Source organism: Lemur catta, chromosome 12 (genome assembly GCF_020740605.2).
Source record: "Lemur catta isolate mLemCat1 chromosome 12, mLemCat1.pri, whole genome shotgun sequence".
Classification (NCBI taxonomy): domain Eukaryota; kingdom Metazoa; phylum Chordata; class Mammalia; order Primates; family Lemuridae; genus Lemur; species Lemur catta.
This window is the reverse complement of record NC_059139.1, coordinates 90,434,246-90,578,424: the sequence shown is the minus strand read 5'-3', so window position 1 is coordinate 90,578,424 and position 144,179 is coordinate 90,434,246. Positions and strand designations below refer to the sequence as shown.

The following is a 144,179-nucleotide window of genomic DNA, read 5'->3' as shown; positions in this document are numbered from 1 at the left end:
TTGCTTGTCATCTGAAGCTTTGCTGCAGACCTAAATGAGTCCTCCCTGGCCTCCCCTCCTTCCCAGGGGCGCACTTACTTACAGTCACTGCTGCCAGCTGACTCCTTAAATGCACCAAGCGCTCTGTGGCAAGGCTGAGGTCTCTCTCTGGCTCTGACATGCTCAAAATTTTATCATTAATGTGGATAAATATATAGAGGGCTTGCTGAGCCAACTTACAGATGACAAAAAGGTGGGAAGTACAATGAATATGATAATAGGAGAATCAGGTTATAAAAAGCCACGTGGTTTTCAGAACAAAGTAAGTGATAATTTGGTTACACTCATTTTAGTCAGAACCACATATGGACTTTTATTTTCCATTTTAGGCACAAAGGACACAGTTAAACTGAAGAGCATCCAGAATTTTTAGAAGAACAAGGGATGATTCAAAGCATATGACAGATATAACACATAAGATGGTTGAAGGAACTGGAATTGTTTGTCCTGGGAGAATATGATATCTGTCAAGAACTGTGAACGTTCTGAGATTTTACCCTACTTGCAAGCTAACAACTTTGCCACAGTTTCATGGATGCTAGCAGAAGATATAAGACTTACGGGTCAGAGACAAAGGACAGTTTATTACTCACAGCAATCTTGTGCCAGTTCCTTAAGACCAAATTCTCATAGGGCAACACACATGAAAATCCTGCACACATAGTGGATTGCATTACAGGAGAGGAACTCCAATCTTAGGAAATCCTAGTCTTTTATAACGGGCTGCAAGCAAGCCCTAAACCATTTTCCTAGGGCAAGGGAGATAACTGTCTCCAAATAAACATCTTTGAAAAGAACAAAATGCTGTCAGCGCACGGCTGGAAAGACATGTGAAATGTAGGAGAGACCCACAGAGAATTGGCTTTCAACAATAAAATGCATCTCGAGAGTTGTCATGTTAGCAAGTATTAGAAATTTCTGTTACTCCAGAAGATAAAACAAGGTTCAAGTGGTGAAGATTACAGAAAGATAAATTTCTGGCAGATATGGAGATATATTTTATGAACAACAGAAAAAGTTCCAAATGGGATGGATACTTTCAGAAGTTAGACATGCAGCCCTTTGTTGTTGACTATTGAGAAAAATATTTATGCCAGAGAAATAGTGGATTGAATGGTCCATTCAGTGTCTTCCAACACTCTGATTATCAGAAAATAGGGGCAGTGAAAGAAGTGAAGTAACTAGGGAAAAAGGCAGGGCAGAAAAGCATACAGTGCACTCTCAAACTTGAAATACTTCCCTGTACATTTTCTGAAGTTCTATCTATGTCCCAAGAGGATCCAGACATCTCTTTGATAAACCATAGACAGGGCGGTAGCCACAGCCTTTATACAGTCGATGCTGTAATCTCCCTCGTCATGTCTCTTCAGCCAAGAAACACAGCTCAAAATCTGTTTGGAAATAAAGCAACTTTGAAGCCTTATCCTAGATTGATTATACTGAGTTTTGAGAAACAGAATCTTTCCTAAGGAATTCTCTACAATCTAACTGAAAATACTTCCTGTTGTCAAGACACTACAACTGAACAGTCAGAATATTTTAAAAGAAGATATATCATCCATAGGGCTTTTTTTTTTATGAAACAAAACATATCTGCCCCCCTCCCTGCCAAAAAAGACTTTTTGATTATTATAACTCTCATGTCGATTAGCAAGTGGATATTTTGCACATGGGTTTACTAACTGGCCATTCTGTTTGAATTCATCTGCACAGCATACATGCAAGATGACACAGCAACAACCCGTGTGTGGAGAGGTCACTGTGGTCATGCCATATGACCTCTTTGCTTCTCTGTTTCTTTCTATGTAAAATGAGGGGGTTGAAACAGATGACAGCAATGTTCTTTCCAGCTTTTCAAACTCCAAAGAGCCCAGGAAGAGCCACTTTCTTAAAAGCTGGCATAACCTTGGTGCTGCTAATAGGATTGGAAGAGAATAATGGTGGAGATCTCTTTTGAAAGATGGTTAAAGGAATCTCTCTTACTCTAAAGCAAAGAGAATGTAGAAGCATCAGTCAATCAGTCAAGATGCTGGGAAAGGCTGTGTGACAGAGGGATCCAAGAGGACCTCGTGGTGCTTCAGGACAAGACTTGAGTACAGTTCATAGCCAGAAGCTGGAGACAAAATTTCTATTCTACAGCAGCTAACCCTATTCTTACAAAAGGGAACCTGGGAAAGACCACAGACTGGCTGGCATGCTGGGCTCCAGCTCGTGTGGCCAGAGCAAGCTGCAGGCTGGGGAGGCCATGGCTGCAGAGTAGACTCTCTGGAAACCATCCATTTATCTTTCTTAGAAATAAGAGATACAAGCAAACCTCAGAGAATTCTTCTTTTCTGTCTCAAAACAAGGGAATAATCTTTTCTCATGTAGGCCAGTTTGATCCTGTATCACACACACACATGTAGAGATTTGAGTACTTTTTCTGGAGATCATGGCCTTACTGTACAGCTTTCTTGATTCATGAATAAATGAAACATCCATCTTACATAATTTTTCTCAGAAGACACACATCATATATCTCACAAATCACATCTCAGATTTTATTCAATGCTTTTGAGCTTAGGATGTTTATTGAAAATAATTGTTTCAGTATGTTTTACATGTCAACTCTAAAAGTTGACATTTTGAAATTATAAGGTTTTTTAAAAAATAGTTTATAGTGAACATGTGAAACTTCTCATCACACCAAATTTATCAATGTCCTTATAATATGAAAACTTCAGTATTTCAGTAAAGCACTGTACAATGAATCCAATAAAAAAGGAAATTGAACACATATTTTTCCTGCATACATAAGAATCTGCTCTGTCTAGCTTTTGCCTCCTAAATTGTTGTTTATTTTGCCTCAGCTTTAACCCTTAAAAATAGCAAAAGAATTGTCTGTCTTGGAATGTTTATTAATTTACCAGCAGGAGTCAACCTAATCTCCTTCACAGCCCACGTTAAACTTGCTTTATTCAGGGTTGAAGATATTTTAAAAAGGTCTCTTGGTGGGAGAGATGTTGATCTAGAACTTGGGGTCTCTCGGGGGCATAAACGGTGGGGTTGGGATTCAGAGGTCGGGCTAAGAATGAGGCTGCCACGTTTTTCTATTCTCGAGAATGACCTTGGGAAAGTCTCTCTCTTTTTTTTTTCCATCCTGGGACGCAGATATACACGATAAAGGCCAGCTGCACTGGTTATAAATATCTTGGGAGATAGGCAAAGTGCGGCACTGTAAGTGCTGTAGCAGAACGCCAGGAAAGAGAGGACTTCTGTGACCTTTTCAGAGGATGCTGCTCACCCCAAGGAGCCCAGAGCGATTAAAGCAGAGAGCCAGCCCTGCTCGCGGGGGATCAGTTTACTCTGAGCAGCCCAGAGCTTTTTATCACTTGTCGAGGCAGCTTGCTCTGGACAGGGGCGGAGGGGAGCCCCGGCGGGGGAGGCTGGGCAAGGAGCCGCAGTCCGAGAGGGAAGCACAGGCACAGCGGGAAGGACGGGAGGCCGCGGCCACCCGCGCTCAGGGCCCCGGGGGCAGGCGGGTTCGGTCCGTCCCGGCGGGGCTGGACTCCAGCGCGGGCCAGAGAAGAGCGCGGAAGCAGAACTGACCCCTCCTCCCCACGTCATTGTCTTTCTCGTGAGTCTGCAGTGACGCCCCCACTGGATTTTTCTGTCCAGGACCCTCTGACGTCCCGCTGCAGCTGTGTCCTCCCCGCGGGAGCTCCAGCCGCCTCCCCCCGCCGGCTGCTCCCCGGCCGGAGCCCGCACCCCTGCTCCCTTCGTCCACGGGTTTGTCCTCCTCGGCTCTGCACGTATCTGAAGCCCCTCCATCCTCTTAGGTCGAGATCTAATTTATTTTGCAATAAGAACTTACATTACATAAAGCTTTATACCAAGCACTTAGACATGCACAGGTACACCCGAATCATTGTCTCCTGGGACATCTCCTTCGCTATTTTGGCCCATATTCATCTTTTCCCGTACTGTATCTCCGGGGTGTTTGTTCACTAACCCAACTCTACAGAATCAAGCCCTAGGGTGAGAAGGCTGTGGTGATGTCCATTTCAACAATCTCCCCAGGAGAAACTGAGGAGTTAGGTTGACCTAAAGTGGTAGAATTTTGACTATTGCTGTTTATATTTTTCTACATTGTTTGATACATTTTGCCATGATCATATATAACATTTATAATAAAAATTCATTTATATATTAAGCTCCCCAGTTGATTCTGATGGTGTGGGAACCATAGGTCCATATAGGTCATTTGAACAATGATTCAGTCACATGCCTTTTTTCATTTATTCTCTCTCCAACAAGGTAGAAAAGTATTCAAGAGCAAGAATTCGCCCTGTCTTTTTCCTCTCTCTCCAGTGCTGGCAACTCCAGACTCAAAGCAGGGCCTTCATAAATACTTGAGTGGTTTTGAACAGACTCTCAAAAAAAATATGAAAATATTTAATAAAGACACACATGATATAGTATATTTGAAGGACAAAGAAAACCTTACAATTAGTAAATTAAAGAAGTAGGTATTAGTAAGACAGGAAAAATACTCAGGTGACTTAATGGTCCACAGGATGACCACAAATTAGTAGCAATGTTTTGCTTTAGATCTAGAAGCAAAGAACCTTTGAAGGCATTAATAAACCTGTAGCAGGTAGAAACCATGAGGTGGATCACTCTTTTTAATCCAAAGCATTCTTACAATGTGTGTTCAATTAAAAATTCTACAGCTAAAGAAGACATTTGAGTAGCTAGAGAAAGTTAAGAAAAGAATCCAAACTCTCATACGTTGCTGGTGGGAATGTAAATGATGCAGCCGGGTGGAAAACAGTCTTGTGGTTCCTCAAAAAGTTAACCACAAGAGTTACCATACGAACCGGCAAATCCACTCCTAGGTGTATACACAAGAGAATTGAAAACACATGTCCATACAAAACCTTGTGCACAAATGTTAGCAGCAGCATTGTCCAAGATAGCCAGTGGATAACCGTGATAGCCAATGGATAAACAAAATGTGAGATAGCCAAACAGTGGAATATTGCTTGGCCACACAATGGAATAAAGTACTGATCATGCTACAACATGGATGGACCTTGTATGTACGCTAAGTGAAAGAAGCTAGACATGAAGGCACATGTTGTATGATTTCATTTATATGAAATGTCCAGAATTGGCAAATCCATAGAGACAGAGCGTAGATTAGTGACTGCCAAGGATTGGGAGAAGAGGGATGGAAGTGACTATTAGTGGGTATAGGGTTCTGGAATTCGATAGTGACAAGATGGTAGTACAATTCTGTGAATATACTAAAAAAATCACTGAATTGTGCTCTTTAAAAGGGTAAGGCTTATGGTATGTAAATCATATTTCAATAAAGCTTTAACTAAGGTAAATAAGAAAGAAAAGAATCAAGGGTGCATATGGGGAGGGGTGGGAACCCAGGCAGCAGGATACCAAAGATTGAAAAAAAAATGGGAGGTTAAAAAGCAATTTTACTGAGGGCTGCCTTTTTGGGTGTAGTTGTCTTTTAAATTTTTTTTCTTAATTAGAAAAGATGATGACTAGCTGAGGAGAAAGTTAGAAGATATAGATTGTAAATACAGCCTCAGGGGGTTGATTTTAGATGCAAACTTTTCCTACCAGTAAAAGTTGGAATAAGAGCTGTTAACATGTCCCTTTTTGGTGGACTTAAAGAGGGCTCAGAAGAGGTTTATCTGCACAGGATGATTTGGGGGAGCCCTTCCTGAAATGGAGAGGGATGACCTTCCATGCTCTTTGCTCTTTTTTTCTCTCTGTCCTGGAAAACGTTAAGCCTCAGCATCCACTACCACACACCACCCTCGGCGCGTCAGTCCTGGTGAAATAAGAGAGGAGACATTTCTATTTCTTGAAAAGTTTTATTTGGTAACTATATACAGTCATAAACACACATTCCTCCTTCGACTGTTAAAGTCTTCTCCTCTAAAACAATTCACTTTTTCAATTTTTATTTAAAAAAAAAACAACTTGAAGCTGCACTTGCAACCTATTATTATATTTCAATTATTCATGTAAAGAAAGTAAATTCAGGTTACGTATAGCTACTTCTACACATAGTATTAATAATATGAATACATACAGTATACTTGGCCTGCTGAATAATTTTTAAAACTCTGTAGCCTTTGTATTTGGATTTATTTGAAAAGCAAAACATCATTCTCACTCATATTTACGAAGGACAGAAGCATGTCTTCGAAGCTCCCCCCTGCTCCAGCTTCAGGAGAAACAAGCGGCTACCTTGGGTCCATCAGCACAGTCTTCCTCACTCCGCTCCGGACCCACACGGCCGCGGAGTAACAAACTGAGAGGCAGGACTAGAGCAAGGAAAGCTCTTCCTGGCCTTGTCACCAGATTCCTATCGGATCCTTTCTAGTCTTGTATTCTCCGGTCAGATAGGAGAGTACTTTGTTCTGTGACAAAGTCTCGGTAAGTACTGATGCTCTTGATTTCATAATCATACATGTTCACTAATATTCATTCACTGAGCAAACATAGAAATTTAAACCTTCTTATTTTTGGTCAGTAATATAAACCTCCATTTCCAACATCCTCGAATGTGTGTAACCCAGAATGAGTTGTGGTCCCAGGACCAGACACTGTTAAAATGTGATTTGCTGAGAACACTGACTGCAGGGAATCCTCGCCGGGGCGTGGGGTGCTCCCCCCTGGGAGGGGACCCTGCCCCGTGCCGCTAGGCCAGGGCGTGGTCGAACTGCCCCTTCTCCAGGCCTTCCAGCCCGTCGGCCCAGGTGGAGGTCGGCATGCTCCGGTATGGGTCCAGCAGAATCCGGAAGCACCTGATGATAAGGATGCCCAAGAAAATAAACAGCAAAATAACAAAAACAAATGTCGTTTTCTGCTCCAGAGACATGCTAGAATCTGAGGGCACGTTCCCAAGGGGCACCAGGGGCGAAGGGACGGGCTGTCCTCCGTCCATGGTCCAGGGAAGCCAGAGCAGGGGGTCTTGGGGTGTCCCTGTGGTCCATCGTCAGTCTGCGGTGTGCATGGCGGCCGCACCCTGTGGAGGCTGGGTTGTCTGCAGGGAGAAAGAGAGAGAAGGAAGGCAATAGCAGTCAAGTAGCAACCTTATTTTCTAGGCTCACAGTCATGTTTTTCAAACAGAAGAAGAACTCTGTAAACCAGCTTTCTTTTTCACCATCTCTGCTTAATTCTGTATAATTATGGAGAAAAATATTTTACTGTTGCATGACATTACCAGATTGTTCTCAGAAGAACACCCTGGGGCCAGGAGGGGTGGCCAGGGAATGCAACTATAACATAAGAGATGAGAGATGTACGAGGTAACATTGACCCCAGGGTATGCTGTCAACCTGACGTCCAAACCCGGCCTCCCCTGCCAAGTGTCTTCCAGCTCCCTCCAACAATACCGCTCGCACATTATTCTTATAATGGTAGCACTGAATGAGCACCACGTGTGTGCCAGGGTGCTGGCTAAACTTGACATATGTTAGGCACTCTGCCACAAGCTCTGCGGAAGCAGGGACCTCCATAGCCCCCGTGCAAGGAAACTGAGGCTAGAAAAAGTGCTTAACATAGAAAACTCTCTCAGGCAGCATCAGGTTCTGGGCTCTGGTTTTGGCCTTCAGCCTACTGCTAAATGAGTGTGGGGCCCTGGAGAAGTCACTACGCTGTAAAAAGCCAAGTAGAAATGCCTGCATCGCTCATGGTGCTGTAATGAGGATGAATGTCTGTGAAAACCCTTTGAAAACTATACAGAGAAGAAAAACAAACAAAGCAAAGTGTTGCTTCACTTCAGACGTGACTAGGGGAGATCTGATGCTCCTCTGCTGCCTGAGCCAAGGGACAAGGGAGGCGTCTCAGACCCCAGACCATTACGCTACTGCTGCTTTTCCTTTTCTTCAGAAACAAAGACTAGCTTCAATTCTTGACCCTGAGAAGCACCTAGAGAATTGAGCTAGAGAAAAGGAATTGATCAACTGCACATTTTTAAGAGGACAGTTTTCCTTACATTGGCTTCTTACCATGTAGGACTGCGTGGGTGGTAGAGAGGAAGAGAAAAAAAGGACGTGTTGTCACTATTTCCATTTTATTGGTAGAAGAAATGAGGAACATGGATATTACTGTTTGTTTTTAAAAGCAAATCAGAGTATACACAAAAGTCATTAAAAGCTTCAGATACTGAACTAAATTTGTTTAAGCCAAATTTTGTAAACAAAAGTATATATATTAGATATTACCAAATAGAAAATCATATGACATATTTATTATGAATTTGTCTGTAAGAAAAAGTACATAGCAGAAGAGTTAGCTATGGAAATTAACACAGTTCCAAAAGAAATTATGCTCAAAGAAAATAAGTAACCAAATAAAAATAGCATTTATGACCTAAAGCATCAACACTATATTTCTTCAGTTAATTTATAATCCTTGCCTTCAAGTACAGCATTAATGATCACAGTGACAGATTGCATGTAGACATTGACACTTTGAGGTTAGAAAATCACAGTTTAAGAAAACAGTTTATGAAGGGTCACAGCCAGCACCTGGGAGAAGGGAGTTGCCAATCTGGGGACGATGGATCCTTTTCGCAGCTCCATCACTTTGAACTTTTTTAAAGGCTGGAACTGTTGCAAGATTCATTTATAATTCATGTTTGCTTTGAGGTAAGATTGGGATAAAATTTGACCACAGTTTTTAAAAATAAGCTCTTTCGGAACATAGGGGATCTAATGAATTGGGTTTGGGTGTGGTTTGCGGGTCCTAAGCACCCTCCTGGCAGTGGTGCTGGCTCCCCCACTCCCGGGGTGGGGCAGAAGGAGGGGCAGAGAGCGAGGCCAGAGCCCCTGCGCAGCTCTGCTTTGCCATCTGTGTCCACCAAAAATACACTCAGGACTTAATCGCACCAAACACAGAATGCTGCAAGGGCTGGGTCAAAGGAAAGCCGTCTGGTGACAGAGGAGCCCATGCCTCCCTGACATGTTCCCTCTTGCCTTTTCGTATCCTGCTGAGGATGCCCTCGCTGTGACCCCTGCTCTCCTCGCCGCATTGCTAGAGCCCCATTCTGTGTCCACCTTCCCTCCAGCCCAGATGAAGCCTGAGTCCTTTTCTTTGTCCATGCTCAACAGAGCTGGGACCAGCATGAATTTCCAGACAGTTTTTTATGAAAACACTACATAATCCAGAAAGGAAATATAGAAAAAGCAAAGACCATTGACTGTATAAATTTACAACATTCAGAATGGAGAATGTAAGGATAAAGATTTCCGAATCTGTAAAGTCCAAGAAAACAGGGAAGAACTGGATAGAGAAACTCTTGAGCCCGTGCAATGAGCCCTGGCTGGGCACAGTCTGGCTGGCCAGCATAGCCATGCCTTGTCCGCGCCTCCCTTCCCACCCTGGCGTCTGCGGGATGAAAGCCCTCTCGGGCCCCAGGAGCCGTCTGCCCCGGCCTTCTCCTCCGTGCACGGCAAATGCCAAACCCTTCTCTCCCAGATCAGCATCTCACACTTCCCAGGCTTCACCCACGACTCAGGATTTAGAGCCGCACACTGTTCATTTGGGGGCTCAGTGATGGGCAGCCATTCTAGAAACCCCAGCAAAAACAACTTAGTGGTCCTGATTCAGATTATCTTCAATCTTCCCAGAAATGACTCTGGGACCCAGCTTCCCCATAAGGGATGCCAACTATTGAAATGATTTTTAAAAATCAGTTTTAACCTGCAGTTTCACCACACTATACCGATTAAAAGGCAAGATACAAAGATATGGCTAACCCCCTTTGCAGGCTGGTCACATGTTCTGACAAGCCTGCTGAAATATAATGTATGTGTTCTCCGACCTCTTCATCACCAACCCCTTCCAGATATACCAAATCGATGAGTAAATGGACTTGAAAGAATAGCACACTGTGAGTTGGGAACCTCTCCTCTCCCAGCGTACTGTGGTGACAAAGTTCTCGTGAAAATAACTTCTTTTGGTCAAATTATCAAAGCCTCCTTTTACCAAGGAAAGTGACACATTAATGTATTAGCAGGAATTCGCCTGTAGGGACTGTTCCCATCTCAAGGAGGGGGAAATGTAGGTACAAAGGGGATTAAAAAAAGATTTTGCTGGGAATGAGGGACTTCTAGAAAGGCCAGGGGGACAGACAGGGGTGCAGTGAGCAGGGGGCCCAACTAGAGAGCCCCCAGGGAGGAATGAGGGGTGGCAGGTAAAGATGAGATGATCAAAAGATAGTTATTAAGAAATAAAGAGACCCAGAAATAAATGCCGACTCCTTCACGATTTTGCCTAGGACTGATGAAGTCCCTGGAAGAGTATGCTGAATTTTAAATCAACTAATCAATAATCTACAAATTCAGAAAGTTCACAGCATGTTTAAGTTGGAGGAAGCATCAGATATAATAAGATGGAGAAAAAGAAATAATCACTTCACTACTACAATACAAAAATATTCAAAGACACGTAAATTTTAAAAATATCTGTCTTAGGGTTAAATGTCCCTTTTTAGTAAAAATGAATTTTAGAAAATGTTCGTGATTGCTTTTAACTAAATAATGAAATGTTTCTTTTAGATAGTGAAACTTGGCAAGTAAATTATTTCAAAAGATTTTGACATGACCCTCCTAAGTCTTCATAACAGCAAATGGCAGTTACGTGAAGTAGAAGGAAGGACCACGGTTACTCACGGCAGTATCTTAATCCCGACTGGCTTTTCCCATCACGCAGTGCATCTGTGTCTTCCCTTTGCCGGGTCCATTTGTGTGTGCTCGGGAAATAAAGTCTAATTTTAATACTGGACCAAGAAAACCTTGATTAAGAGACACCATTTTCAAAAATCACGTAACACTTCCCTGGACTCTGTGACACAGGCACACCATATTCCCTTGAAGTCCTCACAGCCCCCTGCGAGCAGTCGTCCCAACTGCGGCCACTCCCGCTGCTGGCCACTGGCTGAGCCCTAGAAATCGTCCAACTGGCTTCCCCTCCTGCACCCACCCTTCCCGCATGCTGGGTCTCGAGTCACCTGTCCCAGCCAGATCGCACCCCTCCCTGCAGGAAACCTCCCAGCCGGCAGCCACAGCCCGTTAACCCCTCGTGGACGCCACACCCTGATGTTGTCTGGGCACAAATCAGGATCTGCTGTAACAGTGGGATTTTCCAAGATACTAATTTATTTTCATAACTTTAAAAAGGGGAAGACATCAAATCACATTGAGTTCCCAGTAAAATGACCATTGTATTGGTAAGAATAAACGTATACGCAACGGAGTGTGCAGACACCTGCCGAGAACGTCCCCGTCTTGTCTGTCCTTCAGCTCAACCTGACTCCTGCTATTTATTCTTTGACCAGCCCCAGGGTTCCCACCTCATAATGCTCTCCTCCCCCCCTCCCACCTGTGGCATTTCTCCCTGCCCTTCAGGGTTTGCACCAAATGCCCCTTCCTCAGTGGGGCCTCACATGTGTCCCTTCACCAAGGATGGGGTGCTGCTTACTCTGTCTCTGGGGACGTCACTGGTGCTCTGTGACAGCGCTGATGACAGGACAAGTCTTGATGGTGTTTGTCTCCTTCCCTTTATTAAACAACAAGCTCCATGAGGAATGTCTTGCTGTTCTGGGGTCATTGACTCTTTAAATATAGGCTAAATCGAATCTCTAGCCCCTTACAGTCCAAGGAACCAAATTCACACTTCAGGGTGCCAGCTAACTGATCCGGAGGAGAAAAAGAAGAGCACGTCATCCAGCCAAACCGAGATGCTGGACCGCTGTGTTTGAAATAAGTCTTGTTTGAAAAAATCACAGGCAGTTCAAGTCACAATGACACTATAATACTCACGGATCTCATGATGTTAAAAGCAGTAAGTTATTTGGCTCTTTAAATTCTCCTTGGCCTCAGTGCTGATGGGTGGGGTCGGAAAGACAAAGATGAGCCAGAGCTAGTCAGTCACCCTTCTATTTAAGAGGTCAGCCCTTTCTTACCTAATCTGCTTTTTGGTGGGGAAGGGAGGCCATTTAAAATTTCCTGAATCCAAATGTCTTACATGGAAACTATTAATGTCAACATGTTCCCTTCTCAGTCTCAGGTCTCTTGGACATTTTATTTCATTAGCATCTCATTATACGATTTCACAGTAAGGAAAAATATTTTCTCTGAAGAAAATATATCTTAAAGCAATGACATATTTCTGTTCCAAATTTTTAAAGTGACAGCAACAGAATTAGTCAAGTGCATTTGGCACCTTGTTCTGTAAGTCATGACAGGCCCTTAATTCTACGGCCTTGCTTTTGTGGTCGCCGACCCGAGAGCCCACCCCCTGCAATGGGTCGCGACAATGACAGCTGCAGCAGTTGTGTTAGACGTGTAGCCCTGCCTGGAGCACGGTGGATGTCCAATATATAGATGGTGGTGAATGAATGTTTTCTCTTCACATTGTTTTTGTGCAAAATGAGACTTATTGCTACTTACTGTTATGCAAACAAAGGAATAGAGATTATAAATAAACTGCCCAGAATAATAAAGATCAGTTACCGAAAGAGTAGCATCCCCCAAAGACTACTGGATCCCAAATTTTTCTCTGGAAAGTTGGAATGAGTTGAACATCATCATGCCCCAGCTGTTAATGGCATGTAGGGTACAGTTAAGCAATGCTGTCTGTATTTTAGGAACTCCTAAACCACATAATTGCCGTACCTAATTTTTAAGACTTGTAGGTCAGAAACCTAGTTATGTGACTTGATGTATTTTCAAAAGTAGGTGTAAGAATAGCCTGTCCATTGAGGAAGAACACTCACGGGCTTGTCCAATTTTCAGTCATGTGATGGACAGGACACTTTGTCCCACAAAGACATCCTAGAACCTTATTTATATTTTTCTGGCAGACTAGTGAGACCAGTCTGTAGACTTTAACAGGAAGAGAACTAGCGAGCTAGGCAGGACTGAGTCTGCAGTGACTGGCAGAGACGAAGTTACTCAAAGTGCTGCATTATTCTGCAACAGTTCTGAAGCTGACTGTTGAAATGTCAACATGGCTTTGAATGATTGAAGAAATACTTGCCCTGATATTAAGACTAAATAGGATCAATCTCTACTTTTAGAGCTAAAGGAAGCTTCTGCTGCCTTCCTGTTTGTCTAACTGGAGCCTCTGAAGGTACACCTCCTTCTCCAACCCTCTCACCCACCCCAGCCTGTGTACACCTCGTGGTGAGCCTATGATGCATCTCCCCCAAACAGCTGTGAGTCCTCCGAGGAAGCCACCTCATCATCTAAGTAATCAAATCACGACATAAGCAAAAGTTATGCCCCTACAAATCTTTTGGAAATTCTGCAGATTAGCCCAGTGAACAGTAACTGAAGTTCCAAGACATACGCACACAGATACAGAATGTTGCATATAAATTCAAAGAATTCATGGCCCTTTTGGTGACCAGCCAAGAACTTCAGGTAGAAGTTCCCTGGCTCTTTCTAGGTGCTTCATACATTTTCAATCCTCCCACTCCTCTTGTTTTTGGCTCACATAAATACACGGCAACGTCTACAATCCTTTCTCCCAAGTACAGCCCTCCCATTCCAATACAGTAGCCTTGATGCTTTAAAATTCACAAGAGGGCTAAGGGTAAATATTATTTTATACTCTCGAAAAATAGACCCAAGGCTACTAGAAAGCCCACAAACAATGATTTTAAAACCACGGGGATTTGGTCAGCTACAAATGTCAACAGGCAGTTTCAGGATGGCTGTCCTGGGAGGTCTGTCCCTGCTCCCTGCACAGGCAGCTGGCACGATGATGCTGGGGCCGGGGTGGACCCTGTCCTTCCCCACTCACTGCTGCCTGTCAGCTCTGGGTCAGCAGGAAACCTGTCTCTCCCGCCTGAGCCCCAGCCTCAGTTTTACTGTCTTCATCTTCCTCCTAACACCTGCTTGAAGAGTTTTAAAGGGACTGCAGGAGAAGCCTGCAGGCCAGCTGAGAACACCAGGAAAACAGCACGAGGGTGCCCAGGCAGTGACTGGTGGCATGAAAAGGCACCATTAGCAAACCAGAACTTTTAACCTCAAGCAATAAACCCTGCTGTGACGCCCGGTTTTCTTTCTTCCCTTGTGTGTTTCACAGTGAAAAAGATTACTTGCTGATACCTCAGAAGGCTGGTGCTGCACCCTGTTCCTCACCCAGGGACAGCCAACGCTGTCATATTGAGTTGTTGAATTGTGATCATTTGTAAACAAATCAGCACATCCTTGTAATATTTTGAAAGGTTGGATGTTTTTAATGAGTGGAAAACATACTGTAATGGGCAAACAGCTTTCAAGAGTAAATTACTGCAGCTTAGGAAAGAAAAATGTCTGTTTTACTACTTCTTTTATCCAGTATCAGTAATGTTATAAACTTAAGCATGCTTTAAAAATAAAAACATCATTACATTTCACCCCCTCCTATTAACTTTACCCAGCAGCTGTTTAATTAGACTTTATCTAAAAGCTAGATCCACATTCAGAACTTGGATCCAAAAGGTATCTATGCGATTATTGCTCGTGCATAAATTGTAAAGTTAGAAAAAAGCATTCAATCAGCCCACCAAAGACACAGTTTTGATCAAGTACCTGGATCTGGCTGAACAAACACTTGATCCATTTCCTGGAGGAGCAGTTACAGGTAGTTACAAGGCTCTGTAGTCCCCATTCTTCCTGAGCACGGCTGCCAAGGCAGCAGACAATGGTCGCTGCAGGCAGCGGATGGCACACCCCGGGTCTGATGCTGCTGTTTCAGGCTTAGAAACTTCCCGTTAAAACCCGACTGAAAGGAGCATCGTCTTTCTGTGTGAGGCGTCATTAGCGGCCACTCCAGCTGCTTCTCTGAGGCGAGCCGTGATTTCAGTTCTGCCTCAGCAACTCTTCAGAGCATTCTGCTTCGGGAGTGGAGGCAGGATCCTAGCAGTGTGTCTGACATCGTCTTCAGGAAGCATTAGCATGCAGCAGGGCTGTGGGAAGCATCACCGGGCATTCCCATACCTTTTCAACACCAAAGCCATAAATCTACCAGTGCTCTGTCTTCTCTAGTGATTGTTGACACTATTCCTCTTTGGGGACGTCAGTTAGCACCTCGCAGCCACCGGCCTCCATATTGCTTGTGTTTGTGACCTTCAGGCCCACTCAGTCAATGGCAAGGGCCCCAGGGACGGGCACCAAGTTAGCATTTGGGGGGTGAAGAAAAGACTCCTTTTCCTAAATAAACCTGAAGTGACCTTTCTGAAAAGCAGGATTTATGGGAGGCAATGAGGTAAAAAACAATTTAAAAAGAGCTAAATCATATTTTCACCACCTGTGTGACAATTTGCCAGGCTGTAGCTTGCCAGGCCCAGGGTCTCTGGCAGCCCAGATCACCGTGGCCTTGGCAGGTCCCTCGCCCCCCACAGGCCACCTGAGACCACTTGATGAATAAAGAAGATAGACCTTTGTTGAGAGAGGGTTGTTCTCATTCTACAAATTCTAGTTACCTGGCACAATACTTAAATGACTTTCCGTGGATATAATGCCTACATAAATTTGGAAAAATATTTTAGGATAAAATTCTACATGAAGAGAATAGGCTTCTCTAAAAAGAATTCAGCATAATTCCTAAGACAGAGCATCCTGATTTTTTGGCAGCTCACCACTTTCTTTGCTGAAGTGGAAGCACAGTTAGCAACAACACACTCCCCCACCAAATGTCGGGGTGCATGATATTTAAAGCCACCTCGGTGGCTGTCGGCTCTGCTGGCTCTGGAGCCCACAGGAGAAACCGGGCATTACTCAGCAGCTCTGGGAGGCCAGAGCAGAGCTCGTCTTCTAAGCAGGAAAACCCCATCTGCTCACAACAGACAGCTCCGACCCTTTCAAATCCAGTGCTGAGTGTCAGGGTCTAATGTTACCATCAAACGCTTGATGTTAGAATCTAACCCCAAGAGAACATGAAGATTCTTTCCCTATTTGTTTTCCTGATTTTTAACTGAATTTTCTTTCCAATGAGTGTTACTTACACTGTTTTCAGACACACACGCCGCTCACATACCACAAAGGGCCAGGCTACCTGAGGTCGGCAGAGCACTGCTGCCCGGTACCAACTGACGTCCCTGTGCTTTCAGCCACCGTGGGTGCCGGTGGAAGGAGCCCTGTCTCGGCGATGCCAACAGAGTGTGGCTCAGGACCCATTCTGACCGCACCTTCCTCATATGCTTATCATCCCCCGTGGGGACACAGTATTGCGGTTAGAAACGAGCCTGGGTGTTTGCGGCTTGCCCTGCCCAAGACGCTTCCTCCGGCGTGGTTTTAGCTGATGGAAGAGAAGGAAGAGGACCCGCGAGGGCCTGGGGCTGTCCTCTAGCCGCTCTGCAGCCCGAAACCGTCCCAGGGAGATGAGTGCCTGGCCTATTTTTAAAAGTCTCCAGGGAAGTAGATTCCATAACTTCCTGTGACAACCTCTGTTTAAACTAACTCCTCCGCTGCTTACTTAGTCTAAATGGGTTGGCGCATTTCTTTTCATTCTGTCCTTGCTGCAAAAAGCCAGTCATTAACCACTAGGAAATTTTGTTAGAATGTTCTTTTCCCTGCAAGGAAGCTGAAGTAGATAGACCAAAGAACTGATCTGGTGAAGATTTGGTGTTATACTTAGAGCCAAATTTAATATCTCTTTTAAAAGATAATTATAGCTGGAAATATTAAGAAACAGCCCTTCCCTCCACGCAGCTGCATTGTGTGAATCATCATGAATTCTAAAACAATGAAAAGGATTTGCTCAGACTCCGTTTGAATATTCCATAGTAGGTCCTATTTCTTTAGTCTTTAATAATCTTTATAGCTCTTCTCTGAATTCTTCCCCAAACCTCTGCTCTCTGGGGCAGCTTTACGCAGGGAGCCTAGAAAGCCGCACAGGGCTGTGCCCAGCTCAGACACACGGAGCTGTGATGAGACAGGGTGGTTTCGTGATGCGTAAACGGCTGCACACGCTATGCTTCTGCTATCCACCGTGACCCCAGGGTTTCTCCTTGGTGCTAACCCGGTCTTTCTCTTTAACCACACATCATGAGTTAATATTAGTTAGAAATCTATTTTAAGAACTTCTCCTACATTCTGATTTCAAGTCTCACCTTTAATGTTCTTTAGCTTATCATTTTTTCCTAAATGTCCTATGATGCACTTTTCCACAAAGAAATAGACAATGAATATGAAAAAAAAAAGGCTTCGTAAGCCGTCAGGCTTTATGCCAGTACACGGCTGCGTTATGATTATTATTGTGCTTCTTTCTGACTCTGCCTAATTCTCAAAATAAATTGAATCAATTCTCAGCGTATCAGTCGGGTGTAGTGGCTCACGCCTGTAATCCCAGCACTTTGGGAGGCCGAGGTGGGAAGATCACTTGAGGCCAGGAGTTTGAGACCAGCCCGGGCAACATAGCAAGACCCTGTCTCTACAAAAAAATTTAAAAAATAATTCTTGGTATAGCCTCCAAAAATATAAACACGGTTTTTATCACTGGACTCTTTGTAAAAATCTTTTCTTCCTTTGTGTATGCTCTGTTTTTCACCTTTTCAAGTAACATTCAGTAAGCTCACACTTAACGTCAGATGCGTTCTGTGTTAGGTGTTGCCAGGAATAAACAATACGGGCATGAGGCCCCTGGGCAGGGTCCCGGGGAGCTCAGCTTCTAGCGCTGGTCGCTGGGCTTCGTGACGGACTAGCCCACTCCCACTGCACTCCACTCCCCACCCTCCCCTTCACTGCTCCCCGGCAGGTGTCTGAACTCTGTCCTCACCTTTTTATAGGACCTGATTTCACAAGGTCACCAGTGACTTCTAGTCGCCTCAGGCAAAAGCGTCCCTTCAGCGCCAGTCTCCCCTGCTCTTCCGCAGCACTGGGCGTGGCTAGACACCCCCTTCCAGGAAGGCTCAGAGGAAAGAGCACAGGGACCAAGTAAGTTCAGGGTGGGAGCTGACGTGTCAGCCCCGGGCCGCCTTCCCTTGGCCCCTTCTCTCTGCATGACCTCTCTTCTGCCTACCAAGGCTCAAGCCACGTGTAACTCGTGCAACTATCAGCAAACGTGGCATGAGGGTGGGAAAACAGGCGGGCCAGGATAAATATTAATGATCTTACCACTTTTAATCCATTAATAAAAATGTTAGCCAGTTCATGTGTGCTATTTTTCTTTTTCTGTCTCCTTAGTTTACAAAAAAAATCAATAAATCATATAATATAAAAACTTTTTTTCAGAAAATCAAGATTAATTCTATTTCTAATATCCTTCTGATTTGCCAGGTCTAAGTGTAAGTTTATTTATCCACTCAGCTATCTTCACAGGTCAGTGAACATTCAAAGCACAAGGGAACAGTGGGGAAGGTTTAATGATATTCGCACCAAGCCTATAAATTAGGATCCATATTTAAGCCTTATTACAAGCAAGCAGGTTAAAGTCCAACTGCAGATTGGCAGCTCCTGGTCTGATCTTTTCTTGAATGCGTCTCTGTGCACATTACATCTGTGTTATGCCGAATACTCAATCAGTAGCTGATAAATCCAGAACAGAGAAGTACTCGAAATGAAGACAAGGAACAAATACTATGCTGCAACTCAGTGGAAATGTATGTGAAAGAAACAAAACACTGATAGAATTTAATACTTGTGAGGATTGCAGATTGCCCTACAAAATTGTGTTCATCCTTTCCTATATAAGTCAAAAGTAATAAAGCATATAGAAAAGAAAAGAATCATTTGCTTAAAAAGCTGATCTCCAACCCTAGGAAGGAACAACTTCACAAAATACACAGCAGTGCTTCTACTTAGAGACAATATTTGCAACATTTTAGTTATTAATTCTAATTACGGTATGAAAGTATAAGCACATCGCTGTGGATTATTCACTGTTCAAAGGAAATACTTTGGATTTAACAGCCTGGTGGGTAAATTTATTCTTTTAAAGTGACTTGTGCAATAATAACAATTTTCTTAATGGCTTTGCAATACTTAATGCCTTTAAAATGTCAAATAAAGTGCCAATTAGAGTTTTATACAAATCATCCCTCTAAATTTTTATGCTGTCATTTTGGAACTGTTCTTTCTTTCTGTTCAACAGCTGCATTTTAGAAAGGAAATTGCACTGTGTGGACAGTTGAGGACTAAGATAACTGAGAAAATGAGATAGAAGGTACATGGGAATTACTGACCTGTTAGCCTGGCCTTAATACCTGGCAAAATTCTGGAACTGAAGATCTTTCTACTGAGAAATCAGTTTGAAATCATTCAGAGAAGAAAACAATCATATGAAGCAGTTAAAATAACCTTGTTTAAAAAATCATGGAAAACCAATTCCAATTTCTGATATTTATACTTGTAGAAATGTAAGAAGGAGTCTGAGGAAGAGGCAGTAAACAGAAGTTGTGATATATGGACATTGAATGTAAATTTCAGCTGCCTCAGTGCTACATCTTAGAGGTGATGTACTCAACTGCTGCTTGTAAAAACACTTAACTTTACAAATATCTCAATATTTCAGTGGGAACAATCAAGAGTTTCAGTTATGTAACATGTTATTAAAATAGGTAGATACTAAGGTTCCATCTTCCTCTTCCAAGTCTATATTCCAAACTTTGGTAGGAGATCTGCCATCTATGACTTTGCCTGTTAATAATATATATTATATATTTATGTATAGTAAGTGTGTAAATGTTATAAATCATCTGTATTTCTGTAATATATAATATTAAATTACTTCATGAGCATGTGAAGTGTGCATTTTGGGGAGCAGGTATTAGGCCCAGATAATTTAATTCAGTAAAGCCAAGGATCTGTATTTTGAATAAGAAACCTACATGATTAATGAGGTAGGGCATAGGAAATCTACACTTTGAAAAATGATATAGTTAAATGATTTTTTCCCTTCCTTGATTATTTAGCCATACTGGGCATTTTAACTATGTGGGGATAGAGCCTTAAGCTGAAAATTTTGGAATCACAGACTTCTTTGAAAAACAGATTAAATCTGGGTCCGACCATTAGAAAGGTGGCCTTACTAAACGTATCTAACAGAGATAAATAAACTAACAGAAAGTAAGATAAATAAACTCACAGGAAATAATTGCCCATTTAAAGAGAAAACTCACAACACAACTACCCCCATTGTTTTGTTCTGTTTAATTAAAACATCTGTGGCCTAACTTGTTATCTCTAAGAGTTTCTTTTTCTCAGCCTTGAAGAGCCCTAAGCTGTCACTGGGGTATGAACTCCCCGCTCCAGATCTCTGCCTCTCTTCCTGCCAGAAACACATTTTGAGGACTCAGACAACCTGGCCTCACAGAGAAAAGAGAAAAATAAAGAGCATCTGCAACAGCTTCGCAGCTGTTTCTGTTATCAGTCTGCTGAAGCAGAGGGGGGAAAAAAGCCCTTTTTACCCTTTAAAAGCAACAAACCACGTGGCCTCACTGCCTGGCACTTCATTCTTTCCTCCCTGTGCTGTGGCCACTCCATCTTTTTCTCTCTCTTTCTCTCTCTCTTTTCTTTCTTTCTCAGAAAAATAAATAAACTTTTTACTTTTACATATCCTAATCTCTGTGTGAGAAATCTTTCTCCATCCACAGCAAGAACACCTAGTAAATTTCCACCCTTTCAATTAGAAAGATGCATGTGCCCTGCACTGAGAACCTCTGCCTGGAATTCCCGTTCCAAATACACACATCTTATCTTCCTCCTTGTTTCCTCACGTTAAGGTGCAGTAAACAATGACTGGAATAAAAAACCCACAGTTAGGAAGACAACAGAATAAAAAGGAGGCAGAGAGAAGCTTGGTCTGTTTCTGGAAGAGGGAAAGTGAATGGAGGAATTCTGAATGAGGGCAGAGCTTAGACAACATGTGAGGAGGCTCCAGGTGGCCAGCAGGGAAGACCAAGGTCAAGAAGGAGAAGGGGCTAAGGTGGGCTACATCAGGGAGAGGTGGAAGCCTGCAGACAAATGAGTGACCCTGCCCACCTCTGCCTTCCAAGCTTGTGGAGGCAGCTATTGGGAGACATGTAAGATTGATCTCCATTATCAGATATGAGTGCAGGAACATCATAAGAGAATGTCAGCATCAATAAAATAAACAAGAGTGATGTCAATATCTATTAATAAAGAAAATAACAAACAAGAGAACTACACAGAACAACTGTTAAAATTTCTTCTCCCTGGGTTTGTACCTGAGAGCTGAGGACAGTGCACAGGTTAGCTGTTTCTCATGATGAGCCCTTTCATGCAATCTGATTGTTTAACCATGTGCACATCGGTTAACCGTGCACAATTTCACTTTGCAAAAATTGTCAATGTAGTGTGGGTAATTTAAAAATAAATTAAAACCTCACCTTAACCCAAGCAATGGATCTCTTATGAAAGCATGTTAAGGTACCAGCACCAAATGATTGGATGACTCTGAGAACAGGGGACTGCCTAGAACATGTAGAATTTCCCCTCATAATACACCAGGACAATAGTCTATTTTGCATATAAGTAAAGCTAATCCTTCTTGGTCCTCCTCAAACATTTTGTGTGCTCTTAAAATGTGATTTATTATAATCACATGCAGAGCACTAAAATCTAAATTTTTGCCCTGGTTTTTCCATATCAAGCAGACATCATCTGTTTTTATATATGTTACCTATTTATTCATTTATATAGCTGACTTCTATTTAATTATTTGTTTATTTATCTTTGTGTATATGTATTTATATCCCATTAAATTTCAGATATGGTTGAAGAAAGCCATGTAGGCCAAGTGCAGTGGCTAATGCCTGTATTCCTAGTACTTTGGGAGGCTGAGATGGGAGGACTGCTTGAGGCCAGGAGTTCAAGACTAGCCTGAGCAAGAGCAAGACCTTAGCTCTACAAAAAAAATAGAAAAATTAGCCAGGCATGGTTCACGCCTGTAGTACAGCTACTTGGGTGGCCAAGGCAGGAGGATCACTTGAACCCAAGAGTTTGAGGTTGCAGTGAGCTATGATGACACCACTGCACTCTAGCCCAGTTGACAGAGTGAGACCCTGTGAAAGAAAGAAAGAAACAAAGAAAGAAAGGAAGGAAGGAAGGAAGAGAGAGAGAGCTCTGTAGTAGATTATGTGTCATTAGTGGTAGCAGAATATCTCACTTATAATGTATTCAAAGAATTTTTCCATTATTGATCTAAAAAAAGGCTGTCTGTACTTGTTTTCAAATTTTAAAGAGTAAAATCCTTTTAGAATGATTGTTTGGCTGAAACACTAGAAATATTTAATCTAAAAAAAGACTATGTCCCTTATAAACTTTATTTTTGAAGCAATTGTACATAGACAAATGCAATAACATATACTTCAATGTGTTGTTTTTTATTAACAAAGGTGAAAATGATGGATGGTAAATTAATAGGGACTGAATACAATTCAGGAAAAATTTTCAAAGAGCTTGTGAAAAAAGCAACTCTTCATTTGAAATGCTCAAGAATAGCACTTTTAAAATAACCTATAACAGAACAGACATTAGCCGAGTCTTACTTCCATTTTCTTTCATCCTCATGAGAATGCCCTTCAGCACTACTTTTAGGAAAGGCCCTTGCTTTTATTCTCAACATTTTTCTTAATTCAACAGTGCATGTTGGATCAATTGAGAAAAATGAACATTTCGTGTTGCCAATAGCCCTGCAATTCGTGTTGCATATCATGACCATGGTTAGGCCCTTGAGTCAAATGCCAGTACCATATGCAGTGAACTATGGATTACTAATGTGTAAGCCAGGAAAAGCTGCACTTGCAAATGGGGAGAGGATGAAGAAAAATCTCTCCTTCCTTGCCTGCACATGCCCGTTTTCCTAGACCACATTGGATGGAGACTGCACCGTTCATCATTAGTCACCTCTCCCCTGACCCTACCTTGAGAATTCATTCTCGCCTGTATGCCCTGAGGTGAGCTCTCCCTGGCTCCTGTGGCTCGGTTTTGTTGTCTCTCTAGGGGTGGAATCCATGCCTTGTCTCTGTCTGATTACAGTTTCTTGCATCTTTTTTTTTTTAACCTTCCTTACTCTGTAGCCTAATCACCCCAAAACCAGAATTTTCTCCAAGGCACTGGTTTATTTAAAATGATAAATTACCTTTCTTCCTTCAAGTATTGTCCATTCAAAGACTACCTGGCTCAGAAACTAAATATGACAAAAAATGGAAAGTATTTTTGCAACTCCAATCAGTAACTATTCTTTATATATCTTCCTGATATCTAATATCACAAAAGCAGTAGTAAAATAATAATATGCAATAATAATAATACCACAATCACAATAGCAAAACTCATCAACCTTGTACCTTTGACCTTGTTAGACTTTGAACTCTTACAATGGCAAGAATTGGACCCTTTTACATGTTTTTATCTGGTGAAAGTAGTATAGATGTGTGTACGTGTATATATTTGTTCTGACTTCCAGTTAGGCTGTAAGATACATGAGAATAAAGGAAGCTAGGTCTCCTATTAATTTACTGGACTCTACCAGATAGGGAGGGAGAGGGAACAGACAGCACAGCAAAGCTTGTGCCAGCTCTTAAGGACTCTGTCGGGTGGCTCACAAAGCACTGGTCAAAGCAAATCTCCTGACCACATGTGAATTAATAGGCTGAGAAGTACAACCCTTCCCTAGGAAGGAACATGGTGACACAGTGACACAACAGTGACACAGTCTGCCACCACATTTAAGTAGAGTTTGACCCTCTACAGTGACCTTTTATAGATTATGCTGTAGCATTGCTATCCCTCATCTCCGCATACTTGAGCTTCATCCTGCACCAACACTCTCTCCTTGCCCCATTTCCATCCAGTCTTGGTTGGACCTCTCACTTCAGCCTCCCTGCCTCCCCTTTGCTTCTAGCCTTATCTTAGCTTTTGATGCCTGGGTTTACTTGGTTTCTGTGGCCTCTGATCTACAGGGTCCTCTTTTGGAGTATGTCTTGTCTCCTTTCTAGCTCAGCATAGTAGAACTGTCTATTTAATGTGTTGCTCTTCTCTTGCAGCCCTTGAACTCTAGATCTCTCAAGACGGGCAAGGGCTCAGTCTGACATTTCCGCACGTATTCCCACACCCTGGCTCCAGACCTAATGGGTCAGTTATCACAGAGCTTTACCATCCCAGGACACATAATATTATTACCACAATTTATAGCTACATAGACAAGATTTGGGGAGGCTAAGTGATTTCCTTAGGAACACAAAGATGACATTTAAAATATTTTTGCCCACTTCTTGATCTTCTGTAGGGCCTAAAATAAATAAACATGGCAGGGTCTCAATGTAACTCAAAGTTTGATGGGGGCCTCTGGGAGAACAGTGACATTCACTTCTTAGTGGGTGGGGAAGGTGGAGGCAGACATTGCAAGAGACTGCATCCAGCATGGAGTTTGAGAATCGCCCCTGTGGTCTGCAGAAATGTCTTGCTCCAGTACAGGGAGAGACAGTGCGGCCTGGAGGAGTGAAAGCTGGGTGGCAGGGAGGGTGCTGGATCTCTACAGGGAGGCCACCATTCCTTGGGTCTAAGATTCTTAGAGAAAAGAGTTATTTAGGTGCCTCTTTTTCATAATTCTGACCTACTTGCAACGATTCAAGAATAGCTTGTTTGTTAATCGGAGATTATTTTCATTTGCCTTCCCTGTTTCTCCTGTGCCACCTTTTGTTGTTTTATTGCTTTTTTTCTGATTGGATGGTGCCTCTGAAATCTTTCTTGCAGTCATCCTGACCTTCACCAACCTCTCTGCTTGGATGCATGTGGAATCAGAAATTTAAAAGAGCAGCAACATTTCTAATAAGGTATAAGTGTTAATTTAGACTACTGGGGACTCCACAGGGCATAAACATTGCTTAATACTTCAGCTTCTTCATTCTCTTCTGAGGAGAATACAAGCCTGATGTCTTCCTGAGGGTAGAGAGAAAAAGCTCTTCACAGAAACCAAAAAACAAACAAACTAAACCCCCCCACACCTAAAGTCAATGTTCTTGAATGAAACCAGCCTGTTCATGTTCCTGCATGGGCTTAAAAGTTTTCAGATTAGGGCCAGGCATGGTGACTCACGCCTGTATTCCTGGCACTCTGGGAGGCTGAGAGGGGAGGATTCCTTAAGCTCAGGAGTTCCAGACCAGCCTGAGCAAGAGCAAGACTTCATCTCTACTAAAAATAGAAAAATTAGCCAGGCGTCGTGCCATGCAACTATAGTCCCAGCTATTCAGAAGGCTGAGGCAGAAGGATGGCTTGAGCTCAGGAGTTGGAGACTGCTGTGAGCTAGGATGACACCACTGCTCTCTAACCCAGGGTGACAGAGTGAGAATCTGTCTACAAAAAAAAAAAGAAAATAAAAGAAAAAAAATGTTTTCAGGTTAATACAGGTCTTGAAATCTCTACCATGTGGCAAGACCACTACCCCAACAAGTGGGGAGAGTCCCCTGGGTCCCCAGCTATCCATACCCATCCCTTACATTTAGATGGTTGAATTTCTCTTGAGTTAGAATGTTTCATTAGCTGTGGCTCCAGACTGAGCATAGCCCTGGGTCAGGGGTTGATTGGAGGAATAGACTGTTTAATTTATAAGTCCACAAAAATTATTACACTTGATTTAAAGAAGAAATTTCCATCAGTATTTTCCATGTTCATGTTTTCCATTACAAAATCATTTCTTAAAACTGTACCGTAATTAGTATGGAACCAAAAGAGAGCCCACACTCCATCTCAGTGATTTTGCACTGTGGGAGGCATCAATAAGTAAGACAATCAATGCCTTGCTACTTTAAGGATATTGAGTTTCTTTATTTCAGGGACAATATTTTTAAGTCTCAGCCTATATTATCACTGGAATGCAAACAAGCTGCAATTTAGAAGAAATGTTATGCAATATTGTACATAACTCATTCAGAGCTGTGCAAAGTACTACTGAGAAAAGAGGATTGAGAGTTACCTGAAGACCACTGGGCCCTTGTGGTCATGAACCATGGGAGGAAAAGTGGTACAAGGATCCTAGAGACCTGCATTCTTACACTGGCTGAGGGGCAAAGTTGCCCTGAGTGAGTCAGAGCTCAGGGATCCCACTATCCCCAGCTGTTAAAATAAGGAGGTCCTAATTAGACCTAAAATTCTATGAGTCCATCTATCAACTGCCCACAAGATACCCACATCATCACTCTCTTCCCTTGCTTGGGTGAGCTTTCCAAAACACTCACCACGTCCTTCAGGATAATTGGAGGGAGTGCAAACCCTTTAAGAAATCTGCCTTTCCAGGGTACAGTAGATCAACCAGCACTGCAGGAGGAACATTAGAAGGAAATTTTCATCTGGAAGATGAGGCTGATTTCTTGAGTTCTTGTTGACATCTTTCAGGAAAATATTTTGCAGTATTGCCTTATAGTCTGCTTCTCTCAAAGACAGAATGAGATGGGGGAAACACCACATTATTATTTGCCTCAAGTTTTCACCCTCAGAGTTAGAAGTCAGCTGTTGAAATCTGCTGACTTCAGGGGCGAATGTTCTGCAGCATGGTGTGCATGGGTGAGATGTCTTTTCCTTGTGCGGGAGCTTCTGCTCAGCTCCAATGTGTACTAGACACTTTCTAGGGGAGCAGAAGAGAGAATCAGGTTTGTTGTGGATGAAGCACAATAACAACTTTTATACACAACTTTATCATTTAAATTGAAAATATCAAGAAGATCATGTGGTCTTTGTTTTTGCTTCTATTTATGTGGTGAATTACATTTATAGATTTGTGTATGTTGAACCATCCTGCATCTTTGGGATGAAGCCCACTTGGTCGTGATGGATTATTTTTTTGATAAGTATCTGAATTCGGTTTGCTAGGATTTTCTTGAGAATTTTTGCATCTATATTCATAAGGGATATTGGTCTGTAGTTTTCTTTTTTTGTTGCGTCCTTTCCTGGTGTTGGTATCAGGGTGATGTTGGCTTCATAAAACATGTTGGGGAGGATTCCTTCCTTCTCGATGTTGTGGAATAATTTCTGCAGGATAGACACCAGTTCTTTGTATGTCTGGTAAAATTCAAGTGTGAATCCATCTGGTCCAGGACTTTTCTTTTTAGGAAGGTTTTTCATTGCTGCTTCAATTTCAGTACTTGATACTGGTCTGCTCAGGAATTCTGTTTCTTCCTGATTAAGCCTAGGGAGGCCATATGTTCCTAAGAATTTGTCCGTTTCCTCCACATTTTCCAGTTTATATGCATAGAGGTTTTTATAGTATTCATAAATGATATTTTATGAGTGTATTAATAAAATGTGGTATATGTATACCATGGAGCTCTACTCAGCCACAAAAAAACAATGGTAATATTTAGCACCTTTTGTATTTTTCTGAGTAGAGCTGGAACTCATTCTACTAAGAGAAGCATTACAAGAATGGAAAAACAAGCACCACATGTACTCACCATGAAATCAGTATTAACTGATCAACATTTAAGTGCACATATAGTAGTAACATTCATCAGGTGTCAGACAGGTGAGAGCGGGGAGGAGGGGATGGGTGTATTCACATCTAATGGGTTCGGTGCACACCATCTGGGGGATGGAAACGCTTGAAGCTCTGACTCAGTGGGGGGCAAAGGCAAGATATATAACCTAGGCCGGGTGCAGTGGCTCATGCCTGTAATCCTAGCACTCCGGGAGGCCAAGGCAGGTGGATTGTTTGAGCTCAGGAGTTCAAGACCAGCCTGAGCAAGAGCAAGACCCCATCTCTACTAAAAATAGAAAGATTATATGGACAGCTAAATATATATATAGAAAAATTAGCCGGGCATGGTGGCACATGCCTGTAGTCCCAGCTACTCGGGAGGCTGAGACAAGAGGATTGCTTGAGCCCAGGAGTTTGAGGTTGCTGTGAACTAGGCTGACGCCATGGCACTCTATTCCAGGCAACAGAGTGAGATTGTGTCTCAAAAAAAAAGAAAAAAAAACATATGTAACCTAAACATTTGTACCCCCATAATATGCTGAAATAAAAAAATTAAGATAAAAAAATAAAATAAATAAATTGAAAATATCAAAACCCAGAAATACTTTCTGCAATCCATTTGAGTATTAAAATAGCTCAATGCTGCCCATAAGACAATCATAGAGAATTATACTGTTACTCTAAAATACTTGAGCTTTCTTCTTGCTGATAAAATGATGGGAAAGAAAAACTTAATTCTACAAGCATGTTTTCATAAACACGAAAAGAAATAATTCAAAGTCACCAGGATTTGAGAAACTGGTTCAATTCAAACATAGTGGCTGGTAATCGCAGTAGCTATTTTCCTTTCAAAGCTTGCTGTTTATATAACGAAAATAAATCCGATGGGTTTCAAGCAGAAGCATATTCTATAAAGACTTAAGTAAAAAGTCATTTCAGGGAGTAATTAGAAATCACGCGGCTTTCATCAGTGTTTCCAAGGGAAAGTTTCTTGTGATGCTTTTCCAGGTGAGCTTTTGCCATTAGGATTTCACCTTAAATGACTAAGTACCTACGTATTCAAGCATCTTTACCATTTTGAATTTTGTCGTATTCAACCATGATGTGATTTCCAAAGTATTTCTATTATTAGTAACTGTCGTTTGTGCTGGCTTCTCCATTTCTTCCCCATCTCTCCATGACTTCCAGAAACCACTCATCCACAGTAGTCCATTCCTCAGTTGGCTTGGCCCGTCCCAAAATGACCCTCCATGGAATACACAATCAGTCAATCTTAATATAAACAATTCATAGAAGAATTTTGCTTTAAAAATATTAAGCCAATAGATTATAGACATATAAAAAAATAAGATCTAATGCTAGCCAGGAGTTCATAGTTACCATCAATGTAAGACAGAACAATTCAAACCATTGCATTGTTCTCCTTCTCTTGCCTGTATTTTTGCATATGTAAAGTAGGGATAATAACAGTACTTACCAATCCTCAGAGTTCTTACAAGGCTTAAATGACTTAAATTTATAGAAAAGAGCTTAGAACAATTCCTGGTACATAGACGTATATGTTATTATATAAGTTATTATATAATGATAAATAATTTTCATTTTTTTCTTCTGATTGTACCAATGGCCAAAGCACATCTTCCCATGATAAAGTAAATTACGATTTTTTTATTTCAGCATAACTCCATCAAATGCAAATATAATTTTAAAACCTACTGCTTATGCTCAAATATGAACTGGAACTCAAAAGAAATATTGAGCTCTATTCTGAGTCATGTATGTATATGTTGTATTTTTTTTTTATTGAATTTTCATTTATGTGCCAAACATCTTTAAAGTGCTTTACAGGTAATAATTTATTTAATCCTCACAAATATATTAGATATTGTTTTCATAATTTTGCAGCTAAGGAAACTGAGGCAAAGACTTCTTATATAACTTGCCCAGTATCACACAGGTGAAAAATGATAAGCGGATGACTCAGAGTCCAATCCAGAGGCAGCTGGATTCTAGAGACTGCTTGTTTAACCTATGTGTTATTTCTTGTTATAGATAGAAACCTCTCATTTCAATTCCTGAGCTAACAGCTACCATTGTGCAATAATGGACGAGTCAGTATAACTGATTGCCATCTACAACTCAGCAGAATTACCCAATTTTAGATTCTTTATGAGGGGCACAATTTTGTTTAATGGGCAACCTTTTATATAACATATATCCTATGTCCCTAATTATACTTTGATGTCCATGAGGGGCCCACCTGAAAGTCAGTATAGATTAGGGCATATAGCAAGCCTTTCATGAATATTTGGACATATGTGATACCATCCTATTAGATTATACGCATCACAGAATTCAGTTGGAATGAGGTGATTTTTCACTTCTGATCTGGGACTTGTATCTCCCCCCTGTGCCATACATTTGGGCCAGTCTGCACTGAGTTAGTTAGGGGGTCCCACCTAAGAAGGCTTTGTCTTCAGTCTTCTGAGAGCCATCTGCCTTTATCTTACTTTTAAAAAAGTTATCACTCAGCTTTTGATGTAAGCATGGGGCTTTCCAGACAATGTTAGCTCAAGAGCTGAAGCTGTCAGATGCAGGGCTTCAGGACCTTCCAAGAAGCCCTGCCTTGCATAACACAGGCCATGCTAGCAGTCTTGGGCAGTTTCCTTGCAGGAATACAGTACTGCAAAGTTAATACACTTAAACCAAATCCAGCAAAGACAGCTAGATCTAGAGAGGTAGCTTTCATTATAGTCTAGAACAAGGAGGTAGCCATGATAAGGTAGAAGGAGCCCAAGATTTCCACTCAGTGGTCCAAATTCCAATTTTGCTACTTGCCAAACCCTATAAACTTATGTAATCCACTAACCTTTCTGAGCTTCAGTGTTCTCCGATGTGAAATGAGGATAAGTGTGCTAACCCTCCCCATAGGCTACGAACATGTATATTGTTTCTATTTATTTAATTCCAGGGAACACTTTAACAGTTAAGTATGCCTCTTAAAAGGCATGCTATACAAGGAAAGAGTAAAGAATATGGATCTTCATTCTTGAAAACAAGTTCTTTTCTTCCCTCTTTTTTCATCTTTTTTAGACATTAACCAGTAAACAGGACACTCAGAAACTTTACAGAGAAGTGAATCATGGAAAATGCCCATCCAAAACCAGGTACCCCGGCTAAATGATGATCAGGACCTCCTGAAGGAAAACAGTGAGCAACAGTGGTAAGCACTGAAAGTCTCCTCAACCTCACGGTAGGCAGGCAGAGGGGAAAGACGGAGAATTTGGGGGCCTGTCACGTGGAGGAATCTTGGGAAGCATTTCCTTCCTGCCCCTCATTCCTTCATATGCAAAACCCTAGATTCAGACTCTTGTTCAGCCACAGATCTGCCAAGGCCCACCCTAAGGACAGTGGAAAATTCTTCTCTAATTGTATTAGCAATGCATATATGTTTATTGAAACTTAGGAGAATATTTTAGATATAAAGTAATTTTTTCCTCTCCTATGAATTTCATTTTCTTCTTAAGCCTCACGCACTGTGGGAAGAGCCATTTCCTTCTGACTCACTGTAATTGTAGAGTCACCTTAGCTTGCATTAGTTATGATGATTAAATGCTGTTGATGGAAAAGAACTCCACAAGTATGAGATGTCTTCAAAATATTAAGCACTAATAATTGATTGTGGAAAATGTAACTGCCCCAGGCAGTTAATCAGGGCAACACCTACATTTTAAAACATACTGTTTTATGTTCTAATTTAGGGGTCAGTAAACTTTTTCTATAAAGGGCTTTGTAGGCCAGATGGTCTTGGTATTTACTGCTCAACTCTGTTGTAGCATGAATATAACCCATAGATAATGCATAAATAAATGTGTCCGTATTCCAATAAAACTTTATTTTTAGATGCCTAAATTTGTATTTCGTATGATATTCATGTATCACAAAATATTATTCTTCTTTTGGTTTTTATTTTCCTCCAACCATCTAAAAATGTAAAAACATCCATAATTCACTGGCTATACAAAAACAGGTGATGACTCTGTAAGCTCTTTGAGAACAACAATCATATTTTCCTCATCTAAATGAATGATAATCAGATGCTTCTAATATCAGTATTTTATGTGAATTCTAAGGAATTTGCAAACCAATGGGAGGAAGGAGAAAGACAGAAAAGGGAAATAAATAACTGAAATGTCATATCCTTAAAAGTTGCTAAAATTGGACTATACTACCTGCGAAAACATTTCTTGATAAGCTATTTGGAAACATTGCCTTTATTTTTTACTTTTAAAATTCGGGTCACAGTTGCACATGGACTGCTCAGCAGGGCTTCAAGAGGCTGTTGAGGCTTTGCGGTGATTAGTATCAGAAGCGAAAAGATGGGATATGAGCCATGATTGTCAACGGAAGCAACTGCTTCTCCTGTTATCATTCTGCATGGAAAACAGAGAGAAATGCATCTAAACAGAAAGAAAGAGATCTCATGTTTGCTTATGCATTTTTGATGCTAGCCATAGCGTTGAGCATTTTGGGAGTAATTCAAACAAAAGCCACCCTTTTCTGACCCTCGGGATGAAGAGATTTCTTCATGGTTGCATGGTGCTGCTGGGTCCCACATGGACAACTTTCACCTCGCTGAACTCTGCTGATGACTTGTCCTAAGTTTCTCTGGTGTCCAGGGGCAACACGGGCTCAGTGCCAGGTCAAAAAGTTTTCTGCTTGCCACTGTCCTGGTTATTACCATGCGCACATTGTTTCCAAATGGACAGTGAGATCCCTAGGACAGGTTACACAAGGCATAAAACCAAATCATTTCACTTTCAGATCTACATTCTTTTTTAAAAAAAGATCACACTATAGCCACTAGAAATTATTACAACAAATGAGTGCTCATTCACAAGTCTCAAGGTCTCCAAACCTTGGACAATACAAAAGACATATAAACTCTAGACTACTTTCATCCTAGTAGGAAAAAATCTTAGAATCACCAGGTTGGAATAAACTTTGGATATCATCCAACACTCTTCATTTATCGGAACAATGCTTAGTTCATTCTGGAGGGAGGAAAATCAAAAACACTCCCCACACCCCCCTCACCAAATCTCCTACCCCAGTGTTTATGGTCCTCCCACATCAGATGTTATCCTTGTGCCTAATTTATATTCTTGGAGGTAGTTCATCTGCTAGACCCATTTTTCCAGAAAGTCATTGATGATTATGCCAGTCTATGATACCAATAACTGAAAAAAGAATTTTGAGAATTTTCCTGAGTTTGTAAAAATCATGTAGGGTTTTTTCCCTCTATGCACTGGTGATTAAGAAAAGCATGGGGGCAATGCGTTATAGGAAAGGCAAGAAATGAAGAGGATTCCTAAAAAGCCAATCAAAAAGCTTGGTGCTGGAATACACCTCCAGTCTATAAATTGAAGTAAAAAATGAATTTAGTATGTTTGTTGTCATTCAAGAGCTATAAGTTTTCTACCGTCTCACAAAGTGAGCTCTTCTTTCTCCTGCTCTAAATTAAATACTTCTATTTCCTCTCTGCAAACAAACAACTCCTCCAACAGCATATCTATCCTAAAGCCTTGCCTACTACCCCTGAAAAAATGAGGGATTTCTCTCCAAATCTGTTTACTATAAGTATGATTCTCATGATTCTTAGTTTACTGACTAGAGTAAGTAGGTATCTACTAGAGTGGGTAGAGTCTATCACCCCTTTAATGATATAACATAAATACTTATTCATTCAATGAAACTGTTAAATGTGCAACATGTCTATCTTTATACAACTTTTATGTCTTAGATTGAAATTTAGTAAAGTACAGGAATTGAATTTACCTTATTTCGTGTCCCAGAGTTGGCCCTAGACATTGTCTTCAGGGCTGACCCTTGTATTGTCAGCTTATGTGCTGACTTCCAACACAGCCTTCTGTACTCCCCTGCTCCAGATCTTACCAATTACAACCTATTCCCCAGGATTCTTCTCTCAACTAACTATTAGTTAGGAAAGAGTTGTGATAAGTACAATGATGTCCATGGGCATTAATGACAACTTATCACTTTCTATGGAAAACTGTACTTTTATGAGAATTATATTGAAGAGAATCAGCATGTCAGGCAGGAATGAATCTGTGCCAGAGCTGGAATTTCAGACCAAAGAGGGAGACGTTTTTCAGCCCGATGCTTCAGCAAGGCTCTCATGCATAACCACCTACACTGCCTGCCCCCACCAAAGCTGGCCTACATAGCTAGGCCCAGAAAGTACTCAATACAAGTTGAACATCCTTAATCAAAAACTCCAAAATCAGAATTGCTCTAAAACTTAAAACTTTTTGAGCACTGACATGACAGCACAAGTGGGAAATTCCACACCTGACCTCACATGATGGGTCACAGTCAAAACTCAGGCACACAACACAGTTTATTCAGTGTCCCTAAGGGAAAAATAAAATTACCTTTAAGCTATGTGTATAAGGTATATACAAAACATGAAAAAATTTTGTGTTTAGACTTGGGTCCCATCCCCAAGTTATCTCATTATGTGTATGCAAATAGTCCAAAATCTGAAAAAATCCAAAATCCAAAACACTTCTGGTCCCACTTCAGAAAGGAATACTTGACCTGTACACAATCTTGGTAGTAATGACTGTACATACAGACTGTAAGTGGAAAATATTCATGGCAAACAGTATATGTGGCAAAACTTTTAAGGTTAATAAAAGGCCTCAACATAATGCTAATAAATAATGAGAAATCTCTAATCTACATGAAATTTACTTAAATAATACTATAATGTCTAAATTTCTTCATGTTGTCCATATGCTTGAGCTATGCATGGACTTATGAGCATAATTAGTCAATTTGTGAATTTCAATCCACTTATACTTCCAATATCAAAATTTAATTTAAAATATTTCTCTTGTATTAACAGCTCAACCTCAACAAGGTCATTAGCTGCAATGAGAAAAGAAAAAAAAAATGTTCAAATTTTAAGTAGTTCATATTTCAGCCAGGCATAGTGAATATGTTTCTCCATGTGGTCTTTAATGAAGGCCTAAGCAAATATTTCTTAAATATGTGCTGCCACTAAAGACAAAATAGTGGACGATGACCATATCAAGGAAAAATAGTTAGCAAACTCATAAATCGGTGTTCAACGTCTATTCCTCTGGTTAAAAGAGCGAACAATTTTCAGCTTAAGCAAAGCCATTTGGCTTTATTAGAGGTATAAATATTTCAGAGTATTAACTGAAGTTCAGTCACTGCTATTAAATTCCTCTGAGCATTCAAAATTTTAATGAAGGCAGAATATTTTTCATTAAATAAACCAATGTTTAGCAGTAAAAATATACATATAAATGAATGCTAATTCATAAATGTGTTTAGTTTTCCCTATATGCAAGTAATAACAAGAATTTCTCTCTTTTTTTCCTGTAGCATAAACATATATCTATTTAGATCTAAGTTCTAAGGAAGGATTTAGAACTGTCTTCAGAAGAAGTGGTAACATTACCATATATTTTGTAAATATATGTCCAAAGTATTTAAAGGGAATGGTTCCTCTCATTTTTAATTATATTCACCAACTTTTCTGATGAAAGAGACTGTTTCTGCTGGAATTCACTATTTATTGTTTACAATGTCTCATTTATTTTTGCAGATTCATTTACAAGGCAACTATTTTAGTAATCACTTTATAGCTAAAGATACTAAAACTGAAGGACATTTAAGTCTTTTTCTCTTTCTCTCTCTCTCTCTCTGTCTCTCTTGCTTTCTCTCTCTCTCTCTCTCTCTCTCTCTTTGGGTAAGGATGCAAAACAATTTGCAGAGCAAAGAACATTGAGCCTTCTGCCTGGCAATGCTATGTTGAAAACTGTCGGGAAACAAATTTCTGCTTTGCGTCTAATTCTTAGGATACTTAGATCCATTCAGGTTTGTTTACTGCCAGCGGGTGCATTTGAGGATCAACTCACGAGCTCAGGGACATCTGAATGAAAGAGGGCACAAGCTTGGACAGGGCCACCTTCATTCCCAGATCCCTCCCCAGACGGTGGGGGCAGCGGGCCTGGCGATGGGGCAGGGATTGGAACTGAGAACCGGCTGTGGTGCCCAGAGCCTTTAAGGACCCTGGGACAAGGGTACCAACAGGACAGGGACATCCTTTATTCAAGCTCAGCTCACATTTCCCTGCGGTGAAGGGGCCCACACTCCCTGCAGATAGTCACACCAAGGCATTCTCTTGAGCAGTTTGTGCTGTCACTCTCACCGTGCTGCCGGGGCTGACGTGATTAGGGACGCCACTCAACTTCAGACTCAATAACACACAAATCTACTGTTTAGGAGGGGAATAGAAAACTATTTTCACATCTGGAAGGCAAAGGTGTCACGTGGGAAAAGACTGCGTTATTTCTGAAGAGCTTGGATTCCAATAGGATGGGAAGGAGAACTTCCCTGTCCCCACGAGGCTTCCCTGCCTCCCCTGGCTGTGGGCTGCGAGGGTCCCTAAGGCGGCGGGCGTGGGCAGCGCCCCCTCTCCGCCCCGCTGGGCTGCGGGCGGGCTGTGCCACCTCCCGCCCGGGGCTTAGGCTGCAAGATGAGGCGACAGCTCCTCCGGGAATTCCCCACTGCAGCGACTGCACGGTGGCAACGTGGTCGTTACCCAGGGTGTCGTTGCCCTTCTGTCTCCGTCTTCACTGCCACACGTGCTCAAAGGCAGGACACCACAAAGATGTGCCCACGTTTGTGTAAATGTACACTTAGCGATCCTGGGTGGGCTGCAGATCCTCGAGGATCCGGGCCTGGGGAGGGGGCGCCGACAGGGACGGAGCGGGGCCCAGAAGCAATGTCACCTACACTGCAGCTTCCATCAGAAACATCTCTGGGGACAGCTGGTGCCAGCATTTGGGTGCGAATTGTAACACTTCACAGGGACTTCACAGCACTGCCCTGAGGACATGGAAATATTATTCAAAGGAACCTCACGGAAGTTTTCTTCTGGCCTAATCGCATTCCAAGAACATAGTTCACTTACATATCTTTGATAAGGGTTTAAATATTAGAATAGATAGTGTTAATTGCTTTGTGTGTGTGTATGACATACGCACACATATATAATATAACCTTATAATGCACTGAACATATTTAAAGATACAAAGAAAAATTCCATAAGTTTGAATAATAGAAATATAGTGTGTATGAATATGCAAGTATACATATGGCCCGATTATTCAAACCATCTTGTCTTGAAATTGGAGGAGACTGAACAGCCTCCTTCAGCAGCTCCTTTCCCTCCACGACTAGCCTAAAACTTCCTGACTGAAGACAATCGGAAGTTGAAATCCCCTCAACCACCTTAGATGCTCTGAGATTTTTCAAGTAGATTCACAGTTTCTATTCCAAAATATAGCATTTCATCAAATCATCCTTCACATTCAATCCAAAGTGGTACTGCTCACCCCAACGAGGACACAGTAGGCCAGGACGCCCTGCTCCTGGGCACACACACAGACACCACCCGACTCGGTGAGATGCTCTCGTGCCTGTCCACACTGGGAAGAAAACACCCGCCCTCTTGGCCCACTTCTGGACAGCACTCAGCCCTGGGGAGAGGAGGAGAAGGAGGCAGAGGGGAACACCAGATTTCACGGAGTATTTATCCAAAAGAGACTGAGGATGAATCTATAAGTAACACAGAGTATCTAGAAGTAAATAGGCAATGTTCTGCTGTTAGGGAGAATGGAAACAGAAGCCCTTCTATTCTGGGTTCAGAATTGAAAAATTTTTTAAAGTTGCATTTATTTTGCACACCTTGGGTTTATGACCATTAATTACATAGTCACAAACCTGTGTGTGATTTTTCATTTCATTTACAATATGAAACTCAAAAGCGAATACTCAGAAACTCTGGGAATATAAAACGATACTAAAATTATTGAAGTGCACATAAAGTATGAGTTTTGCTGGGTGAATGTAAAGCAGACTGCACTAATAACTCTTATGCCTTTAAAACCAAAGTTAGAAATATAGTTTAATTTATATTCTTATAAAGTTTCTTTCTGATAGCATCATAATAGTGTTGTCCACATTGTTTATTTTCAAGTAAATAAAAGGATTAAGGGCTAGGTTTTCTAGACAAACTAAATAGGCAATGCAGAATCATTCATGACAAATAATATTTTCTTGAGGATAAACCACAAAAGATATCAACTAAGAAATACATCATTTAAATCTGATATTGGGATTTAGGACATAAAAATAAAACAGGAGTTACTTTGTCATAGGGGAAATGCAAGTTCTGTACAAAAGCACTTAACTCAGATAAAATGCAACTGAAATATTTCTCATCTTTCCCAGTCAGGCAAAAATAAACATAAAATAACTTTCCTCTAATAAAACAAAATCTGCCTTTGAACGTCATTAGTAACTTTGATAAACAGAAGTAAAGGAAATCATTTTCACTTCAATAATTTCCATTAGTTATCGTTATTTTATCTGTCAAATCCCAATACAAAACCTAAGGAGGAAAGACTTCAATAAAATGAAAAGATTAAAGTTGACAGTAATGTTTAAATTATCTTGAGGGAGAGCATGTACCAAAATTAGCTGAGAAGACCCACCTGGAGGCATGTTCCACTTACTGAGAGTCATTCTCCCTGATGGAACTACTGCTTGTCCTCCTGATGTGCTGAGACAGAAAGAAATAATATCTCATCGACGATATTCTCAAAGATATTCATCCATACAGGTATCTTTCTAAATACATATTCTGAGCAACTGAACTTAGATAAACTAAATAACATTAATTTACACAAAAAGTCCAAAACAATCTAATAACTGCATATTTCTATGACAAAATGGCTAAATTCTAGACCTTAAGAAGATTTGTATATGTAGGGGCTTGCTTCTGGAGTAGCCCATGTGTGGAAGGGCTCAATGAAACACTCTCCAAGGATTAAACTGAGAACCACAAATTCATACTGAAAGCCGTTAGTTGCTACAGTGTAAAAACAAAGGTTCTATATCCTTCAGCATAATTCATATGAGAAGGGAATTTCTTCAAGGAAAACTGAGCAACAGACCTCGTCCTAGAAGAGAAAGCTCTGTTCTGTCTGGCCCACTACTCCCTCGGGGGAGGGATCTCAGCCTTCCAGGTTTCCTACTGAGAGAGCCTCTGATACACTCCTCACTTTCACGATGCGTAATTATTGTGACCTCTTTAAAAAAGTGGTTCGTATGACTCTCAGCAGTTTAAAAAGAGAAAGAAGTGTTGACCAACATGTTGACAGAAGGATACCCAGACCTTAGAAAAATAGAAAAGCATCTGAAGACTGTATATAAGGGAGATTTACTCTTCTTCAGACAGATAGTGTTTTCACGTTCATTCTTGTCTATGGGAACCAGAGGCTTTTACCAAGATTCTGATTAAAAGGGAGACGCCAGTCTTTTAAATATCTCGTCATTCATTCTCAGCCATACACCATCAAACTGCATCCGTCACGTGGTGGCTCCAGGGACTTTGACTATACCTTTCTCTGCACTCTGAGCGGAAGGCTGGCAACGGAGAAAGTGCCCTGCCCTGTCCTTGGCTACCAATTTCCCAGCTAAGTCTGTGGACTATTTGTCCTCTGTGATTGGTGCAGTCTTCTTGAAATGCCTTCTTGTTGTCCTAGGGATTTTGAGGGGTTTTTCCTCTCTTCTGTGTTTGACCTCCTGTTTCCTGTGCTTCATGTCTTTTTTCTTCTTCATTGGTTCTCTTAATGCAGTGGGTCACATCTTCCAGTAGTGCCCTGGAAAACAATGTCTAAAAGCAGTATCTGTATTATGTCCTCCCATTTGATTGATATTTGGGTCTGTATTGAATTCTATATAGGAAATAATATCCTTTCTGTGCTTAAAAGGAATTCTTGATTGCACTAGCTTACAGTGCTCATCTGATTTTTAATGCTTTGTATGTGCCTTGCTTTTCCCTCTGGAAGCTTTGAGAATCTTACATCCATGCTCAGTTCTGAAATTTCACCATAATGTGCCGTCCATAGTCCTGTTTCAGTCCCTATTTAGGCCCCTCAGGGCCTTTTCAGTCTGGGAATTCATGACCTTCAGTCTCGGAAAAATGTCTTTTCTTGATGATTTCCTATCTTCAATTTTCTCCATTCTTGCTCTTTTTGAACCGCTATTATTGTATATTAGATTTTCTAGACTGTTTTCTAAATTTCTTATCTCCTTTGACCTATGTTCCATCTTTTTGTTTTATTTTCTTGTTTTTTGCTTTCTGCATTCCTTTTTTCTAGTCCTTGTTCTCAGTTCATAGATGTAGTATCTCCCTAAACTCTTGTAGATTCGTGGTAGGCTTTGGAAGATTTCCTCTCCCTTAATGTTTTTGGTTTTGTTTCCTGCCAAGTTGTTTTTTCCTGTCTTTTCTGATTTTTATCTTCCATCTTGGAGGGCTTCCCTAGTTAGAAACTCTGAACACATGTGTAAGGCTGGTTGACTTTGAGCTTCACTATAAGTATGATCTGGGTGGGACATGTATGGGAAAATAATGATGTCAGTGACTTTATGTCTTTTCTCTTAGGCTGCTCACACTTCCCAGTGGAGAATTTCCATGTCTTCTGCATGAGTGATGGAAGCCTATTAGAGTTTCTAAGCACTCAGTATTCAATATGCATAAATTCACCTAACCCTGTTGTCAGTATGGTGAGCATATCCTTCACCTGGGGCCTGCCGATCTGAATGCTCATCACTGTCCTTTCCCCGGCTTCCATGCTGTGTTGTACAATCCATTTGAAAATTGCTACCTTAAAGTACTCAGGTATGAGGGCTTTATTTCCATCTCCTTGGCCAAATACAGTCATTGACTTATTTATTGCTCAGATAGCATAAAAAGATACATAATATCATTTCTCTGTACAGGTGGAAAATCTGAGTCTCCTTGATAGCACAGAGTCTCCTGAGCAGGAAGCTGCCTTATTTACCTAGGAACTCTGGGAACCAACTTGTTGGTCAATGTGCTGCCCTTTTTCAGTTTCCAATATCCAGGAAGAAGAGTCAGTAAGCTGAAATTAAGTCAGTGCATGTAAACAGTAAGCACCTAAGACTCATGGCAAATATTTAAGGTATCTACAAGCTAAACTTCCACTTTCGTTTAGTGAAATTAACAATAGGCGTCTTTTCCTTAAAGAAATTAGCTGAAGGAAATAGGCTGAAATATAAGTGATAGTTATTAAACATTCTCATAAGCACTTGTCCTTGAGTCATTTATGCACCAATTTTTCACATCAAACAAATGCTCATTTTCCTTATGGCTTTCCCTGTTCTCCACATTTTCATTTACTGTGACTTTTCTACTTTGCATTTTCTATTAGTGTTTTTTATTTTTCTTTTGTCTGCTACTTTTCCAACTCATTTTCTAAAAGTTTCTCTCCCCCATTTATACAACAGACTCAAGATCAGTAACAACTTCTAACCAACTGAGCTTCACAATTACCAATAAATGATTTTCTTAAGTAGCCTCTGTGTGTGTGTGTGTGTGTGTGTGTGTGTGTGTGTAAGATGGAAGAATAGGCAAGCTCTGGAAATAAATCATGAGAAATATAAGACGTCACTTTCATGAATATTCTATGGTTGCAAGATTTTTCCATGCAAAACAGTTATGTTAAATGAACATAAAATATAACATAAAAATGTGGAATGTGTGTCCTTGATTAAATTTCTTCCAGCTGGTGCTTTGCCCCATTGCTGACACTGTTAGGGCGGATTAGCATTCCACAACTTCCAGGCTCACGGTGTCAGAGGGTTGTCTGCGAGCTTGTCTGGATGAATAGAAAGTCATTCTAATCCTGTTAATATCATTAACAAAAAATAACATGCTGGCAAGATTTGGGTTTGAACTTCTGTCTTTTATCTGCCAAATGTCCATTTTAAATGTAATCAGAATAGACATAGTAACACTTTCAACACTGAAAGCAGCTCAGGAATGGCTGACATTTATCGCACACTCACTACAAGCCATGCAAGGTACAAAGCACACGCATTATCATAGCTCATCCCTTCAGATCTCTCTGAGACACTTGTGATTACTCTGGATATTTTACAAGTGGGAAAACGGGGTCTCAGCTTCATAACATACCCAGCATCACTTAGCTAGGAAATCGTGGAATCTAAGCTTCCTGGCTCAAGTGTCCATGCTCTTCAATGTGATGCTTTACTGCCCCCGGTATTGGATAGAATATATTTTTAAAAATGAATCCATTAGAAACTCAAGCTGATAATTATCTGAATTTCTCAATGTTGTTTTATTAAGAAAAGATGAAAGAAGATAAGAAATAAAGAAGTCATCCAACACTGCGAATCCCAAAGCATTATTCACACCACAAAACTGAGTAAGCATTAGAATCACTGCCTCAATTAAAAATGTTGTCAGTTATAGGCTGGGCACAGTGACTCGCGCCTGTAATCCTAGCACTCTGGGAGCCTGAGGCAGGTGGATTGTTTGAGCTCAGGAGTTCGAGACCAGCCTGAGCAAGAGCAAGACCCTGTCTCTACTAAAAATAGAAAGAAATTATATGGACAGCTAAAATACATATAGAAAAAATTAGCCGGGCATGGTGGCTCATGCCTGTAGTCCCAGCTACTAGGGAGGCTGAGGCAGTAGGATCGCTTGAGCCCAGGAGTCTGAGGTTGCTGTGAGCTAGGCTGACGCCACGGCACTCACTCTAGCCCGGGCAACAGAGTGAGACTCTGTCTCAAAAAAAAAAAAAGAATGTTGTCAGTTATGTATTGTTGCATAACAAATTACCCCAAAACTTGGTGACTTAAAACAATAATAATCATTTTCTGTCACAGTGCCTATGAATTAGGAATTCAGGAATGGCTTGAGTGGTAATTGTGGCTCTTGGTCTCTAATGAGTTGCAATCCAATGTCAGTCAAGGTTACAGTCTTCTGAAGATAAACTGGGACAGGAGAATCTGCTTTAGCTGTGTCACAGGAAAATAAAAATCTGAGCAACCTCCCTCCCCGCCCCCCGCCGAACTCACTATGCAAAAGAGAAGGTAAAGGCCTCAGGCACCTGTGAAGAGCTGCCCCCACAGACCATACATTAAGCAAATTCCTCACTGGCCCCCATAGCAGGGACATGCAAGTTGTAGCTTTAGGCCTGCAGGCCACATCCAGCTCCTAAAACTAAAGTCTGTTTGGTTCCACGCTAATAAAGTATTACAAGTTATCTTCACAGGTGCAGCACAGAGACAAGACAGGATCAGACACTCTTCCACCCACCCAGGGACGTCTAAGTAATTGATGCTTCCTTTACTCCCTTTTTCTCTTCTAGCATCTGTCTCATCTTATGTAAAATGTAGATTTTCCTGGAACTCACAAGAATGTAACCATTTTGTCTCACTGCCACCACCCCTACTTTTTTTTTTCTTTCTGTATGCCTTTAAATGTTGAAACCTCCAAAGCCCCTTTTGGAAAAACAGTCACAGCTTTGTCTGCGGTTTTTGTTTTCCCCAGCCATGTCCTCAACTTTGGCTTAATAAACCTCCATGGATTCAGATTTTTGCCGATCCTTTCATTTGGGGTCAACAGCTCGCTCACATGGTTGGTGGCGTGGGTGCCGGCTGTTGTCAGGAGGCCTCAGTTCCTCTCTACAGGGGCCACTCCACAGAGCTGCTTGAGTGTCCCCAAGGCATGGATTCCCCCAAAGTAAGTCATCCAAGAGAACAAGGTAGAAGCTGAAAAGCCTTCTACGACCTATTTTCAGATGTCATGCACTGTCACATCCCCAAAATTCTCTTGATCATACAGGCTAGCTGTGACTTCATAGGTGGAGACTCCATGGGAGTGTGAATACCAGGAGGCAGGAATCACTGGAGGCCAATCTTGAGGCTTGTTACCACGAAGAAAAAAACTTTTTTGTTTCATGAATACTTGGAAAGCCACAGTGTGTAGGAGGTGAGACCTCCCATGTGATATCTGATCCACACTAGCCAGTGGTAGAGCAGTTTTCCACGGGATGTGGACTCCACTGTCTACAGGCCAATTATTTCATTGAGGGAGTTATGCTGGCCGAACGTGAGAGTGCCATTACTCCAGCAAGTGGAAAGGATTAATGGTAAAGGAAACCAAAAATATTTTGCCCCAATATGGAGATACCTTAAACAGATACAAGTAGACCTACCATTTGATCCAGCAATCCCATTATTGAGCATCTACCCAAAAGAACAAAAGACATTCTATAACAAAGACGTCTGCACCCAAAGGTTTATAGCAGCACAATTCACAATTGTAAAGACGCGGAAACAACCCAAGTGCCCATCAATACATGAGTGGATTGATAAAATATGGTCTATGTATATCATGGAACTCTACTCAGCCACAAAAAACAATGGTGATCTAGCACGTCTTGTATTATCCTGGATAAAGCTGGAACCAATTCTACTAAGTGAAGTATCCCAAGAATGGAAAAATAAGCACCACATGTACTCACCATCAAATTGGTTTCACTGATCATCACCTAAGAGCACATTTAGGAATAACATTAATTGGGTGTCGGGCAGATGTGGGGGGGGAGAGGATGGGGATATGCACACATAATGAGTGTGATGCACACCGTCTATGGGATGGACAGGCTTGAAGCTCTGATTGGGATCGGGGGCAGGGGCAATATACATAACCTAAACTTTTGTACCCCTATAACATGCTGAAATAAAAAAATATTTTGCCCCAGTATATACTTTTTGACATATTTTGAGATGGCTATTCAGAGGGCCTGCAGACAAGAATAGCCCTGCTGGCCCAGCACGGTAGATCACGTCTGTAATCCCAGCACCTTGGGAGGCCAAGGCAGGAAGATAACTTGAGGCTGGGAGTTCAAGACCAGCCTGGGCAACATAGTGAGACCCTATTTTTACAAAAATAATTTTAAATTAGCTGGGCATGGTGAAACACATCTGTCATTTCAGGTACTCGGAGGCTGAGGCAAGAGATCATTCAAGTTCAGTTTGAGGCCACAGTGAGCTATGTTCAGGCCACTGCGGTCTGGCCTTGGCAGCAAAGCAAGACCCTGTCTCTACAAAAAAAAAAGAATAGCCCTGCACAGCTGCCTTTTGTGGAGGAGATTTGCAGCTGTAGAGAAAATGTGCATTGGTGAAATAAATAGTTGGGCATTCCCAGGTCCTCCTGCTTGTCCGATTTGGGAAGGATTGGCTCATGGGAGAGGGAGACTAAGAATCTGACACCTTTGGGAGTCTGGCAGACACTTGTTCTTTGTGAGAGCTGCCACCTGTGAGGTTTCCTCGGCACAAGACCACCTTTGCAAGCCTGTGCCTTTCTTTTCTCTTCTTACCTTTTCTCCTAGTAATCTGTCCTTTGTCAGTTGATTTTCAGCAAATGTTCAGAGGGTGAAGGGGAAGTTTTCCCTTGGTCCCAACAAGGGGGAGGGAAGAAGAAAAATAGATAAGGCAACCAGGGAAAAGCTCGGGCCAATTTCTGAAACATTTAATGAGGAATTTCATTTTATTAAATTTGTTTTCTTGGTGGACAATGTCAATTCATTGCCCTATGCTTCCACTAAGTCTGTGTTAACACTTACAATAATCACAAGGTACTGTGGAATTTGACTTGTTTTTTAACAGGCGGAAAATGTTGGATCATATTTCAAAGTGAGCATGGACTGAAGAGAGCCCACCAAGATCCCTGCGCATCTGGGGAACGCAACTCGGTCATCTTCCCTCTAGAACTGGAGACAGTGCTTCTTTCCGGAGAAACTATCTTACAATGTATTTTATTTTAGTTATTTGTTTATTTTTAAAAAAATATTTATTCATCATCATGATCAGACTATTGCATTTAGCAATCAACAGCGTGGGTACCAAAAAAAATCTACATTAAAACCCATTGTTTTGGCCGGGCGCAGTGGCTCACGCCTGTAATCCTAGCACTCTGGGAGGCTGAGGCGGGTGGATCATTCAAGGTCAGGAGTTCGAGACCAGCCTGAGCAAGAGCGAGACCCCGTCTCTACTAAAAAATAGAAAGAAATTATCTGGCCAACTAAAATATATATAGCAAAAATTAGCTGGGCATGGTGGCACATGCCTGTAATCCCAGCTACTGGGGAGGCTGAGGCAGTAGGATCACTTAAGCCCAGGAGTTTGAGGTTGCTGTGAGCTAGGCTGACGCCACGACACTCACTCTAGCCCGGGCAACAGAGCGAGACTCTGTCTCAAAAAAAAAAATAAAATAAAATAAAAAAAAAAAACCTTCGTTGGAGTGCTTTACACTTTCCATAAAACAGAAACTAAAATAACCTGTTATACCATTGGTCACAAATCCAGTCCTTGCGTCTTTTGCCCATACACACCAGTACTGCCTAAAACACGTCTTCTTGTGGCAGCTAGGACCTGCCACCACTATGCTTGGCTGAGTTCACAAATGTGTCATAACCTGTAGCTTCCCTGTCACTTCTCGGGCTCTCCCTCCTGCTAAGCTTTGTTTCCAGGGAGTAATTAAAACTTTCCGTCACTGCCATAGCTACTGCTGCCACCAGAGCCACCATAGCCTGTCCCCCTGGTTTTGTGATTTGGCAAAGTATCGGCCGCCATCACCACAGGGGCCAGAGCTTCTGCCTCCAAAGTTTCCTCCCTTCATGGGTCCAAAATTTAAAGATTGATATTTGTAATTGCCAAAATCACTGTAGCTTCCACCACCTTCAAAATCGCTTCCATCATTAACAATTCCATTGTAGCCATCCCCACTGCCACCATATCCGCCACCACCATGGCTGCCACCAAAGCCACCTCGACCACTGACGTTTCCTCCATGGCCAAAGGTGTCATTCCCACCAAAACCACCTCCACGACCACCACCGGTTTCTAGAAGCTCTTTGACCTCTCCAGCTGGATGAAGCACTGGCCACTCTTGCTTCGACAGGGCTGTCTTTACCTCACAGCTGTGGCCAGTCACAGTGCGTTGTTTCCGAATGACAGTCTTATCCACAGAGTCGTGGTCATCAAAGGTTACAGAAGCAAAGCCCCTCCTCTCGCCACTGCCCTGGTCAATCATGATTGTAATCACTTCAGTTTTCCCACACTGTTCAAAATAGTCTCCTAGGTGATGTTCTTCAGTATCTTCTTGAATGCCACCAACAAAGGTCTTTTCACGGTTAAGTGGGACCTGGTCTTTGAGACTCTCTTCTGGGGACAGCGCTCTTCGGGCCCACCACTCTTCCCCCCACCTTGTGTGGCCAGGCGCTCCCTGCTGCGCCCCCTCCTCCACAGTGGCACGCGGAAGGGCACAACTGATTAAAAGACTGCTGTAGTCATTGTTTCCACAATGCAATCAAAACAGTTTTAATGAAGCATTAAGAAAAAAATATCAGGTCAATGAGATACTTGACTGGTTCATTTTGAAGGTAATAAAATCTCTCTCATTGGCACTTTTTAGCAGTTAGCTAAAAAATGATACAAACAGGTGCTCATGCCTCCATCCCCTGCCCCCATTCCCACCTCTCTTCAGTAAACTGTAATTTGAGTTTCCTTAACTCCACACTCAGAGTAGCTGGATCAGGTCACCTTGAAGTCTCTGTAAGCTTTACATTCCTACACTCTTCCAGGCAATAACTGATAGAGAGGTACGTAGAATAGCGTGCAGAAACATATCATGAATTTAGTAAAAATTTGTCTTCCAGAGGGGGCATACATTAAAAAAAATTCCCACATGTAGATGTTGACTAGAACCGGAAGCTTTTCTTCTGTTACTGTCTGTCTAGCTTCATGTTTCTCCATGGTTTGTTTTCCATCACATTCAGAAACTATTCTTAAGTTTTTGATGGAATTTTTATCCGTTAAAACTAAGAATGTTGTCTTTCTGAGACTGAACATTCACCATGCTCAATTGTTTTCCTCGTGCTTGAAAACCACAGGTGAAGTCTGATACCACATCACAGATGTCTTGACAATGAATTTCTCTGAGAATCCCAGATGTGTTCACCTCCAAATGGCTATAGATTCTTGGTGGGTTTTTCAGATTGATTTTACATCTTTTAATTAACCAGCCATCCATTACAAAGTGAGATTACCAACATGACTCTGCAGTATAATATTAATATATTGGTGTGGAAATTACAAAAATTGTCTCTTGAAATAGTTTTGAGGGAAAAAAGCTTTAAGTTTAATACGTGGCATAACTTCAAGTTTAATACATGGTGTAGATCCTCCTCTCACCTTCCTCTATTCTCATTTAAGACCATTTCCTGCGGAAATAGAACAATTTTTGTTGGATAAAGTCACTTAAAATGTTTTGGCACCAGAGGTTTTCAGACTGGGGATGAAATTTACAGTCACTCCTCCATGCACAAAGAACTGATTGCTCAGTAACCGAAACAATAAGCACCTATTGGCTAATTCCTTCACCTGTTTTTCTCTTATACAGGGTGTGTAAGAAAGAAAATGAAACTAAATATCTAACAAGGAAAAATCTGCTATTTGGGGAAGATGAAATTTTATATTAGCAAAATTTGGGCTAAGGGATAAGGTTGGCAGATAAAAAGCATATATTCTGTTAAATTGGAATTTCAGATGCATAATGAATAATTTTTTAGCATAAGTATGTCCTAAATATTTCACCGAGTGTCCTGAATTTTTCTTTTGCTAAATCTGGTAACCCTGCTAAGGAGTTTTGAGTATCCTTTGTTTCCTCCCCCTGGTTCCGGTGATCACAAAGTGATCTAAAGAAGAGTCTCAAGAGCATATTGCTCTGGAGGGTGAGAGGCAAATGGCAAATGGCAAACAGCAGTCGCCCAATACATGTAGACTTGCCTTTCTCTTACGCGTGGATGGAAGAGGCCAAGACTCTAAGACTCTGGAATCCCAAATACCTTGCTCTCAGACTCCTTAAATTACCTGGCCTGCTCTAAATTATAGGGAAGGGAAGAGGCATCTTGTCTGAAAAAGTCGTGTCTGTGGTAATCATCATGTATCTACATTAAAAGACAAAATTTCTCTCAACTACCAGAAAATTTATAGACGATGTTGTTTAAATTAGCAGTTGATTCTACACTGTATTTTGTTATTTTCTAACAGTCTTTATGGGAGGGTGTTTTCTCTCTAAGACATTTGTTAGTTCCTTTAAGGAATATTCCTTAGGTTCATTTGTGCTTTCCCCTGTTTACAGTAGCTCACTGTTACCACATCTTTCGAATAAAAAACTGGAACACACAGCCCAACAACAAAGGGGTTTTTGAAATTATTAATTTATGTATGAAGCCTGATAATATTTTACTAATTTAAATTCATTAATTATACTTTTAATTGAATGTTTCTATTGAAGAGGAAAAAACGGTCTGTGCAAATGAGACCATCCCACAAGACCGCAGTGTGTACCACCCCTGGTACAGTCCTGGTACTCCATACCTTTGCTTTTCAACTAGAAATCTTGGCACTTTAGAACTAAGAGGTGATTTTCAGACCTGACAGCTACAAAATACACTCCCAAAATAATGGAAAACAGTGGCCATTTCAACAAATGCTTAAAAACCTCAACTCAAAAAGCAATCCAATAGCAATTGACAGTAAAGATAGTCCTTCTTTTTCCCCAATCCTAATGCTCCTATCTAAAGATGGTACAAACAGCTCATAGCAAAAAGATACTTAGAACCGTGAGAGGCCCATCTACAGTGTCAATACTTACTAAGAGCATAAAAGGAAGAACATTGCCATGAAAAAAAAAAAAACGCCAGCGAACTTAATGATTTTCTGATGAGCGCACAGATTTAAATATCTGAAATTTAGCAGGAAGAGGATTATTGCTTCTCAGGAACAGAAGGACCTGGTCACTAGAGCTGTCTTCTGCTGAGGAATGAACCCCAATTGTGTTGAAATAAAAAAAATTCAAATTGAGTCACCCTGGACGGCTTTGATTTCCAATTACCTCCTAATTATGGATTTGTCTTTCAGTCCTGGGAAAGAGGCATCCAGGATATTAGGTGTGACACCCACCAAGACAGTATAATAGTCATGAACATTTACACAGTTAATATTATTCCTTTAATATAACCCAAAACCATTAGATATTTAAGGGGAAATTGGCAAATCCAAAATCATACCAAGAGAAATTAACACAACTCTCTTAGTAACTAAGACAGTAAGCGTATAGAGGATTTGAGGTTGAATCCATATGTTTTAATTAAAAAATCTTCAACAATCAAAAAGCAGAAATCATACAGACCACTGTCTTATACTACGATTCAACAACTGCATAAAATAGTAAGAAGGAAAAAAGTCTACAAAAATTGAAATTAAAAAAATCCTTTTCTCAGTAACTCAAAGAAAGAAATCAAAATTGAAATGAATAGTATATTGCTGTCAAAATAGTGGGATACTTCAGTAATTGAGGCAGAAAAAATGGATTGAAGGAAAAGAGTAGAGTCCTTTAGCAAACACAGGTGTACATTAGAATTTAGATTTGTTAAAGATAGCCTTTGAGTCAATGGGGAAGAACTTATAGTTCCAAATGGCTGTTCATTTGGAAAAGAAAATAAAGCTGTATCGCCTGTTTATACTACGTGTAAAAATAAAGTTTATCTGAATTATTAATTTAAAGCTATTTTTAACTATAATAAGGTTTAAAAGAAATTTAGGAAACATGTTTTATAATATTATAAAGGGGATGGTCTTTTTTAGGAAAGTACAAATTCCTAAAGTCATAAAGAAAAAGATTTTTCACCATATAAAAAAGTAAAACTCCAACATGAAAAACAATTGTCTGGGAGAAACTACTATTGGCAGTACATTATATTATAAAACAGACAATAGAATCGTATTCAGAATATGTAAAGAGTCCCTACGAATAAATAATTAGCTATGGTGGGAGACTAAACATACAGACTGAATGACCAGACCATATGTAAAAACAGAATTCTAATCCACAATCTGCAGCAAAAGTCCAAGAAGCCAAACAACAGGCCCCACAGCAATTGGCCCCAGCTGGTGAGAACTTTACTAATAGTGGACAGCTTCTCTAATTTTTGTCCCAGCTTCCAACTCAGGGCCAGCTAAAGAAAGTCAAATTCACGCCCCTACCCAGTCAGATAGGGTGCCCTGCTCCCAGTGAGCTGCCTGCAGCTTCCCCACGCCAACAGCCCAGTCAGGGAACGCCTGAAGCCTTCTCCTTTCTTACTGTAAGTTTTCCCACTCCTCTGCCTGCCTTTGAGTCTCTGCCAAACACGAGTGATAGTGGCTGACTCCCTTGCTACAGTAAGATCTGAATAAATAGGCTTTGTTATCATTTGGGTAGTCTTTGTTCATTTCCACAATGGGAACTCTATTCGTTGATTTCCTGTGTATGTGAATTTATAGAACAGGATTAGAAAGGCATGTTCCTGATTGCACATGCTGATTAGGAATGGAGGAAGAAGGTCACAGAGATCAAGGGGATTCTCCTTTTCTCTCCTAAATATCTGCATTATTTGAAAAAGACTGTGGGTCCTTCCATTGTGTTCTACTCATCCCACTTTCCCCACTGATACCCAGGTTATGGTTCTAGCAACATACCAGTGAATCCTACCATAATAAATGTAAAGAGAAACCAAAACTATGGGTTAGGGCATATGGCAAAATTTTAGTTTCTCTCTCTATGATACAGTGATATGAAAAGCTCACGAGATAGCATTTAAATGGCTCAGTTTACTCCTCCATCATTTTATAATGAGCTGAAATAGTGCCTGTTTCAAAAACAAAGTAGCTGAGGAAGGATCAACAACAACAGAGTCACAGTGAGTCGTATTTAACCTGTGGCTTTGTTCTGTTTTTGCTGTTGTGTGTTTTCAGAATGTGCCAGATTGCAGTCCTCACTGACTGGAAGGTACCATAATCAGGTAAACTAAAAACATCTGGAGACAGAAGTCCCAAAATACAGGGGTGAGGACCAAGAAGCAGAGTCAGGGCCACTGGAGGGAGAGACTCAAGCCAGGGGAAGCCTAACCCCTTCCAGGACTGTTTCATTTGGGGAACGCAGTGCACAGCACAATAACTCCACAACGCAGGTGTTTAGTTGGTGGCATTTTAAAGTAATCAGTCCCTGCAAGGATTCTCAGAAGTGCCCCGTTCATCAAAAAAGGAAGAATTGCCAAAACAGGGATGCAGTGTCAGTCAATATGTTAAATGTTCAATGCTTATCACGTCCTTCTGCAACAGCCTGGCTCACCCAGTCTGCAGGTAATGTTTGTGAAACGAAGCCTCAGCCCAGGTGGAGAGAGTGGGCTGGACATGTGATTATGTTTAGGAGTTATTTCTTTTCAACATGTTGCTCTAAGTAGGGTAGATTTTCTTATTTTTAAGATTGAAATCACCTTACTTAACTGGTGGGGTACTTGTAAAATCAACATTGACATTTTTCTCATTTTGCAGTATTTAGACTTTTTTCAGTTCATTATCCACAACTGACGTCAGCTTCTAGGCTGACCTTATCCAACACCCTGGTGTCACCTTGCTAAGCAACCCAAGGCAACTAGAATGTTCTGACTCCCCCTTCAATCTTAAAATTTAAAAAACTTCTGTTAAAACATCATTGCTAAAATCCAAGTGGCTTCAACATCTATTCCAGCTTAATATCTTCAAGCAAATTTTACTCAGTTCAGATAATTTATTCCGAGAAGTAGAAATGTTAGATAACATATTCTAATTTCAAAAAATTATCAGATACCAGTGACTAAAGCTACTAGGAAATGACTATAAATTCTTGGAAGGCAAACTCAAAGAAATTTGTTTCCCATAGAATTTCAATGAGTTTCAGTAATTTACGAAGATGTTTCCCTGCACCAGGACACTGTAGTTTAGTGAATAATAACCAAGCAGCAAAATTGAAAAACATTACAAAATAGTGCAGTAGAACTTTTAGGATCTTTCCAAGTAAAAGTTATTTGGAGAAGTTACGGTTTCATTCTATGAAGCCCAGTGAATTTAATTCATCTCTTTTTAATGTACTTATAAATATACAAGTATTTAATGAATTAATTACAATAATTTATAGGTTGACTCTCGAATTCCATATATAAATAAAAACTATGTCTAAAAGGAGAAATTTTCTTGGGGTTGCTTCTAACTAAAAGTGTACTGATGAAGTTGGGATTTTTTTTACTTGACAAATATTTCTGGTTTACTTTAATCCACACTTGTTACTGGTCAAAGAATGACTTCTCTGAGATTAACACTGACACCAGTTTTTAAAACGTTCACCTTTTTTTCCTCCAGCCCAGACAAAGCTCAGATTGACTGCTGTATGAGGGGTCCTTCCGTGAAACATGCTTCTCGGAAAAGACAAGCCTTTTCCCTGGGAACAGATCTGAGGAATGTGGCCGCTTATTAAATGTCACTTATTTTTATATCATCCATATAAATATCCTTCAAGTAAAGGAGAAATATTAAGCCCTGGGCATCAAAGTAATCATCATTTTAACTCCTTTATGAAACAATATGGTCTTTCAGACTCTGAATTCTTGTTTCCTCTCAAATATATAGCAAGTTGCTGTCATGAAAAGAGGATGTTATGGACTGAATTGTGTCCCTCGAAAAGTCATATACTGAAGGCCTAACCCCTAGTACCTTAGAATGGGACTATATTTGGAAATAAGGTCTTGAAGAGTTAAGATAAAATGAAGTCATTAGGGTAGACCCTAATCCAATAGGACTGGAATCTTTTAAGACTTAGAGATTAGGACACAGACAGGTTGCAGAGGGAAGACCATATGAAGACACAGGGAGGAGAAGACACCTGTCTGCAAGGAGAGAGGCCTCAGAAGAAACCAAACCTACTGACATCTTGATCTCAAACTGTTAGTCTTCAGAATTGTGAGAAAATAAAATTCACTCTTTAAGCCACCCTTTGGTGCTTTGATATGGCAGCCCTGGAAAACTAGTACAGAGAATAAGACCTAGATTCATGGCCCAGCTCTGTAATTTACTTGGACAAGTGACAAGTTTAAGAAACCCTCAAAATTTTAGGACATATATCTCCAAAGTGGAGAATAATGCTTTCATTAAAAATTCTTAACAGTTGCATGGTTTTAAATTCTGTCTCTACGTGGCCAACTCTAAGTGTCCATCTCCTCGTTTTCCCTAATTCTATACTTATAGCCATCTACTCAGACTGGATGTGGCGAAACCAGAACTCCTGGTATTTTCCCACAAAAACTCAATTCTCCTCAGTAAGTGGAAACTCTAACATTCTAGTTACTTAGGTCAAAAATCTCAGAGTCATGCCTGACTCCTTTTTTTTTCTCATGACTCACATCAAATTCATCCCCAACACCTGTCAACTCTGTCTTCAAAACATATGCAGGTTCATGAATTAGATCAATGAAATTGAACAGAAAGCACAGAAATTGACCTACTTTATGTAAAAATCTAGTCTTTGACAAAGGTATTGTCTTAAATCCCTGAGGCAAAGATAGTCTTTTCTTAAAAATGGTGTTGGAATACCTGGATAGTATTTTGGCAAAAATAAAATTAAATCTATTACTCACAATATACATAAGCATAAACTCCAAATGGACTCAAGTCTAAATATAAAAAATAAAGCAATAATGTTGTAGACAAACATGAGTAACTTCCTCTTTAACCTCAGTGTGGGGAAAGGCTATCTAACTGTGACTCAAAATCCAGAGTAGATAATGATAAACACATATGGCTACTGTAAATCTTTTGCATAGCAAAAAATACCATTATGAATGTATAATATAATATATTTATGTAATACAATTATATTATATAATATAATATAAAACTATTATAAATATAACATAAACTATAAATGAAATCAAAATATAAACAAAATCAAGACACATGACAAACTGCAAGAAAATATTTGCAACATATATCTCAGATAAAGGGCTAATATCCCTAATATACAATAAAATTTTTCTAAATAAGAGAAAAAAAATCTTGTAGAAAAGCAGGCAAAAGACGTGAACAAGATGATTCACAATAAAAGGATCTAAAAATGTCTCTTAACTATATGAAAAGATGTTCCATTTCACAATAAGTGGAGTGCAAATCAAAACTACACTGAAGTACCATTTCTCATTCCTCAGATTGGCAAAAATTCAAAAGCCTGATAATATAATCTCTTGGTGAGACTGTTGGGAAACAGGCACTCACATATTTCAGCTGGGAATATAAAGTGGTATCACTCCTTTGGGGGGCAATTTGGCAACATCTAACAAAATTACATATAGATTTACTATTGACCCCTCAGTCCTTCTTCTAGGAATATATCCTGAAGACACCATCAATCAGTACAAAAAAATACATATGCACAGTCATTTGCAGCATTACTTGTAAATGTAAAACACTGGAAACTTCCTAAATGTCCAAGCCTAGGAGATTAGTTGGATAAACTATTGTACTACACATAATGGAATATTATACAGCCTTAAATAAAAGAATGAGAAAGATCTCTATGAACTGATATGGAAAGATTTCCAGGAGATATTATTAAATGAGGAGAGCAAAATACAAAAGAGCAGATTTAGAATGCCAAAATTTACATAATAAAGAATAAGAAAATATGTATCTGCTTTCTTATCATTACAAAAAAATCAAACAAAACAAAATATACAAGAACCCAGAAAATGATGAAGTTGGCCAACAAAGGTAATGGTGTTGTGGGGACAGAGGAGGGGTGGACACTTCCCTTTTTGCAAATACTTGTGAATAATATACTCAGAAGATATAGAAAAGCACGATAATATCTTACATGTTCAAAAATAAAATTAAATCAATAATAACAAGGAAAAAAACTGAAACAAAGCAAACTGAAACAATTGAACCTCATTGTATGTCAGATGAATACCACAAGCTCAGGGAAGGAAAGGAAAGGAGGAAGGGAGGAAAGGAGGAATAGGGTTGCCAGACATAGCAAGAAAAAATACAAGACACTCAGTTAAATTTTACTTTTAAATAAATAATTTTTTAAAGCACAAGTATGTTTCATGCAATCCGTCCCTACCCATCACCCCATCTCCTCCTCATCTCTTTGGCCTCCACTCCTGCTGCTCACGCACTCAGCTCTTGTTACACGGACCTTCCTACTGTTTCTTAGAGGTGCCACGCAGCTCCCACCTCACGGCTTTGCACACGCTTAGAGGGTCCCTGCCCCTCACTTCTTTAGGATTCTGGTCAGAGGTCAGCATAATTGAGAGGTCCTGCCTACCACACTTTTTTTCCCTCTTACTCTGATATATTGTTTTCCCCAGAACTTACCAGAAGATGTGTATGTGTGTGCATGTATGTGTGTGTGCATAGATACAGACATATAGAGGGAGCTAGTTGAATGAGTATAGATGCAAATCCCCTGACACTAGGAAATGTTGTTTCCCATTCCTCACTCACCCACCTTTGCATTAAGGGACTTCGTTTTTAAAGCCTTGAACTTAAAAACCAGTCAAGAAATTCAGCAAAGTAGTGCAAAGAGAGATACTTTGCCTCTAGCTCTTTATGACTAATCAACTCTGCTTCAAGGGCCTTGAGGAGCTATTTTTCTTCCCGCTACAGCTCTTCCATTTAAAATGGTAACCCCAGGCCTCATTTTGTATTTTCTCCTACACAAGGCTGTGAAGGTCACCCACTTAGCAAACTCTTCAGTTCGTGTGAAATGCATCTGCAGCAACTAAGGCAATAAAAAAGAGAAGATGAATTGAAGTTATTTATATTCAGTAAAAACGTATTGGAGCATTAAGGTAAGAAAAATGTGTCTCCACAGCCGGAATGCCTTATATAACACATGGCGAAGGAATGCCCGCGGGCCACAAACCACAGGCCAAGATTACAGCCTCACTTCTTCCCGGAAGTGGCCAGGCCAGGCAACGGGCGGAGGAAGGGTACTGAGGATGAGCACAGGGCTCTTCCAAAACAGAAACACCAAAGCGGCTGAGGAAAATCTTGAAACAATTATGTATGTACATGGCCTCAAAGTGATAACCAATGGAAAAATAAGAATTTGATTAGCTTGTTATGCTTATTTTACAGTTTAGTTTAAAGTTTGGATTATGGGGCCGGGCATGGTGGCTAATGCCTGTAATCCTAGCAATTTAGGAGGCTGAGGTGGGAGGATCACTTGAGGTCAAGAGTTCAAGAGCAGCCTGAGCAAGATCAAGACCCCTGTCTCTCCAAAAAACAGAAAAATTAGCCAGGTGTGATGGCGCACACCTATAGTCCCAGCTCCTCGGGAGGCTGAGGCAGGAGGATCACTCAGGCCCAGGAGTTTGAGGTTGCTGTGAGCTATGATGACACCACTGCACTCTATCTCAAGCAACATAGCAAGACTCTGTCTCAAAAACAAAACAACAAAAAACAAATAAGTTTGGATTATGGAGAAAACAAGCATCTCGATCTTTTCTGGGCTTAAACTTCTAAAGGTACTCATTTGGCCCTTTTCTAGTTGACATTCAGCTCATGTGCAAATTTAAACTTCACCTTCCATGGGTCTAAACTTTACCTTACCTTTCCCAGTGATGTCCTGTCCTCTGACCCATGGGGCACCTTTAGAACTTTTTGAAGCTTCCCCCAGCTGGAGATAATCTTGACATTACTCCAAAATATTACTCTAAAATAAAAATATTCAGCCCTTGTAATTTCTTTTTTTTTCTGAATCACAACTGAAAAGAGAAAGTACTAACGTTTGGTTTCTTTGGATACATGCATTTAGTTTGTGTTAATAGTTTGATGTAATTCTTTATGTGCTGAAATCTATTTGTTGAGTCATAACAAGCCTTTTCTTAATGAAATAGAATAAAATAGATAGAAAATATTAGCATATAGCTATATAGGAAGGGAAACTATGTTTCATAAAACTTTTGTTTCAAAAGTATGTAATATGTAGCTATAGTATGTGTATGTGTTAGGATGCACTATAAAATGTACTTACTAATGGGATCACAATAAAAAAAAGTATGAAAGTCACTGATTCAATATTTGCATTTTTATAAGCAATTAGCAGGTACCCATTATAACTAAAAAAATCCAATTCTTAGATTAACTGACAAAGAAACACCACTATCTATGCGAGCTAATTTCAAGGTAAGCATTCAGAAATATTGTTTATCAAGAAAAATATGTAATTTACTACAAAGAAAATATGCTTCTTACTTCTAAAATATGAAGTCCTTAATTCACTTCATAAGCTGAAGTATAAAAACAAACAAAATAAAACCCTCTTTTTTACCTTAAACTTTTCAATCAGGATTTAGGATGACTGGGCTTTGTTGGCATTTGGATGACTAAGTTGAAAGTTTTTTATTAAAATGAAATGTGGACATATTTATTGGCATTTTAAAATCTTCAGAGAGGCCTTTTCAGGGCTCACTTCATGACAACAACTGCAGTGAACCATCAGGCAGAGAGTGACATCTTTGGCATCTTAACGGGTGATGTCAAAGATGGTACTTGATGGATGCTGTCCTGGGCTCAACCCTTGTTCTGGAATCTTCAGTGGCTGCCCGTGCTGTGATTCTGCAGAGGCCGGCTGCAGGGGAGAGCAGCTCGCGTGTCCTGTGGACGTCCACACCAGCGGAACGAGATTCTAGCTCGGCGGCTGCTCTGGGGCTGAATGAAAAGCCTAGGAGGTTGCCCGTGGAGATTTGCCCTTGGCCGCTGGAAGGCTGAGAGTGCCTCTTAAGACCCACGGAGATGACCCTCCGACGCCAGAAACAAGCCTATGTGTTGGGGGCCACCTCGGTGCCAGTCTGAGACACTCAGTGGCCCGACTGCCGCCACTGAGCCTATTTTGCCCTCTGCTGACTAGGGTTCCATTAATCCCAGTTTGCAGAGTGTGGGGAATTCATTTGCCCTATCTCACTCCAAAAAAATCCTTTTATTAAATGCTTCTTCTTTTTTTTTTTTTTAAGAAAATCAGCATAAAATGTGGCATCTGAGTAAAAACTGAATAGTTGACAAAAACATCTGCATCTTGATTTAATGCTTTTGAAAAAGGTATGCTGTAAAAATTAATCTACTCCGTCCATGAGAATATTTGAAATTCATTGACCAGCCTCTAGAAACCTTCACAAGTCATTTTAAAATGGTGCAGACTATAAATGGAAAATGGAAAATGTTTTTGCTGGGAAGAAGTCCAAAAAAGTAAAACACTTCTAAAATTTATATCACATCATCTAGATGTTTCTGCCCTCATTTTCTCTTGCAAACAGTGGTGTAAGTTTAAATATTAAGTTCCTAAGTCCAAACTCCATAAAAAAAAACTTTTACCAGAGAGACCCGTGCGAGACAAGTTGGTATAAATATTAGAATTATAACAGTGATTCCAGTTTAAACTTTTACACTATCCTGTCATAGCTCTTTCCTCATATATGACAATAGAGTCTGCTAACTCTAGGGCATTCTTTTGTATTGGTGTTCAAAAGAAAGCCCAGCTGGAAAAGATTTAGGAGCTGGAGAGCATTTGTTTGCTATGGTATAGGGAAGAATGTTCCCCCCAAAGATGTACACGCGCTAATCTACAGTCTCTGAGTATGTTCCTTACGCAGCAGCAGGTTAAGGGCCCTGAGATGGGGAGAGTGCCCTCGATCACCTGGCTGGGCCTTTACAGGGGAGACACAGGAGGGGTTAAAGTCGGAGAGAGGAGATGCAGAGGTTAAAGCCGAGGCCAGAGAGAAGAGAAGATGCGACGCTGCTGGCTCTGAGGGTGGGGACCGGGCCCTCAGCCGCGGGAAGCTGCAGAAGGCGAGGAAGCGGACTCTCCCCGGAAACAGTGGGGCGAGCACCACGAGTCTAGCCAGAGACTGTGACTGACGTCTGACCTTTCGAATGGCAAAAAATTAAATTTGTGTTGTTTTAGCCACCGTGTGTGGTTATTTCTACAGCAGCAACAGGAAACTGATACGCTTACCAAGGTCCTAAAACTACTAAAGGACAACGAGGAAGGAGCCCTTTGCATCATGACTGCTGTGGGGGGAGTGTGATTGGTTCTTAGAACTGCCGCAGGGCCCCACCCTCATCCACCCAGCCCAAGACGGGCGGTAAGCTGAGCACTTTCTCCTCATCTAGTCGTCGGATTCTACCCATTTAACAGCAAAAAGCAAACAAAAAAATGGAAACTGATAAAATTCCTTACTCTCCCAAATTCTGAAAAATTCTATGATGGAAAAATTTTTTGACATAACACTTCCGAACAAACACATTTTTGAAGAGGTAAGAATGAGAATATACAACTAGCTGGATAAATACAGATATTACACTTAGTAGAACATATGTAACTACAGAAGCTTTGTAAATAAATCAGGCTTCCATGAATGCTCTCTTAATTTCCAGAATTCCTCATACTTATTTTTGCTTACCTTGGTTTGTGGAGAAGTTTCTAAAATGGGGGGAAAAAAAAGAGTAGATTCATTTTGCTTAACTCTTTTTTTATTTGTACCTCTATTATACTACTAGGTTATTTTCCACATTGAGTATATATTTCCGATTTACTTTGGAGTAGATCTTGTGACTCAACTGAAGTCCAAATCCATCTCATTTCAGCAAATAAGGTAATTTAGCTATTTTATGTTGAAACTTGGTAAAATGTTCTCTCCGTCATTAAAACTTCAAGAACAAATTTATGCTATGGGCAAAATTCATTCTCCAAACTTTGTTTTTTCTTCCTTATTTTAGAATTTATCACTAAATAAAGGAGTCCTTCTTGGTGTCTTATCCACTTATGTCAATGGTTCTCCAAATGAGGAAGGACAAAATATAAATGCTACGTAGTTTTGATCATCTATTAACATTGGACTTTCATGTAACAAAAAAATATTAAGAATGAAAGTGAAAGTCAAATTCTCTGGAGTTTGATATTTCTGCAAGAATGTCAATGAAACAGATCTATTTCTACAGGTTCAGTGAAAGAGCTTAAAACTATAAAAAGAAATCCTGAGAAGTCAAATTTGCATAAGACTAGAAATATGAAAATTTGAGTCATAAAATTCAAGAACTTGCAGGAAAACCCAGAGTATTATTACTTTGCCTTATCTCAGCTGTAAGTTACTCTTTTACCAGTGAGACTTGGCGGCAGAGTAGAAAGAATACAGCCTGGGGTACAGAGAGTTCGCACAAGGAAGCCCGTCCTGAAGACTTGCAAGTAAAGAAGGGCCCACAGCAAGCTGGCAGTGAAAGAAGCAGCCTCTCCAGAAAGGTCAAGAGAAGGTGTGGAGTGAAAAATTTCCAGGGAGCTGTCACTGTCTGAAAAGGAAAATGACAAAAGTGACAAATCTCAGAGAGTCTGAGGAGAACAAAGACGGGGGTTGAAAAACAGAATAGAACCACCTTCTTCTTCCTTTGAGAGGCACTCAGGGTCATCTTCCAGGAAATCTCCCCCAAATGAAGAAGGGCCAGTGCCGGCCTCAGCCGGGCGCTAACCGGAGGAGGCGCCTGCGACAGAAGATGAGGCTGGGGGGACGGGAGAGCTGGGTTCCTGAGCTGGCGCCCCGGCCCCAACCTTATCACTCAAGCTCCTTAAGGACTTTTTTCTTCAATATTCAAAATTAAACTGCCTAGATGTGTCCTGCCAACCTGCCTTGTAATGATCCCCTGAGCAATGATGGCCAAGCTTCAATTCACACCTTTCACACACAGATATAAACACAGAGTAAAGAGTTATTAAGAGTAAGGTATTGTTGGCCAGGCGCGGTGGCTCACACCTATGATCCTGGCACTCTGGGAGGCCGAGGTAGGAGGACTGTTTCAGGTCAGGAGTTTGAGACCAGACTGAACAATTTTTCTTCTAAAAATTGAAAAAAAAAATAATTAGCCAGATGACTAAAAATAGCAAAAAAAATAGCTGGGCGTGGTGGTGTGTGCCTGTAGTCCCAGCTCCTTAGGAAGCTGAGGCAGGAGGATCGCTTGAGCCCGGGAGTTTGAGGTTGCTGTGAGCTAGGCTGATGCCACAGCACTCTAGCCCAGGCAACAGAGTGAGAATCTGTCTCAAAAAAAAAAAGAAAAAGAGTAAAGTATTAAAGTATTGTTAAACCAATTCTCAATTGCAGGAATTTGCCATGTCCTTATAGGGACCTTTACTCCTTCCCGAGCCTGGGGATCACGAGGACCTTCACTGCTGTGACAGGTTGGTGCCCAGGGGCCCACAGCCTGTGGGCTGAGTCTCTACTCCAGCACTGATGACAGAAGCTATGGTGTAGAGTTCATTTAAAGTTTTGAGCAGCTACATTTAAAAAAAAAGAACAAGTGAAATTAATATTAGCAATATATCTTATTTAAGCCAATATATCCAAAAATGTCATCATTTCAACATGTAAATCTCAAAATGTGGTGTATGTTTTGTTGACATTTACACCACATCTCAATATTGTTAGCTACATTTCAAGAGCCCAATAACCCCACGGGGCTAATGTTTCCTTTATGGACAGCGCAGCCCTGAGGGATGAAGAGTCACTGAAGGCTTGAGGGAGACAGGGACAGGCTCTGGTGTCACTACAGACGAGCGCTGCATGGCCACGAGCAGTGACTGCAGAGCAGAGTGGATGTAGGGTGCTCAAGGGGCGGCTGTTGAAAGGCTCCATGTGATAGATACTGAGGATCTGGCCTCAATGGTAGGGAGGACAGACTTGAGAAATGTCCAAGAAACAAAATCAATAGGATTTGGTGATTAGACGCGGGTAGAGTGAAAGAAAATAATTTAGGATGATTCCCAGATTTCTAGCTACCATGACCAAGTCAATAAAAATGTAATTTATTGAGACAAGGAAACCTGAAAATAAAGCTAATCAGGGACAAGATAAGGTGGGCAGCAGGTATTAATATATTTCTGGACATGCTGCATTTGAGTTGCCTGTGTGGCATTCACACACATAGAGATGTCCAGCAAGCTTTCAGCTATTGGGGTCTGAACTTCAGGGAAAAGTTGGGTCTAGAAATTTACATAGGGCAGTTTAGAAGTCTTCCATAAACATGTGTGCTTATGAGATCCCCAGAAGATCCATGAGCCAAAGAATGAATGGAGGAAACCAGTCTACAAAGAAGGCCAAAGAGGAGTGGGTCAAAGGATAAAAGAAAAACCAGGGTATGTGTTGTCACCAAAGTAAGGAGAAAAGAAAGTTCCAAGGAGAAGAAGGTCAACTGTGTCAAGTGTACTCAGGGAATATACAGTCCCCTGAAGTTCATTACTTTTGACAATACAATATCTGCCAATGCAGTTTAAGAAAAACGACAGAAGGAGAAACCAAATTGCCAAGGGTTAAACACCAAAGCAAAAAAAAGTGGGAAATCTGAGACTGTTCATTCAACAAGAATGGCTCAGGAGGGACAATGGGGAAGCAAGAAGAAGAGAGGGGTTTTTTTTTTAAAACTGAGAGAGACTGGACTACAGTTGTAAGATAAGACACACTAGCCAACAGAGATAGTGAGATTGAGAAAACCGGAGAGAAAAGTTTGGCAGAATGATCCTGGAGGAGATGAGAGAGAATGGATTAAGACCCCCTGGGTAGGGTCTCGTCATCCTCTAAAGATAGGAAGGGGTACAGACAGGGACAATTTTGCAGAAGGGAGGGTGCAAAGTGGAGACAGGTTACAACAGATTGCCCCCCTTTCTCACTGAAGCTGGGGGCAAGATCTTCTCCTGAAAGGATGAAGGCAGAGTCTGGACAGAGAATATGAGGAGAGGGCCAACATTTTGAGATTATCACTGAGAGGAATGGAAGAGAAATCAGGCTGGGGACAAGTGAAAAGATTGTGGAGCAATTTCAAGGATCTACGTAGGGACCATAACATCGTATATTTAGGTGATTTTCTCCAGCAGCCCTCAGCTGCAAAGGAATGAAAGCAGATAACATGGAGCTGTTATTAATCTAGACTTGGGTTTGATGCAACTAAAGGACACAGACAAAGGCACTGAGAGCATTCATGAGAGAGTGGCTCTGATGAGCCACAGAGCAGCCGGGTTCTGTAAGAAAGGAGGAAAGCCTAGGAGGGAGCAGATAGCCCAGTTAGAGATGGAGGGTACAAACAACAGGGCATCTTAATGATGCCATAATGTAGATATTGCAATTAGCAAGACAGAACGGTAGGATGGAAGGTTGTGATCAGAAGGAACATAGAACCCTGGGGTTTAGGTTATTTAAGATCCAAAGTATGGCCGTGGAAACAATGACTGATGAGGAGTAGAGATGAAGAGTCATTGGCATTGGAAGGACAAAGAACAGAGAGACCAAACCCTGGCTATGTTGACCTTACTAGCACTGATATCTACCAGGTCAATGGCAGGGCCTGGGCAGAACGAAGACTATGACACCAATTCCAACGTTTTTGGTAAATACAGCAGAATGACAAGATGATACAAGAATAAAAACAAAAAGAAGGGGTAAAACATACCATAGCATAAACTTTCATAAGCACAGAGGAGTAAAGATTTGGCAGTGGTGACAAAGGGGACCTGGGATATTAATGCTCCCTGCCTATCACTCGTAAGGCAGGTTGATAAATTCTGAACACAGGAAGTGACATCTAAGGCAAGGAGGTAGACGAGGCATTCTTGAGGTCATAAAGAAATATGTTTACCATACTATGGAGTTCCAGAAATGCCATGGGAAAAGTGGGAAAGAGAACAGTGGAGGAAGATAACCTTCAGAAAAGGTGGTGAAAATGCAATAGGCAGAGGAATGACAGCGAGAAGACAGAGTCCTTGGAGACTTACATTCTGGTGGTACCCGGGGTGCTGGAACCAGCTGGGTGTGAGCGTCTAAATGGAACCTAGACATCCTTGGGCGTCATTGGCAGAGATCCCTTTCTCTCCTCTTCCTTTCTCATCCCTTTGCTTTGTCCCTTTCCATTTTGCCTCCTAACCTAGGCTTTAAAGGTGCTAGGGGAGCATCCAAAACATTTATTAGCACCACTGATAATATTTAATGATTTAAAAAGTTCCCAAGACTTATCCTTTATTATGCTTTTAAGCATAGTGAGAAGCAATGACATTCTAGTCAGAGAGCCCCCGACTTGGGCTCATACAGAGACTAAACCGAGAATAGTCCTGAAAGTGTTCAAATAAATATGCAAATCTATCTTCCAACTCATTGCTGTAGCCTCAATAAGATAAAGAGTTGAAAAGCTTCTCTTTAGAGGGTAAAATATGTAATATTTGTCCAGCAATGAAAATTCTTTGGTTTTAAGATCTCAAAATTTGGGACATAGTTTAAAATATACAGATATCCATCATTTAACTACTTCAAAATAACTTTATATCTTTGAGGTTTTTAATCACTTCTTTTAAAAGTTATTTTTAAAGATGTTCACTTTTGATGAAAGCTCTAGAATACAATGTCATTCTGTAATAGTGGTTTTCCATCAAATGCTTTTTTCTTTAAGTTGTGAAAACAACATTGATTATACTGCCAAGCACTGCTAAAAAATGCTCTGCATCATAAAAGGATTTAGAGCCCCATTTATTATCATCTAAATTGTATATTGTATACTTGATAGCAACATATTGTAAACCAAACAGCTTTCTTATCTAAGCCAAGAGATATTATAATAAAACAATCCAGAAGCTTTTTTGAAAAGCATGATTTGGTGGATTTCTAATCTAAAACTAATCTTTTTGTTCCCCCAAGAAAATGCTGATTGTGTGTTTGCCTCCATGGTTTTCTCCACCACTGTTTGGTAATCTGGGTCACTCAGAATGACACTGAGAGAGATTAGACAGAATCACAGGTATGCGGAAAGTGTCTGACTTCCATCACCAAGAGCAAAACCTTGAGGTATGGTGGCTGGTTTTTGTTTCCCACATTTCACTACACAGAAGTAGTTTGTTTTCCTCCTGTGAAACATCAAAGAAACTTCAGGGAGATAAATCCATTAGTATTGACCAAAGTAATCCAAAAGTCTGTCCTTGTGAGAGCTAACATAATTTGAGTAATCTCCAAACCATCAATCCACCTGTGGAGGAAAGTATTTCTTTCATCCCTGGGGGCTTCCTTCCCAAAACAAGTTCCAAGACTCAGAGGCATTTACTCAGTCAGAGGGGTCAGTGTTGATGACCAATCCTTCCAGGAGGGAAAATGGAACTTCCTCCTTGATCAGCTGAGTAGTTGATGCTCTTCGGCAGTCGCGGATGTTATTGTCACTGTGCCAGTGCACCCTTCACCTGCTGAGTAGGACACAGCCCGTGCTGGCCTGATAGGAGTTTCTGCCCGTCAGGGGAGAGCAGCGTTGGTGTTTTGTTCAGCTAAGGTTGCTCTCAGCGCTGTGGCTCTCTAGAGACACAGCTCTCCACCCTCCACACAAACTCAGCCACTATCCCAAGGTCGCTCCTGATGCTAAACTGGCGAGGTCAGAGGTGTCCAGTCATCCAACACATGTTCTGCCCAGAATTGCATCCCCCTGCTCAAACACCACTTTCTGCTATGGCTGAACTGGGGCAATTCTCCTTAGAAAATGAGTCCCCAAAGTGCTCCACTAGTAGAATGGGGACAGGCCAACATCGGTGGCACTACTGACAGCCTGGCCAAGGGAAAATCAACAACACCCTGGATCTGTCCAATCTCTAGCCTCAAAGCCCTCTGATTTCCTGACCTAGCATGGTTCTCAGCACTCTGCCCATCTTGTCCCATAGCCTACCATCAACAATCCAAGTATAGACCCATTCTCCCAACACACATAGGCCCGATTTCTCTTAACATGTCAACCACAGGTAGCAAGAGTCTTAAAATAATGTCGTTCCACAGGATTTCTCTGATTCAGCCTCCACTAGGTTAGGAGGAACTCTAGCACCTCTCCCTTGGAAATACGGCTTGTTAATTCTGGGAATTCTCAGAGACATCCTGCACCTGCCAGCCTTTCTCTCAGTCTTCACAGCTATTGCTGCTGCTCACCATGACACTGTCTCCTGGCCGTCCCCAAAGCCTTGGTTCCAACTGTAACCCACTCTCAGCCATCATTGACAATGGCCACTGGTGTTACTGAAAGTTCGCTACTTGTCCCCAAGGCCGACTCAGTGAGAACAAAGAACGAGGACAAGGGTATGAGGAAAAGGAAAGAGAAGTTTATTAATTTGCAGCATCTCAAAGACTGCCATCTTGACTTTAAGCAGTAAATCAGGGCTTGTTAAAAGGGGGGTTTTCGGTGGTTGAGCTCAGGTCTATGTGACCAGTGTCACATGCCGTGCCTTTGGGTTGTTGTTTAACTATAATTAGTGGTTTCTGTGTATCTCCGGTGATGAGGATCTCCAGTGACCCTTGTCGGGACAGTTCTGTTGAGCCATCTCCTGTGGTCTAAGATACTAGAAAACAAACAGCAAAGAACATTTTTCTGCCCCTTTGACTACTGGCCTCAGGCAGGAGTGCAAGTTTTAATTCCCAAAAAGGGTAGGGGATTTTTGAGAGACAACTTGTAAAACATTTCGTTGCCCTTTCTCAGATCTGTTACACTAGAGGCACGACACTGTGGCTCCTACCTGGCCAGGGCACTGACATGTGACAAGGCCACAGGCAGTTCCCAGCAAAGTCCTCTCAAGGCAGGGACGTCCACACTGCGGGAGCCGTCTTCCATCATGGCCAATCCGAAGCCTGGGTTGCTGGCACTTCGTTTTCAGGAGCTCCTAAGCTTTAGTCCCATCTCACTTCACCCCCCTCCCCTGGACACAGGCCAGCACCCCCGGGGGCAATTACGAGTCCTCCCTGCTGAGCTTCCTCAGAACTCCCTGCAGTTTATGCAGCATGACTCACTGTGCTTTCAGGGCATCTTTCTGCCTAGCAGGTGCCCTGGTCTATGTGGGAACCGTCCGGCAGGCCCACCCACGGGTCCTCCAGACCTGCCCGTGCACGCCTGAACCCTGGGGCAAGCGCAGCTCGGCCTCCCGCTGCGACCTCCGCCACCCGCAGGAGGCCCCCGTGCTGTGTGGATTAGGATGGCCGATGGCTGGGCTCGGAGCCTCCAAGAGAGGCTGGCATCACGCAGGTGCTGGGGCGGACGCTGAGCCGTGTCTTCGGCAGGACTAAGCCGCACACCAGGGCTGCGTGAGAGCAGATGGCAGTCACCAGGGAGTTCCCTGAGGAAGAGGAGGGGGGGTGTTTAGGGAACACAGCTCAGTTATGACATTTTTATTTCTCTCCAGTTTTGTCACTGAATATCCTCGCTTGGCCTTTAGGACGCACGTCTTCCTGTGGGGCTGAGTCACATCGTGTTGGCTGTGTGAAGAGAGAGACCCTCTAAGAGGGCAAGGCATGGATCTTACGACAGCCTCCTCTGGAGGCAGGGGATATAGAGAATTGCAAGGTTCTTGGAGGAAAAAATTTCAGCTTTCTAAAATCTGTGAAAGAGAAACTGTCAGCTCTATTCCTAAGGAGTCAATTAATTAAAGTTAAGTCCCTACAAACTCTGCCAAATGCCAGCTCCAGATTAAAGGGTGTGAATGTGCGTTTCTCTTTGACCTCTTGCCACTGGTTGGGTACCTGGCAGATTTGTGGAAAGCAGCTTGTGTGCTGATCTGACAGAAATGCGTATTAACTAGCAAGGAAGGAGATGAAGAGTTCAAGGACAATCTCAAGCACTTCAAGTTTGTGACTTCTTTTTTCATCTTGTACCGCCAGGGCTCCTCTTTTCAAAGTGTTCATCTTTTGCCTTTTCATCTTGTTTTCATCTTTTACTTTTTGCCCACACAGGTACTTCTTCAATCACTTCAATACTCGCTTCGCACAGGGGTGTGTCTGGGATGAACAACTACTTTGAAGTCTGTCTGGTCTGGGTCTCTCAGTTAACAAAACCTTCCCTTTCAAGATGCTACAAAGATGCAACGTGATTCTGTGGGAAAGCGCCCAGTTTAGAGCCGGGCCCAGAGGCGTCCAGAGCAGGTGGCCGGCCAACACGTTAGCTCTCCTCCCCGCTGGCTGGCTGGCTGGCTGGCGGAGGCGGCGCTCACTGTCTCATGTGCTCTGCGTGGCTGTGCAGGAATACCTGAGGCTGGGTTTCTCCTAAGGAAGGAGGCTCATGTGGCTCACAGCTCTGCTGACTGGAGAGTTCAAGACTGGGCGTCTGCATCTGGTGAGGGCCTTGGGCTGCTTCCACACACGGGAGCCCAGCGTGTGCAGGGTTGACACGATGAGAGAGGAAGCAAGCAGGCTGGGAGGAGGTACCAGGCTCTTTTCAAAACCAGCTCTCCTGGGAACTAACAGAGGAAGAACTCACCCCTGCCCCAGCCAGGGAGGGCATTAATCTATTCATGAGGGACCCACCCCCCAGGACCCAAACACCTCCCTTTAAGTCCCACCTCCAACATTGGGGATCAGATTTCACCATGAGGGTTGTGGGGACAATATCCGAACCACAGCACTCACCTGGACAAAAGACAGTTTTGTCTTCAGTCTGCGCCAGCCCAGTGGAGATGCTCGGTGTGGTCCCTCAGCCCTGGACCTTCTCCGTCAGGTTAACACAGGGGGGAAGCTCAGGGTCTGAGAATTCTTCTCTGCTTTCCATCCCCCTAATTCCTCTGTTAAAAGGCATTCTCCAGTCCCAGCAATTGTCATGCATTTCTACCTTATTGGAAACTAGTCTGTTAGGCTACTTTTCTAAGTAAGTAAAGGAAACAGGGCCCAGAGCAGGAAAGTTCCAGAATGCTAGGCTCCCACAGAGGGGTTTTGGGAATTAAAGAAAGAAGAACACTTTGGGTGAGCTGGGAAGAAAAATACAAATGAATTAAATTTCTATTACGTATCACAAGAACCCAATTAAGTAGGTAATAAACTCCCACAACAGGCACGTATGATGTTTTGGATTTTTAAACATGAGAAAACTAAAGTTCAGAGAGGTTAATAATTTGTCTCACCCCACTGATTGTGGAGCCAAGATTCAAAGTCAGGGTGGCTTTAGTTGTCGGTCCCGGTACCTCTCTAGAGTCCAACCCATCACATACACCAAGTTTTCCCAGGGAAGTCACAGCTGACAGGGGGCCCAGCTGCCGCTCGGGCTAGGGAAGGATGGCTTCAGAGCACCCTCTGCAAGGCCTGGAACTGGTTGAGAATTGCTGAGAGTCTCACTGGATACATCTTAAATGAGATGCCTGGTAATAATAATTAAAGATAACTAGCATAATAATACTTTATTCATCTGGGCATCTGCTGTACCAGACACTATGCTAAGCACTTTGCAGACATCTCAGAAATAATGTACATTAAACAGCAGCCGTCACTAGTCATCAGCATTCAGCCTCTTCCTTGCGACCCCAAAGCCATACAATCTTAATGTGTGTTCAGGTCACAGAACCAGCTTATTAATTAACCAAGAAACCGGTTTTATTTTTTCTTTCTCTGCCTATTAAACTCCCTTACCCCATCTTAAGGAGTTCTATGGTTTCTAATAATGCTTAGGCGGTAAAAGTTCTTTGGTCACCTTCAAACAGGGTTGAGTCCAGTCTATTTGAAAAAGTGTAATCTATTCTAACAGTCGAGTAACAAAACTTCAAACTCATTGAGAGCTAAAGCGAGCTCTTGGGCCCTTCTGCCTTGCTGGCGGCCAAGAGAGTTCTCACCCTTTGCTCTGTCAACTTTAGGCTGATCTAGCCACAGACTCCACCCTGGGATAGGGTGTGCCAGACACAAGCTCAAACTGAGTCGTCACGTGGAGCTCTTTTCCCTTGGCTTAAGGGCTACCACTCTCCCCACCTCCCGCAGCAAGGCTTGGGGTTAGAAAGAGAGGGAGAAGAGAAATACCACAGCCCTCCAAATGGCCTCCAGAGAAAATGTCTACAAACCCTTGATTAGTTTCACGGAGCTTCCACCACCTCCTTCGCAAGCGCAGGGGGCTCACGTCTTTGGCACCTTGCCTTTATTCTCAGGCGGGGGGCTCAAGTGAGACAGCAGAGAACCCTTCGACATCACATTATACTCCAGTGAGGGCACACTTTCCCACTCACACGCTGTGAAAAGTTCCACACTTTTCGAGAATCAAAGTTCCTTGTGTTGCTGGGCTCTTGAGTAGCAAACAGCATTCCCCTCTCTGGCTCTCATGTATCCTGGCTGGGTGCAAACCCCCACTTTGTGGGAGAAGATTAAGCTGCACAGATTTTCACATTTTCAAGGCAATGAAACTTTTCTAGATTTTTTAATAGTCATCTCATCCCCCTCCCACCGCAACACTGGACTGTTATTGCAGTGACACTGGAAATAATTTTACATTCATTTCAAAGTCCTTTGGAAATATTTTGAAGAATCTAGCATCTCCACTAAACCTGCTTTGAAAAAATCACCTGTCCTCATCTAGCCATTTTGTCCAAACTTTATGACTACCTAAGGCTTTTATTTTTCTCCCTTCAAAGATAATGTGAAATCCATATAATCTAGGAGAAATTGTCTCTGAGAATAGACATGAACATAATGTTTTCAACAAAATGTACTTTTTTATTGTTATCAAAAATAAATATGTATTAATCCATCTGACAGTGGTTCCTTAAATGACCATGGATTAAAGAATAAAGATCAAGTTGTAGCTTGAATTCTTGGCACTCAATCCCAATAAATTTAGCTAAATTTTACTTTTAAAAGAAAAAAATGCTTTGCATGTTGCCAGTTGCTCATTGAAATTTCATTGACTCTTCTCATTTATTTTCAGGATTAGTATCAGTCTGAGAGTCAATATTATGAATATACACGTAGACTTTTTTTTAACCATGTAATCATAATAATAAAATTAGACATCAATGTGTGTGTTAGACAAGCTATAAAGCCAAAGCCCTGGATGTATGACTAAGGGCTGTTTTTAGAAGAAATAGGATCTTGACCAGAATCCTGTTTAAGTCAAATTAGCTGCCTCCCTTCCTTCTACCTGGATAGATTTCAGAGCAGTTGTGAAGGTTCAGGAGTTGCCTTCATGACAGAGAAGCTCTTTATAAAGCTCTAAGCTTCTCAAAGGCAGGACTGGGTGCTATGTAAATTTCTTTTTACCAAGCTCTGGAACAGTGAGCTGCATATAATAGTTCCTGATACATGATGCCTTTTTACAGAATATCATTGAGATGTGGTCACTTCGCTTTCTGAAAGCATGCTAAGAAGATGCTAGAACCTCCATGGAACCGATGAAGAGGCCGCAGGCGTTTTCGTTGGAGGCAGTTTGGAGTGCCGTGGCATGCCACACGCATTCAGGCTTATACCAACTTTGCAGGACTGGTGCTTCTCACCACTGAGGCCCCGGTGGACAGTGTCCTCTCCTCAGAGCCCCAGCCATCTCTCAATCACATTGCCCTCTTCAAAGCCATCAAAGGATCCATCACTGCTGAAAACGACCTTGCCAGTACAATGAACACTATTCGGGCGATGGCCACACTATAGCCCTGATTCAAGCTTTACAAAAGCTATCCATGTAACAAAAACACTTGTACCCCCTTCACATTTGAAATAAAATTTTAAAAAAAGAAAATGATCTTGTCCATTTGTTATTTTTTCACTTGTTTATTGTCTGCCTCCTCCACTGATGTTTAAACTCCAAGAGAACAGGGACCTTAACCTCATTTGTGGCTATATCTGGGACCTAGACAAAAGTTTGGCACATAGTAGATACTCAATAAATGAAGTTCCAGACACTAACCAGAGGAACCTTGAACAAGTTGTTCTACCTAGGTCTTGGGTCTTCAAACACATAATCAGAGAGTTTTTAGGTAATTGTTAAGGTTCCTTCTGACTGTAAAAGAGCACTAGGCTTCAAAAATATTAATATTCTTACATTAAGATTAAATATTAACATTTATACGTTTTGTCTTTTTCATAAATTCACAAATTCATATTTTATATATGGTGTACTTAAATACATTTAAATATTTATGTATAATATTTTACAGATAATATAAATATGATTGATATTTATATTAAATATATTTAATATTTTAATTTATTTTAATAAACTCAAATTGTTGGTGAAAGTAGGAAGGAGCATATAGTTATTGGTCCCCATTATTGAATTTCAATTATAATATATATTCTCAGCTTAATCTTTCTGGTATCTGGGAATAATTTTAACATCCAATTAATTCCTTCTCATTAGTTGGTTCTTGTTCCTTTGATATTTTATGACAAGCTGCTTAATCTTCTCTGCGGAGCTCCACTGCCAGGCTTTACGGTGCATCTCCCTGTGGCAGGCTGGCAGTGCTACGCTCCCTGCTCAGGGGTCCCTGAAGAGACCACAGAGAGCAGGCGAGGCAGAGCTGGGCGCCAGGGAAGACGTGAGAACGTGCAGCCAGGATGGCGCACAGCTGCTAGAGGGACAGACAGACCAGGAGAGGCATGAACAAGAACAGAGCCACAGACCCAAGGAACAGTAGGGGAGAAAGACGCCCCTACCGATGCCTGGAGACCCCAAGAAAGACCCACAGATGTTATTAATGATGGTGAAACCTACACCCAGCCATCTTGAATTGCCATAGCACTAGCACCTGGCCCTCGACCACGCACCCAACCCGGTAAGCTCTTTGGGATTGATCATAATAACCACTAAGGAAACATGAGACTGGCAAGTCATCATTGCATCCCTCGGGTAACATTGAGAAGTCTCTAAAATGTTTTATGTAGAACTACAGCCGTGTGAAACCCACTGATCATTCTGTCAGTGGGAATGTAAAACACTGGCTTCCAAGCAGCAGGAAACGTCAACAAAGGAGCTAATCTGAAGTGAGCGTTTTCTTTAGGTACCTACCACCGTTTAGTGTCCATATATTTACTAGCAATAATCAGCTTCCTACTTTCCAGAGATCATTTTTGCCTGGATTTAATCTGTAGATAATCTGGATTAAGGAGTTCCAGCCTCTTGGTAATAATAGGCCACCCCCACCTGGTGTGTGGCAGGTACATTATTAGGAAAACACAATTATTCTTCATCTTCTCCCCGCCCCAGCTTTCTAAGGGAGATTCTAAGTCGGGCTGGACTCCTCGGCCTTTGTCTCTGGGATGAGGTAAGGGTAGAGTGAAGAAGGTAAAATACTTAGAGACACTACATTTATTTACATAAGAAAAGGCTTGAGTTCTCTGCCAAAGTAACTTCCTGAAGCAACAAGAGGAGAGGAGGACGCAAGCCTGGGAATCAGGAGCATTTCAGAGCGAGCCAGAGGGTCCTGGACAGCCGAAGCTCTGGGGAGGGATTGGCAGAGGAGCTGGGGCCAGCCTGGGGCTTCCAGGAGCAGAACAGAGCTCAGAGGCTGCTCAGCTGTAGGTGATGTGAGGGAATCCCCGGCCAACAGCTTCACAGTGATTCACATTGTGTTCTGAGGCTTGTGGAACAAAAGCAGAGGGCTCTTTTGTTATATGTGTGAGTGTGTGTGCGTGTGCGTATTATTTTTAGAGACAGGGTCTCACTCTGTCACTCAGGCCGGAGTGCAGTGGCATAATCATAGCTCACTGCGACCTCAAAACTCCTGGGCTCGAGCGATCCTCTTGGCTCAGCCTCCTGAGTAGCTGGGACTACAGGCATGAGCCACCACGCCCAGCTACATTTTTTATTTTTGGTAGAGACAGGGTCTCACTATGTTGCCCAGGCTGGTCTCAAACCTCTGACCTCAAGCAGTCCTCTTGCAGCAGCCTCCCAAAGTGCTAGGATTGCAGGCATGAGCCACAGCACCCAGCCTTTTTCTCATGTTATTTTCTTGGCCTAGACCATAAAGCAAGAGTATGGTGGCCTGAAATATTTGAGTGGTATGTCAAAAGGTCACATAATGAAGTCATAGCATTGAGGCTCTACCCTCAAGAATGAAAAGTCACTGAAATGGCACAAAACCTGGCAGGAGCATTTAAGCCTAAGCCACATGTGCTTACGAGCACGAGTGGCAGGCTCTCCCCTGAGCTCCACGCTGTCCTTCTCCTGCTCCTCTCTCCTCAGGTGGACGCTGGGGCTCTGCCAAGCGTCACTGCAGTGAGCACTGGGCCCTGCCACATCTGCTGCCACCTCCACCCATCACACAGGCCCGCCCACACTGCTTGTAGGAGGAAATACCCCCAACATGCACGGCTGTCTCTGAAATTGGGCATGATTCATTTCCTTCCTTAGATTTTTCTATATTTTCCAAATATGCTGTGACAAACAAGTCACATTTATGTGATATAAGGCATATATATGGTTGTGGTATAATAAGAAATATATTTGGTCTTTGGCACACAGCTCCTAAAACCCCTGGAATTAATTGAGTCATACGAGTGTCTTTTGTCATTCATATCGAGCTCCTTTTCACAGCACCTGAGCTCAAGCTAACGCGGTGACTTAGGGTGGGACCCCTGGAGAGCCTCTTTGGGGCTGGTCACCAGAAAGACCAGGTGATTCTAGGGCTGGAACTTTCAGTGCTACTCACAGACCTTCAGGAAGGTGGAGATTAAGCTCTCTAAAAAGTCTGGAACAATAAGATTTGATGAGTTCGCGGTAGCTAAGCATGTGCAAGTATTGGGAGGGGTGCACGCTCCGAGCCCAGCCCCGAGCCTTGCCTGATGCTTCTCTTCCATCTGGCCGTTCTGAGTGGCATCCTTTATAATGACAGCAAACAGAAGTAAAGCGTTTCCCTCAGTTCTCTGAGCCATCCTGACAGATTACTGAACATGAGGTGGGGGCGTGGGAACCCCCAATTAATAGTTGGTCAATTAGAAATACCAGAGGCCTGGACTTGCAGCTGGCATCTGAAAGGAGGACAGTCTTGGGGGTCTGAGTCCATCACCTGTGGGATCAGGGCTAATTCCGGGTAGATCGTATCAGAATTGAATTAAATTGTAGGACACACAGCTGCGGTTTGGTGAGCTGGAGAATTGCCTTGTGTGGAAAAAACCCACACATCTGGTGTCAGAAGTGTTATGTGAGTGTGTAGAGAAACAGGGTGTGTTTTCCCAATGGTATAGTCCCTTAACACATACATCATGTGTTATTTTCTACAAAAAGAAAGCTACCCATCTTCCTAAGCATAACAGTGGCTAAACAACAGGTCAGGACAGTTGCTTATAGAATTGATGTCTCTGGACATTTCTAAAAAATGAAACCAATGACTGTGACTTTGGTAATTCGAAAGTCAGCCATTTTAGAAGCATGAAATTGGAATGAATGGTCTATAAGGGCGTCTTCCTGCTCTGTAATAAGGGAATTCTACTCTTTTAGCTTTTTCCTTCCCAATCCATTTTTATACTGCAGTTTACCAGATCTATGTCAAACAACGCACACTTCGACCATGTTCAGAAACCTATAACGTTTCCCTATTATCAGCTGGATCAAAGCCACACTCTTCCACTCGGTTTTCAAGGTCATCCATAAACCAGCCCACTTCACCACTCAGACCCCACCAACCACCCTCGACAACCTCAGCCTAATCCAGGCCCAGAGTTACCCCTGCCCTACCACAGACTCTGCCCACAGTCCTGTGCACACTCAGGACCCTCCACTCCCGCTGGTCTGAAACCCTCCAGTTGCTCGCTTTTCCCCACTACCCACATCCACCAGACCCTTCAGTGTCCAGCTCAGTCTCGTCTGCCATGTATCCTTCCCTGTTGGCGATATCCACACCACACCCATGGCTTCAGTCTTTCAGTTCCTTTGAATTTACTGCTTTTACCGTTTGCAGCTGTTTATCTGTGCTCTGATAACCCTTCTTAGCTGTTCCGCATGATTCAGCCCGTTGGTGTATCAGTATATTCTAATGTTACATTTTGATGCCCTGACTGTGATGGGTGCACTCATGTGCTAGGCACTTCCAGGAGGGGGCCTTGCACAGCACCGTTTGGCAGGGAAGCTCACCTGGCTCAAATGGTTAGTCCATCTGGCCCCCAGAGATCCATCTGCTTCAGATTCCTAGTTTAATTACCTTGGAAGGGCTCTTACTAAAATTGTAAAAAGACAACCAAAAAAGATAACTTAAGAAGCAATGGTTTCATATTAGGAGCTGTAGAATAAAATTATATTACTAGGCACTTAAGTGATGCATTGAAATTACACAAAATGCATGAAAAGTTTGTTCTTCGGGACATTTATAGATCTCACGCACATACACAAAGAATGTTCAGTGGCCATATAAATTCAGCAAATACTAGATTAAACAAACAAATTTCTCTACTCTAGCACTTCTCAGAGTCACCCTCAGCTGCACTGGGACTCTCACTGAGGGAGTCAGTGTATGCGTTATTTCTCCAACTAAGCTGACCCCATGACCATTGTTCCTACAGCAACTTCTGGGACTCACATTCCAGGGAACTCATTCTGATTGACACTTGTGTGGTTCAGAGGTTACCTTCCAGCACCTTCCTCATCAGGGCCTTGTTCAACCCTGAGCAAGGGGAGGCTGAGGGAAATGCTCCTTTTCTGTTTCTGACTCTGTGTCTAGTCTCCGGGTCGTGCGAAGGTGCTGTGCCTGTGTCGCAGGCATCACGCTTTCTCACCGTCAGTGCTGAGCCTCGTCACAAGCTGCAGATCATCCTTAGCCTCTCTCTGCATTTGCTCAGCTTGAACTGCAGCTGGGAGAGGCAGCCTTGGGTACTGAGTCACACTGAGGACGCTGGGGTCCCACAGCCTGGATTTCAACTGTAGCCACACCACTTGCCAGCCGTGTGGACTGGAGACATTTCTCAGAATCTCAGTGCCTCATCTATAAAGTAGGAATAATTGTAGAACATATCTCATAAGATTCATGAGATTAATATATGGAAAGTGCTTACACAGAATCTGGCCTCTAGTGTGTGCTGCTAGTATGAAATTACAGTACAGCCCTCAGTTCTCTTTCTCCAGCTAGAGCGATAGCTGTACCTGTTAGCTATCGAGAAGACCCATGCAAATCCTAAAACATCGGGGAGTCTGAATCTTGACTTTCAAAAACTGCCTGCTGTCACTGCCTGAGAAAAATCTTTCTGTGCTTCAGTGGAAGAAAGAAAGAGGAGAAATAACGAGACGAACTAACTGCTTTTGGTGAAGAAGAGAACAGCTCCTGAGCTGAGTGGCACCTCAAAGAGTTATTCCCTATTAATCTACCACAGAGGCCAGCAAACTTTTTCTGTCAGGGGCCAGATAGTAAGTATTTTAGGCTTTGCGTGGGGTAAGAGTTTTGTTGTACCTACTTAGTTCTGCCATTATGCAAAAGCAACCATAAGTAATATGCAAATGAATGGGCATGACTGTGTTCCAATAAAACTTTATTTACAAAAACAGGAAGGGGGTACATTTGACCTGCAGCTGTCAGTTTGTAGACCTCTGTTCTATTATTATCAACCTTGAATTTCCCAGCCATGCAATTAGAATACAAGCACCAGGGTGACCCTACCTGCCAAAAGTGAGAAAGCTGACCCCTCTGGGAGCCAGGAGAGGTGAGAGAAGCCAGTCCAAGGAAAAAGGCACCAAAGTCTGGGGAGTAGAGTAAGAAAACTGCAGAGATGGCCAGCACAGTCCTGGTGTGTTACAAACTTTTGGATCACCTTTGCTGAAGCCTGCCCTACCTCAAGACTTTCATGATTACGTAAGCCAATAAATTCCTATTATTTTTTAAACCAGGTTGAGTTGGGTTTTTTGATCACATGCAAACCAAAGTTTTATACTCACACAACATGATCTAGCTATATTAAATACATCAATGAATACTTATAGTGGATGCTATTGCTGTGCAATTTGTATTTTATATCTAGTTAAAACTTTTGCTGACTTAGAAAAGGAAATTTAACAACCAAAGTCCATTCCAAAATGAATTTAAAGCCATTCATCTAAGAATATCTAGGATACTTTAGACATTTCTAAAGTGCTTGGGGACATTATCTTTCAAGTATCTATTATTCCTATTTTACTTATAAAGCTCTCTCATATTTTGGTTATATTGCTTCCAGCTCTTCTGTTATTTTACATAATAAAAACAAGCAAATTTGCCCATCAATCTATAATCCCTCAAAGGTCTGACTCTAGTTAGGAAGGACTAAGTACAAACAAGAGAAGCACTTGCACCGCCTCCGTAAATCAATGCTCCTTGTAAGATTTCGTTCACGTCCCAGAGTCAGTCTTAAACATGAAACTCCAGTGTGCTGCAGCCACTGTTTGGTAGCACACAGGGTGGTACAGGGTGCTTAGGCAAAGTGTTCAGAAATGGCTTCCAAGTCCATCTAAAGACTCTGAATCTTGAACACTAGACACGGTAAAGGCCTAACTCACAGCATTTAACCCAGGAACAGGGACGGTGCCTGCAAGGTCTCTGGGAAAGGACAGGAACATGTCACACAGCAGCCACAGTCCCTCACTCGTGCACACTCACACACACGCTAAGACACACGCTGTGCTCACAGAATCTCACTGTCTTGCTGGTCACAGGGGGAATTTCATGATAGAGCCGTCCTTGCATTGCATATTAGTTCCCACACTCATCGACCTGAGATCCCAGGCGGACATCAGCAGTGGGATTTTGTTCATGACATGAATTAGTTTTCCACTGGTGCTATAACAAATGATCACAATTTTATTACATGACAAACAGGAAAAGAATGATTTATTGTGTTGTTTTGCCTAAAACAACATAAATTTGTAATCTTACAGTACCTTAAAGACGTCTGACACAGGTCACACGGGGCTAAAGGTGTCAGTTAAGATGTCAGCAGGGCTGTGCTGTTCTGGAGGCTCCAGGGGAGAATCTGTTTCTTCTTCTTTTTAAGCTTCTAGAGGCTGCCCGCAGCCTTTGGCTCGTGGTGCCTTCCATCCCCAAAGCCAGCAATGGGAGATGGAGGCACGCTCACATGGAATCCTCCAACTTCCTTCCTCCCTGCCTCTTCCACTTGTCAGTCCCGTGCGGTTATCCTGGGCCCACCCACAGAATCCAGCATACTCTCCCCACCTCAGGGTCAGCTGGTCAGCAGCCTTAATTCTCCTTTGCCACGACAGTCACAGATCCCAGGCATTAGGACGTGTCGAACATCTTTGGAGGCCATTATTCTGCCTTCCTCTGCAAGGGAGATAAGAAAAAAATAAACTAAATAAAGTATTTTGAATGACAGATGCTGATAAGAGTGACAGAGAAGTAAAGCCAGCCAGCGTACAGGGCATGATGGGACATTGTGTGGTTTTGTTTGGGGTGGGCAGAGAAGGCTTCATGATCAGGGACTCCTGAGTGAAGAGCTCTGGGACGTAAGGAACCAGCATGAAGCTGTCTTCAGGCGAAGCCTTCAGGCAAAGGAAACGGCAAGGATTAATATCGAGGCTGGCGGAGGCAGCGTGCCAGGCGCATTGGAGGGACAGCTAACGCCGGCTGCAGCGGGGAGGGAACGAGAAAGACAAGGACAGAGCGGAACGGTGAGCATCGCGTCCGGCTTTGTGGGCCATTGAAAAGGACATCGCACTGTACTCAGCGGGAGATGGAGGGTTTTTCTTTTCAGTATGTTTGGAAACAGTTGATGGTAAAGTGATTTTAGAAGAGTTGTGGTGATAACCTAGAGTTCCCATACACCTTTGGCCCAGCTTCCCCTGAAGTTAGTGTCTCGTGTAACCACGGCCCACTTATCAAAGGTAAGTAGCCGGCACTGGCACACAGCACTACAGACTATTCAGATTCACTGTTTTTCCAGTTACGTCCGTTCTCTGTCTCAGGACCTAATCCGGGGTATCATGCTGCACTTAACCTCTGTGTCTGTAGTTTCTCTGCTCTCTGACAGTTTCTCATTCTTTTCCTGCTTTTCATGACCTTGACCCTTTTGAAGAGCGTTGAGCAAGTATTTGTAGAATATCCCTCAACAGGAGTTTGTCTGGTGTTTTCTCACAATTACGCTGGGGTACTGGGTTTGGGGGAAGGATTGTGCAGAGGGGAGGTGCCCTTCTCATACACTCTGTCACAGGGTATGGAAGCTCACCTTGGCTCACTGCTGGTGACATTGACTTTGATCACGTGGTTAAGGTGATGTCTGCCAGGTCTCTCCTTCCATGCTCTATGAATAAGAAGTCAGTCGTATTCACTTCTGTGAATCCAACCCATGTGCAAAAGGAGGAGAATTAAATTCCACCTTCTAGAGTGAGGATTATCAAATAATTTGTGAACATATGTTAAAATTGCCACAGTAATTACTAATAAGTATTTTTGGAGGACATACTTTGAGGCAATGAAAAAGTCTTGTTTCTCAAAATTTTGCCCACTAATTTTAGCATCCATCAAGGGATCTTGAGTGTAGCCAGTGGTATTCTAACGGTGACTTCCTATTGCCTTCATTCCTCCTGTGTTCAGTACTCGGAATTCTTCTCTAAGGAAGATTTGCCCCTTCTCTGTTAGTTGTTTATTTATTTTAGGACAGACTCATGGATAAAAATTCTGTTCTTTGGATAATGCTCCAATATTATTGTTATTTTTTCTCCAGTTGTTTTGGCTTTGGACATTGGGAGCACTTTCAGGTTGCCTCCTGTGTCTATTTGACATGCCCCTTTTTGTTTGTTTTTTTTGTCTTATTTTTAACATTTTGGTACTGCAACATGCTCCAGGCTCATCTCCGATTCTCCTTGCCCAAGCCTGAGATTCAGCCATTTCTCCAAGGAGCCCTGGTTCCTTTTATTGAGGCATAGTATTAAGAAACCAAGATCCGGGTACAAGTCGTTGGAGAGATTTGAACAGAAGAGAGAAACACTCTGATTTAGGTTTGGGGGCTTGTTTTTGGTTTTGGGGTTTTATTGCAGATTTATTGAGATATTTTCACCTATAAAATTCACCCATTTGAAGTTTACATTTCAATTCAATGCTAGTATAGTCACAGAGTTGTGCAAACACTACCACAGTTTAGAACATTTTCATCACCAATGATGAGTTTGTATCACATTTATCAGTTGATGGACATAACCTGTTGTTTCTACTTTTGTTTGATTGTTTTTTTGGTTTTTTTTTGTACTTTTTTAATTGAAATGAAATTCATACACTATAGAATTCACCCTTTTAGCGTTTGCAGTCTAATGGTTTTTAGTATAGTCAAAGAACTGTGCAAGGATCAACACTAATTCCAGAACATGTTCATCACCCCCAAAATAAATCCCATTATCAGCCATTCCTAATTTCCTCCTCTTTCTTCCCTTGGCAACTACTGATCCACGCTTTATTTCTATAGCTTTACTTATTCTGGACATTTCATATAAACGGAATTATATAATATGTGGCCATTTTTGTTTGGCTTTTTTAACTTAACATAATGTTTTCAAGGTTCATCCATATTATAGCACGACTCAGGACTCTTTTTTTTCCCCAACATTACTGAGGTATAATTGACAAATAAAACTTGTGTATATTTAAGGTGTGCAGTGTGATGCTTTGATATATGTATACAGTGTGAAAGAATTACTGCAATCAAGATAATTAACATATACATCACTTCACATAGTTACCTTTTTTTCTTCATGATGGGAAGACTTAAGATCTACCCTCTTAGCAAAGTCCAAGTATACATTGTTATTAACTATGGTCACCAAACTGTATACCATACTGAACTCATTCACCTTGTAAATGAAAGTCTGTACCTTCCACCAACATCTCCCCATATCCCCACCGTCTGGCCTCTTTCTATTCTCTGTTTCTATGAGTCTGACTTTTTAAGATTCCACATATAAATGAGATCATACAATATTTGTCTTTCTATGTCTGGCTTATTTCATGTATCATAATGTCTTTCAGGTCCATCCATGTTGTCACAAATGGCAGGATTTCCTTCTTCTTTACGGGTGAAAAATATTCCATTGTGTGTGTGCATTTTTGTGCATGTGTATATGCGTGTCTTGATACTAATTACCATTCTTTTATTTCAGCTTGAAGAACTCCCTTTAGCATTTCTAATAAGGCAAGTCTAGTGGTAATGAACTTCCTCAGCTTTTGTTTGTCTGGAAAAGTTATCTCTCCTTCATTTAGGAAAGGAAACTATGCTAGGTCAAGTATCCTTGACTGGCATTTTTTTTTTCTTTTCAGCACTTTGAATATATCCTTCCACTCTCTTCTGGCCTGTAAGATTTCTGCTGAGAAATCTGCTGACGGGTTTATGTGGTTTCCTTTGTATGAAATAAGCCCCTTTTCTCCTGCTGCTTCTAAAATTCTTTGTCTTTAATTTTTAACAGTTTGATTGTAGTGTCTTGGTGAGCTCTTCTTAGGGTTGAAACTTACTGGAGACTTTTAAACTTCCCTTATCTGGATGTCTGTATGTTTCCCCAGATTTGGGGAGTTTTCGGACACTATGTCTTTATGTAAGCTTTCTGCCCCTTTCTTCGCCTTCTCTCTTTCACCTTCTGAAACCCACAGTGCAACTGTTAGCTCTCTTGACAGTGTCACATAAATCTGTAGGCTTTCTACATTCCTTTTCATGCTTCCTTTTTTTCTCCTCTGACTGGAGATTTTCAAGCGACCTGTCTTTGAGCTCTGTGGGGGTGGGGCGCCCGTGGGCCAGCGGGGGTGCTGAGGGAGGCGTCCCGCGTGGCGTGCAGGGCTGCTTCCTGCGCAGTCCGCCGACAGCGACAGCGAGCCGGTCTGCGTGCTCTGCTCCGCGGCCGGCCTTTCCCGGCGACTGTCACTAGGGAGTAGGCGGCGTCCCCGGCTGGGGCGGGCGGATGCGCACCCATCCTCTCCCTTTCCCACGGAGAGAGCGCAGCCCGAGAGGGTCTCTCTTGGCGCTGGGCTGTGCTACCTTGCAGGAACTGTGATATGGGTGGAATAAAAGTGTCCCTCCTGCCCCCTGCAGTGCGCCTGTCCCTGGATCTCTGTCGGAACGGGTGCTCAAGCCGCTCTGCTGACGCCCGGATTCTGACGAAGGTGCTGCCGTCTGTGAGCAGATGTCAAAATTGATGCTTCCGCAGGGAGATGGTGGTAGAAAATTTCTATTTCACCACCTTGCTGACATCATTTCTTACTTAAATTTTTGAGGGATCAGTCTCAATGATGGGTTAAAAAAAAAGTTATAAGGAGATGATTGTTGTAATAATTCAGACTCTTTGACTTAAATCTAGAAAAATTCTCAGTGACATAAGCACTCTGCATTCCCTCAGGTTCCTTCCCGCCAACTCCGCACAGACCCCAGCTCCTCTTTATTGTCAAACCTTCGCTGCGCCCACTGCGTCCCTGGCACCGTGCTATCTGCTGCTCACGCAGATATGAAAAAGAAGTTTCCTCCTCCTTGGGTATCACAGTTTAATATAACAGGCGCAGCACAGTGTGATAAGCACTGGAGGAAAGATTTGTAAAACGAAAAATGTTAGCGCAAAAGAGGAAATAACTATTTTTATCTGAAGACAGAGAAAGCAGCACATAATGTTAAGAGCAAGTTTTGGAGTCATATTTATAAGGTGAAAATCTTGCTGTACCACACGTTAGCCAACGATTCAGAATCTCGGAGCCTCAGCTCTCTCACCTGGCGGGGACGCCGGCACCCACCCACGACAGGGACTGTGTTTCATGCGCCACAGTTTCGTTTCCTCCTGAGCACAAGGAAACTGCATTTCCTGGGTCCCCTGAAGCTAGGAGAGACCGTATAGTAGACTCGGGGCCAAGAGAATGTGGGGGACGTGGTGAGATGTCCCTTGGAGTCTTGGCCCCTGGGACATCGGTGTGATCTCACGCGCTCTCTCCCCTGCGTGGAAAGGACCCCGGGACAACTGAGACGCGTCACGAAAGGGCCGCGGAACCCGGTGCTCAGCTGCTTAAGGACAAGCCGCCCAGAGAGCGGCCCCGGCGGGGCACGTGCGTCAGACGCTGCTGAGAACAAGAAACAGACGGTCCCCCTGGGACTCTGACGTGCTTATCGCAGCAATAGCGGGTCCCGGTTAAGCTGCCGCTTCTCAGGTTGCTGGAACAGTCAGGGGAGTTAGAAAGCCCCGAGCACCCGCAGCCTCAGCCGCCCACAGACCTTGTTACTTTCGTCACTGCCCTGACGGGCACAGGGATCACATCAGGGAGTCGGGAGCCGAGGGGACTTGCTGGGTGGATGGAAGGTAACAGGGGTCAACTCTGAGCAGAGGGAAAAAAATGAAAAGTAAAGAAAAGAAGAGAGAGAAAGTGACAGTGTAAAAAAAACCTTTTTTAACCAAGAAAAAAAACTACAGCGGTCACAGTGAGAGTAGTGGGCAGAGTGGCAGCCCCGGAACTGCCTGCCCACCCAGCGCGCAGCCCGTCGCGCTGCTCACGGCCGAGCCGCTGCCTGGTGGCATCCGCTGCGAACCCTCCGGTCTGCCCCTCGCCGGTTCCAGATCTAGACGAAGAAACAAGAGGACTGCCTTTTCCGTTTGTTTTAACCTGATGGAAAGCTCCTTCCTGGACGATTGTTTTTGCTACTTGGAATGTGTTTCTTTTCCCACCTTCCGGTCCCAAGAACAGTCTTAACGGACTGTAGGAAACGAAGGAGAGCAGCGAGCTCCACAAGGGAGAGGCCAACCTAACAAAGGACAGAAACCTTTTTTGTCTCTGGGTTGTGAGGGAACAAAGGACAAATGTGTAGAATAGGGACAGCAAAGCTGCAAAGGACACTTTTCTTTAATGCCCCTTCTGCGCAACACAGACATTTCCCGCGGCGGAGGGGTCCGACCTGTGGCCATGCCATCATTTCTCTCTGTGCAAAGTGAGCCAGCTGGCCTGGAGACTGAAGCAGCCTTGGCCTTCTCACCGCTAGCACCAAACTGGCTGAGCGGCCTCGTGGAGAAGAGGCCTGGAGCTTCAAAGGGCACTACCTATGTGTCTCTGTTAAACTTACTCAAGTCGGCTTAACCAAAAAGTAATTGTTCTGGGCCCCTGTAAATGTTGTTGAGCTTTGGGGATGGCTAAGTTATAGCTTTTGCTAATGAGATGAAAAGGGACCACCTCCACAAAATTGGAAAATTGACACCAAGCTGACCAGACCCTATCAACCTTATTTATTATGGAAATCTTATCGAACAGAAAACCACTTACCAGAAAAAAATATAGTAATAGGTGTTTTCAGGCAAAAGGATCACCAGTGACTGAAAAATAAGAAACAACTAAAACAAAGAAAACCAGATTTGGAAAAATAAAAATCGGATGCATGTGAAATTTGTGAAACCTTTACAGTGAGATAGCCCAGCTCCAAAAATTCTTCTGTTCAAGTCTTCCCCTGTCACCTCCGGCCTTGGCATTTTCCCAGATTTACTATCGACCAGTAAGCATTTGGAATGAACGCTTCCTGCTGAAGGAACCACTTTAACCAAACCCCGACTACAATACAAGCTTCTAAAAGAGCTTCGTGTGTATAAATGAAAGTGCATTAGCCCATCATGCCCTTTTCCTGGAAAGGAAATCACGTCTACTTATGTGTATCTGTAAATCAAAACCTACTTGTCTATGGTTCTTGCAGACATGCCAAAACAAAACCCAGGCTGGCTTGGTTCGAATGAGGGCTGAGCACACAAAGAGACCTATTCATACCTTTGGATTTCAAGAGAATCATATGGTCCAACCAAGGTCAACAAGATGATTGCAGCCTGATTTCAGGGTTAGTTTTTAAAGGTGCATTTCACAACTGTTGCTGGAAGTGTTTTTTCCCTCCTTTAAAACCAACACTCAGAGATAAGAAAACAAGCATAAGAGGAAATGTCAAATCTGGTTGGTGGTAATATCACTTTAAGATATGCAATTTGTATTATCTAGTGAATTGGCTGTAAAGTCTAATTTTAAAAAGCCTCCTCCTTGAGCGTAGGAGTTTGAAATTGCAGTGAGCTATGATCACACCACTGCACTCCAGCCTGGGTGAAACCCTGTCTCTGAAAAAAAAAAGAAAAAAACAAAACAAAAAGCAAGCAAACAAACAACAATAAAAAAAGCCTCCTATACTATGGGACTTCATTGACAAAGATGTACTATGGAGAACTCCCAGCAATGTCCACAAATATCATCAATATTTGAATGCACAAAGTTCATTCATGTCTCAGCTGGCATAAAGTCATCTGGGGGGAAATTTTCTTCCCTCCTCCCTTTCTTTAACTTCTTTCTCTTCTACTTTCTTTCCTCCTTTCCTCCATTTTTTTCTCCTTCCTGCCTGCTTTTGCTTTTTTCCTCCCTTTTTTATGAAAGAAAGGGATAGAAAAACATACTGATACTTTACTGAGCCCAGTGGATCACGCCTGTAATCCCAGCATATCGGGAGGCTGAGGCAGGAGGATTGCTTGAGTCCAGATGTTTGAGACCAGCCTGGGCAACATAGTGAGACCCCCATCTCTAAAAAAAATTATGTAATTAGCCAGGCATGGTGATGTGCACCTGTAGTCCCAGGTACTTGGGAGGCTGAGGCAGGAGGATTGCTTGAGCCCAGGAGTTTGAGGTCACAGTGAGCTATGATCACACCACTGTACTCCAGCCCAGGCTACAGAGCAAGATCCTGTCTCTAAAAAAAAAAAAAGAATAGGACTAAAAGGCATACAAAATTTACTTAACATGCATGGGAGAAAGTCATAGGAAGGTGTGATAACCCAATAACTCAATGAGATCCAGATGCTTCTGTACCCTTCTTCTAGGGGAAAAGATGAGATGGAGGATGTAGGAGCAACTGATTTTCATGGGAAATGAATGAGCCCAAAGAACAATGGCCTGCCTGGGACCAAGTTCCTCTGGGCCATGTGGGGGAGGTGGCAAGGAAGTGAGGGGTAGAATTCACTGTGAACAAACATTGTCTTACTGTGCAGAAAAACACCTCCCAGGTAATCTCTAGGAACTGCCCTCAGAAGAATAGATGAAAAGTCTGTCTGGAGTGTGGCGACAACTCCTACTCTGTGACTAATCCTTCCTGGTTGTGTGATGAGGTTCCTAGGAAGAGGAACCTCTTAAGACAATTGCATTTCTTTTGGAAAGAAGTTTTCTTAGTCAGATACGGAAATTCCAGATTCCAGACAGAGTCCCTCCCAGTGCTTGGGGAAAGAAAGACAAAAGAAACAGGCATGAGGGAGGGTCAGAGAGAGATCTTAGTTCTGAGGCTTATTTCTGAGGCCTTTCAATTTTCTTTAATTTGAAGCTACAAACCACCGTATTTTGTGGTATTATTTTCTGTGCCAACAACCGTGCAAATAAAAAGGGCCATCCTTAATTAAGAAATTTCTTCTGTATTCCAGGATTTCTCGTAGCATTTTCATATGGCAGTGTTTGCTAGAAATCTCTCAGAGGAAGATAAAGCATTTTAACTGTTCTCAGCGTGTTTGGCCAAGGGTGGAAGCGCAGGGCCATTGTCCTGCCAGGCGTCCTCTGGGAGATGCTGGTCTTCGTGATCTGATCTTGAACACAAGTTTTTCAAGGTAAGCGAGTGAACTCATCCATCAGGCTTTCCCCTCTGTTCTACAAGGAAGCGGTGTCCCCGGGTGCCTGGGGGGCGGTAGGTATGTAACCTCGCCCAGCCTCAGGCTTCTAATCTGAGGTTTACACAACCGCTTGGTGATGTCTCCCAGCGCAGATGACGATGACGACGCATTCGGGGTGGAGGCGGGCCTGGGCAGTGTGGCTGCTCTCTGGTAACCTGTTACTGCTGACAATAAGCAGCGTGACCTTGGGCAGCTTTTAAAATCTAGAGTCGCCCTATTTCCTTCTCTATAAAGCAGGAATAAAGGTTCTACTTGGTCAGATTGTTGAGATGCCATAAACCTCGGCCAGTGCCAGGCACTTGGTGGCTTTCCGGTGTGCGCCGTGGAGTGGCTTTCCTGTGCCCCTTCCCTCGCCGGCTCAGCGCTAGACGGGCCCACGGATTCCGGGGGCAGCTGGAATTCATACTCCTTCTTTTACCTTCTGTTACTATTTGGGCTAATTCCTTTCTCCTGGGTCCGCAAAGCTCTTCCATCAAGACTCACAGTTTGGTGCGGAGCCCCTGGGTTAACCCCGTTTGCAGAGCGCGTGTCACGAGCGCAAGGTGACTGAAGGGCTGGCGACACCGCGACACTGCGCTGGCTCGCACGGCCTCAGTGCTGTGACCGCTCGCCGGGGACAAGCTACAGCCGACCTGGCGCTGGGTGTGTTGGGAGGACAGAGGCTCCAGTCCTTCAGCACAGAGAGCCCGCTAGCACTCGGCACAGGCAAATGGCTCCGTGGAGAATGTTCTCTGGGTTGGGGCAAACGGCAGAGATGAGGAGCAACGGCCCAGCTTTGCCTGGTGTGAGCTCAAGCGAGGGCCGGCCCAGGGACGCAGCCCCCCAGGCAAAGCCTGCAGAAACCGGACGTTCGGCGGCTTCCCTACGACACTGTTTCTGCTCAGTCCCCGCAGGGTTACATAAACTAAGGTCTAAGCAGTTTTTCTTTCTAAAATTTCAGTAGACTTCTCTACATTGAGTGGTGTGTTTTATCTTGTAAATTTGCCATATAGGGAAGACTTCCTATTGATAGCAACCAAGACCATTTGTTACAGGATCTGAAATAAAACCATGTGAAAAATTCATGTAACGTTTTACACATTACCCAGCATGTGGTAAGAGCCAGATAAAAGGTAGCACGGTTAATGCAATTATATAATCTTGCAGAAAACATTTATTCTTTGTATCTCCCACTTACTAGATTTCTGAATTTAAAAGCAAATTCTGAAGCCACTATAAAGTCATATTTGTATGCTCCTTTAGTAGCAGAAATGGAAGTAAAAAAGACAAGGGTGGTAGAAAGCCACCTATTACAAGCTGTTTCCATTCAACATTTTGCTTATCTGAAGGTTTATGGGCAGCGACGCTTAGCTATTTGACGTGCACCTGGTGCCCTCTAGTGCCAGGGCACAGGCTCCAGCCATGCGTGGTCTCCTGAAAGCTGAAGAACCATTCTGCCTAACCCAGCCCGCCCCAGACTCACAGAGGGAAGAGAAAAGGGAGAAGCTGCGAGGCAAAAAGGTGCGGGAGTCCCCTTGTAACCTCAGCAGGCATCCTTGGGTTTGTAAGATAAGGGTCCTTAAATGCTTTTGAAGTTTCAGTTTTCTTTTAGAGAAAAGACACTTTCTGCCTCATATCTCTAAGAACTTCCTTGCCTGCCCTGGGCGCTGACGTTTGCAAGGCCATCCGGGTCAATCAGACATACTCCAAACATCACACACTCCTCTCCACCTGGGAGCCTGGGGACTAACGAGGCAGTGCTCACAGGCCCTGCGCTGCCTGGCCAGGCAGAATATGGGCCTCTGGAGAGCTGAGAGCTTGTCGCACCACCAGAAGACCAAGTATCCTGCATACACATCTGTTCAAAGCCTTTCCTCCGGTAAAATCCGTCCTCAGCCTGCAGTGCCACCTCTGTCAACGAGACCCGCCTAGTCCCACGGCAGAGCCCACACTGCCGTTGTCAATTTCCTCTCTCTGAGCTGCATCACCAAGCTTTGCGACATCTTCCGTTCCGCAGTCCCAGACACCACCGCCTAAGTCCAGGTCTTGATTATTTCACACTAAGATGATTTTTATATCTTCCAAGTTGGATTCCCTCTCCTTTGCCATGTTCCTATGGATACTGCTACTATTAGCTACTTTACCCCCCAAAACCCTACCGTTCTGTATTATCTGGTGACCTTACAGAAAAGTACAATAATATGAAATGACCCCAGCCCATTTCTTAGGCCTCTTCTTTCGTTTCTTAGCCACAGAACGCGCTGTTCCCTCATCCGGCTGTGGTCCCACGTGCTTTGCCCTCCGTGAGAGACCCCTGGCCATCCTGCAAGACCTTCAAGTACCACCTCCTCTAGGAGGCACCCCAGCACGCTAGTGGCTCCCACTCGTAATCCCACACCATGCATTTCGACAGCACTGCACCACGGGAGTCTCGGTATCACTTGTCTGTCTCCGCTTTGACATGCTCCAGAATCACCCAGCGTGTGGCAGCACATGTGTGCGCACACTCGCACTACGTATGTTTCTATGTGAGTGTGGGTATATATGTATATATATGTAATCTAACATGTGTATATAGTCTTGAAGGCCAGCTTCATTTTATCTATATCTCACCAGTCAGAATGCATTTTGGAGGCATTGTGGAAATAGCGTGAAATTCAGCATCTGACAAGGACAAGGTTCGAGTCTTCATACCACCTCTTACTAGCTGTGCGACTTCAGGTGAGTAATTAACCTTTTTGAGCTTCATTTCCCACTTGCAAAATGGAGATGATAGTACCTTCCATGCAAAGTGAAGACAATGAGAGCGTGTGTGCAGAGTGCCTGGCAGCGCCTGGAGTATGGCAGGCGCTCCTCGAATGGAGGGCTGCCCAGCTCCCTGTCACCATCGATCCATCTGATGCATCTCCCTGATGTCCATCCTGTATCACCTGCTCCCTACCCCTCTCACGTGTAATACAGTCACCCTCCAGATTCCACATCTGTGGATTTGACCAACCGTGAATCAAATCTGTACTTAGGTCTATAATGGTTCTGTCTTTACTGAACATGTACGGACTTGTTTTTCTAAGAACTGCATTTATTTATTTTAGACATCCAGAATTTCTCACATTCTTGATAAATCCTTACGGATCGTTCATGGGTACAGACTTTTTTCTTGTCATTATTTGCTACACAATGCAGTATAACTATGTACATAGCATTTACATTATATTAGGTATTATAGGTAATCTAGAGATGATTTAAAGTGTATGGGAGGATGTGCTTAGGTTATATGCAAAATACTAGGTCATTTTATAAAAGGGACTTGAGCATCCTCGGATTTTGGCACCCAGAGGGGATCCTGGAACCAATCCCTCATGGACACCAAGGGACATATATGATAAAGTGAATTTGAGCTTCCTGCAGGAACAGTGGAAACTCAGGAAATCCAGTTGTCTCTCTGACCTCATGCTGAATATATCCATACTTTCCACCACGATTCCGTGCACATTTTCACTTGCATCTGGCATAGACTAATTAATCTTTTTTTTTAATTAATGGATGCTTATTCAAGGATCAGTTATTACTTCATGGAAATATTTGTCTACCATTTCTTAGTTTCATACCTAGAAGCAGGGGTAAAGTGTGTTTTTACTACTAGGTAATTTAATCATTTTTCCCCTCTCACCTCCTATATATGTATACTGGGGCCAAGTCAGCTGAAAAAATAAAATCGTACAAGCAAACCACCACTTCATCATCTTCTCTGAAACTCCTGCTGGCAGCACACATTTCACATACCCCAAACGGGGTGTTCTGAAAGAGACAGATGGATTTCAGCTCCCTCTAATTTACTGTCCTCCTTTCCATCGCATCAGGTTCATAAAACATTGCCCGGGTGCCTGGCTGTCTCACTGTCTTGAGGCTGAAGCAAGAACAGGGGAATGAAGGAGACATTAGTTGCCAAGTCCCTGCTGACAAGAATACTTGCCTGTACCCTTTTAGAGCATTTAACATCGGCAAAAGAAACGAGAAAAAGACCTGGCTTGCCAACAAACCATTACACAAATCTAAAAATGTGGTATTAAGTTTTGCTCCTAAGTGCTCTTTCCATGACTAGTCCTATTAATTGGTGCTACGGCTTCAAAACTATTTCAGTTTTTATGTTACAGAAGAGACTTAAGAATCCAATTAGCTATGTTTATTAGAAACCCTTGACTTTTTTCTACTCGTTTTCATGTTAAATAAAGTGGTAATCAGGGGAAAGTTAGAGGAAGAGTTTTAGGCTATTGCATTAGGATCTTATTTTTCACCAAGCGTTTGGATGTGTCCTGGACAAACCAACTCTGCAAAGGCAAAAGGAAACACAGCACAATTATAGGGAAATGAGAAGGAATAATGGGTACCTCAGTGACAGACAACTGAAATCAACTCTAATCTCAGTATCTAGAATATATGCCATGCAATCCCAGCAATAATCAGATCTTGAGTCCACTTGGTACAAACCCACCCCTTGAGGCCACACCACATATAACCACCAAAAAAACCTCTCATTTTAAAGCTCTCTGAGGTATCAACACGCAGATTTGTACAGTCTTTTACATTCCAACAGGTCACATCTGGGAGTCCAAAGGCTGAATCCCAATCTTCTGTCATTTTCTTTGGTCAGGGTTTTAAGTACTGGGCAGTTTCACCTAAAAAGCCAGACATCTGGATTCTCTTGGAAAAAAATCAGATGATGTGGCCATACCCAAGTCCACAATCCCATACGGCAACAATTGGCTGAAACTGAGCACACCTGAAATGAGCTATCAAGTCATGAAAAGACATAGACTAACCTTAAATACATATTAGTAAGTAAAAAAAGCCAATCTGAAAAGGCTACATACTATGTAATTCCAACTATATGACATTCTGAAAAAGGCAAAATTATGGAGACAGTAAAAAGATTAGTGGTTGCCAGGGGGTGGGGGGCGTGTGTGGTTTGAACGGGCAAAGCATGGAGAATTTTTAAGGCAGTAAAAATATTCTATATTATAATGATGAATACACATCATCATACACTTATCCAAACCCACAGAATGTACAACACCAAGAATGAACCCTAATGTACACTATGGACTTTGGGTAATGTGTCAAATGTAGATTCATCACAAATGGACCACCCCAGTGGGGGAATGTCGGTAATGGGGGGAGCTATACGTGCATGGGGACAGGGAGCATTTGGGAAATCTCTGGGCCTTCCTCCTCTGAATTTTGCTGTGAACCTAAAACCACCCAAAATAATGAGGTCTAAAAAAAAAAAAAATAGACACTTCTAGAGGTCAAGGGTAAATTAAATTCAGTAATCAAGAGATACTCTCATGAATATGAACGTAGGCCTCAACTTCTCGATTATTATGTGTCCTGCCTCTAACATTATCCTCTCCCCTAAATACTCTTTGACCTTAAAGTTAGCAACTTTGGTATATCTGAATGTTACAGCTCCACCAGAAAGATGGTGCTTGAAGTTGCTGTTCTGTAAGAATTCTTGGCATCCAGCAACCAATTTAGACAAAAAGGGAATATAGGTCCTTCTAATATAATATTAATATAAATTAGTATTTAAAAATCACTATACACCTTTGGGAAATAAGTCAAAGTATTATTTATTTAAGACATATTTACATACTTACAAAATTGATTTTTATCCAATACATCATCTTACAGAATATCATAAAATGAACACCATATCTTGGGAGTAAAAATCCCCATTTCATAATTTATATACAACCCAACAACTTTTAGAACAGAATATTATCAATTTGGCTTCAGAAATCACAAAGTCCTGTTTATAATCTTTTTCTAGCCAAGGAACAGAATAAATTCAACAGCATATTAAAGTACTTTAAGTTGACCCTGAGCAATTACTAATTAGCATAATTTTGAATATATGATATTTTCATGTGTCCTCTTACATATACTATCATTTTGTCCATATTCATCCATCTCAATTTTTTACTTTATTAATCCTCGAGAGAAAGAGGAAGAAAGAATGGGAAAATAATAAAGACAAGAGAATAAGAAAAGGGAACTACTAGCATTGCCAAAAGCTTTTCCAACTTCCAAAGTCTCTGGCACAGCTTAGGTCTAGGGTTGCCTCAAAACCTTAATAAAAGGGCCCAGGGCAGACACAGCGGCTCATGCCTATAGTCCCAGCACTTTGGAAGGCCAGGGTGGGAGGATCCTTTGAGGCCAAGAGTTTGAAACCAGCCTAGGCAACATGGTGAGACCCCATCTCTACAAAAAATTAAAAAATTAGCTGGGCATCATCTTGCACGTCTGTAGTCCCAGCTACTCAGGAGGCTGAGGTGCCAGGATCGCTTGAGCCCAAAGAGATCGAGGCTGCAGTGACCTATGATTGCGCCACTGTACCTCAGCCTGAGAAATAGAGCGAGACTCCACCTCAAAAAATAAAAAATAAGATAAAAAAACAAAAGGAGGATCTTGAACTGAATAATCTCAGCACCTTCAATAACTTGGAAATCTTCGGAATAAATGTCACAAAACAACCACAACAGTGGTGAAGAACTGCATTAAAGATGGGTTTTCCTAAGAAGCTGGAGGGAGGAAAACAGCAAATAGCACCCCCGCTCCCCTCCCCAACAAATGCTAGTGTGGAAGTTACAAGAAAATGGGCAGGAAGAGAAAAGAACACAGGGGCTGGGTGACTGGGAAAGGGAACTGTGGCCTTAGACTGACGATCAGCATTATCTTATGCCCAAAGCCCCCCACTAAGGCTGCCTGGCTAAGCTGCCATGGTGTTTTAGAGATAATGAGTTACTTTTCTTGCCCTTTGTATAACAGGGAAAGCTAAGGATGACTAAACAAACAAGAGGTTGGACAAGCTGAGCATGTGGAGTCAGTCATGCTCTGAAGCCCTTCAAAGAGAACTCTGGGCCAAAAAAAGAATCAGAAAGGCCAGACCAGATCATGGATTTCTCTCTTCCATCTGCCCTTCTCTAATCCTCTTCACTTACTCACACTGTTCCAGAGAACAGGAGGCTTAACAGGTCACCAGGTGCAGGAAGATTATTTGGCTTCGACCAACCCATACAATAACTGCCACTGGTATTTGGGGATTTTAGGAAAATCGTCATGTAATGAGATATCAGTGTTTGTGATTCTATTAGAACAGCCCTCAAAAACATCAAATAAAATATTTGAAACATGGGAAAATAAAAAGAAAAGAAAAACTCAGATATTTTCAGGATCTGTAAAATTTCCCTATTATAGGAGGGAAAGTAGCAGAAATATTTTGAATACAGGCATATTTTCTTTCAGTCTGTAATGAAAAATCCTGTGTTTTTGTCACCAGGCCAGTGGAATGATAAAACACTGTTAGAAAAGGACAGCTTTTTAAAATAAAGGATAGAGGCAAATGATAGAAAAGGCTTCTCTTGCTTATGAAGAAGGGGAAAAAAGCATTCTATCCTTATTATCCCTGGACAAAAGTGCAACTTGTCACATCTCTTTTCTGTCTCTCTTTACTTTTAATGATGCGAAGTCTGAATTTCACTAAATAATCTTATGCAGTACTTGGAAATTAACATGTATCATAGTTTCAAAATTAATATTTAGTTTGTCTCATCCTCAGGTAAAAATAGCAGAAACCAAATAATTACTTGAAATAACATTAATATAAAAGCAAGCCTTATGTATAAAGACAGTGCAAGATAAAAGCTCCAATACCTTTTATAAAACTGCCAGAGAGTATGCTAATTCTTTTATATCTAAAGAACTGTATAGAAGAGTAAATAAAAATTAAATTACATTTATATAAGAAACTATCTTCAAAAATTTACCTGAACTTGCATATATAAAGTTCAACAGTAAAAGGAAAAAACACTTATTTAAGTTTGATTTATATAAATCCAAAAATGGTAAAATATATTATTTGAAGGGAAAAAAGCTTTCACTAAATACAAACATAACAGACTAAATAAACTAGACTGAATATAAAATAGTTTCTTGGAAAACATCCATAACAAGTAAAGGCAGAAGGGCACAAAATTAGAAGAGCCATGTTTAAGGCAAACTAAGTAAGAAGCGACTGTAATTAAAGTAAGGAACATACCATCCCACAAGCAACAAAGTCACGCCCTCTCAGAAATTTCTCTACCACAGTTTGGAGAATTTGAATAGAAACAGAAACAATGGCTGCTGTCAGAGTTTATTCTTGGAAGCAGTGAACAGTATTATACAAAAATAACACAATACTTCTGATTTAAAATATACTTGAATCATTTGCCCCTTTGTTGTCATATGGCAATGAAAAAATAAACTGTATTACCCCAATGTTCATAGTACAAATCTGTGAAATGCCAAAAATCATTTTAAAAAAAGAACAAAGTATAATTTTCCAGACTATCTTTGTATACGGTGACCAAAAAAGAAAATGATCAATTTGTTAATTTGGCCCATTCTGTTAAAACATGCATACAAATGTGCAGCATCTCCCTAGGAGCAGACTGCTCAGCGTTACACCTGAGGTCATGTGCACATACAAAAGCTTCAAAGACTAACACGTGAAAGAGATTAAGCAAAAAGAAATAATGCATTTAAAGAATACTCAATAAACATATTCTTTAACTAGGTCTTCTTTAAAAAACAAAATAATTAGGAACATATCATTAAGTTAAATGTCTCTATACATGAATTGCCACCTTATAAATTTAGTATATTAAATTGTGCCATAAATGTATTTGTATATTTTCTTTTTTGAGAACTATGATATTTGAAATAATACGATTAGAAAAAGGATTGTTTCTTTTCATCTACTGGAATGACATCATGCCTTTCTAAAAAAAGAAAAACTGCAGCCTACAGGAAAATTATAAAAATTGCTGGATTCATTGAAGCTATTCAATTAAGAAGGTACAACTTCTTATTTAATATCAAGCTAAAAGTGAAAGAAAGTCTCAGTGTCCCCGATAAAGTCTGCCGTCACACGGTCCTGGGCGGCAGGCGCTGTTTATACATGCCTGCCATGGCCTTGGCTGCACTGTAGATCATCTGTCGACGAGACATGCCAGTGAAGGCCACGTGCCAATCAGTCCGGCTGACATTCAGTAAACTCTTTTCCAGAACTTCGCCCACTGTCACCGAAAGCCCTGACCACCTCAGATTGTAGTCCTGGGGAGTGAGACTTTGAGCCTATAGAAAAATGAAATAGATTATTACTTTTAATATATAAAAAATAAACTCACTGGAACTAGCTGTAAGTGGCATTTCAAACTCTCTCAGATTACTTTTAATATAGATTATGACAAACTGAGAAACATAGCTAGGCTGCCAACTGTATGAAGTTACAAAGCTACAAAAGAATCTAAATAATATTGCACACATCTACTTTGTTTAAAATAGCCCCACTAACCTCATTTTGTTGTATAATACAAGTCTTAAATCTAATGACTCGATCTAGTAACAGAGTTAGGAGTTAGAGAGCTTAAGTTCTAATTCTATATTAACTGTCACTTCAGGTTAGTAATAAGATTAGTGCTAAAATCAGTGCTAAAGTTATCTTTTCATAGTAATAAAATTCCAACCAGAGAGAGGGAAACTGCATATTAAGGCTTCAACCCATTCAGGAAAGAGTTCTGAATTAATTTGTAGAAAGTATGGCTGGAAATGTGATTAACATGTCAATAAATATCAAATAATCAAATAATATCCAGTCCAGGAAAGTATAAACCATTGTTACATCATTCATACTTGACCCAACCTGTATCTGTTCCCACTCAAATCACGTATTCACCTACACAAGAATGAGGGAAGAATAAACTCATTGCTTGATATCTACGAATGACGTGGCTTTTCTGGTTTAGGGTGTTAGGTGTAGTCAGAGGAGTATATCCACATGCACCACGGATCTGTACAGTGATTCCCAATGTGAGGTGTATTACAATCACCTGGGAACTTTTTTGTTGTTGCAAGAGGAACAGTACAGTATTATATAAAGTAGCTTCCGAGTAAACCTGATGCAAGCAGCCCAGCATTTGGGAAACCCTGCTCTAAGTATTCTCTTCCGAAATGTATGCTACACCATCAGTATTTCACTATGTTTCAAAGAAGAGAAACAGGAAATAAATTACGGAGGTCGTCACAAACACGACTAAACTGTGTTTCTCGCGGTCGCCCGGCTAGCTCAGTCGGTACACCACGAGACTCTTAAACTGTGCTTCTCAAAAGTGCGACATATATACAAACCCCCTGAAGATTCTGCAAAATGTAGACCCTGATTCAATAGTCTGGGTTAAGGGCCTGAAAGTCTGAATTTTTAACAAGTTCCCAGGTGATGCTTTTCTTTTTTTAAGAGACAGGGTCTTGTCCAAGCTGCAGTGCAGTGGTGTGATGATACACAGCTCACTGTAGCCTCAAACTCCTGGGCTCAAGCAATCCTCCCACTTCAGCTTCTCGAGTAGCTAGGACTACAAATGCGTGCCACCACACCTGACTAATATTGTTAAAAAATTCTTTGTAGAGACGGAGTCTTGCTATGTTACCCAGGCTGGACTCAAACTCCTGGCCTCAAGTGACCTTCTTGCCTCAGTCTCCCAAAGTGCTGGGATTACAGGCATGAACCATCATGCCTGGCCTCCCATGTAAATACACATATATGCACCATTTTGTTCATGAAAGGATTAGACAAAGCTTAAACAAAAATATATAGGAATAAGAATTATCATTTATGCTTACATTCTTCTGGAAATTATGTGGATAGGTATACTATTAAGTCCATTTTTCAGTAAATAAACCTAGACATGTGCCTGTCACCTAAGGTTTCTAATATTGACTTGTTACTAAAGATGAACTAAAGAGGAAGATCAAAGAAAAGGGAAATGGAGATAATAGAGAAAATAAAATGTGAGATAAAGAAGACAGTAAATGAAAGGTGGACATAAAACAAGCAGAAGAGGTAAATCTTTTTCTGATCTCAAAGTAGAGAACATAATCATAAAAACAAAGAAAAAATAAAGAAAATAATGATTAACCATGTAATGTATTACCTTTCAAAGGCTGTTAGAAAACAAAAGTAGGGAGCGACTAAAAGATATGGAAGAGCCAGGAAATTAAAAAGCAAAGAAATACACTAAGAAAAGACAGAAGCAAAATTAAGAACATGTTTCTAACAAAAAATCTAACATCAATTTTTATTTTGAAAACAACATTGCAAGTTTCTTCGAAGCATAATGAAAATGCAAAGAAGAAAACCAACCTGCTGTACAAATTCCAGAGGCACTGGTGTGGCTTGTGTGAATGTTTCTAGATGGATGCCATGGACAGGATCTTCAACCACCAAACAACCAATGTCAAACCATCTATAATGGAATTATGAGTTTTAAATTATTTATATGCTAAATAAATGTTATAGTGACTAGACAAAAATAAAAAAACAGGTACTATTATTCAGATAAAACATTAGATGTTTCAAAAAGGAAACCTTTTTCTAACCCATTCTCAAGAGGACAATCCATAAAAACAACAGATAAAATTACTCGATCAGCTTAATTCTAAGGGGAAAAAAAGAATGGGGAATAACAATAAACAAAAAATAATTTAAAATTACTTATTATGGGAAGTTTTGCTTCTTGCTAAGATGGGGGAGAATAACAGAAGTAGGGGTATGCAAATAAACAAAAGATAAATTTACCCTCATTTGAACATGCAAATCGCCCATAATGAATAATATTTTTCAAATGTCAATTGCTAAAATTTTATGTTGCCAACTCTATCATTAATATGTAGCCAACTAACAAAGTTACTAGCAAATTAAAAAATAACCTCATTCAGAGGAAATAAGAACAACAAATACTCTCCTCATTACTAACAAATCCTTCTAATCACAATTTCTGAGGTGTTTATAATGAGCCATTCTTTGAAAAGAACCTCATGAAATCAAGGAAACTTTCTTCTATTTAAAGACACTTATAGATTTAAAAAGTCATACATTTTAAAATTGACTTAAGCAAAGGCAACTGTAGTGCCCCCAGAATTTTAGCTAACCAAAATCATGAAAACAACCAGATGCCCTTAAATCATAAATTTAACCAATAAGAGGATATGGTGCAGAAAAATGTTCAATGACTCTAATTTTAAAAATATGTAAATCTAACAAAATGCAATGAAATATAAAATGGATTAGGAGACTCAGTTTACCTATTAAAAGAAATCAAGTAAAACACATAGTAACATAACTTTGCTGAATATTAAAATGGCAGTTTGTAATGTCTGTAGTACTCACATCCTTAAACTGTGTTTCAAATTAAAAACCCTAAATGACATTTATTTTATTTGCTATACTAATCAATATTTCATATTTTATTATGGCAACTTTCTTTCTCAGTAAGATAATATATTTGTGAAGTCTCCATAAAGTCAAGTTTAGCTAAGTTTTATTTTGCATTCTTTTGCTTAATTTGTATACAATAATATCTATGGTAAATAACATACTAACCAAGCTGTCAGGCATGGACATCCTAAAAAATAGTCACTAAAAATATCAGGAGAGTTTCTTCTATATTGCCAGTGAATACACATGAGGACTCCAACCGAGGCTTGACTCAGCCCAGACTGCGACCAAAGTATACCACACTACCGTCTTCCTCACACCCCTACAACTGTGTTTATTAGAAGAAAGTGAACCTTCTCAAGATAACCTGAAAACTCTAGAGTTATTTTTTTTAAATAAACAATGGATTTCAAGTATTACTAGGCATTCAGAGAGATAGGACCACATATTTAAACCCAAAAGAAAAAGGAAACTAAAGCAGACCTACAAATGACTCAGACACTAGAATTAGTAGATGAGGATTTTAAAATAGCTGCAACTCATATATTCAAGAAAAGAGAAAATAAAAATAGTCCAAATAGATGAAAAGATACAGAGATTCAATAGATAAACTGAACCAATATAAAAAATGGTAAAAATTCAATATCTGGGCTTAACAGCAGGGTAGATATAACAGAAGGCAGGATTAGTGAACCTGAAGACAGGTGAGTAGAAAATGTCCAGACTGAAGAAGAGTGGGGTGGGGGACTGACAATGTGGGAAATGTAAGACTTCCAAAAGGTGAATAAGCACGAAATCAGGGTCCTATACATAGAAAAGGGAAAGACAATGGGCCAGAAGCAAGTTTTGAAGATACAATTCTAAGAATTTTCCAAAACTGATGAAAGTCATCAATCCACAGAATCAAGAAGTTCAGTGAATCTGTAAAAATTAATTACAAAAAGCAAACAAAACAAGCAAATGTAGTCATAGCACAGTAAAACTGCCAAAATAAAATGACAGAGAAAATGCTAAAAGCAGCCAGAGAAAACAATATATTATCTTCACAGAAACAACATAGACAGCTGACTTCTGAAGTGATGGGAGCCAGAAAACAATTCAATGACTTTTTAAAAGTGCTGAAAGAAAAGAACTGTCAACCTAGACTTCTACATCCAGCAAAAAAAGGTGAATTGAAGCACTTTCACACAGACAAAAGCTGAAGAGAATTCATAGCGACCAGCTCTGCATTATAATGTAGTATCAAAGCACTTTAGGCAAAAGGAAAAGATCCCAGAAAGAAAAACAAAATTTGGGCAAGAATTCAGGGGGCAAACAAGATTGACTGCAAAGAACAATATTATTAATGTCTTAGGAGTTTAAAATATATGCAGAATTAAGATACTTGAAAATAATACTACAAAAGTATACAAGGGATGAATAGTATTAAAAAGGGATCTAGTGTTATCACAAGTCATAATTTTTATTGTAATATAATACATCAAAAAGGCATATTGTTATCTCTAAGGTAACCATTAAATAAACAGTAAAAGGTTAATAGAAAAAATGAAATAATAATCACTGGATGGTTTCTTACTGCTTACACAGACAGTTCAAATTTCTCAATATAAAATCCAGAGCTCTTCACAATCTTTTCCCACACCACTTATCCAAACGAACCTTCAACCAAGCTGATACAATCACTGACCCCAGAATACATTTTAATTATAATGCCTTCAAATCTTTCCTCTACCCAGAATGTCCCACTTACTTTGTTCCACTTATCCAAGTTTTATCTCCTCTTCAAAATCCAATTCAAGTCCTAATCATTCATGAATTTCATCTGACACTACCTCCACACTGAGTTACCTCCATTGAAACTTTATACATTTTCTGTTGCAAAAAATTATATAACTTTTTATACCATTATTTAAACCTGTTCATCTGCATACCGTATATATCAATCTATCTTCTCTTCCCAACTAGCCTATAATGTGCCTTCAAAGTTGGAAGATATTTTTTGCAAATTATAGCCACAAAGTGTGAGGCACATTGTTATACAATACTGAATAAACAAAGAAAAACAACAACAAAACCACAATGTAATTACAAAAGAAAGTACATTTCAACAAAGTTATTTTAATATAACTCAATTCAGCATATAAAAAAATTTTTCCATAAAAAAGTTATCTATTAAAAATACAAAGCCTTCAAAAAAACAATGATGAATTATGCTGTCTAGAGGCTTTTCTAAACTAAATACGTGAGAAACAGTGCTCAGTAGAAACTCAAACCTAGTGACTGCTAGCAGGCCTTCTTGCTCATACCTTCTATTGTTTTGAATAATTGTCAACGATTGTGTTTCCTACGTATGGTCAATTACATCCAAGCCAATAAACCATTGTATCACATTTAGTGCTATTATATTAAGTGATTAATAGCGCAATCTTAGAGAACAGGCATTACTATCTCCAATTTATAATTAAAAGAGAGAAACAAGGATAGAAATGTCAGCTGAGCTATGCAGAAACATAGCTAGTTAAGTGATACAGCCAGCATCAGAACATACATTTTCTCTTTGGTTCTAAAACAGGTGACACATTTTGCTAGGTTCGGTGTGAATCCTCAGACCTAACTGTATTTTGATTCTAAGGGAAGCACAATAAACTTCTTACTTGTCAGGCAGTAATTCTGCAATGAAGTTTTCTACAGACACAGCTGTCTGTTTTTCATGGATCACTCCAGTTCTACGCAAGCTATCTATCCGTTCCTGGGCACCCTAAACAGTAACAGCGGAGGTTAGAAACCATTTCAAATTATTTAATATTAAACATACTAATTTGTGATTATACAAGTAATACATGCATACATTTATACACACTTATATACTCACTTTAAATGTTCAAACAATACAGAAGTATACAGAGTAAAAAATGACACAGTACAATCATGATTCCTCAGTATTAACAATTTGGGGTACACCTTCTAAATTATTCCCATATGCATTATTATGTTGGTTGCTACTGTAAAAGGAACTATTTTTATACTACATTTTCTAACTGGTTATTACTAATGCAAGAAAACTATGTATTTTATAATGCTGATCTGGCAAGAGGCCATCTTACTGAATAAAAATCTTTTATCAGTCCTAGTAATTTCTTAGTTGATTCTTGAATTTGGGTAGGCAATCATATCAATAGTAAATGTTTTTCTCTTTGTTTTGATTCCCTTTAAATATACATGTACCAAAATGGCCAGTTATTTAAAACAAAAAGCTGCAAATGTATACATTATACCAAAGCTTATTCAATTTATTATAATTTATTCCATTTATGAAGCAAAACTGAGGGGCTGAGAACACTGTACAGATAAATCAAAATCATGAATTAAACATATATCTTATAATAGAAAACTAAAAGCTGGATTAGTAAGGACAGGTTGCTGTTTATTACTTTTATCTGAATCATTTCATAAACAGTGATCATGAATGATATGATGAACATGTATTCAAAAGGCAAGATAAAAAATCTTTCTATTTTTGAACAAAACTAGCTATGGATAAAATACGCCTATTTTTATTAAGGACAGGAGAACTCAATAGAACATATGAGATTAACCGGTCAACGATTATTTAAATGAAAATTAAGAAGGCTAGGACACTTCTAGAGAAAACAATTTATTTCAGACAACTGATATAAAGGAGAGAAAGTGACAGCTGTAACAAGAGTGGGTAAGACAATTTAGGACACTAGCTGTCAAGATGAAGGATGAATGATGATGATGTAAACTACAACAACTTCATGGCTCTGTATATTTTTGCTCACTCTTCTATTTCTAGTGCCTAGCACAGTGTTCAATCTAATAGGTGTTCAATAAGAACGTACTACATGAAAAACTGAACAAAGGAAAAAATAAAGGCTCTGAAAGCCGACGTGGTGAATGCTAAGAATACAAACAGTGTAAATATAGCATCGCCAAATCTAATGATACTGAAATGAAGAGGCAGCTGTTGATTTTGAAGGAAATACAACAGATAAGTACTTAGTTCTTTATACTAGCTATTATAAATTTGCCCAATTCACTCCTCCCAGGAGGAAGCTATGGCTAAATTTTGATTTTGAAAAAGCTTAAATAAATGTTAATTCACTATTAGGAGATTAGTGGGATGTTTAAAGATTCAGCCTTAAAGTCTCTGATGGTGATATCTTAGCTATGCACTCCCATAAAATATTCCTAGATTTTATGTTTACAGGGAACAGAGACTAAGTTCGTTCATTTTTTACTATCCTACAGTACAGGGCTTTATACTTATAGGATTCATGAAATATTTAACTAAAATGAACTAGGACTGGCAAGAGATAGGACAATGACCTAGGTAAAAAAGTTTAATTCTTCTTTGTTTATGGAATCCAACAGAAAATAAAAAGGTGGTTATATCTGGCCTCTCTTCCCCTGACTACCACATTAATTAAATGTGGCCTCTTTTGCAGTTACAAACACAGACACTTTAATATTAGTCCCTACCAATGTTCTGAGAATGGAATTTTTTATCCATGTAGGAGATTAAGAATTAGGCAGATTAGAGGCCATATAGAAATAATCATTTAAGAACTGAAGTACAATACATAAAGGCCCTCAGAGCTTATATTGTACTCTAACGGCAACTTGGTTGAGATGACTAATCAGCATTTTATACATCTTCATAAGTGTTTATAGATATTATTTTTGCTGAATATAAGCTGTATAAAACAGTGGTCATAACTACAACTTTTCAATAAAATTAATACTTGGTATGAAAGAAGTTTCAGAAGCTTCCTAACTTTAATTTTGGCTGAACTGATTTATTTCCTTAAATAATTTCATATATTTAAAAGACAATTTAAGTTTAGGTCAGAAAAGCCATGCACTGCAAATAAAATCTGGTGGGGGAAAAAATGGGCTAAATTTTTTATTCCAAGATTCTACTTTATTTTCCTTCTCATTAGCTCCCTCTACTGTTTCTGAAAAAAATGAAAAGCTGACAAATTTACAAATCATTCTATGTAAGGTTTCAACGAATATTAGTTTTGAGCTTGTATTAAAAATTGTGGCAAAAGAAACCATATGTAGAAGGGCAAAACCCAATGGCAAAAATAAATTTGTCAAATACTAATAAAAATAACAAGATAAATTGAACTACCAATAATATCCATCAAGTAAGGTTTTCCTTGAAGAAAAAATCCCCATCAGCCTTTTAAAGTTCAATACCAACTGATTTTAAATATCTTCTGTGTAATCACATCTAATGTAACAAAATAAGTCCCATGTTTTAAAAACCATAATGAAAAAGTAAACTCGCCATGCAGTCAATTATAAAAATTCATTTTCATTTGTACTGCTAAAATTTTTATAAACTTTTCTCTTCTCTTCATAATTAATATAAATACCACCTTCTTAAATATGTTACATACTTGTCCCCTTTCCTCATGTTCCCAATGACAGACTCACACTTCAGGACTTGGTCATCATGCTTCTGAATAACTGAAACCTCAGCATCAATGAACTGCTGCTCTAACTGCCAGAGCCTTCACCATCTTTGTTCAAAATTTTACCTTGAAACCTAAAGCCATAAACTCTAATAGCCTAATATAACAATTTCAAGTTCTAACCCTTCAGATTTAAATAACCTTTATTAGAAAATTAAATAAATTCCTTTGCCACTCCTTTAAAAAGGTAATACACCATTATAAACCTCTATATCACATTTATATGTTTCACAATTTACAAAAAACGCCCTTGCTTTAGTCTCTAATTTTAACGAAATGTACTAGCCATTTTCTTTGTCCAATAATCTATTTCTATCCTAGGATTTTCTTTACTTTACCCTCTGAAACTAAATCTTGAAGTCTTCCTTCCCAGATCTATAAACTTTTTCCAATTTCCAAACACTCATGAAATCTTGAAAGTCCAACCTCCATCTAGGTATATACTTGTTCTAGTCTAAATCACCCATATAAATGCTATGATTTATCTTATGTGTAACTGGTTTATTGCACAATTATTCTTTTTACGTATTTATTTTACCCATTTACTATACTTGTTTTCAAGATTATACTGATCTCAACCCCTATCAGTTAGCTTTGCTATATTTTATAAAGACCAAAACCCTACCACCATAGAAATCTTTACTGGACAAGTACACTGTGACTCAAATTCAAGGGAAACCCACCAGAGTAGAAATATTCCAAAGTGCACATGCTTTTGGTGGCATTGTTCCATTTAAGAATAGATGACTATGAAAAATGAAAAGGCAGGAAATGGGTAATTTGATTCAGATTAAATAATATACTACATTTACATATAGCTTAACTGTTGCCTAACAGCCCCCAGTTCAGAAAAGTGGTTTTATAGGGTGTGTGTGCATAAAAGAAAAGAGTTTCATATTCTATTTAAATAAAGTACTAAATATAACTTAAAAAACACCTCAAACTTATGCAACACTATCTAGCAGAATTAAAAATAAACTAGTGCTGTTGGGCGCAGCAGCTCACACCTATAATCCCAGTGACTTGGGAGGCTGAGGTGGGCAGATGGCTTGAGACCAGGAATTCAAGACCAGCGGGGATAACATAGTGAGACCCTATCTCTAAAAAAAAAAAAAAAAAATTAGAGCCCGGAGTGGTGGCATGTGACTATAGTTCTAACTACTCAAGAGACTGAGACAGGAAGATCCCTCTAGCCCAGGAGTTCGAGGCTGTAGTGAGATATGAATGTGTCACTGTGCTCTAGTCTGGGTAACAGAGCAAGACCCATCCCTTTAAAAAAAAAAAAAAAAAAAAGACCTAGTGTTAATGTGGGTTTATGTTTAGTAATTAATTATAACCAATGCAATAGACTTTTCCCCCAATAAAATATGCTATGCCAATGCCAATTACCTCATTCTTATGCTTTACAAGTATTCAATGAGTGAATACAGGTAAAGTGTTTATGTGCCTGGCTCAAACGATGCTCTCAATAAATGCAAACTACCATAAGCTCCTTTAAATAAAATAACAGAATGTCACATATGAGAATGCATGCCTTTCTCCTTAAACGTAAATACAGTTGACCCTCATTATCTGTGGATTCCATAACTGTGAATTTGACTACTTGCTAAAATGTATTTGTAACTTCAAAATTAGACCGGCGCAGAGCTATGAGAAATGTGAGTTGCCTGATGCACACACCTCCAGCTGAGAGGGAACAAGGGAGTGCTCTGCCTTTGTTCAGCCAGCATAATGTATACAAGCATCCCTTCTGACGTCTTAGTGCCACTTTTTTGTATTTTTGTGCTTGTTCTCAATGATTTTGCTGTTTGAAATGACGCCCAAGTATAGAGCTGCAGTGCGGTGTAGTGTTCCTTAGCACAAGACTATGTCGTGCCATGTGGAGAAAATAAGCTCCATTCCAATATGAGCTATTTGCTGTTACTGTGCCATGTGGCTATGACAGTTCAATACTAATGAGTCAAAAATGTGTGGGTAAAGATGTAATTAAACAGAAACAGACATAAAACAAAGTTACACACTGACAGATTGAGAAAACGTTTTGACCAGAGGCCCACAGGGACCTAACCTTGTATAGCCCCTGGGAGCAATGGTTCAGTATTCACTAATTCAATGTCTGCAGCAACCTTATAGAATGTAACTACAGTGAAAAATGAGAACTGTCTTGCAAAGAAGAGTTTTTGATGGATTAGAAGTAGATAATGAGAGAAGCTAGGGATGATTCCAAGTTTCCTCACCTAAGAAAACAGAAGGATAGAACTACTATCAATTAAGATGGAGAAGACTGGGGGTGGGGACAGGTTTGGAGGAAAGAAAAGCAGTTCTGTTCTAGACATATTAAGTTTGAGATATTCAAGTAAAGTTGTCAAAAAGACAACTTTTATATAAATCAGGAGTTTACAAGAAGTGTCAGGTAGGGATATAAATTCGGAACTGTCAGCAGAGATGGGATTTAAAGCCATGGATGGTATGAGACTACTAAGGGAGCAAATGGAAAAAGAAGGCGAGAAGAGGTGACCATTAGGAGGCTGGAAAGAAGAGGAGAAACCAGCAAAGAAGGCGCGGAAGGAGTGAGCTATCAGTGAAGGAGGAAAAGCCAAAAGTGAGTAAGTGAAGTAAGATGCAGAGCACACTCTGTGGAGTGGTGGGGACAGCCTGCCTAGGGTGAGTTTAAGAGAACCTGAAGAGAAGAATTCAAGAAGAGTGTTGGCAACTCTTTGGAGTTTTGCTGCAAAAGGAAGAAAAATAAGGTAGTAAGTGATAAAGGAAGTGAGGTCAAAGAATTTGGTGGGGTTTCCTTTAGTTTGTGTTTGTTTTTTAAGGTGGGAGAGATGTTTGTATGCAAATGAACTGTTCATCTGTTCCTGCATGATTATATGTTGGTAACAATACAATAGAGAGCAAAAAAAAAAAAAAAAAAAAAAATGAAAGAGAGGGCAGAATTCCTGGAAACTTTAACATTTTAAGTATTATTAATGGTCATAATATGGTTTATGGGATTCAAAGGATATTATAATTTCAGTAATTGATCTGAATGTCAACACTGGATTAAGAAGCTCTTTTAAGGCTACTCTCTTTATGTGCTCTCTGAATATGTTTTCTTCCCTTGCACAATAATCAAAAACCCATCTTAGATTTCTTTAAATTAAAACCCCACCGTATCTTTGTAATACTACATACAGAGTTCTCTAACTAAAAGCAAAGCTGATCATCATTCCAGTATGTAAAAAACCTAACAGCTCCATAGAGACTACAGATTATCAGAATTATGAAAAAATTAACTGCCAGTTTCCATATTCTGAAAAAAGTGTTCTATTACTCACTTTTAATCCAGCTGCATAGCCCACTGGTTGTGGGGCAATATTGGACTGTCCAGCTTCCCCCACAACCACAGCTAAACCAAAGACCTCCTGGAAGGCATCTCGGACAGCAGCAACTTTTACTTCTTTATTTGAGGTCACTACAATATCCAGTTCACCACCAGATTCTACAAAGACCAAAAGAAAATTTCAATTCCAAATAAAAATCATGAAATTCTCATAATTACTATCATACCAAGTGCTAACATTTTATTTATGTAATTATTACCAACCTCATAAAACCATGCAAGATATAGATCATTACCTTTTTTATATGGTTGAAGAAACTGAGGCTGACAGCCTTGCCCAAGGTGACATAGCTACTCAGTCATAACATCAGGACTCAAACCTAGTTCTGTCAGACTCTAAAATCCTCTTTTTCACCACTATTTGAAAATAGTGGTGAAAAGACACATTTTCACCCTCTAATCTAACAGCATCTCATTCCAGTAACTGCTTACTCCAAACTACCAACTTTTCCTGAGTTTTAAAAATGGTAATTGAATGCATTAGCTGAGGGAGTCTTACATGCAAGCAGAAGATGGAACATACCACTTTCTGATGGTTTTGAGTATCATGTCTGCCACGAGAGCACATGTTTCTCTGTATTCTATGAAATGCTCTTCCAGAATACATTAGTAGCTCTCCCTGAAAACAGTATTCTGCTGTCAAAGAACTTTGGGAGATGCTGCACATTCTATTCCTTTCTTGGAAATCCACAATGCACATTAACATATCAAAGACTATGAGAAATCCAATGATTAAAAATCATGGCTAACTTAGTACTTTCTATACTTAATCTGCTCATGAAATACTTTTTCAGCATCTAATAATGGCTCCTAAAGTGTTCCCTAGATACCAAATTGGGAAATGACGATATAGCATGTATGACCACAGGTTGTCTACTATTATAATAATTTAGCCAAGTATCGTTTTCTAATTAAACTTTGGATAGACACATTTATTGCATTTTTAAATTTACAAATCAAAATGGTTTTTCTGCTGTTGGTTAATAAGGATAGACATTCATTATACACAAACTTCTAATACCATGTGATGCCAGTTTCCAGTCCTTCAAGTATGGAGCAATCATAAAAACTAAATATCTGGTTTGTGAAGTATAAGTTACACATTTGGGATACTCTATTTACAGAAAATGAAAATGAAGACTCTTACTGATAATAATTTGTTAAAAAGTTCTATGGAAGTTATGCACTAAACAAGGACTACCATGAAATATGCTTTTTATCTAGAAAATAGTTTAAATGTGGGGGTCATCAAGTTTTTTATTGTGTATCTCCATCATTAAAAAAAGAACATATGCCACAAATAAAGGGCAAATATCACAAATAGGTATTTATCAATTATATATGTATTACTATTCTAATACAATATGTAAGCACATATAAAAACTGATACAACATATGTAACATACAACATATGTAAAATGTGAAATTTAGAAAGGTTAAGAGTAGTCTGAAATAAAAATATTTTTAAATATTTTTAATTTTTCAATTTTATAAACCTATGCACTACTATTTCTAGACAGAACAATTCAACCAAGTATGTTTCATTACTTTTAGAAATCTTAACCTAACGTTTCGTGATATAGTGAATTCAAAACCCTTGTTCTACACAGAGCATATTTTAATATTTGGCTTTAATGGCTATGACTGATCAAGGAGATTTCTCATGAATGCCATTTGTAACATGAAATATTTTACCACAGGAACAAGGCTACTTTTTCCTATGAAATACCTTGTGGAACAACTGAAGTTATTTTCCAAATATTTGTTTTTCTATCATGGATTCTGTTTTCCTGATTGACATTATTTACTGGGAATTTCAGAAGATACTAGAACCTAAAAGCAATGGGTCACACAGAAGAAAAGAATATAATTTTTTGTTATTTTCCTCCTCCACATGGGACACATCTCTTGACCCTAGCTAAGTGCTATACCATTAAGCTTCAGCTCAAAATGGCTTCTCAGTTTGTGAAGAGGAGTCCTGCCTTTAATGATAATAAAGGGAGAACTAATTAAGACCTATAGAAAGTTAAACTGTGTTAAAATCCATTTCTAATAGTTCTTGTGCTTTCTAGATATATTTGAAATTGCTCATCAAGTGAGTTCTAGGATATTTGTGTGAAAATATTGTTAAGTTTTACTTTGAGTTGTGTTAGATCAGAATGGTATTGCTTTTGCTGTCAGTGAAATGTCAGCTTTTTCAAACTCTGTTTTAGTATTTTTAAAAAGTAACTGATTCAGATTATGTTATTATAAGTTATGATATTTGCTAATAGAAATTTCATTTCTGTATCTTTCTTTTTTCCCCGTTCGTCTTCTGCCTTTTTCTTAATGTCACAGAGACTACTGGCTTGAGAAACTAACTGCCTTGGGTTTGAGTCCTGCCTTTATCATTTATTAGCTTCATTATCTTGGGTAAGTCACTGAGTTTGTTTCTTTGTAGAAAAATACCTGCCACATCACAGAGCTTGCTGTAAAGGATAAAATAATAGCTTTTGCAGTGTGACACAGTATACCCATTAAAATAGCAAGAGCTCCAAAAATATTCATTCCTTTCCTTCCTTCACCCAAATACATACTTGTGAACAAAATATATATGATTAAGTATGTCAAACTTGATTATTATACATATATGAAATCAATATATATGAGTCCAATTTCCGAATTGTTCAATTACAAATACAAATTAATAATTCAGCTGATTTAATTCTTGAATCAATTTTCTAGTACAGGGAAAGCAAAGTGGCTAAGTGTAAAAAAATTGAACATGGGCTCAGTCCAGCTCCATCAAGCTACGTGATCTAAGATAATAACTTACATCTCTCTCTGAACCCAGGTTCCTTACCCAAAACTTGAGGAAAATACCTACCTTGCTGAGCTCTTGTGAGAATTAGTGCATGGCAGAAGCATTCAATAAATGGCACTTAATCATTGCTATGTCTTGTCCTTTGACACTGTTTACTGGACAGTAAACTACCAACACAGTCAAGACTCATGAAAACTATTGGCTTCTTATTGCCACAAAAAATTTATTTTCAAGTACCTGCTACACAATTCTGGCTTATAAATTATCTCCTATAGCAGTGGTCCCCAACCTTTTTGGCACCAGGGATCGGTTTCATGGAAGATAATTTTTCCACGGATCAGGGTGAGGGGGATTGCGGTGGAGCTCTATGCCCGGTCCCTAACAGACCACGGACCAGTACCAGTCCGTACGTGGCCTGGGGACTGGGGACTGCAGTTCTATAGAATTACTAATAATTGGCCACTGATACTAGTAAGTGATATTTTTTTTACATATTGGATATGTACATATAAATAGCACACAGTATCTCTATGTCAACTATCTGGAAGATTCTTCATAATGAAGGTGCAAAGGTAGTTAAAATAGCTTTCTCAACAAACCTAGTAATCAGATACTATTAATACCTAGGTTAGCTCCCTCCAAACATATTGTTCCTGAGTTAAGCATAAACACATTTAGGGAAAATAGAAAACTGGAGAAATGTCAAAACCAAGTATGAACAAAGAATCACTTCAAATGTCAATACTGAATAAAATAAAATTCATATAAAGCAATGCTAACCTATATTTAAAATTAAAATCAGTAAGTATAATAATAATTCATAGTTTTGTACTTCTCCAAAATTCATTCTGCAGTTTTCAAAATTTATTAATGAAAACTAAGAAAAAGATGAATTAATAATACTGAAAACTAAGTTTGACAGTCAACTTAATGTAAGCATATAATAGAAATTTCCACTAACAACAGAATCAATGGATATAAACTGAGAATTACAATTAGTAGCTGGCATTGATACATACTTTAAAAAAATATGGCAGATACCAGTCTAACTCATGTACATACTGATATATGGAGCCATGCCAGGGTCCAGCGTTGTAATCATGCTTTCTACCGAATGTTTTGTCTTATCAAGCACAGATTTCACCATAGGATTCCCAGCTACACCCTGCATAAAACAAATTAATATATAAATACTTACTCTGGGCAAAGAACACCATGCATGATCTTCACAACTAAGAAGGAAACTTTTGAAAAAAATTTCCAATGGATCCCAGACCACTACTTTTATAAAATGTAAGAAAAACAAGGTCAAGACAATATCAAATTGCTATTAAGTTCTCTTCCTATCACATCACAGATCCATAGCAAACCAGCAGCAGTCCGTAGACCACATTTTGAGTATCACTGGCCTGGAAAGCATGATGTGCTGTAGATACATATACATATAGGGGTGTGTGTGTGTGTGTGTGTGTGTGTGTGTGTGTGTGTGTGTGTGTGTGTGTGTGTGTGTGTACATATGCAGTTATTTCAGTTATAAATATAATATATATTGTTTCATTTCTACTTATTTACTTATATAAAAGATCAGGCAAAACTTGTCCTTCAGAGTCTCAAAGACTATGATCAGATGTCTCCATAAGCCCATACTTTGTTCCCTAATAAAAAAAAATATAAAAAGAGTAAACACAACATCGCATCTGGGTGTTTACTTTAATATACAGTATTTTGCTATGTTCCACTAGTTTCTTCTTTTCCCTACTTTCTGTTTCTCCAATTGTTCATTCCCAAACTTTCCACTTTTAGCCAGACCTATTCCTCTGGGTTCTTAGAATTGCACTATTAGACACAAGGAACCCGGTCTGATAACTCCCCCCTGTGCGGTAGTTCTCCCAGAGCAAAAGGCACTCCAGAGAGCAGCGCCTCCTGAGACGGCAGCCCACTAACAGGCTGTGATTTCCCCTCTTCCAATCTGCCATTAAACTAAGGTGATTCAGGAAAAGATGAGTTTATAATTTTGAAATTTAAGATTGTCAACTAACCTTATGCTGAATATCACAAGAGTTATTTCTATTTACAAGCCCCGTAGAGTTGAACTGGTTATTACAACTTGCAGCAGACATACTGACACATGTTCTTAACAGAGAAAAGAAAAAGGTCCTATACAAAAAAAACTTTTTAAAAGTACAAAGTGATACATAAAAAAGCTAGCTTAGAAAAATGCCATATTCCTGAAACATGAAGCTCAAATGCTATAAATCAGTTAACTATCTACCAATTTAAAATGTCTGGCCGGGTGCGGTGGCTCACACCTGCAATACTAGCACTCTGGGAGGCCGAGGCAGGTAGATGGCTCGAGGTCAGGAGTTCGAGATCAGCCTGAGCAAGAGCGAGACCCCGTCTCTACTAAAAATAGAAAGAAACAATCTGGCCAACTAAAAATATATATAGAAAAAATTAGCCGGGCATGGTGGCGCATGCCTGTAGTCCCAGCTACTCGGGAGGCTGAGGCAGTAGGATCGCTTAAGCCCAGGAGTTTGAGGTTGCTGTGAGCTAGGCTGATGCCACGGCACTCACTCTAGCCCTGGCAACAGAGGAAGACTGTCTCAAAAAAAAAAAAGAAAAAAGAAAAAAATTGTTTAATGTATATAATAAAATTGAAAACAAACCCTCAGAAAAATATTGGGAGGAACTTGGCAGAATGATTTCAAAATTCGTTGAGAAAAATACATGGGAAAGACTAGCAAAGAAAATTTTTGAAGAAAAGAGAAATCAGCAAATTTATGCTACTAAACACTAATATACCTTCTGACTGCAGAGACTTGAACTGCTCTATCTTACTCATCACTGAATGCTCCCCAACCCCACCTCAGCACAGAGCAGGCTTTCAATACATATTAGTATAATAAATGAACATAGAGTTACAATAATTAAAACAGTGTGCTACTATTGCAAGGACAGGCAGAGAGCAGTGGAACAAAATACAGAGCCCAGAAACTGACTTTAACATACAAATTAGTAAATAAGATAAAGGGAACACATCAAACCACTGGGATAGGACATTTTAACACTCCATTAAGTAGTTAGAAAAAAAATTAAGTTTGACCTCTACCTCATAGATTATAGTAAAGTAAATATCAGCTATATTAAACTGTTAAGTATAAAAATGAAACAATAAAAGAACTATAAAAATCATAAAAAAAATTTATCATATACTGTAGTGGGAAAAAATCTTTTTTAGCATAAAAACAAAAAAAAATTGCAAAGAAAAACAGACTGATGGAAATGACTCCTGGGCCAGGCGCAGTGGCTCACACCTGTAATCCTAGCACTCTGGGAGGCTGAGGCAGGAGGATTGCTCAAGGCCAGGAGTTTGAGATCAGCCTGAACAAGAGTGAGACCCTCGTCTCTACAAAAAATAGAAAAAATTAGCCAGGCATAGGGCCAACACCTGTAGTCCCAGGTACTCAGGAGTCTGACACAGGAGAATTGCTTAAGCCTAGAGTTTGAGGTTGCAGTGAGCTATGATGATACCACTGCACTCTAGGTGGGGCAACAGAGTGAGACTCTGTCTCAAGGAAAAAAAAAAAGAAAAAAAGAAATGACTCCTGAAAATTTAAGAACTTTTATGTCAAAAAGCATAATAAAATTAAAATGTAAACTAAAAATGGAGAAAACTATAACATATGATAGTATATAGTAAGATAGATTTACTATATCAAAAGCTCTTACGAATTCATTAAAAGAAGAAAATCACCCCAATTTAAAACTGGGCAAAGAACATAAACAGATTTACAAAAGAAAAATATAAGTGGCTGAAAATTACATGAAAAAAATGTTCAAAATCCCTAGCAAAGAAAAGCATATTAAAATGAGATATTATACTTTTCCTATTAAATCAGAAAATATTATTATTTCAAATTAATAACCATGCTGGCAAGTGAAAAATGCTGTAACAGTGTAGTATTTTGATATAATTTCCCTGGAGAGCAATATGTATCAGTGATTTTTAAAAGGTTCACTTCAATGTTCATCAGAAATTAATCCTGATGAGAGAGACCCATAAAGATTTACATACAAAAGTGCTCATCTTGGTTTTATTGATAAGAATTACAATTAGGAGAAATCTATTATATAACATGGAGATTATAGCTAATAACAATGTGTTATACTCTAAAAAATTGCTAATAGATTTCAAGTTTTCTCTCCACAAAAAATGGTAAGTAGAAGAGGTAATACAAATGTTAATTAGCTCAATTTAGCCATTCCAAAATGTATACATATTTCAAAATATTATGTTGGGCCAGGCACGGTGGCTCACGCCTATAATCCTAGCACTCTGGGAGGCCGAGGCAGGTGGATTGTTTGAGCTCAGGAGTTTGAGACCAGTTTCAACCAGAGCGAGACCCCGTCTCTACTAAAAATAGAAAGAAACGATCTGGCCAACTAAAAATATATATAGAAAAAATTAGCCAGACATGGTGGCACATGCCTGTAGTCCCAGTTACTTGGGAGGCTGAGGCAAGAGGATCGCTCAAGCCCAGGAGTTTGAGGTTCCTGTGAGCTAGGCTGATACCATGGCACTCTAGCCTGGGCAACAGAGTGAGACTCTGTCTCAAAAAAAAAAAAAAAAACTATCATGTTGTACATGATAAATATATTCAATTTTTATTTGTCAAATAAAACAAATTAATGAATTACTTTTTTAAAAAATTACAATTAGAAAATGCCAATAGCAGCTTAGTAAAATAAAACATGGGAAATAAATGCAATAGCATGTATAGCAAAACAGCCATACAAAAAACCAGAATACACTTCTGAAGAATAATTTATGGCTGGAAAGATGTTCATGATATACGCTAAGTAAAGACAAACAGAAAACACAAAATAGTATCTACATATCACAACCCCAATTTGATTTTTATTAAAAGAATAGATACACCTACATACGTATGCATATACAAAAATATTGAGAGCAACTACAGAAAACTGGTAATGAAACCTAAAAAGGGTTTTTATTTTCTCCTTATGCCATTTTCTATTTTCAAAATTTTCTTTAGTAAACATCTATTAGTTTTATAATTAGAAAATTAAACATAATTTTCAAAATAAACACTACTAACCTTAATAAAACCCCAGATTCCACCAGCAGATGCTTCATCCTGACTTCTACTAATCCGAGGATCTTCTTGCTCCTCTGGGAAAGTAATGGCTGATGCAGTTCCAGTTCCCTGTGTCAGAGATGTCAAACTGGCTTGCTGAGTAATAGGAGTTGGTAAAACACCTAGTCAATGGCAAAAATTTTAACATGTATAATTTAATCCATATACTTTTTCCTATAAAAAGATGACACAACATATGAAAAGAGTAGCTCAAACAGGTTTAATAATGTAACTATATGCGCAAGTATTTCAAGATTGAGTTATAGATTCAAAGAATAACCCAAACCTTTATAAAATGCAAATTAAACAATTCCAAAAGAGAAATTTCTTTCCCTTTACATAGGGTTATACCAAGTATCCTGAAAATAGACAAAAAACACATATCAAAAAGTTTTTCAGGTTTGTCCTATTTAGCACTTCAATATGGACAATTCCAGTTCTAGTCTCTTTAATCCATAAAAATAAATGAACACCTAAGCCCCTCATATAAAAGTATGTAATAATTAAAAGTATGTAATAATTAACACACATATTCCACACAATTTTAATTCAAAAAGAAAATTCACATATATGTACACATGGGTATTAATACTCATACCCTGTAATATATTTTATTTGTAAAGGTAGATAAGCAAAATTGGATAACAAAAATCACAAGAAAGTTGCTTCTTTTCCCTAAAATGAGAAACCACAGGTAGAAGATAAACAACAAGCATGAAGTTTTGATAACTGGTTTGCAACAACCACTCCACAGATGCAAAAAAGTAGATGTCATGGACCTAGAAAAGGAAATGACCCAGTATCACAGACTTTTAGCACACATGAGCTTTTATTTGATTCTTAATTTTTCCCTGACTAAAAGAAAAAAGACTACTCCCTGGACCAATCAGTCGTGATAATTTTTGAAGTAAAACTTTAAAAAACTTTCAGACTTTACCTTGACATTTCTCCATAAACGCACAAATGTAAAGACAAAATCTTAGAATTTTTTTCTGACATCAGATATACTAATCATATACTAAGTTATAGGTCATATAAAAATCATATACTATTACACTGGCTTTATTTTAATAATTTAAATAGCAAAAACATGAGAATAGGTAACTCTGGAAATCAAAGAAATGAGTTAAGAGTGAACATTAATGCAGATAAACTGGAACCCCCACACACTGCTGATAGGAAGGTAAAGTGGTACACCTGCTTTGGAAAACAATTTGGCAAAGAGTTACCCTGTAAATCAGCAATTCCATACCCAAGAGAAATGAAAATATGTCCATACAAAAACTTGTACCCAAATGTTCACAGCAGCATTATCTACATAGCCCAAAAGGGGAAATAACCCAACATCAACTGATGAATTGAACAAAAGGTGGTATATCCATCAATGGAACATTATTCAGCCATGAAAAGGAATGAAGTACTAAAAACACTATAACGTGGATGAATCTTGAAAATATTATTCTAAGTAAAAGATGCCAGTCACAGAGGACCACATATTTTATATTTCAATAAAGCTATTATTTTTAAAAACAATAAAACATTAACTATAGCCGTGCATTTCAAAGCATTAACAAAAGAGAATTACCTGTTCCTGAAGGTGCTGAAAACGATGGCATCAGAGGCGTCTGGGGAGCTCTTCCTGCATGTCCCCTTGTAATGTCATAATTTGAACCAACAGAAAATCCTGATATAGGAGGACCCGGAGGTGGTGCAGATAAAAGAGCACTTGGGGCAGAAGTTGAAGGTGGGAAGTGGGATGAGGGAGGATTACTGAAGGCAGCAGCAGTGGACGGAGAAACAGAAGGTGGCATGGAAGTACCAAGTGGCGGAACGGAAGGAACCGGTGCAGGAGGCACGAAAGGTAATGGTCCCGAAGGCCGCACAGGAGGAGGGACTGGCTGAGGAGTAGAATACGCGTGTGGCGGCAAGGACTCCACAGAGGATACATTTGGAGAAGAAAAAGAACTGGTTGCAGCTAGAAAAAAGTTGAGGGAACAAATACACAAAATTAGAAATGTTTTCAAAATTTCTTATTACTTCTTCTTAACAAAATTTTTAAACACAGTATATCCCAAGAATTATTTTAAAATGTGTAATTTTAAAAATAAAACAAATACAGGCCGGGCACGGTGGCGCACACCTGTAATCCTAGCACTCTGGGAGGCCGAGGCGGGTGGATTGCTCGACGTCAGGAGTTCGAGACCAGCCTCAGCAAGAGTGAGACTCCGTCTCTACTAAAAAATAGAAAGAAATTATCTGGCCAATTAAAATATATACACAGAAAAAAATTAGCCGGGCATGGTGGCGCATGCCTGTAGTCCCAGCTACTTGGGAGGCTGAGGCAGGAGGATCACTTGAGCCCAGGAGTTTGAGGTTGCTGTGAGCTAGGCTGACGCCATGGCACTCACTCTAGCCCGGGCAACACAGCGAGACTTTGCCTCAAAAAAAAAAAAAATACAACAAATATAAATGAATGCCAATGACTTTCAAATCCCATGAGTAAAAGAAGCAGACACATGAAATTAACTTGCGGCACTGTACATCTTTGTTCTTTGCTTGTTTGTTCTGATATGTTTTTAATAAAATAAAGCCATTTTTCACCCCCAGTTTGAGCATAAAATCCTAAACAATGAAGACTCAAAAAGGTTAACACATTGACTGCCACACTAGAAAAAAAAATTTTTTTCCTTGAGGCCACGTTGTTTTATTACGAAAATAAAATTAAAACTTCGAAAACAATCTTTTCTAATTTAATGAAAAACTTGTTATTTTTTATTGTTTTCTACGCGTGAGTTATATGCAACTTGCAAACTAGTTCCCGTGGCTCCCAAGGTAAAGAGACATGAGTTATGTATGCTCCACAAGGCCCCAAGCTCAAAACCAGCGTGAGTTAAACACAATTCGCGTGGTAGTTAATGTGTTAAAGCCTATAATAGAAAGAAATAATCTTTTGTATTTAAAGTAAGAAAACATCCATGTTTTGCTTTAATAGACTTTTGTTCTTTATATTCATAATGATGATAAACCATCTTTCTATATGATGACAAAAATATCCCAAAAGGCATGTGTTAGCTTTGCCTAGTCATTGTGGTGATTAAATACAAAAGGCTATTTCTCTTCATCCTGAAAAAGATTAGAGAAGTTTAAATATATGCATTCTTCTTTTAACTGGCTTTGAGAAAAGAGAATAGCATCTCCACTACCCTCAAAACACGCTAGATGTTAGATAACTGCATGCACCTAATGGAAGTGGGGTAGAAGACATAGCAGTAGCAGCCAGTCCTGCAGGATTTGGTGGAGGAGTCCCAGGTGGTGTTGTCTCTATTCCACTCTCTTCCATCATTTTTCTTCAGTTATAGTATACTGTAGAAATATAAAAATGTAATAAATATTACACAGTAACCAAAAGTATACTTTTAAAGCTTGCATAGTCAGAGAAAAATTAAAAGAATAATCAAGAGACAGCTGTTTGCCTTTATTATTTATAATGCAACACTTATTTCCAGAGGAAGGATTTATCAACATTCCTAAGAAAACAGTCTGTGAGAATTTTTTTTTGAGACAGAGTCTCACTCTTACCCGGGCAAGTGCTGTGGCATCAGCCTAGCTCACAGCAACCTCAAACTCCTGGGCTCAAGCGATCCTCCTGCCTCAGACTCCTGAGTAGCTGGGACTACAGGCATGCAACACCATGCCCAGCTAATTTTTCTATTTTCAGTAGAGACAGAGTCTCACTCTTGCTCAGGCTGGTCTCGAATTCCTGAGCTCAAGTGATCCTCCCCTCGGCCTCCCAGAGTGCAGGATTATAGACTGAGCCACCGCTGCCAGCCTATGAGAATATTTAATACCAAACAATCTGACATGTCCATGTAACACTTTATAATTGGGAAGTAATTTTATGTTAACCATATAATTAATGATATATATTTCAAATAGTAAATTATTAATTTGATTTCTGCCACATAAATGCATCTTAGTTATGTCTAGATTTCAGTTACTACTACCTTTAAAATAAAAATATTTAATGTATTTTTTGAAACTCTTCCTCTTCCCTCATAAAGAATTTTGGTCAGCTACTCCTGTTAACATTAAAAAAAAAATCAAAATGTGCTTGACTTGATAAATGTATTAATTCTCAATTTCCCTAGTTCATATTTTAAAGCATGCCCAGTAACCGCTAAATTACTTCTTAGGCTTTAGAAAAGTTAACTACAATAAAAATGTCACTACATATCAGGGTCCTAACAGATGACAAAGGATTACAAAATATGGAGAAACTTCCTCAAAAATTACAAATTTTCAATTCCATTTCTAGTATAAAACCAATTTTAAATATGCAAAATTTGTTTCTGGTGATTTTATTCATTTAACAATCATTCAGTGAAGATCAACTGCCTGCCAAGCAGTATACTGGTACCTCTAGAAATACAATGGTTAGCAAAAGCAAACAGGATACTAATAATCTAGTATAGGAAACAATCAAACACTAATACCAATATACCGTGTATTATAGCCTGAATTATGTGCTCTGAGGTAAGAACACAGTTCTGTTTAACAGGAATATGATTTTGACGTGGACAGAGGTCGGTCAGGAAAGGGTTCCCCAAAGAAGTCACAGATAAGCTGAGATCTGTAGGATCAGAACTTAATTAGGCAAGGAAAGGGGGCAAAGGAAGGCAGCTTCCAGAAAAAGTGAATATACAGCAGGTATAAAGTTCCTGTAAGCTGGAAGGAACAAGATACATTCAAGAAAACCCCTGCAGCAAGGAACAGAAAAGAAGAATGAGGGCTGGAGAGACAGGCAGAAGCCCAGAAAGTGTTAAGTCTTTTAAACCAGGTTAAGGAACTGGGTTTTTTAAGAACAGAATATCATTGTAGAGCATTCAAGCAGGAAGTAGCATATTTGTCTTTTATTTTAACTTTTCTGAAGAAATTTTAGATTCTCAAGAATACAAAAATAGTAGAGTTCTTGAGTACCTCAAACCCAGCTTCTCTAAATAACAGTATCTTACATAATTATAGCACAATGATTAAACCCATAAAATTCACATTGGTACACTACCATTGACTATGAATCTTACTTGAATTTCACCTGGTTTTTACATGCTCTTGTGTATGTAGTTCTATGAAGTTCTATCACATGCAGACTCGTATAACCACAACTAAGATACAGAACTATTCCACCACTCCAGAGAAATTCCCTCATGCTCCTCCTTTGTCACACCCTCCCACCAACCATAAGCCCTGGCAACCACTGATCTGTTCTCTATCATTTTCTCATTCCATGAATGCCACACAAATAGAATCATACAGCAACCTTTTCAAATTGGCTTTTTTTACTTAGCATAATCCTCTTGAGATTTATCCAAGTTGTTGCATGTATCAATAGTTGGTTCTTTTTTTCTTGCTGAATAGTATTCCATTGTATAGCAGTACCAGTTTATCCATTTACCTGCTGAAGAACATTTAGCCTGACTCTAGGTTATTAGCAATTTATATTTATTTTTTGAAAAGATTCCTTTGACCAAAGCACACAGACTGGGCCACTGGGCAGACAGAGCAGATGCAGTGTGAACATCAAGCAAGATACAGAAGTAGTTCAAATAGGAGGTTGTAACAACCTAGCCTAGTGATTCATGTTAAGGGAGACGGCTGATTATGCCCCCCAGGGGTCAGCTGGCAATGTCTGGAGATATTTTTGGTTGTCACACCAAGGGAGTACTACTGGCATCTAGTAGGTAGAGGCTAGGGATACTGATCCTTAAAAACAAGCTCTACACACAAGAATTAACTGAACCCAAAATGTCAGTAGTGCCAAGGCTGAAAAACTGTGACCTAGATTAAGGTGATGGTAGTGGAGATAGAGAAGAGCAGAGAGATTCAAGAAATGTTTAGATGGTAAAACTCAGTGATGGACCAGATATGGAAGTGGGTAAGGAGAGAGGCATGACTTGCACAATTGGATAGATGGTGGTGCCATATGCTAAGATAGGGAACACTGCAAGAGGTCAAGGTGTTTGTTTGATGTTTTCTTTTGGGGGGGGATCGGGGAGGAGATCATAAAGTGTTTAGTCTTTGACATGCTAAGTTTGAGCTCCTTGAAACATCTAAGTAAAGATACTGATTTGGTCTAGAGCTTAGAAATCACATAAATGTGGGTGTCATCAGTGTATTGGTAGTCTCTAAAGTCATGTTCTGAGATGAGATTGTCTAAGAGAACATCAAGAGAAAAGAGAACATGACTTAATCCTTGCTTTAGTCAGGTAGAAGACAAGCTTATAGAGGATGAGAGATGAGCAGAAAGATACTAAGACAACTGGGAGACTGTGGTGTCCAAAAGCCAAAGAGTGCTTCAAGGTATGAACAGCCAACCATATTAAATGCTACAGAGAAGCCTACTAGGATACTATCTGAAAAGTTCAATGGACTTGCTGAACTGGAGACGAACTCAGTGAGAGTAGGTTCTATGGAAGGAGTGGGGATAGAAGTTTGAACTGGACTGAAGAGTAGGAGGTAAGACTAAAACGCACAACACTTTCAAAAAGTTTGGCTGTGAATGTAGAGGAAAGATCTACCGCACTACTAAGTACAGGACAGGGGCTCCAGGGAGGCTAAATCCTTTCATTCAGTATCTATACATCAAACGTAGACAACCTGAGACAGAAATGCCCCTCTCAGGATCTTATCACTCCCCACCAAAGCTACCTCTTTTCTTCATCTTATTTTTTGCGGGTGTTTCATCTTCCTACTACTTTCTTATCCTTACTGGTGGAAATCATATTTAAAAAGAAGCGCTAACATTAACAAATGTGTTAGCAAAGGAACTTGTACAATGATTACAAAGCCATACATGGAATAAAAGATCGATTTATTTCAGTCTTTCAAAGCTTTACTATTTGAGAATCGGTGTAATGACAACGTTGGGGTAAATTTTGCAGGCATAAACACAAAACCTTCTACTTAAAAAAACCTATTATGATAAAACATCATTGTAGCATCAGAGTAGTGTAAAGGTTTTGGGGCTCAAGTCTTGGCACAAAAAGTAGTATTAATGTATCAACATTTTTTGAAAAGTTATGGAAATGGCCTGGAAAATTGAATCCTTAGTCTCTGCTCAGGCCCTGCTCTTCTAATTTGCTTGTGCCTTGGTTTTCCTGTTTTTGTTTTTAAAGTAGATGGCTGTTTATAAGGACATAAGAAAAGGAACGGAATAGTGGAGTTTTGATAAACTTTAAAGCATTAGAAGTTATTGTTCATGTACTGATGTCACAAGATTGCCTCTACTGCCAGTGAGCGCTAGCTAGAGCTCAGTCTGAGCTCTGTTTCTGCATTCTCAGCTCTGATCTCAAAATAAAATTCCAAAAATGTTCACTTAATTAAGTAGTGGCTGCACAGAAGAAAGACTGGAATGCCAGAATATGTCATGATTGCATAAATATACGTGTTGTCTCTCAAAATAACTACTCTGAATGACAAAAACTCTATTGGATATAAATTCTGCCAATCCAGGAAACGAGCTATCCTGTGAATCTGCCTGAAGCCGGTCCCAAGACCGAACAAAGAGGCAAAAGAGTGCAAAAGCCCTCTGGAGCAGCGCTAAGTACCGGTGGGGGAACCTCGGGGAAATAATTCTTCCGTGGCCCGTCTCGCTTTGGTGACTCTCGAGTCTCCTGGGCCTCCACAGCCTCCCCCCTGGCTCTGCCACGTCTCCAGACCAGACTGGGCCGGACTACGGTTCGTAGGCGTCTGCCACCAGTCTCTTTCCAGAGGCCAGCGAACTGGAAGTGGGGCTAGATGGCCGGGGCTCTAGTCTCGGTCCCCGGACAGGAGCAAAGTGCCGGGATGAGACCCTCGACCCGCACTCACCTTGCAATCCCCCGCGGGGTCTGCTCGTCTTGCGATGCGCACCCCTGCCCGCTGCACCCCGCACGCGTCCGCAGCCCGCGCCCGGACCGCGCGGCCAGGGAGCTGGAAAACCACCCCGCACCCCGGGGCGCCGGCCGGCCCGCCCACCTCCCAGCGCTGCGCCCGGCGGGGTCCCGCGGTGGCACCGGCATGCCACGCCACCGCCCTCATGCTCCCGCGTCGCTGCCAGGCTGACGCTCACCTGGGGTGCCGGGAGAGTGCCTGCGCGGCAGCTGAACAGCGGGCACAGGGAGCCCGGGGCGTAGAACTCCGGTTGGCGCCGAGAAGACAAGGAAGATTCGGCCCGGCGCTCACCTCCACGCGTCCCGCCTCCAAGATGGCCACCGGCGGCGCATGCCCCGGCGGCTGCCACGTCGGCCGCGCGCCGCCCCGCCCCGCGCCCTCGCCCCGCCCCGCGCCCTCGCCACACCACGCCCCCGCGCCCGGTCGCCCCCCTCGCCACGCCGCGCCCCCTCGCCCCCGCGCCCCCTCGCCCCCACGCCCCGCGCCCTCGCCACGCCGCGCCCCCTCGCCCCCGCGCCCCCTCGCCCCCACGCCCCGCGCCCTCGCCACGCCGCGCCCCCTCGCCCCCCGCGCCCCCTCGCCACGCCCCCTCCCCTCGCCACGCCGCGCCCCCTCGCCAGGCCACGCCCCTCGCCACGCCACGCCATGTCCCCTCGCCACGCCACGCCCCCTCGCCCTGCCACGCCCCCTCGCCCGGAACCAGGCCGGGGCGCTGGGCGGTAAGGAACTTGGAGTGCTCCCTTCTAGAGGCGCTCTCCAGCAGGGCTGGGCTCCTTTCCGCTCTGCAGCCCTAGCTCGCGAGAATGACACCCTTGTTGCTAGGTGTAGCTCACTTCGCCTGTGCCGCGGCCGCCCACGGGAGGGCGATGAGTCAGCCAAGGTCAGCTAGTCCAGTCCACAGCTCCAGGAAGGACCTGGTCCAGATACGGGACGCTTATCCTATATGTTTTCAAAGATTTCCGTGTAACAGCGGTTGCATCAGGACGGAGGGATTGGGGACAGGGGATGAGGAGAGAAAAGTAGCGGTTACTTTACTGTTTTTTTTCCCCAAGTGCATGTGTTACACTTGTTTTTAACTGAAAAACTGCAGACAGGTTATCAACTTTTTTAATCTTTATATGCTTCACCTAAAGCCGTGCTAGAAACAGTTGGTGTTCAATAATGTACATTAAATAAGTCAACGAATGGAGTGCAATGGAGGAAAATAAGGAATTTGAAATCAGGGGTCCTGATTTGGGTCTGGGACTACCCTGACGTCAACTGTGCAGCATATCTTTCCGCAGGTTGCTTAGTCTCCAACAGTCTCCCTATTTCTATCTGTAAAATGGGAATAATATTATCCACCACCCGTAACTCAAGCAGGTAAGAGTCAAATAAAATAGGGCATACGCTTTTAAACTGCTTAGTATTAAACACATAAAAATTGTTTTTGTTGTTCTCAAACTTCCTTCAGGGACCCATTCATATTTCTTGAACGTAAAGTATCTCTTGAACTTGACAGTTGTAAACATTATAAAATACCTGACTGAAAAGTTAATACTATTTAACAATACCTGATTTCAGATCTCACTTTGCAACTACAATGGGTTGTTTTCTTTGGTGGTAACTTTTATCCTATCCACTAAGAATGTGTGTAGGTGGCCAACCAGGTTATTCTCCAGAAAGTGCTGTTTGGGGTGGAACTGAAAATAGATAACCATCTTCATCCTCTTTGGTCAACACCTTTAATAGCTATAAAGTATGTTGGTTTCTTCATTCAGCAAATGTTTACTAGTGACTGCAGTGTATTGCACATTGGCCCTGGAAATGCGACAGGAACAAGACAGACAAGGTCTGGACACTTAGAGAGCTTTCTTTCTAATAGGAGAGAGAGGCTATCCACAGGACAATAAACAAAGTAAGGACTGTAGGGAAAATTAATAGAGTGATGTGATATAGACAGTAATTGGGGTAGGCCACTTCAGGTAGGATGAACAGGCAAGGCTTCTCTGAAGAGGTGCGAGGTGAGCAGAGATCTATAAAGAAATAGGCCTGTGGTTCTCTGGACAGAAGGAAGAACATGCAGACTCCAGGAGGGAGTAAGCTTGGCACATGTGCTGAAAAGCAAGGAAGCAGGAACCGTGAGAGTGGTGAAAAGTAAGGACAGAGAGACAGCAGGGGCCAGATCTGTCCAGCCTTGTAGGCCATGATGAAAGCCTTTGGGTAACATTCTGAGAGAAGTAGGAAGCTCCCACAGGGTTCTGAGCAGAGAATGTGCAAGACTTGACTTTAATTTTAAATCACACCCTGATTGCTGTGTGCCTGCAGGGCATGCAAGGACTAACGAGGGATGCCCAGTAATGAGATGATGGTGGCTTAGTGTCACTAATGGCGGTGGAGTTGGCATAGAGGCGGCACATAGGCTGGATATATTTTGAAGATTGAGCCTGTCACCATTTACTGATGGATTGGACATGGGCTGTATTGTTTCCCAAGACTGCTGTAACAAGTTGGCTAAAAACTGTAACTAGTTGGCTAAAAACAACAGAAATTTATTCTTTCGCAGTTCTGGAGGCTAGAAGTCTAAAATCGAGGTGTCAGCAGGGCCTCTCCAGTGGCTCTGGGAGAGAATCCTTCCTTGCCTTTTCCTGCTTCTGGTGGCTGCAGGTGTTCTTTGGCTTGTGCCAGCATGACTCCACTCTCTGCCTCTGTCTTCACATGGCCTTCTCCCCCATGTCTGTGTGTCTCAGTTCTCCCTCTGCCTTTCTCTTACAAGCATACCTATCATTGCATTTAGAGCCCACATCCACAATGTTCTCATCTCAGGATACTTGAGGCTCTTGGAAAGATCCTATCTCCAAGTAAGGTCACATCCACAAGTTCCAGGTAGGCATATCTTTTGGAGGACCACCACTCAGCCTGTTATACGGACAATGAGAATCAGGAGTCAGTGAGCTAAGCAAGATTACAAGATCGGCTTCGAAGTTGTAAATCTTGAATTACATTTACTATATTTTATGTTTTACCACTTTTCATTTGAACTTCCAAAGAATTTTGTGTGGCATGTATTATTATTATTCCAGTATTAGACATATGCAGACTAGGGCTTTGAGAATTGTGTATAGAGCTGGAATTGGAGCCCAGAATTCTTAGGCTGTTGCCATCTGCTTGCCTCCTTTTTGGGTGGTAAGGTAAAAAGATACGTTCTTAGATGGCAGACAATGAGGGGAGTCAATAGAAAACTATAATGTAGCCTAATGGCAGAACAAAGAACTGCTTAGTTTCATTTTATTTTAAGTCATTGCTAATAACTTATCAAGTTTTTCCTTACAGGAAGTCTCTATGTATAGTAGAGTTTATTTGTGAGCTATAATGAGCGATACAGCACTATCATGGAAGTTTACCTTTCTTGCTCAAAAATATAAGCAAAAACAACTATTGTCCACTTGAGGTGTTTTTCTAGTTCAAATCAAGTTTATTAGGTCTATTCTTAAAAATTCTTGCAATAATCCTTAATGTTCATAATATTAGCATGAATATTCAAACATGTATCTCGAGGTAGATAGGAGATGAGGCTGAACCAGGCATCTGCACATAACCAGGAGTAGAGGCAGAGCTGACTCTGGTTTGAGAGATGATGGGTTCTGTTGAGAGAACATGCTGGGAGTTATACAAGAAAAACTCCAGCAGATGCACCAAGAGCACTGGCGAAGACGTAGCAATCAGGGGCCCAGGCCCATGCCCAACCAATCAAAGAGGATAAGTAAGTTCCCTTGGCAACTAGGAAGGAGGAGAAGAGTTGTCTCAAACATTGCATAGAATACAGGTATACTTGTAGTAAAAAAAAGTTTTCATTGTTCATCTGAAATTCAAATTGAGGAGGCAAGTAAGTTGAGACTTAGAGTCTGAGAGGCAATATCGCATAAATTAGGACATTAACTTTGGCACTAAACAACCTGGATTGGAATCCTGGGTCTAGCACCTGCTTAGTCAACAGCTGTAACCTTAGGTATATCACTTTAATACGGTTTCTCCATGTCTTCACCTATAAAGTGGGACAAATACTCATATTAATACCTACCTCATAGTTTTTTATGTGATGATTAAATAGCCTAATATGTGTGATGTACTTAGAACAGTGCCTAACTCACAGTGTCAGCTTTTACTGAGTTTCAGATTACCTAAATATTCATCTGACATTAACTATTTTAAACCAAAATGACTTTTATTTAGTTGAGTCCGAGTTGTAATTTCCAAATCAAGCTTTTGTTTCCTTGTTTGTTTGCTTTCAACTAAGGTAAATTTATAGGCTATATATAAATAATGAGAATTCTAGACTATACATAGGGTGACTTTACCTCTCAATTTGTCTGGGACATCCTGACTTTGGGCATATTGTCCCACTATAATTGTTAAAAGTACCCACCTCTTATTCTCAAAAGTATTTCAATTTGGACAACAGATCTTATGGTTATCCTACTTACAGAGATATTAAGAAGTTACTCTTTTTGGCTGAATATGGCAGCTCATGTCTGTAATATCAGCACTATGGGAGGCTGAGGCAGGAGGACTGCTTGAGCCCAGGAGTTCAAGGTTATAGTGAGCTATGATCATGCCACTGCACTCCAGCCTGAGCAACATAGGCTCTGTCTCTTAAAAAGAAAAATATATATATTCATAGTGTACTCACTCATATAAGAATTTGAAAGTAGTCGGATTCTAAACACAAAGTTATTAACAAGTAGGTTATAAATGAATAGAGAATATGAGCATGTACAACCAACAATAATACAATGTGAAAAGGTTTTTTGGTTTTGGTTTTGTTTTGTTTTTTTGCTTTGTTTTTTGAGACAAGGTCTCACTTTGTTGGCCAAGCTGGTCTCCAGCTCCTGGGCTCAAGTGATCCTCCTGCCTCAGCCTCCCAGTAGCTGGGACTACAGGTTCAGCCACCATGCCTGGCTCGGAAAGATTTTACGATAGAATAAAACTTAGAGCTGGTCCTTGAAAAATGACGAGTACCTATTAGCAGAATGGAAAAATGTATTTCAAATAAAGGGATTGATAGGAGCAAAGGCACGTGGTTTCAGGCTTGGGTAGGGCAGGCTTGCTGCTGGTGCCTAGGGGAAGATGGTGCAGGATGCAAAAAAAGCAGAAGTGTCTAGAAGGCAAGGGTAAGTTGAATTTTTAAGATTTACCACCTGCACGATGAGAAGTAGAATGTTTTCATTAATATATATTTTAGAGAAAGTAGTTAGTTCTTCTCTAAAGAAAATTAAAATTGACTCTAGTAATGATTATTTGTGTGGGGCCGAAGGGCAAGTATTGAATTTTTTACACTATAACCTACCTGTGCAAAAAGAGTAATTTTTAAAATGTTTTTTATTTTTTATTTATTTAAGAGATAGGGTCTCACTCTTGCCCAGGCTGGAGAACAGTGGTGCAATCATAGCTCACTGAGACCTCGAACTCCTGGGCTCAAATGACCCTTCTGCCTCAGCCTCCTGTGTAGCTTAGGGCTAAAGGCGCGTGACACCATGCCTGGCTGATTTTTTGCAGAGGGAGGATCTCACTATGTTGCCCAGGCTGGTCAAATTACTGGTCTCAAGCAATGCTCCTGCCTCAGCCTCCCAAAGTGTTAGGATTACAGGTGTGAGCCACTGCACTCAGCCTCATTTTTTTAATTGAGTTGAATTTCCTGTTAAGATTCATGTGCAGTACACACACTGCAAAAAGTCCTTGTAATCATCTCCTCTTTTTCTTTCCCAAATATGAGTTCACTAAAAGTGTTTTTGTAGGAGACAGAACAAATATATTTCTTTTCATTTGAAGAAGAAACCGTACTACAAAATTTTTCCTCTGGCCAAGGAAACACTGTTAATATGCAGTAATACATTACAAAGTATTCTAAATATTTTTTCTCCATTTTAGTGTTTTTACCAAGTTAAAAGTCTGCATAACTTCAACCAATAGTTCCCAGTAAATGATAATTCCTAAATATTTATATTTGGAGTAGTGTTTCTCAAGATTTTCAATTTGCAGGATATTCCACTTTTCCCATATAATATTATATCATAGTTTAGAAAATAAAAGGAAACTTAACACAGTTGTTCCTACACTCATGTTCATTTTCAAACAATGTTTAAAGCTCAGCATGTGTCTTAGTTCTCTTGGCAATTCAGCATTACTCTAAGGCTTAGGAGTGAAATTTTGGGAAGAGAGCCTGTGAGATGAATGGGTCCAATTCACATAACTTACCAGTGAACCCAACTGCGGGGGAACAGCCATTTGTTGTCCTCCCACTTCCTGTCTCACAGAACTGCTTCGAAGCACTTCAGCAGAGTTTGGTGGAAAACATACTAGATTCAAAAATCTAGTGCTGCCTCTGCCACTAACTCACAATGCAACTCTTCTCTGAGGGTTACCTTGCCTGACCTTTAATTTCTTCCCCTGACAAGTGAGGGATGGTTAAATGATTTCTGTAGTAGGTGTTAATTATGGTTATCTTCCTAACAAGACAAGAAAAGAAAATAAGACCGTCTTACTTAACATAGATGAAAAACTCTAGATGAAATGTTAAAAAATGTAATTGAGAAGTTGATGATGATGATGATGATGATGATGATATACATTGTGACTAAGTAGGATTTTTTCCAGGAATATAAGGGTGGTTTTCTACTTCAGAAAAATGTGTTGGTGATTTAATAAATTTAAAAGAAAAGGAATCTGATAATATCAATAAATGGAGGAAAAAGCATTTGATAAAATTTAACTCTCATTCATCTTCACTCTTGGTAAACTAGAAATAGAAGGAATTTTTAGCCTGATATGGACATCAACAAATAGTAAACATCATGCTTAGTAATGAGATAGAGACATTTTATTTAAAGTCAGTAATACTGCACCCAAATGTTTGTAGCAGCACAATTCACAATTGCGAAGATGTGGAAACAACCCAAGTGTCCATCAATACATGAGTGGATTAATAAAATGTGGTATGTGTATACCATGGAATATTACTCAGCTATAACAAATAATGGGGATATAGAATCTCTTATGTTCTCCTGGATAGAGTTGGAACCCATTCTACTAAGTGAAGTATCCCAAGAATGGAAAAATAAGCACCACATGTACTCACTAGCAAATTGGTTTCACTGACCATCACCTAAGAGCACATTTGGGAATAACACCAATGGGGTGTCGGGCAGATGTGGGGGGCAGGGAGGGGATGGGTGTATATATACATAATGAATGCAATGATGGACATGTCTGAAGCTCTGACTCAGGGGGTGGGGGTTGAAGGGCAATATACGTAACCTAAACTTTTGTACCCCCACAATATGCTGAATAAAAAATTAATTAATTAATTAAATAAAATAAACATAAAAAAAGAATAAACAGAACAGCATGTATCAAAAAAATAAAAAGAAATAAAGTCAGTAATAATGTAAAAAGAGAGAATTTCTTTAACATGGAAAAAACAAAACTATCTTATTTGTAGTAAAAACTCTGTTAGAATGATCCAGAACTTAGTACTGTGCTTTTCTCCAATGTCCAGTGATCTCTAATCCCTGCTTTTAAACAACATCCACAACCTGATAGCTCCCACATTATGTCCAATGATAACTTCTCTCCTCAACTTTACTGCTGTTTAATAACTTCACTTTGGTGTCTGATTAGGAGGCGAATTAAAACTCTTGATGTTTCCCCAAAATAACCTGCTTCTCTTGCACTGTTCCTACTCAGTAAATGGTAACTCTGCTTTTCCAATTGCCCTGGTAGAAAAACACCTTGGATCAAAGTCAACATCACCAGTGATAAGTCGTACTGATAGGATGTGCTCTTGATAGGATGTAGTGAAAATGGTTCTTTACCTCTGTGATATTCCTCCCCAAAACTCATAATCCCAGTGTAATCATGAGAATACAAGGATATTCCACAGCATATCTGACCAATATTCCTCAGAACTGTCCAGGTCATCAAAAGCAAGGGAAGTCTGAGAAACTGTCAAGGCCAAGAAGAACCTAAGGAGACAATGACAACTAAAAGTAATATGTTATGGCAATAAAACAAAGGCCATGGAAATGAGAACAAGGAAAGGCTATTTAGGCAGAGATTGCTATAGCAATCAGACACCATCACTTGGGTTTGGCCAAGACTCAGAGGAGTGGGAAAGCTTTGTGGTAGGGAACAGGGAAGGCTTCTGACCGGAGACTGTTGGCATAGGCACGTGGCAGGCAGGCCAACTAGAAGCCGGGTGTCCCATGTAGTACGGTGGGTGTGTGTCGGCTCTCTTTACTTGGTCCTAAGTTGGAAGCTGGGGCAAAAGTTAGGGAAACTGTCCATTATTAATCAAGTTCTGGCTGTTTGGGGCCAGTTGCTCTGGGGCTTGTTGTTTGGCTTCTTGAACTAGTTGCTGCAAGTTGTGCGTCCAAGTTCTGTTTTTATACGTGGTCTGGCCATTGTCCACTTGTATATTCAGTCTCTCAGTCTCCTGCTTGAGATTCTGAAACAGAAAAAGGACATTAGGTAAAAAAAAAAACTAAAGAATTTGAATAAAAATATGGACTTCGGTTAATGACAATGTGGTGATATTAGTTCATTACTCGTAACAAGTGTACCATACTGATATATGATGTTATTAATAGGAAAAACTGGGTCTGGGGTATATGGAAACTCTCTGTATTATCTTCTCGATTTTCTTGTGAATCTAAAACTGTTCTAAAAATAAGATTTTTTTTTTTTATAAAAAATCCATCTTGGAGACCTCCTTGACTGCTCACTTTCTCTTACACTCCACATCCAGTCCTTTTGCAAATCCTGCAAGCTCCACCTTGGAAAGAGAGTCAGTATTTGACCACGCCCCTCCACTCTACTGCTAACACCTGAGCCCTGACATCATTCTCCCTCACCTGGAAATCGTCACTAGCTTTGTCAGAGCCTACCTGCTTCCTCTCCTGCCTCTCCACGGTGCGCTTCCAGAGCTTCACCATGGCCTAGAAGGCCCACGTGACCCAACCCTGGGCCCCCTCTGCCCTGACGTCCCACTGCCCTTCTCCACCTTCTCCCCACTCACCCTGCTCCACCGTGCTGGCCTCAGGCTCTTTTTCAGACCCAGCCGCACACAGCTTGGGCCCTTTGCGTGTGCTCCCTCCTGCTGAATGGTCACTTGCTTCCCCTCATCGTTCGAGTCCCAGAGAGGCCTTCCCTGAACACCCTGCTTCATTTTTCTTCATAACACTGAGCACTGCCTGACATTACAGTATCAATCTATTTGTTTTCTGTTCATCTCCCATAAATATAAGCTTCATGAGCTCACAGGCAACATTTTCTATTTTGTTCATCACTGTATCAGCAATGTTCCCAAATACTTAGTAGGAACTCAGCCAGTCTTTGTTAAATGAATAACTAAGTAAATGAGTGCACTGAGCATCATGAAGTTTTATCAGCATTCTGCAGTTGCTGGTGTATAGAGCGCTGTTATCATTCTTTTCCAAAAGGCTCATAATTTCAATTCCATCATATCAAAAATATTGCAGAAGTAATTTAGTTCTTCATTTCCTTCATATTCATAAAATTCATTTTACTTAGTATCAGTCAATTAAACTTGGCCTCAGAAATGTGATCTGAGATGAGAGTTAAGATTTCTTACATAAATTATATGCATAGGCATGTGGCATCATCTATGGCTTAAATTTCTAGATGTTACAATTCCTGGAAATATTTCAAAATATTCACACAACCAACGGTTATTGGATAGCACACTGTGCTAGAATCCACGGGCCAGAAATGACAGGTAATAATTCCTTCCCTAAAGGAAATCACAGACAATGGAAAAGATATGTACCCAAAGCACAGACATGCAAGAATAAAAAATGCCAAGTGCTATAACAGAAGGACACACAAAATGATGGGAGAGAACGCAAACTGTGTGGCATAACTACACAGTGTTGTGTGCAAAACACCTTGCCTTTTTAAAACAGCTTTTGGGAGAAGAGTAATTGCAGCTGGCAGTCAGGAAACATCTGTGGTGGTTTTGTTATTCTGTATATTTATTCAAGCACTATTACTTTATTGAGAAAAAGGCCATCTTTTTTCAAGATACTCCTGTCCCTTGGGCTCATGATGCTGCAGCATTCATCTGTTCTCCAACTTCCTGTAGACTGCTACTTTTCTCTTACAAAATGTATGATTTTCTTTTCGGTCCTCCTGGCTTCTTATTTGAGAAGTATTTATTTCACATGGACATCGTGCACTGGAATCATTTAACGAGGGCTGACTCTGTCATGTTTTATTCCTGCTGTCTCCAGACACACTTGTGAGAGCCCACACCAAGGGCAAGTTGTGCGTCCAAGTTCTTCTGTTTCTATACGTGGTCTGGCCATTGTCCACTTGTATATTCAGTCTCTCAGTCTCCTGCTTGAGATTCTGAAACAGAAAAAGGACATTAGGTAAAAAAAACTAAAGGATTTGAATAAAAATATGGACTTCAGTTAATGACACCACACCAAGGCTCACGTCACATTCCGCCTGTTGAGAAAGGCAGGAACCAGCACACAGGGAGCAAATCTTCAGCCTCTGGCTTGCAAGAGTCTCGATGTGTCACTCGCCACAGCTCTGCTGCCTCCACCTCTCTCCACTCGCTCACCTCACCAACACGTCACACGTCAGACAGAAAGGGGTCAGCCTCTGGGCACATCACTTTTAAAGACGGCCGGTCTCCATTGTGCGTTCCCTACTTACAGGCAATAGAAAGAATCTACTCTTAGAGCTTTAACAGAAACCCTCAATTCTACATCTCCCTCTCTAACCTTTCCCTAGAACTTCAGTTCCACTTTCTGACAACCTAGAAATCTATCTTCTCAAATGCAATAAGCTGAAAGATAAATTCATCACCTCATCCATGAAACTATTTTCAGATTTTGCCTTTTCAATTTTATTAATGCTATCATTATCATGCAGTACTCGGAAGTAATCCTCAACAGCTCTACCTCCTCTACCAAGGGCATTCATCGAACCCCCAAGCCTGTTAAAGCTTTCTGTCGCCCCCTGCATCAGCGGCGTCACCATCCCTACTGCTCTGGTGCTAAGGCAAGCCCTCCCCATGCACTCCTGACACACTCTGAGTTCTGCACAGCACCACGGGACTCATCCCATGATCCTTACTTGAAAACTTTGATTTCTTCCCCTGGACCACAGGATAAAGTCCAGACCCTTTAGCCTAGATTTGAGATTGTACTAACATGGTCCCATTCAAATTTCAACACGCAACACTCACCATCCGCTTACCCAAACTTCCTATGGTTACTCTTACTTACTTGCCTTTACCATTTCCAATTCCCCACAACTTTGTTTACATGAGGCCAATTCTCTGCAATTACCTCTTCTCCTCCTTTATCTCTCTAAAGCCTTTTTTACTGCCACTGTCTGGTTAATATGTTGCTTTTACCAGGAAGTTGTAACCAGCCATTGGATCAGAACTTACCAGATACCACCTTGAATTATGATGTATATGGCAACTGTGCACACTTATCTTGCCTCCCCACATAAAATATAAATTCCACGATAGCCAGACCCCTTCTGGCCCTTAACTTCTTTTATAACCATCATGGTGCTTTGTACATAGTAAGTATTAAACAAATATATGTTTACTGCAAATGACTACCAGAGCTGGTACAAGCCCCAATTTTGTTTCTTACCAAGGGATCTTAGGGCAAGTTACTTAACTTTAAGCCTGTGTGTTGAGATTAAAAAGTTCCACAGAATGGGAGAAAATGTTTGCTCTTTACACATCTGATAAAGGGCTGATAACAAGAATCTATATACAACTTAAAAAAATCAGCAAGAAAAAAATAAAACAACCCCATCTATAAATGGGCAAAGGAAATGAACAGAAACTTTTCAAAAGAAGACAGAATAATGGCCAGCAAACAAATAAAAAAATGCTCAACATCTCTAATCATTAGAGAAATGCAAATCAAAACCACAATGAGATATCACCTAACCCCAGTGAGACTGTCCTCTATCAAAAAATCCCAAAACAACAAATGCTGGCGAGGATGTGGAGAGACAGGAACACTCTTACACTGCTGGCGGGACTGCAAATTGATGCGACCTCTGTGGAAAAGAATTTGGAGATACCTCAAAGAGCTAAAAACAGAAATACCGCTCCATCCAGCAATAGCACTATTAGGCATCTACCCAAAAGACCAAAAGACATTCTATAATAAAGACATCTGCACCCGAATGTTTATGGTAGCACAATTCACTATTGCAAGGATGTGGAAACAACCCCAGTGCCCATCAATTCATGAGTGGATTACTAAAATTTGGTATATGTATACAATGGAATATTACTCAGTTATAAGAAACGACAGTGATCTAGCACCTCTTATATTTTCCTGGATTGAGCTAGAGCCCATTATCCGCAGTGAGGTATCACAGGATTGGAGGAATAGCCTCCACATGTACTCGCCATCAGATTGGTACTAACTGATCAACACTATGGTGCTCACACAGTAGTAATATTCTCCAGGGATTAGGGGGGTAAACTCAAAACTAATGGACATGGTGAGCATTGTAGAGGGGAAGGGCGTGCTTCTAAACCTCACTTGGGTGAGGCAAAGACATAAAATGTAACCAGAAGATACTTGCACTTCGGTATTTATTGCAGCATTATTCACAATGGCTAAAATGTGGAATCAACTTAAGGGTTTATCAAGGGACGAATGGATAAAAAAGATGTGGTGTATGTACACAATGGAATATTATTTAGCCATGAAAAAGAAGGAAATTTTGTCATTTGCAGAAACATGGATGGATCTGGAGGACATTATTTTAAGTGAAATAAACCAGGCACAGAAAGACAAAAAAAAAAAAGTTCCAATACACCATTCATATTTGAGAAAGGAAAATACTGAGCGCTCTTTAGCCAGAGCCCTGACCTATGAATAAATAACGGCTAGAACCAATCGTAAACCTGCCTCAGTGAGTCAAAGACAACTCACTTTACCCATGCTATTGGAAACGAGCCAGTAAGTGACAGCTCTGTGCTTCGGTGACAGCCTCACTCCGGCAGCCGGCAGCTCTGCCGGTGTGCGGGCTGTGCAGTTGCACGTGGCCTTGCTCTCAGAAAAGCCCCCCCTCCCCCCCCCCCCCCCGCTTGGTTAATGCTCTGCTGCCACCACCTTGCAATTCCTGATTTTGATCAAGGAACTGCACATTTTCATTTTGTACTGGGTCCCGCGAACTGTGCAGCGGATCCTGCAGACCCTCTCAGTCCGCTGTCCCTGCATTCCACGCTTCCTGAGACTCCACGTAAGTCAGCTGTTTGCTTTTTTTCAGAGACTGGATCCTACAAGCACAACTTTCCCTTGCTTAGCAAGCATAAATTCAGCTGTTTATTTCAGATGCTTAACATTTTTAAGAGGTATTTTTATAGGCCATGTACGGACACAGTACAGAATTCAAAGGAACAGAAAAGTTCTTTTGACATTACAAGTTTCTCTCACAAGCCTGTTCTCCAACCTCATAGCTCGCTCCTTGGAGACAACACTGCACTGTATCTCAGAACCGTATCTTTTCTTGTGTTTTTACACGACTGGAAACACACTAGATATATTTTATATATATATTATATTATACCTTTGTATTTGGGGTGGGGGTGTATGTGAATGTGTATACATGAAATACCTTGTGTTTATACACATGTACATATATATTGGAGTTCATTCCACATCACTATTTCATTTATGAACAGCTGCATATTCTTCCATTGAATAGATTACCAATTATTTTTTAACTTGTATCAATTCCTGAACATTTAATTCATTTCAATCTTTTGCTAATACTAGCAATGCTATATTTATTCTACTTAGATACGTGTCATTTTATACATGTGCAAGTGTATCTGTAGAATAAGTTCCCTTTTCTTTTTTTTTTTTTGAGACAGAGTCTCACTCTGTTGCCCAGGCTAGAGGGCCATGGCGTCAGCCTAGCTCACAGCAACCTCAGACTCCTGGGCTCAAGCGATCCTCCTGCCTCAGCCTCCCGAGTGGCTGAGACTACAGGCATGTGCCACCATGCCCGGCTAATTTGTTTTTCTATATGTATTTTTAGCTGTCCAGATCATTTCTTTCTATTTTTTTAGTAGAGACGGGGTCTCGCTCTTGCTCAGGCTGGTCTCGAACTCCTGACCTCGAGCCATCCTCCCGCCTCGGCCTCCCAGAGTGCTAGGATTACAGGCGTGAGCCACTGCGCCCGGCCAGAATAAGTTCTCAAAAGTAAAGTTGGTTGATCAGATGGTATAGATATTGCCAAATTGCTGTTCATTGAAGATGTACCAGTTTATCCTCTCACCAGTTAAGTATGAGTGCCTGCTTTCCTACTTCTTCTCCAACTGCAGTTTGTTATCAAACATTTGAATCTTTGCTGATTTACAGGTGGAAAAGGCGTCCCTTTGTATTTATCTTATGAAGAGCGAGATTGAGTATCTTATATATTTAAGGGTTATTTGCATTTCCTTTCCTGTGATCTCTATCTTATTGATTTTTAAAAATTAGTTTATGAAGACCTTTATGCAACAAAAAAACATTAGACCTATATATGTGATGCATGTTGCAAATACTTTGCCATCTTTGTAATTTGAATTTTGACTTTGTGGGATTATGTGTGTGTTGCCATTTCAAAATTTTTGATTTTTCTGGAGTCAAAAAATTTGCTAGACCTTTATAGTCACCTCATCTGTATTAAAATAAAACTCAGATGACATTTTAATGGGAATCCTATTAAATAAATAGATTGCATTAGAGAGAGTTGACATCTTTATAATACTAAACCTTCTTATTCAAGACTCTTTTATGTGTCCTGATAGCATTTACTTTTTTAAAAACATAGATCTTAAATATTTTTATAAGATTTTCTTAGGTATTCTATCTTTTTTCTTTCTTGATAGAGTCTTTTCTACTGCATTTTCTGACTAATTATTGCTTGCATATAGGAAGGTTATTTATTTTATCTTATTAATTTTGTAACTAGTGACTTTTTTGAACTGGCTTGTTTCTAATAGCCAATGAATTGATTTGCTTTTATTTACTCATCCTTTACAATATTTACATTTCTTATTTATTTCTAACATCAAATTTTAAAAAATTGACTAAGGTTTTATTTGTAGCCTAAAATATAGTCAGTTAACATCAGTGTTTTATGAGTGTGTGAAAAGAATATGAAGTCACAGAATATAATTCCGTACAAAGCAATTAGACCTACCTTATTGCTTATTGTATATATGTATGCCATTTACAAACTTATTTTTTATTTACTTAATGTATCATGAACTGAGATTGGCAATTAAAATCTCCTGTACCTAATGTGTTTCTATTTCATCTTGTGTTTCCTATAATTTTTGCTTTAAGTATCTTGAATCAACATATTCATAACGATGAGATGATTGAAATGGACTGTACCCTTTAATATTTTCTTCCCATTTACCTCATAGGCCTTTGTTCATCCTTTAATTTTCATTTTTATGAGTTATTTTATTTTAGGTATATCTCTATAATTTGAAAATATAATTATATTTTGCTTTATGATTCAGTTTGAGACTTTTTTCCAAGGAGACATTAATCAACTCACCTTTATTTATCTGTCATATATGCTTACTCTTTATCTGATATATCTCATATTATATATTTTTTATATATTTCATATTATGTTTTTGCTTATATTAATTTTTTCTTCTTGCATAATCTTTCACTATATCATCTATAACGTTTTGCATGTACGTGTATTGTCTGGTTATTTGGAGAGTTCATGTTTTTATTCTAATGGTTATCTTTATAACTGCTACTTTATGTAATATATTTGACTCTCTATATAGCATCTATTGACTCCCTACTATAAGGAAACATGAAATGAGTATATGCCCATGGCTTTTCCTGAGTGCTCCCAACCTACTATAGTTGATTATATATTTTTGGTAGTGTCTACCTTTATATTTTTATTAATAAATCAAACATATGTGTTCCTTGATTTACAGGCTTAATATGATTCCCAAGACTCTTCCTAGTCTTCCAGTCTGTATGTCCAACATTAACTTATTATGCCTAAACTGAGAGGCAAAATCAGAGTCTAGGACAAGCCAGAAACTGTCATTGCAGCAGAAAATCTGAGCAGGGCAAATGCAAGAATCAGGGGCTCTGGGCAAATCTGGGATCTGTCTTTTCAGAAATTTGTGCAAAGAGAAACAAGGAGGTATTATAGGAAGAAATGATTTTCAATTAAGTCTGGAGGAGCAAAATAAAATAGACTTTGCTTTTGAGAATATTCATGGAAATGAAATACTCTATGGAGTGTGTGAAGTAGGAACCTATGAGGGGGTGGTCAGTGAAGCAAAGTTTGTGCTATGAATGTGGGATTTCTGCTCCTACTGTCTAATGGAGACAGGGTGCTTCTTGTTGCAAAGCTAAATATAGTACTTGTGGATTAAGAGGTGATATGGACCACCTTCTTCATTTATAAATAGCAGAACCCTTCTACCTGAATATAGGCGAGGTAAAGCCCCATATAACTGGGAACATTTCTCAGAAAAAAACAGTAGACAAGAATGGTGTCCTCTACTGGAAGGTTTATTGACTTAAATAAGGTGTTAGAACTGATTACACTCCCACTGCAGAAAGCAATAGGGCTTGTGGGAAGGAAAAGACAAATTCTTTGCATATTTAATCAACACTGGCTTTTGGCTAGAAAACAAATCAGGCAGCCAAAGATGTAAGAAGACAAAACTAAAATATTAGGAGTCATTGTTCTGGTTTTCATATCTGAAAAGATTTTGATAACTGTTGGCACTATTCCTGCCAGATACTCCAGTGGTCTGATTTTGTCATCAGATTTCATCCCTCCTTTAGAAACTTTAAAGATCAGTAAAAAGTCATGCTTGTACAAATTGTGAACTTTGCATTTTGCATTTACAAAAATCTTAGCACATACTGGATTTTTTCCCCAAAAATCCTTCTCGCTAATGTTTTTAATTTTGAAGGGATACCAGGGATATGAATTTGTCCAGAGTGCTTAACATAATACCTTGACTATAGTAAGCACTTAGCACTTTTAAAAGTTAAAACAAATTTAAAAAATGAAATTTTGCATCTATGTTATCTTTGGAAGAATAATCACCAAATCAAAACTTCAATTGCACTATAATATTATGATCATCAAATTCAAATTTTGCAAAGCACTATGTGAATTTAATTTCAGCAGTAGAAAACAGGAAAAATAATTTTCAAAAGAGAAAAATTACTGGTTGTTTCATGAGAGTCTATATGCAGATTCAATTCCTGTATGCCTGTTTTGTTGAAGGTGAGGCAGGGTGGAAGGTTAGCAGGAAATTAGCAAGCTGGGATCGGGCTGGCCCAAGGAACCCTGGGCACTTTGTGATGAACCCATGCCACAGGCTTGCTAGGAAGCCCAGAAGTGAAGCACCGGCACTGCTGAAGCTACAGTCTTCTACATTGTTAGTGCCTGAAGGATTGTTCCCTCCACTTTGCTTACTGTTTTTAAAAAACAGCTGTAAGAAATGTAGCTGACATATCATACAGTTTACCCATTTAAAGTGTACAACTCAATGGCTTTAGTATATTGGCCGAGTTGTGCATCCGTCACCATAATCAATTTTAGAATGTTTTCATTGCCCCTAAAGGAATCCCTGTGCTCTTAGTCATCACCCACTCATGCCCCTACCTGACCCCACCACCAGTCGTAGGCAACCATTGACCTACTTCCTGTCTCCAAAGGTTTGTCTATCCCATCTGCCTATTTTTAATGAATAGAATCGTACAATATAGGATCCTATGGTTAACTTCTTTCACTTCACATGTTTTCAAGGTTTATTTATGTATCTGTACTTCATTCATTTTTATTGCTGACAAATATTCCATTGTATGGATTGTACACATTTTATTCATCCCTTCATCAGTTAATGGACATTTGGGTTTTTTCCACTTTTTGGCTATTATGAATAATGCTGTCATGACCATTCATGTACAAATTTTTGTGTGGACATGTGTTTTTATTTCTCTTGTGTACAGGAGTGAGATTGCTAGATTATAGAGTAACTCAATGTTTAACCTGTTGAGCAACTGCCAGACCATTTTTGTAAGTGGCGATATTGTTTTACATTCCCACCAGCAGTATGAGAGTTCCAATTACTCCACATCCTTGTCAACACTTGTTATTATCTGTTTATAGTATTCCCTCATGACCCTTTTTATTTCTGTAAGGTAATATTCCCTCTTTCATTTCTGATTTTAATAAATTATGTCTCCTTTTCTTGGTCAGTTTAGCTAAAAGTTTGTCAGTTTTGTCTATCCTTTCAAAGAATCAACTTCTGGTTTTGATTTTCTCCATTGTTTTTCTAATATCTATTTCATTAATTTCTGCTTTAAACCTTATCATTTTCTTCCTTGCTTGCTTTGTATTTAGTTTGCTCTTATTTTCTAATGTCTTAAGGTGACACATTAAGTTGTTGATTTGAGATTTTTCTTCTTTCTTAATATAGGCATTTACAGCTATAGTACTAAGTACTCTTTAGCTCTAAGTACTACTTTAGCTATATCCTGTAAGTTTTGTTATGCTATATCTTCATCTTTATTCATCTAAAATTATTTTCTAATTTCCCTTGTGATTTCGTTTTTGACCCATTTGCTTATCTTTTTTGAAGACTGTCTGAACTGTCCAATTTGATAACCACCAGCCACATGTGACTACTTAAATTTAAATTAATTAAAACAAAATAGAATAAAATAAAATTGTTCCTTAGCCATACTGGCCACATTTCAAGTGACAATTAGCCATATTTGGTGAATTCCTGACATATTAGACAGTGGGCAAAAACGTTTCCATCATTTTACAACATCCTGTTGGGCAGAACTACATAGCATGCTCAGACGGGAAAGAATCAAGGACAAAGTGTCAGCTCACAGTATACTTTACTGCTCATTTTTAGATGCCACTTAATTTATAAATGTCAATCCAGTTCAATGCCTCATTTGCTTAATTTATTCTAAGTCTTACTCATAATAGTATCTTGACAGGGATGCTTTTTATGCTATGCAGTTTGATCTCCTTGTTAGATCATCTCATGCATCTTCCACTGTACTTTTGCTTTTGCTACTGCTCCTGGCAATGTCCTGCCCCATCTTGCCCTATATTATTTAGTAACTATCAAGTACTAATGTCCATAAAGGGAAAGCTAGAAGAATTAATAAATGTTGAATGCCTAGTGTATACCAGGCTCTCTCTTGAGAGCTTCTCATGTGTTAGCTTGCTCAAACTTAAAATAATTCTAGGAGGTAAAATTATTTTCATTTTCTGAACTAAAATGTGAGGGCTGAAGCCTACACAAATT

At 40.5% G+C, this 144,179-nt stretch overlaps 2 protein-coding genes and 1 pseudogene across 2 annotated transcripts; all 3 read right to left on the bottom strand.

The window, feature by feature from the left end:
- Positions 1–6,680: 6,680 nt before the first annotated feature.
- Positions 6,681–6,997, bottom strand: CTXN3 (cortexin 3). Its single transcript, XM_045565856.1, has one exon. It carries the CDS (start codon positions 6,995–6,997, stop codon positions 6,752–6,754), a length of 246 nt encoding a protein of 81 aa, XP_045421812.1. The 3' UTR covers positions 6,681–6,751.
- A 38,987-nt stretch (positions 6,998–45,984) lies between these two features.
- Positions 45,985–47,716, bottom strand: LOC123648192 (annotated as a pseudogene).
- A 48,167-nt stretch (positions 47,717–95,883) lies between these two features.
- On the bottom strand, positions 95,884–125,114 carry PRRC1 (proline rich coiled-coil 1). The gene is made up of 9 exons (XM_045566024.1): positions 124,980–125,114; positions 120,113–120,235; positions 118,458–118,847; positions 116,834–116,994; positions 112,776–112,878; positions 108,846–109,009; positions 102,673–102,776; positions 98,945–99,047; positions 95,884–96,882 (listed from the first exon to the last, which is right to left on the bottom strand). The coding sequence occupies exons 2-9, from the start codon at positions 120,213–120,215 to the stop codon at positions 96,673–96,675; spliced, it is 1,338 nt and encodes a 445-aa protein (XP_045421980.1). The 5' UTR covers positions 120,216–120,235; positions 124,980–125,114; the 3' UTR covers positions 95,884–96,672.
- Positions 125,115–144,179: the final 19,065 nt, after the last annotated feature.

Coding starts and splice junctions, on each gene's coding strand:
- PRRC1 (XM_045566024.1), bottom strand. CDS start 120,215: ATGATGGAAGAGAGTGGAATAGAGACAACACCACCTGGGACTCCTCCA. Junction 109,010..112,775: donor TGGCATGGCTCCATATATCA/GTATGTACATGA, acceptor TGGTCTTTGTAG/AATCTGGTGGTGAACTGGAT. Junction 99,048..102,672: donor GCAGAATTACTGCCTGACAA/GTAAGAAGTTTA, acceptor ATTCCATTATAG/ATGGTTTGACATTGGTTGTT.
- CTXN3 (XM_045565856.1), bottom strand. CDS start 6,997: ATGGACGGAGGACAGCCCGTCCCTTCGCCCCTGGTGCCCCTTGGGAAC.